We start from the raw sequence: 117,177 nt of genomic DNA, 5'->3' as shown, positions 1-117,177 counted from the left end.
TAGAAAAATACTCAACAGTTTCTTTAATGTTCACCACGTACTGTCTTCAGAGTCTAAACCATGTGATACATTATAAGGTAAATTATAACAACGTCCTACTTTAGGAGATATGGTCCCCTTGGATGGGGTCAAAGTATTGAAATTATACTAAATTTTTAAAATATGTCAAGGCATGCCAATTTTATTTAGTATGTCTAAAATTACCTACAAATTTTAAATATGTTTGACAATAGTAAAAAAAAAAAGACCAAGTTTCTTAAATCCAGTTTAGACTTGGAGATTCTTGGCATCAGATTTCTTGTTTTGATACAGATATGCCTTCCTTCTTGAAAAAATAAAGTCAAGTGCCTTTATTTCCTATTCATTCAAAGATTGAGTGTTTTAGGGTCTTTCACATAATAGCAGCAAATGAACATGTCTAAATTTAAAGTGAAGGAGAATACTCCAAACTCTTCTGGATCTTCTTTTACTATTAAGGCACTATTGTCATACTAGTGACCCTGTTTTGCAACCTGAGTTACCTGCAGATCATCATTTGCTCTCACTTAACTTCTGACCTGACAATCTATAGTTGAATCTTATCATTTTGACCTTCACAAGATCTGTTATATATGTTCCTTCTCTCCACTAACAAAGCCACCATACCAATTTAGGCACTTAATAACCTCTCACCTCAACTATTAGAACAGTCCTCTAACTGGTTTCCCTGCCTCAAGTCTTTTTTCTCTCGGATCCATCTTCTACTCAGCTGCCAAAGTGACTTTCCTAAGTGCCAAACTGACCATGTGAAATAACTCATTTCCATGCATTCTGTGATCCAGCTACTGTGGCCTACTTTCAGTTTCTTGCACATGACCCTCCCATCCACATGCGTTTCCACTGGCTGTCCCCCGTGCCTTCCTGGAAAGCTCTCCCTCCTCACCTCTACCTCTTAGCTTCCCTGGCTTTCTTTTATCTCCCATTCTTTTGCTGTGAGATTACCATCCATCAGGTTTGTATATATGTTGAATATATATATATGATTATTTAACTGTTGTTTCACCCATTAGAATATGAACTCCTCGAAGTCAGGAATAATGCCTTTCTTTGTATTTCTCCAGCAAGAAACAGTTCCTGGCAGTGTAGGAATGGTAAATGCCTATATAACTGATATTTATGTATAACTGATATTTATAAAGAATCAAAGGGAACCATTCAACCACACCTAAAACCCTTGCCCATAGTACCAGAGATTAAACAATTAAGCTCAATGTACAAAGGACATAAATAATGGCAATGATGAAAACAAAAAATGAACTTGAAACTGGGAAACTAATAAAGACAGTGTTTCAGCTTACAGAAATTAGTTTTAGTAGAATATTTAGTTTGGACTTGGGACCCAAATTACTGATATCAGGGAATTGGTTCAGCTGACTTAATTGAAACTACTGGCCTGTACCTCAGGCTATCCTGATGTCAAACCTCTCAACCTAATTTAGAATGGAGAATGGTTGTGATAAATATTTATAGAGGAAATCTCAAAAGAAAAATGAAAGTGCTATAAACAGTAATCTTTATAATTCAGTAGGTGGCACCCTTTCCTTAGGCAGTTCATTAGATGTCTTTGAATCTGGAGTTAGAGGGTTAGTTAATGCCACGATATAGGCGTTACCTGAATAAGATACAAAACTAGGGCCCTAAGTGCAGTGAATCCTTTTATGACATTGTGAGTACATATTATAATGAAGTTTAAAAAGACTAGTTACAGTCTGCAACCCAATAGGTTTCAACTGGAAACATAATTGAATCTTCTAGCTGTCTTTATATCTGTTTATTTTACTCCCATCTTAAGTGACCAAACTACCTTAATTTGTGAATCACAAAACTATTTTTACCGTGACCCTGTGTGCCTCTAGGATTAAATAGAAACTGCCTCCAGCCTTGCTTTCCAGGCTCATTGTACATTACACTTCCCTATGCACTCTCCATCCTAGCCAAAATGATCCATTTGCTAACTCCCTACATAAGATTATATCACCTACCTCTGCCATGACACAGTAGAACCCTTTTGCTTTTAATGCAGTCTCAACACTGACTTGAATCCCTAACTTCCTTCAAGATTCAACAAAGCCTACAAGTTGCTAGTGCTGCCCTTTTCCCAGAAGTTATTTTGTATTATGTTTTGTACACTGCTTAGTTTTTTGTCTCCGCCTCCTCTCAAGTGAATGTGGGTTCAATGAGGGCAGAGACCATTTGTTTTTGTTATCCTAGTGCAAATATGGCACCTGGTACTTAGTAAACACTTAATAAATGTTCATTTAATGAAAGAGTCAATTTAAGAACTTTGCTCCATATAGTATAATTGGTTTACATAAACCCTTTATGAGCTTAATTTTTTAATAACTTTTACTTAACATAATTTCTTTTTTTACTTAATAATGTGTCATTTTAAGGTGCGCAAAGCCCTCCACAAATATCACAACCCCCTGAGATAGGTGGGATAGATATTTTATTCTTATTTGATAGATGATAAAACTGAGACAGGTTAAGCAACTTGCTCTAGTTACTTAGCTGCTAAGTTTGAAGCCAGACTTGAATTTTGGTCTTTATGCTTTCTTTCTATTATATCATGTTGCATATTGCTTATTTTGGCTAGTATAGCAAGAATGAATTTCTCCTACAACCTGTAAAAATTCATCCAGAAACCAGAAGGTTCTTGAAGCTGACATGAGAGGACATAATAATAATAATAAAATAACTCATGTAGTGCTTCAAGGTTTACAAAACTATTTCTTCACCACAACCTTGGAGGTTATACATGTGTTCTTTGCCCATTTTACAAGATTTGTTCATTGGGGAAGGGAAGGAAAAAAGCATTTATAGAGTACTGTTTGCCAGGCACCATGTCAAGTGCTTTTTGTAAATATTTTGTTTGATCCTCACAACAATCCTTCGAGGTAAATGCTAGATGAATTAATTGCCCAGGGTCACATATCTAGCCAGTGTCTGAGGCCAGATTTGAACTTAGGTATTACAAGACCCCCAGTGATGGTGAAAATTTTACAAGTGTTTGTCACCCAGGGTAAGGTCTCTTTAGGTCTAAAATCAAGTTGTTTGGAGAGAGCATGGTTTTGAGTGTATGAGTTTAGTCATGCAGTGTATTTTTTCAGTAGTGCAGGCCTGCACAACCTGTGGCCTGTCGGCGACTTGCGGCCCACCAAAAGATTTCAGGCGGCCCTCGAACAGTGGGCCACCTGAAATCCTTTGGTGGACTGCAGGTTGTACAGATCTGCTGTAGTGAGAGAAGAGAGTGACTCACACTGGTGAAGTAACTTTAATTAAGTTGATGTCATTCACAAAGAGTAAAGGCAATAGGTTTTTTTTAAAACTTTATTTTTTATCTAGAGGTTTTTTGTACCCTTGAAGAAGGTAAGAAAGAAGTCGATAAGTAGCCCAGAATGCTTCTTGGGGATCGGTGGCTGGAGTCATGTTCGTTGGGAAATTAATTCAGGAGTTCCTTTCCCCCTTTCCTTATCTGCCTTCTTCCAATTCACCTTTTTTTTGTTTTTGTTTTGTTTTGTTTTTGCCCCTCCTAGATTTGAGGGGAGAGAGGAATTGTGTGAATTCTTTTCTCCTTTATTTATGCTTACTTTTTTTTTAAAATAAGGACAACTTTTTTCTTAGCACAGCATTTAATTTAAAGACTTCATTAGTCATTTGTCATGTGATTTTGAAGTTAATTCCTTTCTGAGATGAATTTTTGCCTACATATGTTTTAGAAGATGGAACACAAATAGGCTAACGATCTTGGATGTATGACCCTTGTGGTGTGTAATATTAGTGCAAACAATGTAACTAGGTCTTAAAGAAAATTAGAATTAGAAATAGAGCTAGAAAGAATTATTAGTTATATAAATACATTATTACTCCTGTTGCTGTATATTTTGAGCTCAAAAGATTCGTATATACAGTATGTCAGTATTTCTAAGGAACTTGTCTTGGATCCATTTTTAATAACTAATATTTTACAGGTTAGAGAGTTCTATTCTTTAGACCTATGCCATCTAGACTGTATAAATTTCTAAAATAAATTGAAAAATTCATCATTCCTCTGTATTCAAGGACTGAGGTGCACAAATGCTAATGTAGGGCTCAGAGGGGAAATATAGTTCTCCTGAATATTTGAGAAAATGTGAAGCCCTTTCAAGAAAATCTAATAAACATAATAATCACAGCCTGCTGACACTAAGGAAAAAGGACCTCATTCGTTCTTTCTTTTATGCAGCGATTTACTGGTCCCTACTGATTTCCAAATTGGATCACTGTAGTAAATTATCCATGCTGGTACCTGTGAAAGCAAGCACTGGGATCCATATTTGTTTTGTGTTCTGCTTAAATCAGCAAGAATGATAAATTTGATAGTGTAAAATTGGAAATATCAAGGGCTTTCTTTAGTGATTGAGCAAAATAATATCTCCACTTTTAATTTATTGTGACCCTTTCTTATAGTGTGTGCTTTGTATGTCTAATATTTATTTCAACACAAATTAAATTGTTTTCCTTTTGTCTATATTATCACAACTAAGATTTTATTGATGTAAAGAATCAAATTGTGCAATAAAATTTCTCTCTGGATTTAGAGCAGGCTTAAAAATGTTATGTTGCAAAGGAACATTTTACTGTGTAGAACTTGGCTTTCTTTAAGCTTAATTGACTTATTGTTCAAATAAGTGAGATTAATAAAAATGACATAAACATTTGACCAGGCCATTACAAATATTAGAAGTGTTATGACTTTGTGGTCTATTTCATGGTGAAAATGAAAAAAAAAAGTTAAATCACAAGTGTTGACTAAATCATGAATCTTTCAACAGGTTGTTCTCCCTCATATTTCTTTGTGTCTGATGCTTTGCCAGGTTATAGAGCATTCACCTTGAATTACTGCTGGTAGCATTAAAACATGTTGCATAAATATATGCTGTGCTAAAGTCATAAGTCAATATTAAGTATGCCACATTGGAACATATAGTTTTTAGAGTTTGGAGATATTGCTGGCAATGCTTGGTAGGTGGTTTCTAAAGCAGTTTCTATTATCTTTGAACAATTATTTCTTGTTCTGGGTGAGTGGCTATACAAAGTTAAGTTAAATTGGTCCTTGTTCTCTAAAAGAAATTAGTCTAAGAACTCCAATGACCAATCATGACTTAAGAGTGCCAATAGTAAGACATACCTCCTGTCTATCTGCAGGGAGGTTGTGGACATTGGTGCAAAATGAAGCATGTGTTGTCAGACATGACCAATGAGTTGATTTCTGTTTAACTATTTGTTACCAGTGAGGGTTCTGATGAAATTAGGGAAGATACTGAGAATTGACAGTAATGTGAAATAACAATAAAACACTTTTTAAAAAATTTTAAAAAAATTTAAGACAATTAAACAAAAGTTGATCAGATAAGCAAATGGTGTATCTAAATTATATAGTTATCCCTTCTACATCATGGGGGTTAGGGGCGCATCAACCCTGCAAAATCCATATAAAATTTTTTCGTTCTCCCTTTGTAGCAGAGAAGAAGTCTGAATTTATTCTTGATATAATACAACACTATATACATATTGTATGTATTTCTGAGTTTCTAAACTTTTTCTGTGTTGTCTGCTGGTCTTCATGTGTCATCTGTGGCTTCCGCAAAACTCTCTGAAAATTCCCATTTAATTTCTTATGCCAACCTGCAATATAGTGAAACCATGATGGGGAAAGTTGCAAAGTGGAAGGGATAACTGTATATAAACCAAGGAATCTGTGTTTGGTCTAATAAGTGAGTAAGGTATTATAGAAATTAAATGTGTTGGTATATAGGTTTTGTTGAGAATATCATTTCTGCAGTTATTGAGTCATTAATTCATTAGAAGTGTAATTTCTAGAGCCATTAAAATGTTAAAAGGAGATATAAGCAAGAGCAGAAATAATGTGTTGTTTAAACTTTGTCAGTTCCCTCAGTGCTTAGCATAGTGTTCCAAATACTTTAGGTTCTGATAGATGTTTGTTGAATGAATGGTTAGGGAGAGGGCATTCCAGGTATTATGTAAGGAGACTCAGACTTGAAATTAGGTGATCTGATTATTTAGCGAATCACCTAGGAAAAAATGAAGTATCTATAGGCTGCTAAAGTGGTTAACTGTGCAAAGTTAATGGGTCAGTAGAATGAAAGCTCAATACGAACTTGTAATAACTGATCATCTCATAATAAACTTGATCATTTCTTCAACAGGCATTTACTGGTACAGATACAGGAATGTGCAGATGATGAGTTGACGAAGTGAGGTAAGGTTGAAGTCTTGCAGATAAGTAGAACAAACTAGCATAAGCAGGAATCAGGAACTCAGTAGACCACTGTTTGATAAATTCAAGAATACAAACTACTTAGGGAAGGACTACCTATTTGATAAGAACTGCTTGGAATACGAAACCAGTTTGGCAGAAGGTGAGTTTATAACAACATGTTATACCACATACTATAACAAACTTTAAATTGATGCACTATTAAAATCCAATCGTTTAAAAGAATAGGAAAATGGAAGGAGATTTTTTTTTCATAAGAATAGCTTAGAGGGAAAATTTTTCATTAAAGGATTGAGGTGATTATAAAAGAAAATTGACAATTTCAGTAGCATCAAACTAGAAAGCTTTTGCACAATGTATATAAGAAGAAAAACAATTGAAAATCTTTATATCAAATATTTCAGTTAAAAGTCTGATGTCAACGAGGGGTAGGGAACCTGTGGTCTTGAGGCCATATTGTAGCCTTCTAGCTCTTTGGATGCGGGCTTTTGATTGAGTCCAAGTTTTACAGAACAAATCCTTTTATTAAGGGGATTTGTTCTATGAAGTTTGGATTCAAAGGGCTGTGCTTGAGGACCTAGAGGACCACATGTTGCCTTGAGGCTGCAGGTTCTCCACCTCTAGACTATATAGGAAATTAAGAAATATATATATGTAAGACCAAGAGCTGTGTGTGTGTGAGAGAGAGATCAAAGGATAAGAAGTTTTCAATAAAAAAGAATTATGAGCTATCAGTGACTATGATTTTATCCCAAATCACTAATAATAAGATACATACAAAATGAAATAACTGAAGTTTCACCTTACACCCATCCAAATTGGCAAATAAAACAATTGGTAGAAGTAGTGTTAGAGCCTGCAGAAAGACAGGCTCATCAAATAATTTGGTCCAACGATTCTGGAAAACCGCTTGGAATTATGTGAGAAAAGTTTCTTAGCATTCACATTCCCTTCGAAGTCCTACTCCTAGGCATGTTTCTCAAGAAGGTCAGAGATAGAAGATAATAACCTGTATATACGAAACATTCAGATCTGAACTTTTTGTGGTAGGGGAAAAGCTGGCAAAACAAATTTTGATATATAAATAATAGAACCTCCTTGGACAAATAGGGAAAGACAAGGAAAAAAGAAATGAGTATAGGGTTAAAGAATGAATAATAATATCAGCAGTGGAGTCTAGTGTTGGTTGTGAAGCTGGTAGGGTGGGAGCAGAATGAATGGGATTATTGGTAATGGCAATGCAGAATAGACAAAAGGTTTTAGTTTTCTTTGTATCTTTCAAAGTCTTTTCGAGAAATTGATTGAATGCTTCTCAACAGTTTAACAATTAAATTTCTATGTTCTTTAGTCATTGTCTCAAAATTGTCTCCAATTCAAGGAAATATTCTCTTTTTGGTCAATATTTATTCTCTTATGTCTACATTTTCCTAGTAACTAATGTCGGAATAAACAGACTATAAAATAAGCAGTTTGCAGTTATGACTACAAAAATACATTTGAGAAGATATTATGTAATCAATAAATTGATTGGGCTGGGAAATCCCAGTATTCCCTAAATGAAAATAACTTCATTAAAAATATTTTTCTACCAATATAATTGTCTTATCATGTGATGCAACATAAATATTTGATTGGTGTCTCTCCTAAGTATTTAGACCCAGTTAGGTTCATCTAAGATGTTGTCATTTGGATTTATCACATTCTGAGTCAGGTGTGCCTCAGTTAAGGACAATCCTATATATAGGAACTTGGAAAACATATTAAAGGATGATTCATATCACTGTGTACCTTTAGTGAAATTTTCTCATGGCTTAGAATATGACCCAATTTAATTTCTAGAAATTAACTTTTTATACAGCTTTGTGGGAAGACCTGTATTTCTCCTTTCCTTATGTTAAAAGGATAAGTAATAATTTTTACTTTGCTTGAGCCCAGAGAAAGGGTTAATCTTTTTTCTCCATCCTCTGACTTCAAATTTGTATGTTTTCCACCCAGGAGCAGGTTCAGGGCATCTGATTACATATATTCATTGTGGCTCTTGTTTCTGAAAGTTTAGGTTTTAATAGGAAGCAAATTTTACATTGTTATTATCTTTCAAAGGATCTAGTTACTGAAATGTCCCTTACTGGAGTTTTCTAGCATCTTATTTTTGAGTAAGAATATTCTCACTAAAATCAAACTTGTGGGAAAAAACAGCAGTGAAATTTCTTCAGACTACCTTCACCATCCTTTGCTTCTTCATAACTATCTGAATAGTATTGGCCAAAGAATACAGAAGAGCAAGTTATCATTTAGTACATTTAAATAGGCCATTTTTTCAAGGCCAACCCATATCTGAAGCATAAATCCTCTACACAATATTCCCCATAAATGGTCACTTTGTCATACTCTGAAGCCTACTTTGGACAAGTCTTATCACTTATGATTTATGGCTTTTTAAGGATTTGTCCTTCTGTAGGAAACATTCCATGGCAGCCCCAAATTAGCAGTAACCTAGCATGGACATCATACACTCAACTGGCAACCCCAAATTAGCAGTACCCAACCATGGACATAATAAACTCAGCCTGGAAGACCTAGCCCCATCTCCTTTTAGCCCATTTCACTTAAAGCCATTACAGAAATATTTACTTCCTCCTTTAGGGTGAAAAGCCCATATAAGATTATAGAATCTAGAGATGGAAATGACCTTAGATATCATCTAGTTAAACTCCCTAATTTCCAGGTGATAGAATTGAGGTCTGGAGGGAAGTGATTCTTCCAAGGTCACAAGGTAACAAAGATTAGAGCTGGAATTTGAAAACTGGTCCTCTGACCCCAGCACTCTTTCTGCTATGCCACACTACCCCCATTTAAGGAAGAACTTCCTAATAAAGCTATCCAGTTGTGGAATGGAGGTAGCATTGAGTACTCTAGAGATTTTCAACTTGATGCTTGTATGATCTGCTGGGATGTTGAGATGTCATAACAGTATTCTTGTTCAAGTATGGATTAGATTATTGAGTTTCTGTCACTTCCAGCTCTGATAGTCTGTGAATCCATCTTGATCTCCTTTTCAAAACTATAGTATTCAAACAAGTTACTAACCATAGTCGAAGTGGAATGATCAACTCTCACATTTAAAAAAACAAACAAACCAACCAACCCAGGGGTCCTAGAACTTTTAGAAATTTGTCACCCAAAGCAGTAATGGAGATTGAAGATATAAATAGGTGAAGAAAAACCTAGCAGGCTTGGGACAAAATCTGCAGTTATGCCTCAAAGCTTCTACCCAGAAGATTTCTTTATTTTCTCTTCCATCGGTGGGAACTTACATCAAGCCCCTTCAGAAGAAAGATTTTTTGGGCTATATTAATAGTAATATAATATAATAGCTAATATTAATAGTAAAACTAATAAAATTACCTTTAAAAGCCCTTAATATGGCTCTTATGTCTAGATGCCTCATATTCCACCAGCTAGAAAAATATTTAATAAAAGATAAATTTTATTGTATAATGAAATGATACTTGCAGAGGCCTAGGGAGAAGTGGTCGGGTCCTCTAATTATTCCTTGGGAAGGGGAATTTAGGAATGTTTTACCTTTAGTCAGTTGCTTTCCGACTTTCAGAGGCCACAAGGTGGCTCAGTGCATAGAGCACTGGGCCAGGAGTTACAAAGACCTTAGTTAAAATGTGACTTCAGATACTAAGTAGCTGTATGACCCTAGCCAAGTCACTTAACCTCTGTCTACCTCAGTTTCCTCAACTGTGAAATAGAGAAAATAATAGAATCTACCTCCTGGGGTTGTAAGGATCAAAAGAGATAATATTTCTAAAGTGCTTAGCACAGTGCCTGGCACATAATAGGTACATAATAAATGCTTGGTCTCTTCCCCTTCTTTCAGTTTCTTAGGAGATGAAATATAACCCTCCATTTGCCCTACAGATAATCTTATCTATCCATGCCTTATTATTGAATTTAACAACGTCCAAAACATGTAGTTTATCTTTTGCAATATTTAAGATTGAATACTTATTCCTTTTCTTCCCCTGGAAAACTGTTCATTTTGGTTTGTGATTTAAAAAATGTTAATCATATTGTCATGCTAACATTTATATAGCAGTTTTAGATTTGAAAAGCATTTTTTCATATCTCATTTGGTCTTTACAACAACTTTTTGAGTAAAGTGCTATTATTATCACTATTTTACAAATGAGGAAACTGAGGCAGACAGGATCACACAGCTATTATATGAGGCAGTATTTAAACTCAGGTTTTCCTATTCCAACACTCTCCACTGTACCACCCAGCTGCCTAAGTACTTAGTACTACAGACAATTCTGTATCACTTTAAAGTAAACTCTTTCATAGGATGGAACTCTGAAATTCTTTAAAAGGATTGACTTGCTTAGAGTTTCTTTTAATTATATGAGTATGCTACTGAAAGTGGAATTTTAGCTTAATATAACTTCTGCAAAGTATAAAAATAAGTAAATTGGAGCTAAATTCTTGTCTTAATTTTTAAATTACAAAACTATTCCTGAAAGGCAGTATGTCCTAGTGGATAGAGAGCTAGTCTTGGTGACAGGAAGACCTGGATTCAAGTTCTTCATCTGACACATTTTGATTATGGCACCCCGGGCAGGTCGCTTAATTTCAGCTCTTATAGGGAACTGTCTATAGTTCTAAGTTCTAGAGAAAGTACCTGCCTTCATTCGTGGAGGTAGCTCCTGCCTTGGGGCTCCCTATGCCAATAAAGTCACAGATCTTAAAAAAAAAAGTTTTGTCTTTTCAAATGCTACCAGCAGCAAAGATCTGTGATTTATCACTCATATTCCCATATAGAACACTGAGGCATATATATAAAAACAATGTGTGGAGAATTATTTCTTATATATCTCTCTAGATATCTTTAGATTTATATCTATTTTTAGATAGATATCTTTACCTTGTATTCAGTTTAACAACTTGCAAAATATACATTTGTCCCCAGGGTACTGCCCTCTTGTGGCAAATTGTAAAAAAAAATTACTAAACCCTTGGCAAACTGGAATTTGATTTGTTAGTTATAATAAAATGTAGGAAAAAAATATATTTTGATACAAAAAAAGTTTGTCTTCTTTTACTTTAATCCAGTTGGTGCTTGCTTCTCAGTTGAAAAGGCATAAGAAAAGGTCTTACTAGGAGATTAGAGGTTCTTAACCTTAGGCCTTTCAAAGGGGCCCATGAGTAGAGTAGAAGGGTGTCCGTGAAGTTGGATGTGGAAAAAAATACACTTTAGTTTCACTAACTTCTAACTAAAATTTAGTATTTCCTTTAATTATGAATACAGGAAACAAACCATAGTATAGTACCTATGACTACTACCAGTAGAAATCACAGATATTTTCATATCACATTATAGTCATTGCTGTTATCCCAATATATCATTTATGCCCATAACTATTTAGGAGTTACTATAGTTATTAGGCTCACCAATAAATATATAATGAGGTTTTTTTGGAGATAAATATTTTGATAACTTTCAATATAACTGATTAACTTTATAATCCTATGTATTTTATGTATTTAAAAACTTTATTCTGAGGAGTCCATCCATAGGCTTCATAGACTGCCAGAGGTCCATAATATGAAAAAGTTTTAAAACTCTTGGTTTATATATAAAAATAATTAGGACAGGGGCAGCTAGGTGGCGCAGTGGATAGACCACCAGCCCTGAAGTCAGGAGGACCTGAGTTCAAATTCGACCTCAGACCAAATACTTGACACTTACTAGCTATGTGACCTTGGGCAAGTCACTTAACCCCAATTGCCTAAAAATAAATAAATAAATAATGAGATGTTTAAAAAAATTAATTAGGACACAATACTTCCTCTCAGAGAGTTTACATGCTATCATTAGCCAAGCATTTTTGTTTTAAACATTTGTTTCTTAAGGTATCCAAGCAAGCTAATGAATCTTTTCAACTCCCATTATCAGTCAGTCAGTCATTCAGTAAACATTTATAAGCACCTACTATATACTGGGCACTGTCTTAATCTCTCAGGATACAAAAAGAAGCAAAAGACCATCCCTGCCTTTAAGGAATTCACAATCTAATGGACACAACAAATAAAGAAATATGGACAAACAAGCTACATACAGAAAAACAGGAAATAAAAGAGGGAAATGAGCAACCTCGTGGTGCGGTGGACAGAGTGCTGGGCTTGGAGTCAGGAACCTTCATCTTCCTGAGTTCAAATCTAGCCTCAGATATTTACTGGCTGTGTGACTCTGAGCAAGTCATTAAACCCTGTTTGCCTCAGTTTCCTTATCTGTAAAATGAGCTGGAGAAGGAAATCGCAAACCACTCTAATACATTTGTCAAAAACAAACTCTAAATAGGGTCATGAAGAGTCAGATGTGCCAAAAAATGACTGAACAAGAACAAAAAAGTTAAACCAGATTTAGAAAGACAATCTTATATTTGTGTTCATAATCTTGTAGGATAAGGGAAAGTGAGATAATAAAGATACCTATTCATTCAGTCAGGTATTTATTAAGTATCAACCAAGCCCCAGACGCTGTGCTAGGTGTTTGGGATACAAAATACAGTAAATGAAACAATTCCTCCTTGCAAGGAAAGCTTATATTCTAATGGGGTAAACAATAAGGACACATGTATGGATACATATATATTCTGTATATGTATATGAAAGAATAACTGTAAAGAGAATAAATACAAAGTAGTTCAGTATAAGGAAGTTTGAGAGGGAGGGCAGTAGTACTTGAGAGGATGAGGAAAGGCTTCACATAGAAGGTGGTTCTTGAGTGGCACTTGGAAGGGAGGGATTGTGTGAGACAGAAGATATAGGAGACAACCAGTGCTGAAACATAGAGACAGAAGAGAGATAAGGATAACAGGAGGAGAGGGGGAGAGAGAGAGAGAGAGAGAGAGAGAGAGAGAGAGAGAGAGAGAGAGAGACAGAGAGAGAGAGAGAGACAGAGAGAGACAGAGACAGAGAGACAGAGAGAGACAGAGAGAGAGAGAGAGTGCATGTGCTCATGCGCGTGCGCATGTGAGTGTACACACATACACACACACTGGTCTCATTCCCAAATGTTTGGTGAAATATGGCTCTTCTGTAAACCATGCAAAGTAAATATTCCATTTTTGTTTTAAAATAGTGCTTTATTATTTACAGATACAAGTGTACCTTGTAACTGGGTAATTAGCTGTTGGATGGTGTCATCTTTATATAGTCCAGTTTATTTATAGAAAGCCGTCTATTCCATCCCCTATATTTTCACCTTACCTTTCTTTTCATCCCCATAAATATGGTACACAGAGGGCTCTCTTAAAAAGTACAAGATGTGGGGCAGCTAGATGGTGCAGTGGATAGAGCATAGGCCCTGGAGTCAGGAGGACCTGAGTTCAAATGTGGCCTCAGATGCATAACACTTGTGTGACTCTGGCCAAGTCACTTAAACCCAATTGCCTCACCAAAAAAAAAAAGTACAAGATGTATTTTTGGAGTATTCAATCACTTAACCATAATAACTAACATTTATATTGTGCTTACTATGTGCCAGGCACTGTCTAAGTAGTTTACAATTGTTATCTCATTCAATCCTTACAACAACCCTAGGAGGTAGGTGCTATTATTATCCCCATTTTATAGATGAGAAAACTGAGGCAAATAGAGGCAAACAAACTTGCCCATCATTACACAGCTAGTTAAGCCAAATTTAAACTGAGATTTTTTTGACTTCAGGCCAACCACTCTATCAACTGCAACCTCTCTGCATCTCAGAGAATCTACTCATATAATATCATAGCTTCAAGTTAAGGGTCTCTTACAAGGTCATTTTTTTCTCAACTCAACCTAAATTATCTTACTTTCCTTCTCCAACACATATCCATAACATCTGCATTAATTTAAAGATACGAATCAATCAACCAATTGACAAACTAAAAACCTCTTCATTTGCTGGCATATCTATAATCCATTAATTGCTGTGGTGTTTAGGTGTGTGCCACAAATTGCTGAATAAATCTATGTACAACTAATAGGAAAATAATTCAGGTTTCAGAGGTACTAAATGTATAACCAAGAAGAAGTTTAGTTACTGATTGAGTTTGTCAACATGACATATTCCAGGCTTGAAGAGGCTTCCCAAAACTGACCCAGATATCCTGACCATTACATATTTGTGTTTCATGCACAGGGCAATTGAGACATGTCTCCTACCTTCCAGGTATATTTTTATATTTATGTTTGACAGTAATGTTCCTCATCAGATTTGGCTCAAGAAGGGAATAACATAATCAGTTAGGTATAGAAATCTAACATGCCCTATAGGCAGTAGGAAGGAAAAGGGGAAAGAAAAGGGAGGGGGCTAATAGAAGGGAGGTGCGACTGAGGGAGGCGGTGGTCAAAAGCAAAATATTAGTGAAGAGGGAAAAGGGGAAAGAAAAGCATAAACGGGGGAAAGGATGAAGAGAAAGACACAGATAGTTATCATAATTGTGAATGTGATATATGAATGTAATGGAATACTATTGTGCTATAAGAAATGATGAACAGGCAGACTTCAAATAAACCTGGAAAAGACTTGTAGGGTTTGATGCTGAGTGAAGTGAGCAGAACCAGGAGAACGTTGTACACAGTAACAGCCATGTTGTGTGATGACTAATGTTGACAGACTTAGTCCTTCTCAGCAATGCAAGGATCTAAGACATCTCCAAAAGCCTCATAATGGAAAATGCTATCCACATCCAAAGAAAGAACTATGGAGTTTGAATGCAGATCGAAGCATACTATTTGCTATTTTTTTTCTTCTGTTGTGTTTTGTTTCCTCTTTCTGGTGGTTCCTCCTATTAGTTCTAATTCTTACTTACAACATCACTAATGTGAAAATATGTTTAATAAGAATATATATGTATAGCCTATGATAGATTGTGTGCCATCTTGGAGAGGGAGAGAGGGGGGAGAAAAATTTAAAACTCAAAAGCTTATGGAAGTGATTGTTGCTAAACCAAAATAAATTAATAAAAAAAAAATAAATTGGCAAAAAAAAAAGAAGAAAACCAGTGGAGCGCCATTGCTCAGCTTAGGGAAGGCACTCAACCAGAGGCTGCTGGCCTGTGAGATGATGCCTGGTCTTGACACTTGACCAATATGAAACTGACTGTGTCTCCACTGACAGGCAGGCTGGAATCTAGAGAGGCTGCGTGGGAATCCTAGGTGAAGACTGTTCCAGAAACCATTGACTTGGACATGAGAGTACTCACCTTGCAACACAGCCATGCACAAAATGATTGTCACAATTCCATAGTTTCTGCCACATGAAAAGTCAATGGTTTTTCAGTGCCACATGGGTAGAATCTTTGTTTCATTGCTAGAGCTTTTCAAGCCTCTAATAAATATTTTGGGGATTTGAAAAAAAAAAGTAATGCTCCCTAGAAGTTGATCATGGTTGACCAGATGACCCCAGTCTATAACCTGATTGCCTCTTGGTGTGGCTCAGAGATTCCCAGAGGTGGGGACCAAAGCCAGGAGCCACTCTCACCTCCAAAGTAGTGACCTGCACTGATGCCAGCAGTATTCAGCATCACTAACCACAGCCAAAGGGCTCCATGGTGCCCAGCCAGCATAAAGCTTTAGAGAAATAAAAAATAGGTTGTCAGGGAAAAATTAAGGGTGTCTAATTCAAATCAGGCTTTAAAAATATATTTGTATTTAGTAAGAGATAGCATTTTGTAGTAGAGAAAACACTAGAGATTGACCCAAAATTTATGTGGTTTCAATGCTGCTTCTGATATTTACAAACTGTATGACCCTGAATAAATCACTTAACCATACTGATTTTCATTTTCTTCATCTGTAAAAGGGGGATACTATTACCTGGAATGCCTACTTAACCAGGTAGCTTTGAAGGTCAAACAAGATAATGTTATGTTAAGGTCTATGTGAATATCAGCTCTTATTACTAACATTATTATTTGATATCTAAAAATCCAATGCTTAGAGAAATTAAAATAATAAAAGAGAGAGAGAATGTGCAGATCTCTTCTATATTAAAAATGATGGGGGGAAGAGCACCAATAGTCAACCTGTATCTGCCTGCTAGTATTAGTTCTGCCACTAACTATGTAAGTTTTCCAATTCTCTTGTATCAAGTCGGGAATAATGGTATTTACTCTACCTACCTCACAGGATTGTTATGTCTAATGAGATAATATATGTGCAAATCCTTTGAAAAGCATCACCCATTCTAGAAATGTAAAGTATTATTATGTATGGTAACTAACAGGTCTCTCACCCATCAGCTTGCTATTATTTGTTCCTTATAATAGATTCTCCTGATGGCTGCTCCCAAATTGAATTGAAGACTGTATCTTGAATAGAAACTACAAATTGTCATCAAGAGAAGTCAGCACAGATTATTAACTCCAGCAGATTTGGAGGAAGTACACAGTTAGGAAGAGCTTTGAGGTGGCAAAGAGAGCCTCAGTCATGAATACTAACAATCACAACCACTTACATGTATTTGTGAAGGACTTTAACAACCTTGTGAGGTAATTAGGCAATGCAAGTATTATTGTTGTTAAGTCGTTTTTCATTGTGTTCAATTCTCTGTGACTCCACATAGAGTTCTCTTGGCAAAGATCCTGGAGTGGTTTGCCATTTCCTTCTCCCACTCATTTTACAGATTAAGAACAGGGTTAAGTGACTTGTCCAGGGTCACACAGCTAGTAAGTGTGTGAAGCCGGATTTGAACTCATGAAGATGAGTCTTCCTGACTTCAGGCCCAGCACTCTACCCACTTCCCCACCTAGCATCCCTTAGTGCAAGTATTACTTCATTTTACAAATGAAGAAACTGAGACTCAAAGATCTAGGGAATGGGGCAGGCAGGATTCAGATCCAAGTCTTCTGTGTCTAGGTCTGAGGCTCTTGTTCCTAAACCATAATGGAGGTGGTTGGAGCTTTGAGCTGGCTTCAGAAATTGTGCAGAATGAACCAGAAAGAGAGTTATATTAAAACACAAATATTTAAAAAAATAAAATCCAACAATCCATAACACTGTATAATTTCAAAAATAATAGTGTCTAATTACATATTTGTGGTAATAAATTAGTAAATATACAATCTATGAACAAGAACTATTTTGATTCCCTTTAACATTTGGAAAAAATGGGACTCTCCAAAGTTGTAACTTCTCCAAGGTCATATTTTGTGTTAATGTGATCAAAACTTGTATTTCCTACGCATGATCATTCTTTCATTGAAGGAGTGTGTGTGGGGTGGGGGTGGGTATGGGTATGTAATCAATAAAAACAAAAATAAAAGTTGCCTTCTCCTTATGCTATCCACTATGGTTTTTAAAAATTCATTTGTTATGATATTTATTAAGTACCTATTAAGTCTAATACACTGTGCTAGAGGCTAAAAGATGTAAAAAGAGCAGTAAGCCAGTCCTTGCCCCCAAGGAGTTTACAATCTAAAAGGGGGAGCTAAGGCAATATGGAATTAACTACCCGATGTGAAAAGTAACCAAAAAAAGGTACAAAGGGCAGTAATCATTAGGTGTTGGGGACATTAGACCTGTGGCTTTCTAAATCGTAACCTGCTAATACAGGCCTCCCAGCGGTAGGCATTTGGGAAACAAAGAATCACTGGAGTTGTTATTGAACCTTTTTTTTTTCCCCTCTCAGCCAAATCATAAAGCACACAGTGTTGGCTCCTGAGCCAGCATGTCCAAGTAGAAAGAACACCAGGGGCACATTGTTGCCAAACCTGTACCTGGGGGTGGTGAATGAATTACTGAAGAACTAATAAGTCAGCGAATCAGGAAAAATGTCTCAAAGGAAAGAAGCCTTGAAAGGACTTGGGATTTTCAAGAGAAAGAGATGAGGTGGGAGAGCATTCCAGGCATGGGGAGAAGACTTTGGCATCTAAGGTGTGACCTTGGGCAGGGAGATGGAAGAAATATTGTCATGCATGAAAAATAGCAAGAAGCACATTTTGACTGTAGTCTAATGTACATGTGGGGGATTAATAGATAACCAGACTGGAAAGATAGGTTGGAGCCAGATTATAAAGGGGTTTGTTTGTTTGTTTATATTTTTGGTATTGCTATTTGGTACAGTTTTCAGGGAGGGCATAACACTGAACTTTCTTTCCTCTGAAAGTGTCCCAAATCAGAATTCCCTCTAAGCTGGTCTACTTAGTATGGGTGGGGCAGGAGTTCCACTTGGCATGATTCCTGATCCTATGCTGAGATTAGAGTGGTTAGGCTTGAAGTCCCTTCCAGCTAGAGGTTTGTATGATTTCTTTGTACTTCCACTCTTGTAATATGCAGAGGGTATAGAGGATGTCCACCCCAAGGAATTCTCTTGCATCCATCTCTTGGGAATATATAGAAATCACTGGCTGGTAGAGGATTCAGTGCTGCTCTTCTCAGACTCTCAGTGGAGCTATCTACCAGTTTTTTTTCTATGTGCAAAACCAGGGAGAACTTAGATTCTCTGGCACTCAGGAGCAATCGAGAATAATAAAAATAGCAATAACCACTTATTCACAGCATTTTGGACCATCCACCAATTTGAAGTAATTATAAGACATCAGTAATAGGGTTGTAATTGTTTAGTTAAAATTCCCGAATAGCATTAAGCATAGTTATCCATTATAGCTTAGCAGTACATCAGTCATGCGAAAACTGCTCATCCACATGCCACATGCCAGGAGGATCAAAGAACTATGTTCTCCCTTTTGTCTCCTTCAGAGTCTCAAAGCTTAGATGTATTATAGCCCTATTATAACCCTAGTCATTGTTATGAACTTCAGAGTACTGAATTGTAACTTCTTTTCTAAACACCGAAAGGGTTTACAACAGTAATTAATATGTAAGATTTCTTACTTCAGATTTCTTTTTAAAATTATTTTCTGAACTCATTGGCAGTGAAGAATACTTCACTCCTCTCAGCAGAATGGTGGAGAGTTATAGCAGAGGAATGAGGCATACATTGCCAAATATGGCAAAAGTGTTAGTTTTGTTTCTTTCCAATAAAGGAGGGTTCTGATGAGAAGAGACTGTTATTGGGAAATGAAAGTGATTTTTTTAAGCATCAAAATGATTTAAATGTTCTTCAGTAAATTGGTAAAAATATTTACCAAAATTTACCAAAAAAAATTTATTTTTGCCTCAGTGCCCATATAAAACATATAAAACAATGACCCTCTCTAGGGGCAGCTAGGTGGCACAGTGGATAGAGCACCGGCCCTGGAGTCAGGAAGATCTGAGTTCAAATCCATCCTCAGACACTTGACACTTACTAGCTGTGTGACCTTGGGCAACTCACTTAACCCCAACTGCTTTACCAAGAAAAAAAAAAGTTAAAAAAAAACAATGACCCTCTCAAAAACAGTAGCCACTTCTTATGGAATATGCCATCTTGGCACGAACAGTGTTCACATGAAAGAGCTTCGTCTTAAGAGGACCAAGACTTGGTACCTTTTTTACTTAGAAGACAGTAGGGGGTAGATAACATTGGGGTATGACCAAAATGTGTTGCCTTAAGAGGGCTCCTTATCTATCACCCCCACACCCACCCTGAGGCTCTTGATTCAGCATCAAGTTCAGTGGATAACCTGCTGTCCATGACAGACTTTGTCTTGGGTGACTGATTGTGAGGTTGGGCCAAGAAGAAATCTGTTAGCCATCACCATCCATTCATATTTTTTGTGTTAAGAGAGGCTGTGCCAAGTTATCAGATGTTCAAGTTTAGAATTCACTTCCTGTCATTACCGAACAATTCAGTGTCTGGAATAACAATATGTAGCAGAAGCTTCTCTGCAAGTTAATGAATAATTTTTCTTTGTACTCTGGCCTCTGATTTCAATGCATTTGTCACAGCCGTATGCCTTTAGTAATTACTCTTTAGGCATCTTCTAAAATGCTTCTAGGTTTTTTTAAAAAGCATTTTTTTACTGCTTGTTTTTACTTTCTATTGTTTGGTTTTTCCTTTCTTATTCATCAACTATGTTCTCCCTCCCACTGTAACCCTGCAGGAATCTCTAATGTAATAAAAAGGATTATGACGCTTTCTTGTTTACTTTGTTTAGCACCCAGGAGAGGGTCTTGCACATAGTAAGTGCATAATAAATGTTTGTGAAATTGTAGGCTGTTACTATGCCTAATAAAAGGAAAATGAATCAGGTCTCTCTATCACACATGCAAAATATATATATACACATACATATATAGCATGCATGCATGTTGCATGCATGCATGCATACATACACAATTCAATATATGAGGTCCCTTCCAGATCTAACCTCCCCGATTTTTTAGTATTAGATTCTTGACGTAAATAAACTAGAGTCACATTCCTGTTGCCCCATTTTGTTATTTTATAAGAATCGCTTAACTTCGAGCTTTCAAGAGGCTATTTTTAATCAACAGCCCAACATATTTTTGTTATCTTCAGAGGCATGCCGATAAATGTTTAACAACTGGCTTGCTAAAAAAAAGTATTCCTGGCACAGTTTTCAGTTAAGTTTGAATTATTGACATTTTCTCCATCACTTTCTTAAGTTTATACTATTAATAAAACAATAAAAAGCCTTGATTTGTAGGATTTCACTGATTTCCAGTGTAAATGTTCACACTGAAAATTTAATAATCAGTTTAGCTGTATGAACTGGCACCAACACAGCTCTGGCTTGTTCTGAAGTAAGTTTATTTCTGACCAGTAACCAGAGTAGCCTTATGTCTGTCAATTAAGGCATAGGCATAAATCCAGGGGAAATGGGCAGCTATCTCTGCTTTGAGGAGGACTACTTTCCCAATAGTATAGTATCTTTCCTGCCACAATGTCTGAAGTTCTATGTTTAAGGTTCCTGCTTAAGGGCCATGTTAATGGTGCACATTTTAACTGGATTGAAATATGCTGTGTAAGAAGGTTCAGCAACCCAGAGATTTAGTTTCTCTCTAGACTGTGACTTTGGGAAAGTCATTTGATCGGTCTGAGCTTCACAGGTAGAATGAGGGGGATGGACAATATGATCTCTAAAATCTCTGTGCTCATGGGTCTTTGTTGCCAATCTAATTACAGATGGACAAAGGAAGACAAGATATAACCTCTAAATACAGAAAAGTGAAGCCTAACCATATTTTTTGAAATATACATGGTGGCCCAAATGATCTTCATGTTCTTCTAACTCTATGTCAATTAATCAGCAAGTATTTATTAAGCACCTAATACGAATGAGGAGGCAGCATGATATAGTATATAGAAGGCTGGACTGGAGTCAGGAAGACAAACTTAAGTCCTAATCCTGTCACGTATTGGCATGTGACACTTCAACTCTCAATGTTCTAGGCAACTTTCTAAAACTGTTCTTGCAAAAAAAGTGATTACCTGTATTATAGAGTAAGTTACCTATACCAATCACAGGTCCAAACTCTGTCCCTATCCTCTTATCCCTGTTATTGCCAGGCATCGTGCTAGGTGCCATGAATACAAAGATAAAAATCATAGTCTTTGCCTTCAAGAAAATTCTACTCTATTGGCAGTGAGGGAGAATGTACATTGGTAAGTAAATGTGAATTACACACAAAGAATGTGGGATATATTATGAACCTATGAATCTGATGGTGTAGATTATCTATAGATCTCCACTTCTGAGAAATTTGGGCTATCCTGCCTAACAGGGCAGGCTACTTACTTGGCCAACCCTACCTCATAAATAGCTCCAATTGGACAATGTAGAGGGGTTTCTGCAGGAATTCAAGGAAATTTTTTACATCTCTCTTATAGCATCAGGTCTTCTGGCCCCAGTAAGGGAAAAAAGATCGTGGAATACCCCTGCTCAGATTTTTTTAAAATCAGTTTTTGATCAGTTTTTTAAGAGTTTGTCTGCACATATCTGGATGAATTAGCCTTATTATCCTCTTATAATCTCTCTACCAGCAGACTATCCTAGAAACTAGTAGAGGGGAGGAGGTCCCTTCCCTATTGCTTATGCAGTGAGTCCAGGGATCTACTAGCTGCTACTGTCTTCTTGATTTCACTATTTCTTCTGTGTACCATATTTGCTATATTGGGCTCATCTGGTTCCTGAATCTCATCTTCCAAGACACAGAATTGCAAAATCTCAAAGTTGGAAAGTTTCTGGCTGGGTGTGAGACATGAAAATTATAAAAGATGCAAACTTTAGAGAATCAGGTTGAGGCAGAGAAATGGTCACTGAGTGGCCCATCCTGCATTCTGGCTTCTTTATGTCCTATAAGTTTCCTTGAATCTAAATTCTTTGATTAGTTCCTCAGTTTTTGTAGAATCTTAGTTATTCACAGACATCCTGGTAAACAACCAGGCCTGGCTTTTCATTTGCCCTTCCCCTTCTGCCAACTTGGACCCCACTTTCTTTGCTCCAGGGGAAAATTGCCCTTTTTCTGGGGTCTTCACTATCTAACCATTGGCATGGGAAAGATAGGACATTAGGTCTCTTCAAGGCTGTTTAAGGATGAAGCATGCTAATTCATTTCAGTGCAGGTTTCAAGCTGGTAATTAGTACTAATGACCAACCTCGCCCTATTCCCACTTTTCCCTGTCGTCTCTACTTGCACAGATATTCAAAGCAGAAAAGTGAGAGGTATGTCACAAAATACTTCCTCTCCCCTAAAAGTAATGCAAATTGAGGAGCTACCTAAATAGAATATGGGAATAAAGGTGTTAACATTAAAATATCTGATAGAAGCCAATGGGAGTTGTTTTTGGCGTGTAAATTTTTACAATAAATCATAGAACAGGGATATTTTAGAGGGGATATGATGTATGGGTGTCTGGGAGATGGAAGACCTTCAGGTAGGCCAGGTAGGCTGGAATTGTAAAGGATTAAAAGAACACTTATTGAGAAAAGGAAGAAGAAATGGTGAAAGAAGGAAAAGAGTAAATAATCAGAGCTATTTTGAGGTATAACACCTTCAGGTTAGATTCCGTGACCCCTTCTGTGCCCTTTAATAATTTGTGCCCAAATAAAATCCAGTACAGGAATAGAAGATACTTAGATTCTTGAGCTACTCCTGGAAGGGGCCAGAGGGTGAGAGGTCCTTGATATATCTCCAGATCTTCTTGTCAGAAGAGAGCTTCTGACACACGGTTGCATGTATATATTCAGTGGATTAGACTAGTCTTTTCTCTATGGAAGGCATGGTAGACTTGAGTAGAAACCATACTAATTAGTCAACAAACATTTCTTCTGCAAGAAGATTTCTTTGGTTTCCCATTAGTTATATATAAAAAAATTTAGAAAGGGGGGAAAACAGAAGAGGAGCTTACTTTTCCAAAACAGGGATATTAAAAGAGTAGCTTGTCCCTGGAGAGGAGAAAGTAAGTAGGTCCTATTAGCTAGAATAAAAAAAGGCACACAAGTTCAATCACCACTGGGAGGCAAGAAGTAGAATCCTTAGAGGTCCCCAGGTTATTTTAGCTTTCATGGAGATCTAAGTCATTCCTGGTCAGTCAGGACAAAGGAACTGACTTCCTGAAAATCAGATGCTAATAATTAATAAATTTAAAAAAATGGGTAGAGAAGAAAAGTATGTAGGCCTATATGATTTCACTAGTATAGGGCACTCTTATCAGTGCAGATCAGCAAACATTTTATAGTTTATATTCTCCAGGTCTCTGTTGACACTGAGGGGTTAAGAGATTTGCTAGAGACACACAACTAGTCAACTGCAATGATGGCTTTTTTTTTTTAGGCAATTGGGATTAAGTGACTTGCCCAGGGTCACTTGAACCTAGGTCTTCCTGATTTTAAGACTTGTTCCTAATCCACTAAACTGCCACAGTGCCTCTTACTGCCAAACCTATGCTTGTTTAAAATTAATCAGCAAGGCTACATTATGCATTGACAGAGCCACAGATGGATTTTCTGATAAGTCAGTTTCTAGGTAATCCGCCATATTTATCTTTTGAACAGAATCATCATTTTCTTAAAGCTACAGTCAGGAAGAAACTAAAGATAGCTTAGCTAAAGTTTAGCTACAGAAGCAAATGCCTAGGAGAGTACTTAAATGTTGGAAGCCTCTAATGAAGGTATAGTATGTGGTAATATCTAACATCTCCCCTCTCTCTACTTCTATTTCCATAACTTAATCATTCCCTATGTGCATGTATCTATTTGTAATGCTCCAATTATCATGGAACAGGGACATGTTAACGTGTCACTTTGGTATAAAACAATATAAAAAATGACAAATTTTTCTCCTTTCTCTTATGTGTTTCTTCAAGGTTTTTTAGCATAACAGTGCAAAGTAACTGGGGTCATAGTTTCACGCAGAGTTCTTAATGTTCAAATTCACTGATGTAACAAGACAGAGAGTCCAATGGTCTTGAACCTTGACTGAAACAATTTTCTCTCAGCTCTTAACAGATTACCTCTGGGAACAGTCAGCTGCTAAATGTCTCCCAAATGGAATCCACGTGAAGTTTTCAATTGTACCTCTATTCTATTCTGTCCAGTTAAGAGCATACACAGGAAGTAACAGAATCATGAACCTCAAATGAACTGGTAGTGACCAGATCGTTGGGAGGGTGGAGATTTATTGGCTGGCTCCTAACATTATCAGGTGCTAGTCCATTTAATCCCAGCTGTAGCTGCTGGGTGGTCTTCTGTGTCCAAATTTAGTGTAGAAAAGTCCCAAAATAACACAGTAAGAAGGTAGTTGCATAAAATATTTCTTCTCCCTATGTCTGATTTTAACACTTTCTAAAAAATGGAAACCATTGCTTCCTAATGTTTCTGTTGTGTTAAATGTGGGCTTTTAAAAAACAAAACAAACCTTTGTTTTGCTACTTTGAAGCACTAGCCTGAATCTTTTTCTCAAAATGGCAATTCTCAAAAATTTCAAGGTCAAATGGAAAATCCTTGAAGACATCATTCTGTGTAGTAGCCTAGAAGAGGAAGATAAAAGAATGAAAAAGCATTTATTAAGTGCTTACTATGTACCAGGCACTGTTAAGCACCTGGAATGCAAATAAAGAAAATAAAGTAGTACCTGTGTTAAAGGGGCTTACATTCTTCTGGTTGTATGTTTTGAGGTTCTTTGTCACTAAAGTAAGATTCTATGCTCTGACTCTTTTTGTGCTGCTTGCTCATAATCCCAGCCAATTACTTGAATTATAAACACTTTGTTAAGGTAGGGGTCTGCTTCTATTGTGGAGGATGTACTGTCCCAAGCTTCGGGGGTTTTGTGTAACTGTTTTCAGAGATACTTCTAGAGACCTGTAAATTTTCAGTTCTTCCAAGGTGCTATGATCAAGGGTGAGGTGTTTACTTCTTTCCTGGCCTATGCTCTGGTCTATGAGTGACTACAAGCACTCTTTTCTGTCTTGGAACTGTGAGGATTCTCTCTCCACAGCCATTACAAGCTCTACCATGTCAGCACTCCTCCTTGCCCCAGGACTGCCACCCAGAACTGTGACCCAGATCCAAGCACGGGCAAAGCAAGAATCCTGCATCATCAAAGAGATCCCTGCAATCGCCCTCTGATCAGTCACACAATTCCCCCTCAGTCTGTGAGCCACAAGCTCCAGAAGCAGCCGTCCTCCCAGGGCTGTGCTCAGAAACTGGGGCTGGGACCTCGCTTCTCTCTCATTGCAGACACAGACTTTTCCTACTGACCTTCTAAGCTGTCTTTGGCATTCATGGTTTGAGAAGTCTAGAAATCGTCACAGCTGTCCCGTGATTCAGTCCTTTGAGACCTGCTCCGGGTTTGCTGAGGCCTGCGTGCCCATGCCCGACTGTGCTCCTCTCCCAGCCCGGCAAGATATACCTTTCAGATCAACCATCCAGGTTCTCTTGAGCTGGAAATTTGTTTCACTTTGTCTTTTTGTGGGTTCTGCTGCTTTAGAATTTGTTTAGAACTATTTTTTACAGATATTTGGAGAGGCTTAGGGGAGAGTTCAAGCAAGTCACTGCTTTTACTTTGACATCTTGGCTCCACCCCAAGGAGCTTACATTCTAATGAGAGAAGACAACATAGTGGTAATGGGAGAGTTTAAATGTGGTGGCATGATTTGGAAATGGTCAGGAAGTGTTATGATGGCCTAGTTCTCTGGCAAGATAAGACAAAAGCTCCCTCAAAAGAGCATAGGGTCTGGAGGATGATCAGAGAGTAGCAGCTGGCATGGTTTGGACATGGCTGGGAAGTGATGAAATGTTGTGTACAAGGAAGCCAGTTTTGCTACATTGTAGAACATGCAAAAGAAGAGTAATGTGTAAGTAGCCTGGAAAGACAGGTTGGATCCAGATTGTGAAGGGCTTTAAATGCTAGAAAAAGAAGTTTATATTTTAATTCTGTAGGTAACACAGTGAAGTAACACGGTCAGAACTGTGCTGTAGGAATACCAACTTGGCAGCCCTGTAGAGGATAGATGGACAGGTGAGAGATTGAAAGCAGGGAGACCAGTTAGGAGGCTATTGTAAGGGGTTCAAGTCAGGAGGTGTTGAGGGCCTCAACTGAGGTGGTAACTGTATGAGTCAAGAAAAAAGGTGGAGAGGCATGTAAGAGATGTTATAGAGTTTGAACTGGTAGGATCTGGCAACTGATTAAACATTAGAGGCTGATAAAGAGTAAAGAGCTGAAGATGATTACACTCCACCATGCTGTGTCTTTATAAAACGTTTATATATGAGGTATCCCAAAAGTTTAAAACTACATGAAAACATGCCTTATAGTCTGTTGTATCAGATTTTAATTCTATGCAATTACCGCACTAAAACTTTTGGGACACCCTATACATAGTAAAAATCTGATATAAGAGCCTAAATGGCATATGGTCATCCTGTCCCCTCTCAACACATCTTAAAATTCAGTCCCATCATAGCAATTTTTCTAATTTGTCAAGATCCTTGGATGTAAGTGAAACGTTGTTAATAATGGAGTTCAATGGGTCACTGTCAGGTAGGACTCTAGACTGTGGCCCCAAACAGACATTGCATTTTTTGGTAATCATTTTCAGTAGTGTTATTTTTCAGGAATATTCAGCATCTACAGCTGTTAAAATGACAAACTGTGGTTGCTAACAAAAGGATAAGGGTGATCAGTAGTAAGTGAAATTAAATGTATATATGAAGTTAGTAGAGGGGTGGGATGGGGAGGGAGGGGAACAGTTAAAAGAGAGTTGGTTCCTCCAGAGAATGTAAGCAGCCAGCCAGACTTCTGACTCCTCTGGATGTGGTTGGATCATCCTAATTAATGTTTTGGAAGGCTTCCAGCTATACTTTGCCATTGCTTACAGATGGTGTAAAATACACTTCAGAGAAGACACTTGTTTCAATAGGAAGTTAGCAACCATTTCCTCAAGGCTTTTCTTTGGAGTGTCCTACTTTTGCGTGCTTTGTTTGGATGTAAACTTCTCTATTTTCCCCTTGGAGAGGATTTTTGCTTATTTGCAAGCTTTATTCAGGCCTTCCCCCCTCTTTTCTCCCCCCATAATCATTGAATTTTAAACATTTTCTCCTAAGTACAAGATTGGGATTCTCATTCCTAGGATAAGGACTGGACTTTTGATTTCACTGGTAGAGAGCTCTGAGGTGAGAAAATTCCCTCTACCAATGAAGGTTAACACTTTCTCAGAAAGTACAGGAGAGATATTGGAGAGATGCTTAGAGCACTGAGAAGTTAAGTGACTTACATAGAGTAACACTTTTGTTGTTAGATCATTTCAGTCATGTCCAACTCTTTGTGACCTCATTTGGGGTTTCCTTTGGAAAGATACTGGAGTGGTTTACCATTTTCTTCTCTAGTTCATTTTACAGATGAGGAAACTGAGGCAAACAGGGTTAAGTGACTTGTTCAGGGTCATACAGCTAGTATATGTCTGAGGCTGTATTTGAATTCAGGTCTTACTGATTCCAGGCTCAGTGCTCTATCCATTGCCCCGACTAGCTGCCCTTATAGGGTCACACGACCAGTATTAATCAGAGGCTGGACTTGTACTCAGGTCCTCCTGGCTTCAGAGGTCAGCCTTTATTTACTCTCTATTATTACTAGCTACTTGGAGAAATGGATATATGTATTTCTGTATAGTGTATCGAAAACAGGCAAAGGGTGAACAGGCCTTCAATGTGAGTAAACTTTATTACTATAGAAACCACTCTGGGCAAGGTTCCTATCTTAAGAATCCCATTAACTATACTAGCTCAAAAGATATAAAACAGCAGAAAACTCAAGGGGAACAATATTGTTACCATGCTGCAGTGGCACCTAGTAATACATACACATGGTGTAATAGTTAAAATGTTGGACTGACAACCAGGACTACCTAGATTCGAATTCTGTGCCTGACACTTCCTCGGTTACCTTGGGTCATGTACTCGGTGCTGTATTCTACATCCCAGTTTCCCCAGAAGTAAAACGAAAGGGATTGGAAAACAAGATCTCCCTCTTCCATCTTTTGATTGACCTAATATCTAGACTGGGATGGAGAACCTGTGGCATCGAGGCCACATGTGGCCCTCTAGGTCCTCAAGTGCGCTCCTTTGATGGAATCTAAATTTCACAGAACAAATACCCTTAATAAAAGGATTTGTTCTGTAAAACTTGGACTCGGAGGCCACATGGAGGACCTAGAAGGCCTCAAGGCTGCAGGTTCCCCACCCCTGATCTAGACTCTGAAGCAGAGGACTTCGTTTCCTTAATATTTTGATAATTGCATTTCAATATACTTGGTTTCCTTGAATCTTAAGTGTTTTGTGATCTGTGTGGCATTTAAAGCCCTTCATGACCTAGTCCCCTGCTACCTTTCCAATCTCCTTACACCTTACTCCCAACATGTAATGGTCCAGTGACACTGGCTGGTTCAAGAATAAGGTGCTTCATCTCAGCTCTGGGCATTTTCTCCAGTTATCACCTGCAATTATTGGAGTTTCATGGTGTGTTGTGGCAGCACAGTCTCAAAGAGTTCAGAATCAGACCACCTCTAATCCAAGTACAGCCATGTATTGAGGATTGACGCCCCTCAGAAGTGGGCTAGATTCCAAGACGAACCGGCAACCTAGTGAGACAATCCAGGTACATTTATAGTGTAACAATGCTGATTATACAACAGAAATTATGAATATTAAAAAGGCAGGTGGGGTTTGTTAAGGGATTAGGTAATAAAGGAAGGGGGGGGTCCCTTCTATGGTTCAGTGGTCAAACCGTCCTGTTCATGCTGCTTTCTTATTGGCTAGCTACTGGCTGGTCAAGATGGATAGTTAGATATTGTGGTCCTAAATGGATGATGTGATTGTGATTGTGGTTGAGTACAAGGACAGACCTGTTCAAAGATATGAACTGGGATCAGGGGGCATTGGCTTGAGTCTGGGGGCCTAAGGTGTGGTTAAAGCTAGACTGTGCGCTTACATAGGACTTGTCTGTTCAGTGGGGCCCATAAGAATATTAGACTATTGGGGCTTGGGGCAGCTTTATTAAGATTCCATCACTTGGAATGCTTTTTCTCCTCCACTCCAGCTACTGACCTCCTGGCTTCCTTTATCTTTATTTATTTATGTGAAATTTTTTTTTCCCTGGCTTCCTTTAAACCCCTACTAAAATCCCACCTTCTACAGGAAGCCTTCCCAAACCCCTCCTAATTCTAGTACCTTCTCTCTAATTCATTATGGAATTTTAAGCATATTAAAAACATTCTGAGGAAGGGTCTGGAAGCTTCTGACATAAAAAGGGTCCATAACCCCGGTTCTCCAGCTGCCCCATGGGGAAAGCCAAATACAATGGAGAAGGCACCCAAGCCCGGTCCTGTCAATTTAGAAACCAGAGACCGCGGAGTCGGGGAGCACGTGCATGACGCAACAGCACGTCCTCCGTCATTTCCGGCACCGGCTCCCGGCCCTCAAGTATGCTTCCGGGTTGAGAAGGTCGCCTGTGGCGACGACGGCGCCGCTCTCAGCAGGTGTTCACGTTCTATGGAGCCAGTAGGTGCGGGCAGCGGCAGCTGTAGCGGTAGCCGCGGCGGCTGTGGCGGCAGCGGCGCGAAGGCAGGAGGCGGAGCCCGCGTTGGGGCCTTTGCTCCGGCAGGATGCTACCTGGTTTGGCCGCCGTCCTTGCTCACAGACGCGGCTGGTCCTCTCTGTCCCGGCTCCCCCTAAGGTGCCGGGCGGCGCCCAGCAGCCCTTGCGGCCCCGCCCAGGGTGAGTGGCCCGGCCCCGGCTCGGGCCCCGCTTGGAGAGGCCGGAGGGGCGGGCACGGGCACCGCTTCCCCCATAATTATCTCTTCCTATCTCCTAGGCCGCTGGGCCTCGGCTACGTCCTCCTTCCAGTCCCCCAGCCGACACCCGCCTTGCCCGCCTCTCCATTGGAGGCGGCCGTCTCGCAGGAAGGCGCGGGTTCCGCGTGCGGGTCGTGCTGTCCATGCCGTAATAAAGCCCCCCTGTCACAACCCACTTCCTGTGCCCAGCGATGCTTGGCCCGGGACTCCCCAGGCCATTCGCCCTCCGCAGCCGGGTCGTGGCCGGCACATTTTGTCCTGCCTTTAAAAGTGTGCCTTTGCGCTTAATAAAAAAATGATCCCTCCCCCCATCCCGTTCTCATCCCCGAACCATTGGAAAATGAATTTAGATTAGAATTGACTCATTAATCTGTAACTCACAGTTATACAATTCTTCGAAACAAACAAAAAAAATGACAAAAGGCTTTTCTGGAGCTCAACCCAGCAGTGTCATATCCGGTAACTTCAAGAGTTATCTTGAGGTAGTAGACTTTATTTTACTACTCTTTTACATACTGTCTTTAAATTCAGATTTATCTGAAGATTCATACAGCATTGTGCAGTTTGGAAGTAGGATTCAAACTCCCCTCTAACCCTTTTAAAAATGGAAATCAGGTATTAATATTTTATTGCCGTCTTGGTTCCTTTGATGTTTTATTATCCCTTCAGATTGACGTTGGCCCTTTTGTTAGCATACATAAATTTTTGTGTTCTTGGGCAGGCCTGCATTCTACCAAAAATATTTCTCAAGTGCTAATTAGAGAGAATAGAATAAAATTTTCCACAATTTTATAGGATTATTTTGATACTTGTTAACAAAATTCCAAATTATTATGATAGAATTTCATGTACTTCCAACTTTTAATGATTTGTGCCAATACTGGGGATGGGATGGAGGTGGGGGGAAGTGCTGTAGCCAGTCCAAATGTCTCTGGAATTGGTATTTTTAAAATGGTTTAGCTTACATTTGAATATTATCAAGTCTGATTTTGTGGGAAAACACTTCAGTTGAAATGATAAAGTGCTATGAAGACCTGCCTCAGGAAGCAGTGAGACGTAACTGTTTCAGTATAATTATTTTCTTTTGCAATCTTTATTTTATGCATTTAAAGACATTATTCTGAGAAGAGACCTTAGCCTTTACTACCCTGCCAAAGGGGTCCATGACATTAAAAAGGTTAAGACCCTCTGGCTTGAGGATATTGGCTGGGCTTGGCATTATTGACTGAGCTTCAGGCTCTGTAGAGGAGTGTAAAAGTAAAGAAGAGAGTGGTAATATTGGACTTTATCACTTAATCATTTTTGGTTATGTTAAAACATGAAAGTGATAAGCAATTGAGTTAACTGTAGTTCAATTCATGTTAATAATTTATATTAACACTTAAATAATTATATAGTGATTGGGAGTTTTGTACTGTGTAGAACTACTGGGTAATTAATTTCTTGAGAAAGTAAAACCAAGATACCTTCTGAATATCTGTAGACCTGGAAGCACTTGGGAAAACAAGCAAACCAAACCCTAAAATTACACTGGTCCTGTAGGTTAGTCTTGGTGGAAGGAAAAGAATGTCCTGATTACCTGATAATGTCTAAACGGCCAGTATTTTATGTTGGAAGCTGAAAACCGAGGTAGAAAGGGTAAGAGACAGAGAAGACAATAAAGGAGAAAAGGGAAGAGATGCAGCGTAGGTAGCAGCAAATAGGGTTTAGCAGCAGATATCCTTAACGATGGAGGACAGTGATAAAATTGAACAGCCTGGAATCTGAATCTCGAGCTGGAAAGAGCTAAAATAATCATCTCTACTCCCTGAAGCCTGTAGAGAGCATCACTAAAGACCCAGGAGTCATAGGACAACTTTGCCATTGTGTATGAATGAGGCAGGCAAAGAGCAAGGTTTAGTAACCAAAGAGCAGGGTTTTTTTTGCTGGGTGGTTGTAGAGTTCACAAGGAAACAGTGTTACTTGCCTGCCGTTATTACCTTATGATGGAATCTATAGATCATTGTATTATTCAAAATATGAAATGTTATAGAAGAGAGCAAGTGAAACAGTTCATGCATCTTTGTGTAGTATGTAACACTTTTAATCTTGACGTTAAAGATGCCATTTTAAATTTTTCTTGTGCCTGGAATTCTTTTCAAAGCCATATTAGGGACAGCTTGGAAAAAAATTTCTATCATTTTCCAAAGAAGAAGAATTTAGAGGTATTTAGGACCTCTTCAAAATACCCTAGCACAGATACTTGGAATGATGAGAGGGATGTTTTTCATTTCATAGCTCATGAATCAACAATGTGACCATGTGAATGTGAACAAGAGAGTAGGTACAGGCTGAACTGGCTGCTTTCTCTTCCTCTAGAATGCAAGCTCAGGGGCTGTCATCTTTTTCCTCCTATATTTCCAACAGCCAGGTACTTAGTAGGTTCTTAGTAAATGCTTTTTGAATTAAGTTGACAGAGAGGTGCCCATAATCATTAAGTTGATATAGCTACTATAGATAATTTTTTTGAAAGGTACTAAGCTGTCAGAAGAAAGTAATAGTAGTAGTGAAGAAGTTTATCTCCTGAGATCAAGAAAGCCATCTCTAAAGCTGAAGCTTCAGTCAGTAATTTGCAGAATATTATGTTATACTACTAAGGAAATTATTTACTATTTCATCTTTGTGAGCGGGGGCCACTGATATCAAGGGGCTCTTTAAAAATTTTTTTTGGGTTAATTAACTAACAAGCATTTGTTTCTCTCTCTCTTTTCACTCCCCAGTTGAAAAGAAAAAGAAAACCCTTATAACAAATTGACCATGTCCAAAAATGTTTGTCTCATTCAACATGTTTTTATTTAGTCTGTTACCTCTTTGTCAGAAGGTAGGTTCTGTCAGGAGAAGCATTCCTCATTATTGTCTAGGGACTTTCAATAAAGCAAGTTAGAAAGCCACTGCGATGGTTAGTAACCTTTCAGTCCAGTGTCCTATACCTTACACATCTATAGCTGTATTCAAGAGTGTGTCATAAACTGATGTTTACGATGATTGAATCATTAAAGAAAATTAAATTCATTATATTCATTGTATTCTGTTTATGAAGGTAGGTAAGTACATTTTAGAAAGATTTCCACAAAATTGTTTTTAAAGCACTGGCATTTAGTGTCAAAATCTCACTTATTTGGAAAACTCTTAACCTTAATGACTATTCCCAGAGTTACAGAGTAGGTGAAATTTTTAGTATTTCTAGAGCAATGAAGTTGAGTGATTTCTACACAGTAGGCATTGGTAGGGAGGGAGTCCTGAGGAAGGTAGTCCCAAGTGTGCATACTAATTATGGAGAGATGGTACTCATAATAAAGACGGAATTTTAAGTATTTAAGATGGAAGAAGGGTAAATGAGAAGAGCATGACCATTTTTTTTCGAAGCACCAAGGGATGCGCAAGAATATTTGCTCTTTCCTTTTTTAAAAGGAATAGGAACCAGAAAAGGAGACATAGTATTGACCCGGACAGGAATGATGGCTAACATTTTCAAATCTTCCAGACTAGTCTAAATACCTTACTCTTACAGTATAACTTAAAGACTGTCAGAAGTGTAGGCAGAATTGGAAGCAGACAAAGTTTCTCCGTGGTCTCTGACATCTGTCTTCCTTCAGTGCCCTTAGGTGGGCCGTGCTTCCTATTTAAGTCTTGACTTCTGCCTACTGAAACCCCCATCCCAGCTGTATTGATTTAATCTGCTAATTAAAGCAAAATTGAACCAAACACATGAATGACTGACATTAGCTTTCCTAAAATGTCTTTGCTTCTCCAAAGAAGAGATCCTCTCCAATTGTTGGAATTTGAGGGGGTGCTATTTTTGATCTGGGTGTCTTCTGGTATTTTTTGCTTTTTGTAGTGTATCTTTTCCTCTACATTCCCAAATAATCCACCTAAAATAGAGTAAAACCTGGTAGTAATAGATGAGTAAAATGCTCACACTCCCGATCTCTGCTTTTGTAAATGATTCTGTACCCCTTGGGGATCATTACATGCAAAGATCTTTGTGCTCATCTGTGAATGTGATGGGAAATTCTCTTGTCTTTATAAACTAAATTTGTATAAAATTCTTGTATCTTTAAATATAAATACAATTTCTTATTCTGGCCCCCTAAAGTTTTATTTAACATTGATTTCTTTTTAGGATGGCAAAGCTTAGTGACACTTGGAAGCTTCTCAAGCATTTTACCGTGCAGTCATCTACATATTTACTCACTGAGTCAAGTAAGAACTTACTCTACAAATACTCAGAAAGAAGGACTGGAAAGGCAAAATGTTCAGTTACCATCAACTTCAGGAAAACATATATCTACTCCTGATGAAAAAGGTACATATTTTCTTCTTTTTTTTTTTCCTAATCCTGAAGGGTTGATTTGAGAAACTGTCTGAATAATTCTTATCTTTTTTTTTCTGGTAGAATTGCTGACTTGCTTTATAAAATTATAGATAATACAATTTGAAACTTATTTTATAATACATGTAGGTCCTAGTGTTGAGCCACTTCAATGTTACTTTGAAAAATAAAAAAATGTGAATGTTTTCAGTTTTTTTGTGTAATTAAAATGATCATTAGAACTTTTCATAACTATTCTTTGATGTGAGTTAAACTTGAATTAGAAGCATTGTTTCCTTTAATATTATATCTGTTTTGAGAGAATGGCTTTGTTACATGAATGGTTAACTGTTAAGACTGAGCATATCTGGAATTTATATACTAATGGTCTAGGGAGTGCTAAATTATGCTGACAGCTAAGCTCCTCTCCCACCCTAGTTCCCAAGAGACTAATCCCCTAGTTTGGTAGGGAGAGGTAGAGTGTTTTTTCTAGGGTTGGCCCTCAAGGAGGGTCTCTTATGGGGAAGGAGAGACCTAGGATCATAAAACATTTTAGAGCTTCAGGAAAACTTAGTACAACTCCCTCCTTTTGCAGATAAATAGACCCTGGTTCTGAGGGGTTTGGTGGTTTTATGAAGGTTATACAACCCAGATAAGAGACCTTCAAACCAGTGTCTCTTGATTCGTTACCCCAGTGTTTTGCATTCTGACTCATACCTTAGGATAATAAAAGAGCATTCACAAGTTGAGTGGTATGATGGAAAGAATGTTGGACTTAATTGAGATTCTTGCTAAGGGTGAATAGTTACTTGAGGATATTTTAGAGGGGATTTTTTATATGATAAAGTTTGGACTAGATGGCCTTTTTGATACTTTACAATGTCAAGATTCTATGATTCTGGGACTCAGAAAGCTAACATCCCAGCTATGTCATATAATTACAGTGTGACTCTATGGGGTGGGCTACTTTACTTGTCTGGGCTTCAGTTTCCTCTGTAAAATAAGGCAGTTGGATGAGATAATTTCTCTTAAAAATATTTTTATCTATATATCTACACACATATGTGTACACACACACACACATACACACACGCACACGTTTGTCCAGTCAACAAAAATCGGTCTTCTCTCTCTAACCCTCACTCTTTTCCCCCAATTGAGAATGAAAGAAAAAGCAAACCTCTGTTACAGACATGCATATTTAAGCAAAACAAATTTCCGCATTGTCCATGTACAAAAATACATCTTGTTCTGCACTCTGAGCCTTTCACAACTCTGTTAGGAGGTGGGTAGCATATTTTGTTATTAGTCCTCTAGAACCCTGATTGGTCATTCTGCTGATCAGAGTCCCAAATTCTTTGAAAGTTGAGGTGGTACAGTGGCTGAAATACTGGGCACGGAGTAAGGAAGAATAGAGTTTAAATCCTACCTCAGATACTAACTGTGTGACCCTGAGCAAGTCACTTAATCTCTCTATCTCAATTTCTTCAGTTGTAAAATGGGGATAATAATAACATCTGTCTTCCACAGTTGTTGTCAGGATCAAGTGAGATACTGTATGTAAAGTGCTTAATGTAGTGCCTGGCACATAGTAGGTGCTATATAATGGTGTTATATTGTTGTCATTATATAACTTGTTCTCCTGGTTCTTTTGCTTATTTGTGTGTCAGTTCATATAAATTTTCCCAGGATTCACAGAAATTACCCCTTTCATCATTTCTTACACCACAGTAGGATTCTATCACATTTATATAACATAACCTGTTCAGCCATTTCCCAATTTATGGACGCTTCCTCAGATTCTCATTCTTTGCCACCTCAAAAAGAGATATACATATTTTGGTACATCCTTAGTTAGATTTTGTTTTGCTTTAGAATAATTTCTCCTTTCACCACCCTCCCTTTAATTACCCCTTCTCCCCTTTCTTTCCTGTTTCTCTCTTGGATAATATATACATATGTATTTTTAAAAACCAAGTTGTGTGTGTGTGTGTAATTTTCTGTCCCTTGACCAGTTCATATGAGAGTGAGCTTGTGAGCTTCATGTGTCAGCTGCTCCCCTCATTTATATAGATGCCTGCTTGTGTAGCCTGATTACGTTAGATAATTTTCCTTACTCTTCCTTTCCCTTCTTCCCTCCCCCACAGTGTGTTACTTTTCTCCTCCTTTCCATTCTTCTCTTAAGATCAAGACACAATAGATTCATTTCCAGGCCTTGTCTAATTAGACTCCCTCTAATGACTCCTAGTGATGATAAGTTCAGAGGTGACATATGTATCTCTCCCCATAGTTGAATGTAAGCAGTTTATTCTTGTTTAGTCCTTTATGACTGTTTATTCATGTTTACCTTTTTATATTTCTCTTGACTTCTATGTTTCAACATCAGAGTTTCTGTATAGCTTTGGTCTTTTCATCAATAATGTTTGGAAATCCTCTGTTTCATTAAAGATTGATTTATTTTCACCCTATAGGATTATACTTAGTTTTGTTGGGTAAGTAATTTTTGGCTGTAAGCCTATTGCTTTCAGGAATATTATATTCTATATTCCTTTATAATGGTATCCTGACTGTGACTTCTCAGTACTTAAATTCTTTCTTTCTAGCTACTTGCTATATTTTTTCTTTGACCTGGGAGCTCTGGATTTTGAGTATGATGTTTCTAGTAGTTTTCATTTTGGGATTTCTTTTGGGAGGCAGATACTTTCTATTTCTACTATGCTCTCTGGCTCAAAGAGATCTGGGTAGTCTTCTTTTAGGATTTCTTGAAATGCAATGTCTAGGCTGTCTCTCTTTTTTTTTTTTTTGGTCGTGGCATTCAGGTAGTCTGATGGTTCTTACTGATTCTTGCTTTTTTTTTTAATCTGTTTTCCAGCTCAGTTGTTTTTGCTATGAGATGGTTTATATTTGATCCTTTCTAATTTTCAGAGAGTTTGTTGTTGCTAGAGCAAGGATATATACCTCTTGTGCCAAGCTGTTAGTACCTTTTCCAGTTCTTTCTTCCATAGCTCTCATTTCTTTCCCAGTTTTTTCCTCTAGTGCTCTCATTTCATTGATAAATTTTTTTTAAGCTCTTGCTTCATCTTTTCAAGAATTCTGGTTGGATTTGTGCCCAAGCTGTGTTTTTCTTTGGACCTTTGATTGTTGATGTTTAAGAGTTATTCTCTTTTGCATTTGTCTTGAACTTCCCTGCCACCATAGTAGCTCTTTATGGTTGGGTTCTTTTTTGTTTGCTTGTTCTTCCAGGCTACTTCCTGACTTTGGACTTGATGTTAGAGCCCGAATCTGTGCACTTAGGAAGGGAAGTTCTGAGCTGGTTCTGTTGCTGCTTTCTTGTGATATTATGTGATGTGTTATTCCAGGATCTAAAGGACAGATCAGGCTGGGGACTTGTAAACTATCAGTTCTCTCAGGGTTCTGATCCAGGGTAAAATCTGATTGCTGCCCCCTTGTCCGAGCTCTGCAAGCTCTGACTTGAGCCATAGACTTAGCCACCATTAGCCAGCTGGAAAGCTCTGCTGGTTCAGAGCAACAGAACTGCAGGCTTTCCTGTGGTCTGGGATTCCTGCCCTGGTTATTCCTTTACAGGCTTCAATTTGGCTAGAAGCTGGAACTGAGACCCCCTACTCTGACCCACACTGCTGCTGCTTGCTTCTAAATTTTTTTTTTTTACATTTTTAGGCAGTTAGGATTAAGTGACTTGCTCAGGATCACACAGCTAGTAAGTGTCAAGTGTTTGGTCTGTTGCTTCTGAATTTGTACTCTCTTCTTATACTGCTTAGGGCCACAGCACTGAGTCATCCCGTTCCCCTGGAATGCCTCTCTGGATCTATGACCTGCAGCTGAGTAGTGGGCCGCAAAGGTGCCAGTTGGCACTTGCTCCTGTTGTAGTGCTCTAGGATGGATCTGGGACCTCTCCTTGCCTTGGTACACTGTGAGCAGGGTGCTCTTGGCCGCATACCATCTCTAATATCCCCAGACATCTTTCTTTATTTCCTTGTGCTAACCTAGACTGGATGAATGACTCACTATGACTTTTTACTGGATTTCTCCATCAGAATTTGATTTGCTGTGTTTGGTGGAGGTGCTTTGTTTTGTGGTGATGGAAGGGAGCAGGAAAGCTGCCCTGCTTTCATCTCCTCTGCCCTCTTGGTTCTGCCTCTTGAGATAATCTCTGAGGGCACATGGCTCTCCAACATTCTCTATTGTAAGCATGAGAGCATTTTGGGGAAATGGGATAGAAGGAAATTAGCAGGACCAGTGGCAGTTTTTCATCCTCTCTGAATACTTTTAAATCTGTCAGAAAGGGAGACCAGGTTACCAGGACTTGATACTTCAGGGACCTTCAAAGTCATTTAGGCCAGTCTCCTCATTTTACATATTAGGAAGCTAAAGCCCAGAGAAGTGGAGTGACTTGTCCAGGGTTCCACAAGGACTTAAGTGGCAGAGCCAGTATTTGAACACAGCGCTTCTGATTCCAAATCCAGCACTCTTTCTGTTAAACCTTGTGGGAAAGGTTAGGGAAAAATGGGTGAAAAAGTGTGGGTTTGGGGAGAATAGATAATGTAAAGAGGTCTTCAGTACAGATTGCAACTCATCTATGCTTCTTTATTCTGTGGAACTCATTTTGTCCCAACTGAAATGAAAAGGGGAAAGGAGGGGCCAGTGTCTTACCATTTATCTCCTGAAGTCCTGCCGAAGTTATCAGGTGATCTGGGGAGGAGGGGGTGTGTGGGATTTTTTCCAGTGGCATCTGTATAGCTGCTGCTCTGAGTGCCTAGGTAGTGGTTGGGTTATAACTACCCTGGGAGCCTTGCCCCCAGCTCAGAAATTAGGAGCTGTGGTGAAAAGAGTGAGTGTTGTGGTATAAGTTATTTACAGATAAGCCTCATGATTAGTTATCACAGGGAGTAAGACACTATGTGACCCACTTCCCTCCTCTGATTAGTTGATAACATATGCTTTGGGATTATGCCACAACCCTTTGGAGACAGCTGTCTGTGGACGGGTGCCCTTGTCTCTGTATGTAAGGAACTGGAACAGTTCAGGTGATGTGCTTTTGTGGCCAATCACTGGACCAGGAAACCCTATTCTTTCTCTTTTTAGTGGAAATTGTCTCCCCTTTATTGAAGGCATTCTCATTGATGTAGGCCTTAGACTTAAGTCAGAAAGTTAGTAGAATTGATTAGGAGGAAGTAAGAAGAGCATTGGCTTCTTCCTCCCACTTGGAGGGGCAGGGGCTTAGGAAACCATAGAGCCTCACCTATCCTCTTCATCTTAGGGCTAACCCTACACAAGACAAGGAAGACTTAGCATGCCTCCAAATCTCTCCTACTCATTGCTTCACCAATTAGACACCCCTAGCAAAGACATTTGGCAATGTTAAAGGAAAGAGCCACTGGTTATTTATTGTTGCCAGGATGCTTTTTGGTCTCTAAGCTTTTGTCACTGTATATTCCTCCTTCCTAGAATATCTTCCTCTTCACTCTTTTATGTACCTTTCCTTCAAGTCTGAATTCAGGTCCTTTTTTCTGTATGAAACTTCTTGACAGACTGGCTCCAGTTTATTTTTCCAAAGTTATTTCATGTTATTTCCTTTAAAGCTCATTGTTTTATTTGAACAAACCTCTTGTTGTCCCTCTTATTCCTCATCTCCCATTTCTTTACTTTTACACAGGCTGTCTTGTATACCTGGAGTACATTTCTTCCTCACCTTTGTCTCTTAGAATCCTTAGCTTCCTTCAAGGGTGAATTTACTTTCTACCTTCTATAGGAATTCTTTTCTGACTCCTAGTTGTTAGTGTTTTCTCCTTAGACCATTTTGTTCATATCTGTTTAAATGTTGTTATTTTTCCAGTAGATTGTAGGCTGTTCAAGGGAAAAGACTGGCTTTAGTTTTTTATACCTAGCTCCTAGCACACAGAGTCTTCCTTATATGTAGCGGGCACTTGATAATTGTTGAATGAATCTGAATATGTAGTGCTCATGTGGTCACTCCCATCTCTGGATCCCCACAGAGCTTATTTCTTGTACCGGTCATTTGGCATTTTTCTAATGCCACCTGATATTGCTATTAATTTCATTGTAAAGTAATAAAAATGATAGAAGAAATTTCATCATATTTAGTAACATTTATTGAATGTTTGCTCTGTGAATTAGCCAGTTGTAAAAACTAGATTATAAATTCCAGGAGAGTGGGGAATGTGGGTCTTATCATCAGATAGCCAAGTGCTTTTTTTCAACAGTGCTTTGAAGGTTGAAAGATTAGGGCTGAATATGTAGATTTGGGAGTTGTGATACATGAATCCATGGGATCTATTGAACTCTCTGAGGGAGACTAGAGAAAGAAGAGAAGAGGGTCCAGGACAAAAGCCTGGAGTTATATCTTTGCTAACGGATCACCACATGGATTATGATCCTGCCAAAGAGATTGAACATGAGTGTGGCTAAACAAGGAAGCTGAGGGGGTAGTCAAATAACCACAGCTGTGGGTAGGTGGTAAGGCCACTGTAGCTTGTTTTCCCAGAATTTCGCAGTGAAGAGGAGAAAAGAAGATATCTTGAGGGGATGACAGGGTGCAGTGAAGATTTCTTAAGGGAAGAGCTGACCCAAACATGCCTGTAGGCCTCAAGGACAGAGACTGCAGATGAGAAAGAGGGAATGATTAGAGTAGCAAGCTCCTGGAAGAGATGAGATTGTATGTGGGTTAGGGCACATGTTAACTTTGGCGTGAAGAAGAACCTATTTCTCAGAGACAGGAGAGAGGAAATGAAGCTGTAAAGGTTCTTTGAAGCTTGGAGTTGGGGAGTAGTGGGTGGTCTCTATCGAAGTAGGAAACAAAGAGACCTGATGAGAGATGGATGGAAAAGGCTTTGGTTGCTGCTGAGGGGAGTCTTGGGAGTCATTAAAGGAGAATAAAAGTTTTATTATATAGTAGTGAGTGCCTAATTGAGATTAAAAAATAAGAATTTGTATTAACACTCAGCCAGTTTAGTGCTATGATTTCCATGTTGAAGATTGACAGGGAGTGAATGGGGCCAAGACAAAAGAGTTACAGGGTAGTGTATAGTTTAACTGGCTAACTTGAGTGTTGAGACTTTGAGGAGAATATGGTAAGACCAGAACAAGGGTGATGGACTTGAAAAAGTGGGGGTAGGGGTGGAAGGGGATGAGGATGGTTACTTCCAGACCCTCTCTCTGTTACTATTTTTCAGCAGCTTCTCCTTTAAGGTTCTCTCTATCCAAATGTATCATCCAGTTCAAATGGTGATATTACTATTTACTACTGTATACTTTTAGTAGTAGTTTATTCTCCTTTTCTCAAGGAGTTCAGTACCTGACTCACAGTCTTCCTCTCCATCCCAACCCCTGCCATTATAATAGGGGACTTCAGACGTTTTGGCTTCACAGTTCCTCACTCAGTCTCCTCAGCTCTCATGACCTATTTCTTCTTCCTACCTCATCCACACAGAGTATGCCCTTGATCTCACTATCAGCTGAGTATTTTACCTTCTATGATCAAGAATTCTGAAATTGCCTTATTTGACCACATTGCATCTTTATGCCTCACACGTATTCTTCTCTCTCTCTCTCTCTCTCTCTCTCTCTCTCTCTCTCTCTCTCTCTCTCTCTCTTTTTTAAAAGCAATTGGGGTTAAGTGACTTGCCCAGGGTCACACAGCTAGTAAGTGTCAAGTGTTTGCTCTGAGGCTGGATCTGAAGTCAGGTCCTCCTGACTTCAGGGCTGGTACTCTATCCACCGTGCCACCTAGCTGCCCCTTGTAGTCTTCATTCTGTTTCTGACTGTTAGTCCCCTCCATATCTCAATACTGCCTACTCTGACTTCACTTTCTTCCTTACATATTGACCCTATAGTTATTGTCTTCTGCTGTAGAATCTCTTGCTCCTTTATCTTCCCATTGCTTCCACCTTGCCGAACCCAACCCTTGATTAAGCCCATCATCCACTTTCTTTGCTCCCACTTTTGTGTTAGGAGAAATCACACATAACCATCCACTTGACTAGATCTATTACACATTTATGCTGTTTAATCTCAACTGGTTTTTTACTGTAACAAGGCAAGCTCCAGTATTTAGCACAGTGTAGGTGCTTAATAATTGCCAGTTGACTGATTAATTCAGATTCTGTCCTATTCTCTGCAGAGACTATTCAAACCTTCTTTTCTGTCTTCAATCCTTTTATACCTTCTGCTCCCTCACCCTCTCAGCAAAAGACCTCATAATCTATTCTATTGAAAAAATAGTCCAATTAATATGAGTTCCTTCTTCTTCCCTACTCTACAATTTAAGTTTTCTTGACACAATCCCTCATTCTCTCTTCTCGTATCCTAATTGTTGGTGAAGAGATTGTCCTTTTTCTAATCCATCCTGACTCTTCTGCTTGTACCCTCATCCAATCCTGTCTCCTTTGACAGTGAATCAGGGTCATCATTGTGAACATTAATTTTTAAAAAATTATTTTTGTAGTTGAATGCCCTCAATTACATATACTTTACACAGAACATAAGAGACAGTGTCAGGAAATTTTCCTTCTGAAATGACATTTTAAGGATTCATGCTTTTTCTCCATTTTAAGAAAATTTTTTCAGTTATGGAGCAATGTTGGTTATTAGAGATACATTATATAGTGAGGAAGGAAAAAACAGCGTATGTATTCTTTTTTCTGACTTTTCTAATTGGAAAACCATTTTTTTAGAAGTCCTTTGAATAATAGAAACCTTAAGGCCCTCAGGTAAGATTGTAGCTAATCCAGCTTAAGCAGATTGATATATATATTTTTATTTAAGATCTCTGAGGAAGATTTATATGCTCTTTGAACAGCCTATATCAGGCAGTGCCTTCTTTTGGCTTACCTAAGTTTTTCCTGATTTTAGTTTAATTAAATTTCTTACTTTGCCTACTGTAGGGATTGAGAACTCCTTGCTTAGACAAGGTTTGAGAAAAATATTGGATTAGAAGTGGAAAAGATGACAAATCAGAAAAATGTACTATTCTTTTTACACAGGAATGGGACAAGAAAACAATGTTTATTAGAGTAGAAGGAAGAAATTAATTAACAGTCTAGAAAAGTGAAGGAACTAATAGAATTAACATTGAAAGATGTGATATTGTCATGAGAACGTGTGACTGGAGCTGTTACTGTTTTCAGTATTAGGAACGGAACCCCCTAGATTTTCACCTCCCTTACTGAGATCGGAATGCTTGTTTACTTTCAGTTGGTCTCAGTTTTTGATGAAGTCTTGCTCGGATCAAATTAGGCCTTGTTACCCACAAGATAGGGCAGCATATGAATAATTGTTTGATTGAAAGATAATTTGTGTAGTTAAGATTTTGAGAATGTTTTACTTTTGAATAATTCAAACCACATGGTAAAGTCAGGAGCATCTCGTTAAGAGATATAGACTTACTAGAGAATTTTCAAGTTTTTTAGGAGTACTTAGATGATTTAAATTTCAATAAAATTAGTTTTAATTTTCCTAATGACAGCAGATGTGTGGCAAACATCCAGTGCCTGAGAGTAAAACAAAATGTCTGGAGATATTCATGGATTAGAATGTCTAGTTACTTATTGAAATCACAAGGATTTTATTCTGATGATGATGCAGTGTAAGTTTATTAAGGTGGTGTGCAGAATAAGTATTCATACATGCATTTGAGCTGTTTAATAGCATTTCTGGCTTGTGATTTAGAACACTCTATAATTAGTGACTACAACTTGACAGTTGGTAATGAGTAGAATATCTAGAAATAACAGCCTAAGAGAAACTCATTTTACGTGATTTGGTTGAATAACTTTGATTATTTTAGAAAGGAGGGGGCTTCCTGAAACTTATGCCAGCATTTTCGGTTGTACATGATCTAATAGAAAGAGATAAGTTTTGGAAACATTAAGGTTTTTTCCCTTTAAGAAGCCAGATTATTTAAGATAAATATCTTTAAAAACTGCAGATCTTCTGATAACCTCTAAGTAATAAAACCCAACATTTATGCAGCTCATTAAAGTTTTCAAAAGACTTTATGTAGAGTCTACTTTGAGGCTCATAATAGCTCTGAGGAGAGTCATTTTACATGTATGGAAACTGAGATTCAGATCAGTGATTTGTGTATAGTTACATACATACATATAGTCAATCTCAAAGGGAGAATTTGAGCCCAGGACTTCCGGACTGCCAAGTCCAGTGCTCTGTTTATTCCACCATGCTACCCCTAACTAAAAATACTATATAATTACAATATAACTAGGTTACAAAGTAGGGTATATTATTTAACTCGATGTAAAATGCCAACAGTTATCATTTTTTGCTTAAATATAAATAATTGCTTACATTTAAAGATACCATCATGTAACCGTATTAAAATAGAATTCTACTTTATAAAATATCAAATCAGAACACCTTTAGGAGATTGATCTTGCTTTCCGTGTTCCAAAAAGCTCTGTGTAAAATAATACGTATTGAATTATTTTTTCTGTTGATTTTTCTTATTTTTTGAAATTTTCCACAGAATTATGTGTAAGAAAAATCTGGTATGATGGATCACTCAGAACTTGATTGTTCAAACACAGTCTTTCTACCAAAAACATATTTCTACCTCCAAGTAGAAGCAGTTTCCAGGTTGATTAAAAGCAATTTAGGAAGATAAAAACAGATAAAAGCCATAGGTAAGCTGGTTAAATTAGTTGGAAAAAGAGGCTTTCTGGAGTCTCAGAAATTCTTCACCAAAGTCTTAAAAGCTGCTTTAATATTCTTCTTGACCAAAGTGGCCAAAGCTGGGTCCTAGATCAGTCTACTTAGGCTAAAGTTAACCTGAACTTCCCCAGTTCTTCAGTGCTGCTTCCTTAATCACAGCAATCCTGGGTGATGTGGGAGTTTGGAGACATTAACTTCTACTACTACTCTTGTTCCACCAGTAATTCTCATAACTCTTGTGAAAATCCTAACCTTTTTTCCCTCCACATATTCTCAGCAAGATCCAAATTTATACTATTACAAGAGGTTAGCATGATGTAGTGGTTAGAGAGTAGGCCTTGAATGTAGGAAAACCTGGTTTAAGTGCTGCTTTCGATATAAGTCAGGCAAGTCTAAGCAGCTTCCCTATTCCTTCGTATCTAAAAGAGCTGCTCAAAACCTCATTTCTAGATGCTGCTAGGCAGTACAGTGGATAGAGCACCTTGGCCCTGGAATCTCGAAAAGCTAAATTCAGATTTCACCTCTGTAATTACATGTTGTGTGACTCTGGGCAAGTCACTTAAACTATTTGCCTTAGTTTCCTCAACTGTAAAATAAAGATGATAAAAGCACATACCTGCTAGGGTTGTTGTGAGGATCAAATATTTATAAAATGCTTGGCATGATAACTGGGGACAGCTAGGTGGTATGCCAGACCTGGAGTAAGGATGACCTGAGTTCAAATATGGCTTCAGGCACTTACTAGTTGTGTGACCCTGGGCAGGTCACTTAACCCTGTTTGCCTCAGTTTCCTTGTCTGTAAAATGAACTGGAGAAGGAAATGGCAAAATACTCCAGTATCTTTGCCAAGAAAACCCCAAATGAGATAATTAAGAATTAGACAAGATTGAAACAACTGAACAACAGTACTGAGCACATAGTAGGTGCTATATAAATTGTTTATTCCTCTCCTCTTCCCCTTCTCCCCCAACCACTTTGTCAGTGTCCAGTTTGACAGCATAGGATTCTTCTGTATAGGACCTGGAAAAAATTAGTCTAATGGCCTAACCGTATGTTACTCTTAACTGCATACCCATTTAAAAGGATATATAATGTTTTAAACATGGTTACTGGGTGAAAAATTTTTTGGTCACAGCAGATGAGATATGGTATCTACAGATGTTTTGGTGAAGACGGTCTAAATTTGTAGAGGAGTACCCACACCAGTGAAATCTTAGATTTTTTACAAAATACAGTTGGTTTCTATTTTGTTGATGTTCTCATTGACTCTGTGATACTTGACTGTTGTTTAAGACACTATACTGGGCAATGTCAATGTCAGGTATTTGGCTGAATTTATAAGCTAGAAAAGCTATATGGAAATGCTTTTTTCAGTATCTAGAAAATGTAAGCAACAAGGTAGAATTGACTTATATTTAACAGTAGAAATATTACCATGTCTAAAAACAGTTATCGTTTATGATGGGGTCTTTTAAAACCTGATTCTTGAGTTTATAGGTTTGACAGAAAATGGCTATGTATCTCTATATGAACATAAATAACTCTTGAAATTTACAGTACCAGATACCAGCCTTGGACTCCAAACCCCACTTATTAAGCAAGAACCTCTCCAAGTAAGAGGTAAATATGATTTATTTCTGTTTTCTTCTCATATTTTGTGGTCATTGTTAAAAGTTTTTCTTCTTTCCCATTCATTGGAAATAAAGCCAGTCAGTTATTAACTATCCTTCCTAACGTCTCTATTTTTGTTGAGTGCACTGCTATTCTCCTTGTTACCCAGGTTCTCAACTTTAGTGTCATTCTCAACTCTTCATGCTTTTTGAAACCTGCTTATACTCCTTCTCTACCCTCCTCCTCACTTTCACTGTCTGACTACAGTCTGTCTTTCCTCCTTTATGCAGTCTGTAATCCAGCCTAACTGATTCATTTGCTGTTCCTCACATGACAGTCTTATCTCTTGTCTCCATGCCGTTGCATGTGTGTTCTCTGTGTCAGAATGTTCTTTCTCTCTCTTCTCTGCCTGCCCTCAGAATCACTAGATTCCTTTAGCTCAGCTCAAGTGCTCCCTCTTATAAGAGTACTTTTTCTAATCCCAGCATCTAGGGCTTTCCCCCTAGTCCCCAAATTACCTTGTATTTACTTTTGTTTACCTATAACTATACATGTTGTTTTTCCTCATTAGAATGTGTGCTTCTACTAGACTGGGACTATTACCTTTTTATCTTTTAATTTTTATTTATTTATTTTTTTAAACATATTTTTATTTATTTTTTATTTTTTAAATTTTTTTGTTTTTAGGCAATTGGGGTTAAGTGACTTGCCCAGGGTCACACAGCTAGCAAGTGTCAAGTGTTTGGTCTGAGGCCACATTTGAACTCAGGTCCTCCTGACTTCAGGGCCAGTGCTCTATCCACTGCATCACCTAGCTGCCCCGCTTTTTATCTTTTTATTAGGTAATGTCTAGAATATATTAGGTACTTAATAAATACTTGATTGATTAATACATATATTTCAGAGAAATTGGGAGATGACATTATCAACAATTTCCCTCCTAATCTGAATGATTCTTCTAAGCTACAATATACACATCTAGAAACAAGAAAGAGCCTCCAGCATCATGCAAGTCACATGTGTTAAAATCCAAAAGACTTGCACAGTTTACTTGAGAAATAAATCCAATATTCTGTGATATGTGCTAGAGTTAGTGGACTAGAGAAAGAAGATATTAAAAAAATTAAAAGAATTATTTAATTTTGTTGAATACCCTCATCAGACTTAAAACAAAACAAAACATGTCTGTCTAGCTTACAAAGGCAAATAGAAGGGCTGCCTCCTTATCAGAGACTAGAGAAAAGGAGAGATGGGAAGTAATGTCAGTGGGCTTTGAGAGAGAGAAAGAGTAAAGAATCAGCTCTTAGCAAATGACCTGAAATTTTTTTTTCCCCTCACATTGGGTTGGGGGGGAGGGCGTGGTTTGAGAAGAGAAGAGCTTTTGAATAGTTTTTGTAAGGAATGAGGTTAGGGAGTGCTGCCTTGCTGCAAGAAGAGGCCAGTTGAGTTTCAATAACAGTAATTTGTAATGTACCCATTCAACATGGTTGTGAGACTCCTATCCATGATCAGCAGCTGCTCAACAGGAACAGGACTGAAGTTTGGCAAGAGACAAGTGATGATAGAATATGATGTGATTGAGTTACTTCAGTAATACATTCACTTAGTGGTAACTGGACTGGAATCTTACATGGAGAATAGTCTCAAACCTGGGATTCTTAATGCCCTCTACTCCATTTTCTGCCTCTGTGCTTTAGTCCCTTAAGAAGTAGCAGGGGGCTCCTCAGGACTGAGGACCATTTGTATATTTGTTCCATGGGTTGCCATGATCAGAGAACTAATCATAAAGTTGCCAAGCTACTGGTGATTGATTATTTCTTCTGCATTTAGGGAAGCTGCTCCTAGGAAAGCAGATGCACACTGCTTCTGGGACCAGTCTTTGTTCTATTGGCTTTTTTTTGTTTGTTTTTTTATTATAAACTTGTTAACCATCATAAGAACGAACATTTCACTATAAAAGACAGAGAAAGGGGGACGGCTACGTGGCGCAGTGGATAGAGCTCCGGCCTCCGAGTCAGGAGGATCTGAGTTCAAATGCGACCTCAGACACTTGACACTTACTAGCTGTGTGACCCTGGGCAAATCACTTAACCCCGATTGCTTCACCCCCCCCCCAAAAAAAAGCCAGGAAAAGGATTATGTATGAAACTATTGGTTTCTATTACCTGTTGTTTTTTCAAGTATATTCAGTTTAACATGATAGTGACAAAACTGCCTTGCTGGTCTGTCTCCTTTTGAACTTCCTTCTGCTCTCTTCTGTGTACTTTTTTAATGTTTCAGTGACACTCTTTTCTTCTTTTTTTTAGCCTTACCATTATGGCCCACTAACTTCCCTTGACAACTTCCTGCCACAAATTGAACTTCTCCTTTGTAACCAAAAAACACATTTTGGTTGTGTCTGAAAATTGTATACAGAATTTCTTGTTCTGTACTTCCAGTTCCTTACTTCTCTTCTAGGAGGTGGAAATAATATTGCATCATTAGTCTTTTGAAATCATGACTGGTTATTGCCTTGATAGAAGATCTTCAGTCTTTCCCTAGTATGTTATTTTAGTCATTGTATAAATTGTTCTCCCAGTTCTTCTTATTGCACTCTGCATCAGTTCAAATAAGTGTTTCAGGAACCATTCTCAAAACCTTCTTTGCATGGTAGGACCTGCAGAGCTTGTGCTTGGCTGACACAGCCTTCAAGAACCCAGGGTCATCTCTGTGTCATGGTAAGGCAATAGAAAAGACTTCAGTTGAAGAGCTTGCATTGTATATGTTTGATTACCATATGTGTTAGCCAATTATTTCTCCAGTTGAAACTTCTAGTTAATATTCAGGTAGTCTCAAAATAAATTATGCTGTATTAGTTCAATGTAGATTTGACAGAAACATCTATAACAAGATACGCATTGGAGCAAAGTTGTTTTAATGCCATTTATAAGTAAAAGATCACAGATTTCACAAATAAAAGATTGCTTTCCCGTTAGACTTCTAGAGCCTCTCCTCCACCAGTTTAGGAGGATTTTTTCCCTCTTTTCTGACCCAGCATGTAATACATTAGGAAAAAGTTGGCTGTCTTTGAAAGTTATTGGAACATTTAGGTCTGTTACACGTTACTGTCCAGCTGCATTGTAGTAATCCTCAAATGTGTTGTTTTAATTATGTGTATGTAATTGATTCTCTTGAAATCCTGTTCTGCCTTATGATAAGGAGATGACTGAGTTTTCAAAAGCTGTATGAGGGAAGCACAAGCTCTGGCAGGTATTCCCAAAACGGAAAGGCTTCAAATATGGGAATAGAGATGAGTGATGTTTCTGCCACTAAATTAGAAGTGCTCATCACCAGAAGGCTGGCTGACCAGGTAATGGATTTTTTGTGGCCACAGCATTTCATGACACCATCTCATAATAAGGCATGGAGAAATTGTAATTTTAATTCCCACACTAATGGAATTACAGCTCCTTGTCATTAAGAAATGTATATTTGATTTGTTTTACTATTTGTTTTTGGTTTTAGTTAAAGCAGTTCTTAAGAAGAGGGAATATGGACCAAAGTACACCCAGAATAATTTCATCACTGGAGTCAGAGCAATAAATGAATTCTGTCTTAAATCCAGGTACCATAGTTAAATTATTATTGGCTAGCAAAACAGCTATTGATTTATTAATATGTGTGTATATTTTGGCCAATGTGTAAACTGCTCAGTTGGTCCTCCCCAAATGTGAATAAACATTTAATAACATTCATAACTATTAGATTTGTTGACTTTTCTGTTAAGTTGAAACGCTTCCATTTTAGGAATAATTATACTGTCTATTTCTATTTTTTTTTAATTCACAAAAACTAAATTTTAACAGATTGAGTATCTCAGTAGAAGTGCCTAATAGAAATGCAAATAGTTTCACATGTCTATCATTAATAAACCTCTGCTAAAGGCTGCAAGATTTTTCAGTTGTATTTGAATGCTGAATTTGAGCAAGGTTCAGGTAATTTTTTTCATAGTTGCAGTAACAATCATAATTAACATTTCTATAGAACCTTTAAGATTTGCAAAGCAGTTTACAACTATCATTTTATCGTTATAACAACCCTGAGAGGTAGGTGTCATTGCCTTTTTTTCAGATGAGAAAACTGAGATTGAGAGTTTTAAGTGACTCGTCCAAAGTCACATAGTTAACTAGTGTCAGGGCTTCCTGACTCTAGATTCAGTGCTGTATTCATTGTACCACCTGTCTCTAATGAGAGAGACAGCATGCAAATAGCTACATACATACAAGTACCTATTTGATCATACTCTTCATACTTGTTTTCCAGACCACTGGCTGAGATATTGTATAATGTTAGCATCTACAACCTTAGGAGAAGTCCTTCTTTCCTAAATAAGTTAATGCACTTCCTTAAATACTTAACTTATAAGATATAGCTTAGATCCTGGGATAATTGTTGTTAGTTAATAAAATCATGAATGCTCTTCATTTACATAACATTTTATGCTCTTTAGAAAGTGTTATTATGTTTTAATCTCGTTTCATCTTCACCCAAATCCTGAAAGTTGGGTAGAACAGATATTATTATTCCTCTTTTACAGAGATAAACAAGCATAAATCATTGATCCAAATATAGAATACCTCTTGAATATAAGATATATCCCTAAAATGAGATCTCTTTGAAAGGAAATAAAACATTATGGCTTGAAAACTGTCACTGAGTGTTAATCTCACGTGAGGTTTATACAGGACAACTTTAAGAAAAGCATGACCTGCGTTTGGTCTGATAATGTAAATAATTTGCCTTAGGTCACATAGTGGATCAGTGACAAGACCAGAGGAGTCCTTACTTTTGACATCTGGTCCAAACTTCTTTGTGCTAGAGCAAGAATGTGCTAATGTTGTGGAGAATCATTATTTGTTTGCTTAAACATAGTGACTACCCATGGTCATCAAAACAAAGACCTTTGTGGAATAACCACAGTTAATTTGACGTTTCTTTACCATTAAAAGTGTCCTTACAGTCAGTGGGAAGAATAGTATTTTAGTGATTAGTCATTTTTAGTGGTAATTTTGTACAAAGGTTTAAAACCTTTCATTATTTACTATGAATAAGAAATATCGACTGGTGTAGAGGAAGTTTTCTTTTGACAATTTTACATCTGTGAATGCATGAAACATTGGAATATTAGTCTACAGAGCCTATCAAGATGATTGTAAACCTTAATTGAGTTCTTAGTAGAGAGATGATGCTTCAATAGTCATTCTCTTTCTGCTTCTCAAATTTTTTCATTCAGGTTCATTTTCATCTCATTTGTTATGACATGTGACTATAGTCAGAATAAAAGTCTTGGTGTAGAATTTGAGCCTATTATCAGCCCAAATCACTATTAAACTCAGTTTGAACTTCATATTTCATTGTGTTTTCACCAGCCACAAACTATATTTAAATCATTAGTTTTGGTTAGAGTCCTTCTTATGCTTTTCAGATGAAAATATCTTTTTTAAATTTATCCTTGTATCTACTGTCAGTGTAATTGATTTTCTGTACTCTAAGTAAATACCTTTCTTATTTGTTAATTACACAGTCGTTCTTAGAATAAATCCAGTCTGTTTCTTCTCCCCAACAGTGATCTAGAGCAGCTGCGGAAAATCAGACGAAGAAGTCCCCATGAAGATACTGAATCCTTTACCGTTTTCTTGAGATCAGATGTAGAGGCGAAGTAAGAGCATATTTCTCTTCAAAAGCAGAGAAATACCAACAGATGCTAAATTTGGGTTATGCCTTGCAGTTGACTCTCTACTAAAGTCTTCAATGCCTCATTGTGGCATGGAGAAGAGCACAAGCCCTTGTTGATCTTCTTGAGTTGGAAAAGGCCATAAGTACCTACCTGGCTACAGACTGTTATTCAAGATCAGCTTAGCTCCTTTTGGAGAGCTCTTTATCAGAACTGGGGCCATTAGGTGACAAATTTTTTTAAGTTATAGCAGTTTATGAATACTGCCTATTAAGACTTCAAGGCATTGTAATCTACATTAGCGGAGAGAGCTCATACACCAATGAAATCATGGCTCTTTTGAAGTATTTTTTTTTTAAAAAATTTATTAATTTATTTTGATTTATCAACAATCACTTCCATATGGTTTTGGGTTGAAAATTTTTCTCCCCCTTCCTCCCCTCCCAAAGACAGCGCACAATCTGATATAGGCTTTACATTTACACATATTTTCACATTAGTGAAGTTGTAAGTAAAAATTAAAACCAATAGGAGGAACCATCAGAAAATTGAAACAAAACTCAACAGAAAGTAAAAATAAGTGATAGTGATTCAACTTCCATAGTTCTTTCTTTGAATGTGGACAGCATTTTCCATCCGGAGGCCTCTGGAGATGTCTTAGATCCTCATAATGCTGAGAAGGGTTCAGTTTAACAATATTAGTCATTGTATAACGTGGCTGTTATTGTGTACAAAGTCCTCTTGATTTTACTCACTTCACTCAGCATCAGACCATATAAGTCTTTCCAGGTTTTTCTGAAGTCAGCCTCTTCATCATTTCTTATAGCACAGTAGTATTCCATTACATTCATATACCACAACTTGCTCAGCCATTCCCCAGTTGATGGGTATCCTCTCAATTTCCAATTCTTTGCCACCACAAAAAGAGCTGCTATGAATATTTTTGTACATGTGGGTCCTTTTCCCATTTGTTTGATCTCTTTGGGATATAGCCCTAGAAGTGCTATTGCTGGATCAAAGGGTATGCACATTTTTGTAGCCCTTTGGGCATAGTTCCAAATTGTTCTCCAAAATGGTTGGATCATTTCACAACTCCACCAACAATGTATTAGTGTTCCAATTTTCCCACATCTTCTCCAACATTTATCATTTTCCTGTTTTGTCACGTTGGCCAGTCTGATAGGTGTGATGTGGTACCTCAGAGTTGTTTTGATTTGCATTTCTCTAATCAATAACAATTTAGAGCATTTTTTTCATATGACTGTAGATGGCTTTAATTTCTTCTTCTGAGAACTGTCTGTTCATATCCTTTGACCATTTATCAGTTGGGGAATGGCTTGTGTTCTTATAAATTTGTCTTAATTCTCTACATATTTTAGAAATGAGGCCTTTATCAGAGAGACTGGTTGTAAAAATTCTTTCCCAATTTTCTACCTTCCTTCTAATCTTAGTTGCATTGGCTTTGTTTATGCAAAAACTTTTCAATTTAATGTAATCAAAATTATCCATTTTGCTTTTCATAATGTTCTCTATCTTCTGTTTGGTCATGAATTCTTCTGTTCTCCATAGATCTGATAGGTAAACTATTCCTTGTTCTCCCAGTTTACTTATGGTGCTCTTTTGAAGTATTAAAGACATTACTGAGAAAAATCAATGAGACAGATTGTAAATGAAAAAAGATTCATAACAAAAAGACTTTTTTTTTGGTCATAGAAATATCTCTCTAGTCTTTGCAGATGAATTTTGATACCCTAGTGTTCTTATTTAAAATAATAGTATGATATGACTTAGAAAAAGCTTCTTGGATGAAGGATTGAATTTATTTTTGTTCTGTAGATTTAGTTTAGGAAAATTCCTTGTGTGCTTTATTTTTCTGAAAGGACATTAAGATATTATTAGATTTTGAAATAGGTTCTTTAAATTTTATTATGTATATAGTGGAAATGTTGCAACTTGGTGACCCTTGATGTGTGTGTTTATGTGTTCAGGGCTTTGGAGGTTTGGGGAAGCCCTGAGGCTCTTGCTAGAGAGAGAAAGCTGCGTAAGGAAGCGGAAAGAGAATATAGAGAGAGTAAGTATATTCATTTGGAAACTGAATTAATATTGAAGTGTCTTATGGACTGGGACCATGTTTTCTATGTCTTTTGTGGAAAAGCATTACATATTTGTTGTAGAGAACTTACATATTATTTGTTACCTTTGATTAGTTGGTAGTGATTCAGTTTTATGATCACTTATTTTCACATAAATATAATCTTAACTTTTTACAGATGAAGAAACCAAAATGTTTGGTTTCAATAATTTGTACAAAGCAAATCTGTGCTCTGTCTTACAAATCCCAAGAGCAACATTGCGGCAGAAATTTTTCACTAGTCATGGGAGATATTTTCCATAGTCTTTTTATTCACCAAGAGATCTTTCAGTAACCGTTTAGAAAGTATTACTCTCGGGGCAGCTAGGTGGCACAGTGGATAGAGTACCGGCCCTGAAGTCAGGAGGACCTGAGTTCAAATCCGTCCTCAGACCAAACACTTGACACTTACTAGCCGTGTGACCCTGGGCAAGTCACTTAACCCCAATTACCTAAAAAAAAAAATTAGAAAGTATTACTCTGAAGACAAAATTAGCATGCTTTAGTTAATTCTTACCCAATTGCATATGCATTATGTTCTGCATAGTCTTTACAACTAGAGGTGAGTGTCTTCAATTTTAGTTGATTCTCCAAAATTTGCAATACAATTTATGACTTATCTTATACTCATTATAAGAGATTACTCTTGTATTTCATAATTAACCTTTTAAATTGCCTGTTTTTTCTTGTGTTTCTAAAGACAGTGAAAAAAATCAATGTAGTATTTTAAATATTTTTTCTTCTTGTTGGAGACTTGACTAGCAAGAAGCCAAAAGAACAGTGTAATATGCTTTGTAATTATACAACAGAGAAATCACTGAATTCTTAAGGGATGTTAAAATTAGAGTTCTTAAGGTCTTTAAAACATTGAAATAATCCTGTATTGTTAAAAAGTTAAAATTGTAGTTCAGTATGAAAGCATGCTATCAGTGTATGTCTCTTGATACCTTTGTATCTCTTATTGCAGTTTTATTTTGCTTGTAATATTAGTTGCATACTGTTGTCAGAAAATCTAGCCAACATTTATTACGTGCCTCTTGTAAGCAGAGCAGAATAAGGCCCAGTCTTTCCTCTGTAGAAGTTTGTGGTACAGTGGTACCCCTGTGGTACAGGGAAGGTAAGATGTGTACAACTGTTATATAAATAACTGTGTAAGTGGATACATAAGAGGTATGCAAACAGTACTTAGTTACTAACAAAATACCATGAGAAATCTGAGTTGAGAGAGATTACTTCTGTTTGGAGTATCAAGGGAGACTTCATGAAGGAGATGCTATTGTATCTGGGTCTTGAGGGATGGGTAGAATTTCAGGTAGAGATATCCCATCCTCCCTGCTAGATTCTAAGCTCTTCAGAGGCAAAAGACTATGTCCCTTCCAGTGCCTAGCTCAGAGAGAGAGAGAGAGGGAGAGAGAGAGAGAGAGAGAGAGAGTGTGTGTGTGTGTGTGTGTGTGTGTGTGTGTGTGTACATGTTTGTGAATATATATACAAAAATAAGGTATTCAATACTTATTAGATGAAATAATTTTTTTTGGTTTTTTTTTTGTTTGTTTTTTAGGCAGTTGGGGTTAAGTGACTTGCCAAGGGTCACACAGCTAGTAAGTGTCAAGTGTTTGGTCTGAGGCCGGATTTGAACTCAGGTACTCCTGACTTCAGGGCCAGTGCTCTATCCACCGCGCCACCTAGCTGCCCCAAGATGAAATAATTCATCCTTATATAATCAGTTTACTAAGTACTAATTAGCAATTTTAGGAGTGTCTTAAATTGAAAATAACTAATAGTCTAAAATGCATGTGGTGAGGGAATTTGAGAGGAAAAATTATTTTGTAATTTTTTTCATAGGGTTGTTTAGGAATCAAAAGGTATTACAAGAGTATAAAGACTTCCTGGGACATACAAAGGTAAGGAATTCTTCATTGTGATGTAAATTTGTTGCATATAGAAAAGTCTCATCATTAATTTAATTTGCCCTCAAATAATGAAATTTTATTGTGTCTAAAGGAGCTAAAACAGACACATTTTTCTTTAGTGAATTAGTAAATAATCAGAAATGCTATGAATCTAGTTGAGAAAGGGCAGAGGATCCAGTATGCACAATTCTTACTTTTTTTTTTTAAGGAATGTATTGGGGGTTGTTAATCGGACTCCCTTCTTCTTCCCCTCCCATAGAAAATATGAAGAGATAAGGAGAAAAGAATATTTTCCTGAATTTTAAAACAAGAGAGCTCTAAATATGTTTAACTCAGTTCTCTTTTTCTAACTTTTAGTACATCCAATCTACCTACCAAGTCTCTAAGTGACAAAAAAGCATTTGTTATTGTTTTTCTAAAGAAATCATTGTAATTATATTGACTAAGCTCTTTTAATGCAGTAGAAGTCACTTTGTTGTATAGAACCCTTTTTATAATTTTTTTGGTGGGAATTTAGTCTATGATCCTGAGCTCATATACTATTTTATTACTTTTGTCAGTTTGGCATTCCATATATTGGGTGGGGTGGTATATGAAGAATCTCTATGAGATATGGATACCTCTTGCAGCTGAGAGGCAGTATATTTTATATATTGGAAAAATCAGTGGATCGGAGTCTTGACACTGACACCAACTGGTTGTGTGACTGAATTTGTTGCTTTGAGCCTCAGTTTCTTTATGTATAAAATGAACAGGTTAATGCTGTTTACTTCATAAAGTTGTTGTGAAGAAAAGCCTTTGTTATCCTTGAAGCAACATAGAGATGAGTTGATGTTGCCTGTCCATTACTACATAAACCTGTCCCTGGAATCTTTCATGGCCTACCAGAAGGATAGTCAGGAGTGAGATGGGTGGCAGTAATAACCTTGGCAGTGAACTAGAGGGAGGTGCTGTGTGCCTTTTTCTAACTCCTCTCCATTGTCTCCATTCCACTTGTTCTTGAGGAATGGGCAGGCTGCTCAGATTGGAATCTAGCTTTCTTTTTAAGGAATAAAATCCAGAATAGATAATTTGACCTTACAGACAAGTGTAAAACAGCAGATATAGAAAAGTAGCCTAAAGCACGGATATCAGTACGGAGACAGAGAATTTAAGGGCTTTAGTAATCTACAAAGTATAAAATAAATGCTTTTTAAATTACAGGAGAATTGCTTTATTAGGTATGTAATCATTGTTATTGTCATTGCATATGTTTACAGAGCAAAGGTAGCTGGCTTCTTGCCATTGGCTAATTGGTAGAGATTGTGCTTGAGGTCCCTTTCAGAATTCTGTTTTCATTTGCTTAATCCTTGTGTTGTTGTTGAGTTGTTTCAGTTGTGTCTAACTTCCCATGACCCCATTTTGGGTTTTCTTGGTAGAGTTATTGGAATGGTTTGCAATTTCCTTCTCACACTCATTTTTATAGATGAGGAAAGAGAGGCAAACAGGGTTAAGTGACTTGCCCAGGATTGCACAACTGGTAAATATCTGAGGCCATTTATAAACTCAGGTCTTCCTGACTCTAGGCATGGTGTTCTAACCATTATGCCACCTAGCTGCCCTAATCCTTGGGTACCTCTTCCCTTCTCATGACGTGGGAGGAGAGTGGTGCAAGGAGGTCAGACTTCTCAGTGCATTTCTAGCCTTTGAAAAGATGCAGAGGATTAAATGAAGTTGTAACATTGAATTATCCTTCATCTGGTGGGCCAACAGTACATATACTCTAAACTGGAAAGTTAAATAAAAGGAAATCTTAAATACATTTTAGTCACTTGATTGCCTTCATTTGTTGTTTTCATCAGCATGCATGAAAAACTTTTCTTAGAGCAGCATTTTCTTATGGAAGCAACATTTTTCAGGAACTTGAAAAGTTGTTAAATAAAGGAAAGATATTTTACAGTATCTAGATTTCATTAACTTTATCAGTTTTCTGTTGCTTTTATTGGATCATTCTTTTTAAAAAGTAAATCTTCTTTAGTATAAGTTTAATAAAGTTTTTCAAGGTGTCTGTGGACTAGGATTCATGTGCTTAAATAGTTTCACCTCTGTTATTTTAAGATGAAGATATTAGAGAAAGTGAGGTAAAGAAAATTATGCAAGGGTGAGGGCGGAGCCAAATGGCAGAGTAAAAGCAGTGACTTGCTTGAGCTGTCCTGCAAACCCTTCCAAATACCTGTAAAATATGACTCTCAACAAATTCTAGAGCAGCAGAACCCACAAAAAGACAGAGTGAAACAGATTTCCAGCCCAAGACAACCTGGATGGTTGATAGGAAAGGTCTGTTGCACCAGGCTGGGACAGGAGTACAGTTCAATGTGGGTTGCACAGGCAAGAACAGGGCCCCAACAAACCTGTAGCAGGCCTGAGAGGACTAAGTCACAGGCAGCTGTGGTGGTTTCCAGACTGCTCAACCCACAGATGCTCAAGACAATTTAGAAGATCAGTGGGAAAGGTCTGACGTACCTAGGTGGGATAGAAGCATGGTCCAACCTTTGCCCTAGCACAGTCCTGGGGTGGTGGGCACAGCAGCAACAGCTGCTTCTGGGGCTCTAGGCCCACAGAAGGCAGGGGGATTGATTGGTTGATCAGAGGGAGATTGCAAGGACCTCTTTGCTCATGCTGAGACAGGATTCTCTTGCTTTGCCCATGCTTAGATCTGGGTCGCAGTCCTGGGTAGTGGTCTTGGGGTGAGGAGGAGTGCTGGCATGGCAGAGCTTGTGGCAGCGATGGATAGGAATTCTCCTCACAGTTCCAAGGCAGAAAAGAGTGCTTGTGGTCACTCATAAACCAGAACACAGGCCAGGAAAGGAGTAAACACCTCGCCCTTGATCATACCACCTTGGAAGAACTGAAAATTTACAGGTCCCTAGAAGTATCTCTGAAAACAGCTGCACAAAACCCGAAGCTTGGGACAGTACATCCTCCACACTGGAAGCAGAGCCTTACCTTAACAAAGAGGTAGAAAGTCAGGTAGTTGGCTCGGAACATGAGCAAACAGTGGGAAAAAACCTCAGACCATAGAATCTTACTTTGGTGACAAGATCAAAACATACAACCAGAAGAAAACAACAAAGTCAAAGCTTCTACATCTAAAGCTTCCAAGAAAAATATGAATTGGTCTTAGGCCATTGAAGAGCTCAAAAAGGATTTTGAGAAGCAAGTAAGAGAAGTAGAGGAAAAATTGGGAAGAGAAATGAGAGTGATGCAAGAAAATAATGAAAAATGAGTCAACAGCTTGCTAAAGGAGACCCAAAAACAATACTGAAGAAAATAATACCTTAAAAAATAGACTAACCCAAATGGCAAAAGAGGTCCAAAAAGCCAATGAGGAGAAAAATGCCTAACAAAGCAGAGTTGGCCAAATGGAAAAGGAGGTCCAAAAGCTAACTGAAGAAAATAATTCCTTAAAAATTAGAATGGAAGAAATGGAAGCTAATGGCTCTATGAGAAATCAAGAAATTATAAAACAAAACCAGAAGAATGAAAAAGTAGAAGACTTTGAAATATTGTTGTTTTAAATAGATCCAGGAGAGATAATTTAAATATTATTGGACAACCCGAAAACCATGATCAAAAAAAGAGCCTAGACATCATTTTTCAAGAAATTGTCAAGGAAAATTGCCCTGATATTCTAGAACCATAGGGTAAACTAGAAATGGAAAGAATCTACCGATCACCTCCTGAAAGAGATCCCCAGAGAAAAACTCCTAGGAATATCATAGCCAAATTCCAGAGTTCCCAGGTCAAGGAGAAAATATTGCAAGCAGCCAGAAAGAAACAATTCAAGTATTATGGAAACACAATCAGGATAACACAAGATTTTAAAAAATCCAGCTTCTACATTAAAGATTGGAGGGCTTGGAATAGGATATTCCAGAGGTCAGAGGAGCTAGGATTAAAATCAAGAATCACCTACCCGGCAAAACTGAGTATAATCTTTCAGGGGGAAAAGTGGAAATTCAATGAAATAGAAGCCTTTCAAGCATTCTTGATGAAAAGACCAGAGCTAAATAGAAAGTTTGACTTTCAAATACAAGACTCAAGAGAAGCATGAAAAGGTAAATAGGAAAGAGAAATCTAGGGAACTGATTGAAGTTGAACTGTTTACATTTGTACATGGAAAGATGATTTTTGTAACTCATGAGACCTTTGTCATTATTAGGGTACTTGGAGGGAATGTGTGTGTGTGTGTGTGTGTGTGTGTGTGTGTGTGTGTGTGTGTGTGTGTGTGTAGAAAGAGGGCACAGGGTAATTATAATATGAAAGGATGATATCTAAAAAATAAGGGGTGAGAGGGTTGTACTGGAAGAAGGAGAAAGGGGTAAATTATCTCACATAAAAGAGGCAAGAAAAAGCTTTTACAGTAGAGGGGAAGAGTGGATAGGTGAGAGGGAACGAATGAATGTACTTTACTCTCATCGGATTTGGCTTAAGGAGGGAATAGCATGCACACTCAATTGGGAATAGAAATCTATGTTACCTTACAGGAAAATAGGGGAAAGGGGATGAAAGAGGTGGGGATGATAGAAGGGAGGGCACATTGAAGGAGGGAGAAATCAGAAGCAAACACTTTTGAGGAGAGACAGGGTCAAAGGAGAGAGAAGAAAAAACAGGGAGCTGGATAGGATGGAGGGAAATACAGTTAGTCTTTTACAACATGGCTATTATGGAAGTGTTTTACATAACTACACATGTATAACCTATATTGAATTGCTTACCTTCCCAATGAGGGTGGGTAGGGAAAGAGGAAGGGAGACAATTTGGAGCTTAAAGTTTTAAAAATGAATGTTAAAAATTGTTTTTACATGCAACTGGGATACAAGATATACAGGCAAAGGGGTACAGAAATCTATCCTGCTCTACAGCAGAATGGAAAAGAAAGGGAATAAGAGTGGGGGGGTGATAGAAGGGAGGGCAAATTGGGGGAAGGGGTATTTAGAATGCATGCCTTCTTAGGTGGGGAGGGGAGAAATGGGGAGAAAATTTGGAACTCAAAATCTTGTGAAAGTGAATGTTGAAAACTAAAAATACATGAATTTAAAAAAAAATATGAGGACAATCTCTGCTCTGAAGATGCTCACATTCTAGTGGGGTAGGCAGTATGCACATAAACAGGTATATACACAATAAATATATACAGAAAGTTCAAAAAAATTATGCAAGTAAATATAAGGCAGATATAGAGTGTTTTGGCTTCATCCTTATGAATTAAATGAAGACATTTTCTGTAGTCTTAAAGCTGTGACTGTTTATGTTTACAATTTATCTAATTGCTTTTTTTTCCAGCCACGGTCTAGAAAAGCAGCAGTGTTTCTTAAAGGACCAGGAAAAGTGGTGATGGTTGCTATTTGTATGTAAGTTTGAAAAAATAAACCTTTTAAAGCTAAACTATGTATTATTTTGAATCTGTACATCCTAGACCTGAATACATAGTTTACCACTTGGTAATTAGAAAAGTAGTTACTTTTACCCATATTTATTTTAAAAGGAAGTTGATTTGAATCTCTGATTGTAATTACCAATATGAAGTATGTGGCTCCCTATGTATTATTGTGGAATGATACCTGACGATACTTACTTAGCTGTTTATTAAAATGATGCATAGAAATTCATCTTCACACATTGTACTGCTAAAGTAACTAAGAGCTATTATTAATTGACTGTGAGGGATAGAATATCTGTGTATGTATTGTATTTATGGGTAATATTTTTCCTGCTTACCATGGAGGTAGTTTGACAGTAATACATCTTGTATTTTCAGCCCTTTTCTTTTGTCTTCCCTTTCCTGTTATCACCATTTGTACTAATTATTAATACCCTTGACAGAGGATAGGAGAGCAAGGAGAGTTCACATTTCAAGGATGATTCTCAGACAATGGGTAGTTTAATTAAATATTGTCACATTTAATTTTTTGAATGTTTATAGTAATAGAAAATATTTATAGTTCTACTAGATATCTTGATTGGAATTGAAGTAGAGAAAAAAGGAATTGAGATTATTTCATTTCCTTACTCACTGCTACACGACTTCCTTTTTTCCTTTTCTACTAGGCAGAAACTAGCCTGGAACTTTAGTTTTTGGGGGTTAGGCAAGGAGGAAAGGATAGTGGGATCAGTATTCTCGACTAATATTCACTCAGAAGTAGAAAGACTATACATTGTCCATCTAATCTGCATGTCATAATTTGCACAATAGACACTTTTTTATTCACTAAGTTTTTCTTGTATGAATAGTTAAGCCACTCTTTTTATTGGTTATGCATCTTATCTAGGAGACTCTTTGGTACTCCTGGGCCTGGTAGTGCCAGCACAATGTCGTTTGTAAACAGGTGCATCTGGAGGACCTCCTCATTCCTTTTCAACTTAGATTCTCTGTTGAATCACTACCCTAATAGTAGTACACATTTTTGGCAAGCATATATCTCCTTTTTTTATGCTTTGATCAATATTAATAATTAAAGAGTTGTCAAAATGATTATAGCTATTATGTCTTTTGAAGAATCCTGTATGATTTTGTCACATTCCTAGGGACACATTTTTGGAGGACGACCTTTAAAGGATCATTTGCTCCACTAAATCAAGTACTTTGTTTTTGTTTTTTTGTTTTTGCTTTTTTTTTAGTCAGGGTTAAGTGACTTGCCCAGAGTGACACAGCTAGTAAGTGTCAAGTGCTGGTCTGAGACCGGATTTAAACTCAGGTCCTCCTGACTGCAGGGCCAGTGCTCTATCCACTGCATCACCTAGCTGCCCCTAAATCAAGTACTTTTAAAGGGAAAACATACATAATAAGTGCAACATAAATGATCAACAAATGATAAGAACAATGGATCTTGTATTATCTATATCTTTTAGTTAGTTTTATGTTGGGAAAGACATGGTTTAATGTGTAATATCATTTACAAAAGTTTATCAGTCCCTGACTAGTACTCAACTTAAAGATATCCTTAATGTGTGTATAGAATATTCTCATAAAGATGTTATACAGATGGGAAAGTAGGCATATAGGTTTTCTCTCGGCTTTTTTGGTAGATCTGAGATTTTTTTTTCAATGTCCTTGTTATCTTGCCTCTTTTCAGCTGTCTTTTAATTCCATCCTTCAGTGCCCTCACATTTGTCTCTTCTCAGTTTCATCTGTGGATACTTGTCTAATCTGAAGTGGGGAACATATGGCCTACTAGGTCCTCAACTATGGCCCTTTAATTGAATCCAAACTTCACAGAATAAATCCCCTTAGTAAAAGGATTTGTCACTTTGTGGACTTTTTTTTTGTTTGTTTTTTAGGCAATTGGGGTTAAGTGACTTGCCCAGGGTCACACAGCTAGTAAGTGTCAAGTGTTTGGTCTGAGGCTGGATTTGAACTCAGGTCCTCCTGTTGCTGGGGCCGGTGCTCTACTACTGTGCCACCTAGTTGCCCCGATTTGTCACTTTAATAAATAAATAAAAAAGAGTCACTCTAATCCAGCAACTTTCCCTACCTTTGTTCTCTCTAATGTCATTTCTAATTCTTCTTTAAGCACATCAGGAACTGTACATTGAAGCCCAGGTGTGGTGACTTCACTGACTTTGATGGTAAAACAGCTCATTATAAAAAATCTGTATAGATATTCTCATTCTTCTGCTTGTTATCTTTGTTCCACTTTTAGCCCTAGATGTTCTTAGGATAACTGCTTAGTAGGTTCTCTTGCTAAGCGTTTAAATTAGATTTAACCTCCACCACTTCTCTTTGTTTTATGTAACAGTATAGCTCATAATCTTCTGCCATCCTTCTCTGTAAGATTTTAAAAATGAGTTTTTATTAGAAGCCAGTGTTACTTTTGGCTTCCATGTTTATCCACTTGGTCAAGTGTTTGTTGCTGAGGTTGGTTTTAGGGTTGTTGTCTCATAATGGTAGCAGTTGTTTTGTACTGATTAAACTGTGTGAAGCAGCTTGGTGTCAGCAAGTCACGTTGTAGTTCAAATTGTTTGATTTTAAAAATTGTTCTTATTTCTCTTGTTCTCTTTTCTTACCAGTTTAGGTCTTTGCACAAATTGGCGATCTGACAGTATACAAACAGTTGATTTAGGAATGACTCATAAACTTCAATAATATGTTGTTTGTTATTTATTCAAATATCAATTTTAGTTTTTAAAATGTTACTTGGTGCTCATCGTGTCTAGCATCTTCTGATTATTTTTTTTTTCTTTGAAGAGAGAATTCACAATATACAACTTTTTGGTTTAACTTGTTCCTTACTCTTAATATATGTTTTACAAGATATTCATTCCTATCTTCGTCTCTTACCACCTTTGTATTAAAGTCATTGAGTATCAAAGTAAACGTTGATTTACTCTGTAGTTCTTTATAGACTTTCTCTACTGTTTCATCTTCTGCCATAGATATTGGTGTATAGGCTTTAATTATATTCATGGTAGTATTTTTTACAAATATTTATTTTCTCCATGTGTGGGAATACTTTGACTTTATTTTACTTCACTGAGAAAGATTTGTGATTTTATTGGTGTGGATACTTACTCCCCTGAGGTAGATCATACCTCTTCCACAATATCTCAGCCTTTATGTTTCTTTTTTTTTTTCTAGACAAAGTCAAGGTTTATTAAAGATCTGCCATGTTGGCCAGACTCTTAAGGAATCTGAACATTTGTGACCCTCATAATGACAAGTGGGCTAGAGTGAATCTGAGCCATTGGCTAGATTTTAAGAATCTGAACCAGCCTTTATGCTTCTTACTCATATTATCCCATACGTACTCTGCAAAGAAGGAATCCAATGTATTAAAGATCTTTAGTATTTAGTATTTAGTTCCTTTAGTATATTGGGGGTTCTAATGAGGTTGTCTGTTATCTCATTAAGCAATCCATTCTTTTATTTGTCACACATGATCTCAATCTCTTTTATATCACTTATTACTAATAAATTATTATTGGAAGCAAGCTATGGACCCTTTTCCTTATATTTGGATTGTTATATATTTCCATCGATTTAGATTGTTAGTTTTTCTGGAGTCAATGTAATCCATTATTTTTTTCTTTTTTATATTTTAGTATTTTATTTTTCCCCAATTACATGTAAATACAATTTTTAACATTAAAAAATTTTTTTGAGCTCCAAATTCATTCCCTCCCTCTTTCCCGTCTCCCCTCTTTGAGAAGGCAATCATTTTGATACAGGTTATACATGTGTAGTCATGTAAAACATTTCTGTATTAGTCATGTTGTGAAAGAAAACAGACCAAAAAAAATCAACCAAGAAAAATAAAGTTAAAAAAAGTATGCTTTGATTTGTATTCTGACTCTATCAGTTTTCTTTCTCTGGAGATGGATAGCATTTTTCATCATAAGTCCTTCAGAATTGTCTTATACCTGCAAATATTTATAATGGCCACTGGAATATGAAATGATCAAACATGCCATGAATTGATATTTCTTGTTGCCTTTAGACACATGATAAAGTTATTTTCACCAACTTCTTTATTTTGACTTTTCTAGGGAAAACCAGTGAACCAGTTAGCTGTGAATCTTAATTCTGATTTTGTTTGTAGTGACAATAGATCATCAGATCTGTGTCCTCCACTGGCATGCCTACCTGCTTGTCATTGGTCAGAGATCTCACTTATTAAAAAATTTTTTTAAATTTAAATTTTAAAATTTTTACTTTTTTTTTTTAGTTTGCTTTAGTCTGCATTCAGACTCTATAGTTCTTTCTCTGGATGTAGATAGCATTTTTCATCATGAGTCTTTTGGAATTGTCTTAGATCATTGCATGGCTCAGAAGAGCTAAGTCTAACAAAGTGGGTCAATGCACAATGTTGCTGTTACTGTGTACAGTGTTCTCCTGGTTCTGCTCACTTCATTCAGCATCAGTTCATGCAAGTCTTTCCAGGTTTTTCTGAAGTCTGCCTGCTCACCATTTCTTATGGAATAATACTATTCCATTACATTCATATACCGCAACTTATTCAGCCATTTCCCAATTGATGGACGTCCCCTCAATTTCTAATTCTTGGCCACTACAAAAAGAGCTGCTATAAATATTTTTGTACAGTGGGTCCTTTTCCCATTTGTATGATCTTTCTGGGATATAGCCTTAGAAGTGCTATTGATGGGTCAAAGGGTATGCACAGTCTTATAGCCCTTTGGGCATAACTTCCAAATTGTTCTCCATAATGGTTGAATCAGTTCACAACTCCACCAACAGTGCATTAGTGTTTCAGTTTGCCTGTATCTTCTCAGACATTTATCGTTTTGTCATGTTAGCCATTCTGATAGGTATGAGGTGGTACCTCAATGTTGTTTTATTTTACATTTCTCTAATCATTTTTTCGTATAACTCTTATATAGCTTTAATTTCTTCATCCAAAAACTGCCTGTTCATAAAAGATCTCACATTTAGAAATGCACCATCTGCTAACTTACGGTTAATAGACAGCCTAAGAATTTACTTGTGATTCTTAGCACCTTCTGTTCCCTTTTCTGTCACTTTTCCATAGTTACTGCAGAAGCAAAGGAGGCTGCACAGGATTGGGGGTGATTTACATTTTCTTTTGTTTTGTGAGTTGCTGTGGCCAAAGTGATTGCTTACTGATGTTAATCTCTGTGTACTAGGCTTGTCCTCAGAAAGCATGCTTATTCTGTTGCAAGGAGCCTATTCAAAGCATGAGAGACTTTTTTTTTGTGAGGGCAATTGGGGTTAAGTGAGTTGCCCAGAGTCACACAGTTGTATTATGTACCCGAGGTTGGATTTGAACTCAGGTCCTCCTGACTCCAGGGCCAGTGCTCTATCCACTGCGCCACCTAGCTGCCCCAAGAGACGTTCTTGAGATAGTGTTCTGCTTGACTTAGATTTTGGAACCTAGATTAATCTCCCTGCCATGATGTTGAGGCATCAGAATAGAACTTTTTGAAGGACCTTATTATATAATAAAGTTTTGCTGTGCTTTCTTTCACCAGGCCAACTTAAGATCTCTTATATTTGTGTCTTCTACCTTCATTCCCAGCCATTCTTCTCCTTTTTTACCCTGGCAAATTAGCAAAAATTCTCCTAATTCAGTTATCCTACCTCTACGTCAGAGTCACCAGGATCTTATCCTTTCTACAAATATATCTTCGAATGGTTTTGAGGATTTACTTCCTCCATGGAACCTTTGGCCAGATAATGAGAGGTGGTAGCTTCTTACAAGAAATCAAAAAGGCCTGTGCCTGAAGCCCAGTCCATAATAATATTAATGATTATAATAGTGATAATAGTTAGCATTTATATAGTTCTTTCAGGATTTTAAAGCACTTTACCATATATTATTTCATTTGATCCTCACAACCACCTTGTGAAATAGGGCTATTATCCCCATTTTGGAGATGAGGAAACTGAGGTAGGCAAAAGTTAAGTGACTTACCCAGGTTCACACAGATTTAAACTCAGACTGTCTTGATTTCAAGACCCATACTTTCTCCACTGAGCCTCCTAGGAGCCTAGATCATGGAGGCACACTTGGAGAACCTTAGTGGAGGTTGGTTTATAAAGAGGCTACTCTGGGCCAATAGGATTAAGAGCATGAAGGAAATCAGAGATTACCTCCTTCAGCCACTTCTTTGTGTAGATCAGGAAACTCAGACTTAGAGAGAGGTAAGTGACTGGCCCAGGGTCATACAACCAATAAGAGCCAGTTGGGATTCATACCTTGGGTTCTCTGACTCCAAATCCAGTGTGCTTTCCATTGTATCACTATGTCATTTCATGGAGCAAAGAACAACCAGAGACCCCATGTGGGATAAAGTTGGTGGGGGGTCCAATTCTATATTGACCCACCTCCACATCCAAGGATGCCCCAGACCAGAAGATCTGGAGCTACCTACAGACATGAATGTAGGTAGATAAAGACATAGTCTCTGACGTTAGTATGGGAGCTGTAGAGGAATTTGGTTTCAGTTCAGTCATTTTTCAGTCATGTCTGACTCTATGACCTCATTTGGGGTTTTCTTGACAGAGGTACTAGAGTGGCTTGCTGTTTGTTTCTTTAGCTCATTTTACAGGTGAGGAAACTAAAGCAAACTAGGGTTAAGTGACTTGTCCAGGATGTCTGAGGCCAAATTTGAACTTAGGAAGATGAATCTTCCGACTCCAGGCCTGGCAGTCTATCTACTGCATCACCTAGCTGCCCCAACAGGACATTGGTTACTTCCAAATAACAAGACCTCATTCTTAGACTGATCAAAGCATTTGGCTTCTTCCTGACCTGTCTGTGATGCTACTCTGAGGCCATGGTACAAGAACCTTCCTTGATTTGCTTCAGACCTGACTTCTACCTGCTAACCAAAAGCTTCAGCACACCTGGTTCTGTCTTCTTCCGGTTCAAATGATCCCTTTGCTTAAGGTGTATCTTCATTGTGACCTTCTGTAGACTCTGGAATACCTCACTTCTTCCCAGATGAAATCCCCTTCATGCATTCAGAACCACTTCCTTTTACCTCGTAGCACTTTCCATTTAGCCATATCTTGTCTAATAGGCACACAGAATGTACTTAGTCCTGTGCCGTCACATAATAAACATCTTTAATTTGTGTGTGTAAGTGATCTGGAAATCATATTTTTAAAAAGTAGTAAATTCTTGGAGGCTAGGATTCTTTTTTCATTTACTCTGTGTGAAACATTAGTATACAGTTATATTTGGGTTATTTACATATTTTTATGACAATTTTACTAATACCATTACAACGAAAGTTTTCTTTTCTGTCCTAGAAATGGCTTGAACTTTTTCTTTAAATTACTTGCTTGGATTTATACGGGTTCTGCAAGTATGTTCTCAGAAGCTATACATTCATTATCTGATACATGCAACCAGGTGAGAGATTTCAGACTTTGCTAATAAAACAGACTTTTCCTAAATTTTATATTGAATGCTGAAACATTTGTGGATGAGATAATTTCTTGAGTTGGGTAGTAGGATGGATTGAAAAGTACATTAACCTTGACCCAGTGACAGAAGGGAAGAGAGTGAATTAGAATTGCTAAGGTTGATTTTATAGTCTGCCATGGGACATAACATTCTAAAGTACTTTTAAGAGAAGTCCCAGAGGAGCTTTCTGGCAATATGAAAAGGGTCACTCTGTGCTGTAATGATCTCTCTGCCACTTTAAATGTTGACACAGAGCTTTACTGTCTTTTAGAAATTTAGAAAATATAAATGTACATAGTTAATGATTTCACATTTAGGAAAAATGTTGACCTTGTGATTTGGATCGTCTCTTTCTCTACTTTCATAACAATGTGGACAGAGAGAGAAGAATGGTTCTTGGAAAAAAAATACATATGTTAAAATTTATCCTTCTGATTTGGATTCATTTAAACTTATGTTCCTCAGACCCCACTAAAGTACCCATTTATATTTAGGCATTAAACATAACTTTTCTTCACAAATGTACAATTTCAGATGATCAGATAACTGAAACTTTTTTCATTCATATTTTTGTAAAGCATTTGAGATTTGCAAAATTTTGGCTTCGTAACAACCCTGTGAGGAAGTTAGTGTAAATATTAGCAACATTCTACTGATTTGGAAATTTTTAAGATGATGCTTTTCTAAAGAAAAACATACATTCTCAGTTCAGAATTAAATCTCACAACTGGCCTAAATAAGTTCGTTATTAATTATAATTCATTGATAAAGAGGATAAAAATGAGGTTCTTGCCATATGGGTCAATTTTGCTTATTTTCCAGAATTTCATACTTTTTTTTTTATTCAGCATACACAGTTAAGCACCTGTATACATATAGCTCTCTGATGGGCTCTGAAGGAGATTCCCCAAACCCTTATGCTTCTAGTCTCCATGGAGCTTATGATGTAGTTGAAAGGACAAGACAAACACTTGAAAAGTTAAAAAACAATGCAAGATGAGAGTATGAGAACTGATACAATAAGGTAGCATATAATGAAATGGTGGGTGGATGGTATGTGACTTGGAATAGCCAGAGGAAGTTTTTTGAAGAGGAATGAGAAGTCAGGCATATATTAAGGAATATAATATTAGTTAGATTTTTATTCACCTTTCTGTTAGGTTTTGGACCCGTTTAAAATTACATCTTCATGCAATTATAAGCTTTTACATGAAACTTATATTTAAGTGTAAGCTTTTAATTTTATTGATTTTAATTTACTGTTTAAAGTTTCTGTTAATTTGTACAACTTGACATTCAATTTTAATTTAAAAAGGCATAGATTAATATTAATAATAATAATAATATTCCTTAGCTCTTTGTTGAATCCCTGAGTCCTTGCTTTATCAGATAGCGCTGAGAAATCTGAAGAAAACAGAAAGCACAGCCCTTACCTGCCCTGGAGGAGCTTATGGTCTGACTGTGAGAGCAGCTCCATAACTTGTGGGTACCTGAAAGAAGGGTAGAAAAGTTCAGTTACATATGATAAATTGTATGATGTGTCAGCCCATATACACACAGGCTGAGGGAATTTATAAAGAGTAAAGAGGGATCAGCTCAAATTGAGGCAGGTTTATCATTGAAAAAAATTTTAGAAAAACAGAAAACTTTGTAGAAAAGTGAAAATTAGAATCTAATAACTTTTCAGGCTAACTTACAAATTTAGCACTACCACTTAAAAGATCAATCAGATCTTACAGAATTAAACAAAATTTTTGTAGTTTAGATGGAAAAAAACGAGGTAGACAGAATTACCATGAAATTGTATGGAGAGTAGAAGCAAGAAAGGTATAGGGGACTTACCCTTCCAGACAATTTTTATAAAATGACAACTGTCAATAATGTCTGGTACTGTACTGTATTAAAAGAATTAGAAAAATAGACCAGTGAAATAATTGAAGTCTTAGAAGTAGATACATATATAATATAATATACATATGTAAAATCTTACATTTTTATATTTAATAGATGTTATTGGGGGAAATGAATAGCAATATGAAGAGAAATAAATTGAAATACATATTTCATAATACCCAGCATAATAAACTCAAAGATTAATGAGTTAAGTTTTTTTTTTGTTTTTGTTTTTTGTTTTGCTTTTTGGTGAGACAGTTGGGGTTAAGTGACTTGCCCAGGATCACACAACCAGTGTCAAGTATCTGAGGCTAGATTTGAACTCGGGTCCGGGTCCTCCTGACTCCAGGGTCTGTGCTCTATCCAGTGTGCCACCTAGCTGCCCCATGAATTAAGTTTTTTAAAGATGTAGTACTTATGCATATCTCGTATATGGAGGAGATATAAATTTTTGACTATTGAATTAATAGAAGAAAAAATAATCAGACAAAGTTGATGGGCTTGTAATATAAGAATCAGGAAAAAAAGGCTTTTATACACGTAAAAGCAATAAAACTAAAAAATAAAGGCAACACAATGGAATGAGTATTTGAGATAAATGATAGATGAAAACTTGATTTTAAAAGTTTGCAGAGGGGGCAGCTAGGTGGTGCAGTGGATAGAGTACCGGCCCTGAATTCAGGAGGACCTGAGTTCAAATCCGGCCTCAGACACATTACACTTACTAGCTGTGTGACCCTGGGCAAGTCACTTAACCCCATTGCCTAGCCAAAAAAAAAAAAGTTTGCAGGGAACTAGTTACAAAAACCTATCCTTCTAGTACTCAGTCTCTAATAGACAAATGATCAGAAGTTTCAAACACAAATTGGAAAAAGACAACTAGTAGATAAGTACTTGAAAAAATGATGGACCTCACTACTAAGTAAAGAAATATAGACCAGAAAAACGTATAAGATATCCTTTCACACTTATTAACAAAGATAAAAAATGTTAAAACTAATTGTCAGTAGCTTTGTTAATAATGGATATATCGTACTCATTGATGGCAGTGCAAATTGGTCCTACCTTTTTGTAGTATTCAACAGTAGCCGTATGTCAAGAGTAATTCCACTCTTGGAAATATTCCTGAGGAAATAATGAAAGAAAAAAAAATGATACATTTGTTGGAAAATATTTGCAATTTATTTACAAATTTATAGTTTATTTATAATTTACAGTTTATTTATGAAGAACTCAAATGCCTAATATACCAAACAGTGTTTAGCACAGTATTACTTCACCTGTCTTAGAGTTCAGCCGAGAGAACCTGAGAATAGACAGAAAGAAAAGGCCTTTGAGCAGCTAAAACTAAAGATGACAAAAGTCAATAGAATGAATTTCCTACATTCGTAAGATCATTTCTCATAAGCTTATTTTACTGTTACTTTATAGGCAATTGTCACAGTCATAGTTCTTTGGTTTCAGAGCCCAGGGTGGATTAAAAGAGAGAAGTTCAGGAAGGCATGTGGGTACAAAAGGGAGGAGATAGAGAAACTATAAAAGAATAGAAAAAGGATATATGTAGCAATTTATGTCAGATTGTCCAGTCACCCTCAGGGCATTATGTATTATAGAATATGTATTATAGAAACAGCTTCCTAATGATGCCCTAAATCTCAGGTGTCAAACATGGAATTGTTGCCACTGCCCAAACCAGACTAAAATGTAATTTGGAAATGTTTAACAAATGAAAATATAATAGAACATAGATACTGTTAATACGGAGTTTTTGAAGTCACGGTATGCCTCTAGGGATCCTTGTGTACAGTTTGGTGGTTCTCATTTTCTTTCTGAATTTGACACCACTGCCCTAAATCATGAAGAATCGGTCATTCAACAAGCATCTGTTAGGTACCCTATGCTGTACCTAGGCATTGGGGATTCAAAAACAAAAGGTTCAGCTATAATTAGGATGTTTCTAAGAATCCAAGGACTTTTTAAAACCCATCTGAAATAGTTAAAATTTTTGGAAGTTTGGGCATATAAAAGGAGAAACTTAAGTTTTCAGGAAGGTTTACTTAAAGTGTTTCTCTGATACTGAGACGTATTTAAGGATACTAGTTATTGCTGTTTCCTAATGATGTGTAAATGATGCAGAAAATTGTTTTGAAACGGTGCAGACTCATGGTAATGTTTTTCGTCTTGGCTCTATAGGCTTTATTAGCATTAGGCATCTCTCAGTCTGTACGGACACCAAACTCTGCTCATCCGTAAGTACATTGTCTTTATTTTTCTTTTCCTTTTGGGGTAATTATTCATTTGAGATGAGTGACTGTATTTCAGATAATTTCTGTGGTTAATATGCCCACTCACGTTTATACCTTGAATAACTTTTTCAACTCTTATTTTCGAAAATAATGCTGTAACTTTAGGCAGCTAGGTGAGGCAGTGGATAGAGTGCTGTGCCTGGAGTCAGGAAAACTCATCTCCCTGAATTCAAATCCAGCCTCAGACATTTACTAACTCTGTGACCTTGGGCAAGTCACTTAACCCTGCTTGCTGCAGTTTCCTCATCTGTAAAAATGAGCCAGAGAAGGAAATGACAAACCACTCCAGTATATTTACCAAGAAAACCCCAAATGGGGTCTTGGAGAGTTAGATATTACTGAAAAATGACAGTATTCATTAGGTTGTTTATTTTTGTTTTATCAGATTAATAAGGGCAAGGGTTATTTTTGAAATAGGAATTTGAACTTTTTTACTCTCCTTGTCTTTGTCATCTTCATATTTGAAAATCAGCAAAACCTCATGTTTATAATACGGATTTAGATTTTGGGGTGATAGTTTATCAGAGCTAATGAAACTATCAGTATGATAAAATGCTGCTGGTAAATTTCCCCCATACCATTTATTTTGCTTTTGTGATATGGAATGCACATTGTATGGATTTAAAATTTCTCTTTTCAGAACCCATAAGCATGTGTTTTGGTTCTGCCATGGTATCATTAATAATTCAATACACTAGTTATATTTTAATTCCACTTTTATGGTAATATAGAAATTTCAAATGATGTGGATGAATAATTTTTAAACAAAGATGTACATTAGATTTTGGGAACAACATTTCAAAAATACATTATAGTTTAGACATCTCTTCTTTTTGTAGTTAAAGGGAGAGCACTGCTCTTCTTTTCCTAGATTCTGGCTAGCTTATGTCTAAGAATTTCGAATTTCCATCCAAATTAATACTCTAGATGTCCTGATACTACCCTCCATATGTGCCATGTATCATGTTGTGGATGGAGGAGCAAAATGTAATTAAGTCAGTTAAGTGATTGATAGGTTGATGTCACAACTCTTGACTAGAGTCCAAGTGGATTTGTTCTGTGAAATTTGGATTCAATCAAAGGTCCACACTTGAGGACCTAGAGGGCTACATGTGACCTTGAGGCTTCAGGTTCCCCTCCCCTGGTCTAGAGGCCTTCATAGCTCTGCATGAAGCAGTTTAAAGCTGAGATAAAAGTTTTCCTCTCAATAATAATTCAGAGAGCAGTTTTCATTTAAAATTCTTGTTTAAATTTTCATTTATCAGTCAAAATCTTCTTAAGACTTGTGTATTTAGAAGTAAGTTTTCCAGAAAAAATACTTTGTAAGTAATAAATTTCTTTTGCTGCTGTAATCTGTCACAGTTTTCTTCCCCTTTTTTCTAGCTGTTTATGCATATTGTCTGAAGATGCTAAAAAAAATTTGGATGAAAATATTAAATATAAAAGGAACCTGAAGACCTACAGCGAAGCTTATAAGCATAGTAATAGTGCTTGCAATTTGTTGAACTGTTAAGAATTGACAAGTATACAGGATCAAATTAAAGATAATATAAATCCTAAACTGGATGCTCATAAAGACTAAAGAATTTAATTAGAAACTGTATTGCAAGGAAACTTAAATGCTATCTTGCTCATTAAACATCTGAATGCTTTTTAAAAAAAGATTAAATTAATTTCATCAGCAGCTGTGGTACATAATACTAAAGTAGTATGATTAAATCAAAATAAGTTGTATGTAAAAGGAATTAGAAAAATATCCAAATTAAATAGTGTTCACTTTATTTTATGTATTTTCAAGGAACTTGTAGTCACTTCTAGTTCCAGTATTATTTTTCTGATTAGTTATGATTTTAGCACTTTAATTTTAATGAACTATCAAACTATGACAAATGCACCAAGTTTTTTTTTGTTTTTTTGTTTGCTTTTCCATTTCATTGAGATTTTAAAAATATGTATAAAAAGTTTTTTCTTCTATATTAATGATTTTATATTTTTCTGTTATTTTAGGTATGGTTTCTCAAATATGCGCTATATTTCCTCATTAATTAGTGGAGTTGGTATTTTTATGATGGGTGCAGGACTTTCTTGGTACCATGGAATCATGGGATTACTTCATCCTCAGCCTATGGAATCTCTTCTCTGGGTAATAGGATCTTTTTTGGTTTTAGTCATATGAAATAGTGTTTTGTTTAAGAAACTAAAAATACACTAGCGCTTCCTTTTAATACTGCAGTTATTGAATAGGACTAACATATGCCTTATAGAGTGGTTACATTATATCAGCATTTTATAAATGTAATTGTATTTCAAAGGACGTGTTCTGGTGAATGAAAAAAAAAATTTACTGAATACTTACTGTGTTCCGAATAATGTGCCAAGCACTGGGAATACAAATAGAAAAAAGAAAATCGTCTTACTTTCAGAAGGACTAAGGGTCAACAGCATAGTGGATGACAAAGCTCAGGAGGCAACAGAGTCATGTCTACCTCGTTAAAATGTAAGGTCTGTGAGAGTAGGGATTGTTTTGTTCTTTGTATTTGGATCCCCAGTGCTTACTTAGCACAGTACCTGGCACATAATAATAGATGTTTAATGGATGCTTTTTTTGTTTTTTTTTTTGCCTAGGCAGAGTGGGGGTTAAGTGACTTGCCCAGGGTCACACAGCTAATGAGTGCTTTTTGATTAATGTCCAGATATGTGTTTGTAAGAGTGAGCTTGAGATACTAGAGTTTTCCTCATTTCCTTTGTCACTAGTTTCGCTTCAGAAAAGATAATGTAATTTATATATAATGTCTTGATTTTGAGAAATGTAGACAAATTTATAGATACCTTATTCTTTTGGTATTTGTCTCATTTCCAGTATAAGTGTGATCTATGGCATGTGAAATCAAAGAGGTACAATGACTAGTTCAAAATCAGACATTGGGTAATTGGTAAATAGAATGCAGGTTTGGAGCTCTTAAAGATTGTTGTCTTCTGGCAGATAAATTGGCCTTCAACATTTCTGCCACCTAATTAGATTTGACTTTGTTCTAAATAATAATTAAAATCCAGAAATACATACCAAGATACTAATCCTTTTTTATGGAGTGTAACATCTTGCAGTCCTTTGGTGAAATTCCCTATCCTTCCTTTGTTGGGTAGATGGATTTACATTTTTTGATCATACCTACCTATAGGTTAGAAGAAAACACCGTGTAGCAGTATTATTGAGCCTTATGATAATTTCTTTCTCTTTGCCACTTACCTTTAAAAAACAACAGCACACTCTTCCATTCCTTATCTCTTTAATATTCTCTCATTTTTTATTTTCTGATTCTATTAATCATGGTAAAATGAAAAGAAACACAGAAGAGCCTTTCTGTCTTCATCCTTAACTGAGAACTGGACTGCCTGTGGGACAATGAATAGAATGGAGAGGGCAGGAGAGTAATGTCATATTCCTCTTTTTTGAGTGGCTTCTGGAACCAGCTAATGGGATCTGTGAGTTAGATCCCATTAGTTAGAAGTTAGAAGAGTAGAAGAATTAGAAGAGTAGAAATCCTTCTCTGTACCTTCAGTCTTCCTCATCTTTTTCTTAAAAAGCCCTTAACCCTTTAAAATACCTCCTTGGAATACCACTGGATGTCAGGGTTATCTGTCTACTCAGCCTCTTCCATCTGAAACTTACTTAGTTGCTCATAATCCATTTTTTAAGTAGACAGATACTTGAGGCATATAGGATCCCTGGTAGAGCTGGAAGATACTTTAAAGTCCACCTTTTTCAGACCCCTCATTTTACATATGCAAAAAATGAGGCCTGGGGAAATAAGATGACAAGTAATAAATGGCAAAGCTGAGATTTTTGTCTAGGTCCTCAGAATCCATAGATCCCCTAGTCTGTTTTTGAGTAGTTAAGTAGATATTTTCATATCTGCTTTATAAACTTCTATGTCAAGCTTTCTGAATAAATTGAATTTGACAAGGCCAAATTTTTAAAGTCATCCTCTTGAAAAATTTTAAAATAAAAATTGAACATGTAATCAGTTTCTAAAGCTTTTGTTTGAAGGACATTTTCCCTTATGCAAGCATTGTATATTTCATGCTATTTAGTTGATTAGTTTTGTATAAAGACCTAAGTAGTCTGTTGGAATTAAAATCTGTGTTCCATTTTTAGGTTTTACAAAACTGATAAATAGATTTGTGATTATTCACTGAAATATTCATGCTTTGGTTTAAAAATTTTTGTTTTCTAGGCTTACTGTATTTTAGCAGGATCATTGGTGTCTGAAGGAGGTATGCACTCTCATGAAATACACAAATTAATTCCTACAAATTAATTATATTTTAGGAAGCTTTTAGCTCCTTAAAGTCCTGAGAACAGTTTTTCCAAACTTAGTTGGCCTTTAGTTGCTATTTATTGAGTTCCTACTTTGTATGGTGCTCTGTTAATAAGCCCCACTATGAATATAGGGCCTCTACAGGATGTAAGAGATCTGAGTGTCTGCTCTTCATTACATTGCAATAATAATAGTAATAACAACAATAATAGTATTTATAGACTCCTTAAGACCCCATATCAATACTTGTTAAGCAGTGAAAATTGAATATGAAAGTATAGAGGACTGATTAGATTGAGGTGCTTAGGACAATTGTTAATTAGAGAACAGTTTTGTAGCGTGATTTTAAATTCCCTTTGAAAGCTTCAGCTGTGCAACAGCGTCTGTTTCTTTGCCAGGCAAGAGTTCTATGTTTGTTCAATATGTGCTAGTCATGTTATATTTCTTCTCTGGTTCTTGTATGAAATTGATCTGACTGCATTATACATTACTCTGTTCATATTTGTAGAGCACAAATACAGGTGCATTTTACATGAACGCTTTTCTTTTCAGCAACTCTCCTTGTTGCTGTAAATGAACTTCGACGGAGTGCTCAAGCTAAAGGAATGTCATTTTACAAGTATGGTATGTTTCTTACAAATTAAATCAATTACTTCTGTTAACTTCTGTTAAAGTAAGTTTATTAGGAGTCAAATATTCCTTATAGAGGTGTGCATAATAATGTAGCCTAGTGCCATGTGTAAGTAAATAGACTATTGTTTAAATTAAACCTTAAAAATTTTGGCATAAATCCTTTGCATTTTTTTATATTTTTGATTATTTGTGGAAGTATTAGGATTTTTGTTTTGTTTTGTTATTTTGTGTCCCTATGGCCCTGCATAGTGCCTTGTACATAGTAGGCATTTAATAAATTCTGGTAGAGTTATAATTGTATACACCAGTATTTACATTTAAACTAAAAAGGTCTTATTGCCCAATATGGAGATTTCTGTATATCTTTATAAATATGCTATTCTTATTTGTACCTCAGTTTCAGAATGTATATTTAAAGTGTTATGCCCACTTAAGATTTCTGAAGGTTTCACTTTTGTTTTTCTCATTTTCAAATGATTAAGTAATGGAAAGTCGTGATCCCAGTACAAATGTGGTGTTATTGGAGGATGCTGCAGCAGTCTTTGGAGTGGCACTAGCAGCTACTTGTATGGGTCTGACTTCTTTAACAGGTAACTAATTTCCTAATTTAAAGATGATTTGGTTGAAGAGCTTAAAAATATTTTCTAGTATATAAAAACTTTTTAAAAGCATAGGATTATTTTATTACAGGCTACTAAAATATCTCTTTCAATGGCAGGGATTTTAACCTAGGGTCTATGAACTTATTTTTAAAAAATAGTTTTATAACTGTAATTTAGTATAATTGATTTGCTTTGTAATTTTATGTGTATTATTTTATGCATTTAAAAACTTTATTCTGAGAAGTTCCAAAAGTTTCCCCAGAGGGGTCCGTGACACAAAAAAGGTTAAGAATCCCTGCTTAATGGAATAGGATACTGTTACTAGTGGTACTATATCCAGGATAGATTTAGGAAAGTCAGCATTAGACATTCTGTAGAGCTGATTTTGTTTGCCTTTTTATTCTATTGTAAAATTAGATGTATAAACAAAAATATCCAGTGATGGCAGGGTTTAAGGTGGTAATTGCATCTGTACATGGCATTTGTTGAAGTATTGGTTTTGCCTGATTTTTGGAACTTTGACACTCTTTTCCAGAAAAGAGGCATGCCATCATGATTGATATCTAGTCTCTTTGTTACATCATATCTCCATTCAGTGTACCTTGATATTAATTATTTCTTTTATACCTGAGGAGTTCCTATAGGACATGAGTATAAGAGCTGTACATCGATAGTCATAGATCTTACAACTTAATTCCTCTTCTGGGCATTACATTAACAGTTATACTGAAATGTTACTGCTCTTCATCAATAAGTGCTATGATCTAATATTGTAAGCGCTTAAATTCACTGCTTACTAGACATAGGTTAGAACATCACTAACATTTTGTATGTCAGGCTTCAAATTTTTTGTTTTGAAGGCTTCTGTTTTGCAAAGGAAAATATTGCCCTACTTAATTTATTTAAATTTTTTATTACTTTATTTTGATTTATCAACAGTCACTTCCAGGAGCTTTTGAGTTTTAAATTTTTCTCCCCCTCCCTCCCCAATCTGATATAGGCTTTACATACACATGCCTATTAAACATATTTTCACATTAGTCATATTGTAAGGAAAAATTAGAACCAATAGGAGGCACCATAAGAAAGAGGTAACAAAACAAAACAGAAGAAAAAAATAGTAAATAGTATTCTTTGATCTGCATTCAAACTCCGCCTACTTTTTTTATAATTCTGAGATAATTTAAATTTGTTATTAAAATGTTCTTTATGTCATATTAAAGAAAATATTGGTAGCTATGGATACTAGCAAGGATTAAAACTTTTGATCTCATTCTTTGAATATGTAAAAATTAAATATTCCATAATTTATTGCATAATAGGCAGCTAGGTAGTACAGTGGATAAAGTGCTGGGCATGGTGTCAGGAAGATCAGGGTTCAAATCCTACCTCAGACACTTACTGGCTGTGTGAGCCCTGAACACGTCACTTAATCTCTGTTAGCCTCAGTTTCCTCATCTGTAAGATGGAGATAATAATAGCATCTACTTTGTAGGGTTGTTGTGAGAATAAAATGAAATAATAATTGTAAAATGCTTTGCCCAGTGCCTGATATGTAGTAATTGCTATCTAAATATTAGTTATCATTAATGATATGTAAAATATCAGAGGAAAAGCACAATTGGTAAAATGTATAGAAAGCATTAACAGGAAACATTTTTTATAAAAAAAAATGCCCCTTTGCTAATAAAATTATAGGTTTTGGTTTTAGAAATCCAAAAATATATGAAGAATTAATATAAGTACATAAATTCAGTGCTAAAATCCAATTTTGTGTGTCCAAAGATATGAGCAACATAAGTCATCATTAAAACAGAATTCCATACATCATCATGTATAGCTATGCTATACACTTAAAAACATACCAATTAAAAGTAAGTTTAGGGTATCTCATTTCTGTTAAATTTTTAAAAACAAATGTAAATGTTAATTCTCATAATGAGATAAAAGCTGTTGGTAAACATATACACTGCTTGTGATACTGTAAATGAATCCTATCTGGTAATATGTAACATAAACCCTTCTGTAATTGTAATTGTTTACTCAGTACTTCAAAATAAAAACAGTAATCCCATAAAAATATTCATGTCTGATTTTTAGAATCATAGCTTATCAGAATTAGAAGGAGACTAATAGACTGTCTGGTCTAACCTTATTTTATAGATGAGGAAATTGAGACTTAAAGTGACTCCAGGTCCCTCAGTTAGTAAGGCATTTAAATAGTAAGCAATGGAACTGAGGCCTGAATCAAGGCCTTTGACTTGAAGTCTGTTATTTAAAACTGGTTTAAAAACCAGTGAGAATGGCTAGTTAATGAGAATAGAACCACAGTAGGCTACTGAATGTGATAAATATGTACTCTAGAATGCTCTCTTCTCCTTTTTGCCTCCTGGCTTCTCAGGCAAAATCCTTTCCTATCTCTCTTTATGTTAGTGTCTTCCCTCTGTTGATTATCTCCAATTTAGTGTGTGTGTATCTATCTATTTATCTGTCTATCTTGTTTGTATGTAGTTGTTTGCATAGTGTTGCACTCATTAGACTGTGAGCTCCTGGAGAGCAGGAACTGTCATTTGCCTTTTTTTGTATTCCTAGCACTTAGTGCAGTGTCTGGCCTAATAAATCCTTGCTGATGTACTCATTATGTTTTGTGTTGATGTGCAGTAATAATTAGATGGAGTAATGAGAGAGAAAAAAGCAGAACACAAAACACACATAGGTGTAGAGTCCAGGTATGTAAAAACAGATGCTTTTATATTGTAATAGAATCATAGTAATTTAGAGCTGGAATGGACGTCAGAGAGCTTAAAAAAGATTGGAGGAGGGAAATTTGGAGAAGTTTTGGAGTTTAATATCCATTTTTTCCCCCTGGGAATTTATTCAAGTAAAATTTTAAGGTCATTCTAAATGTAGGCAACTAGATTTTTATCAATTTCCTTTTTCTTTTTTAAACTGATTTTGAGCTTTAGGAATTGAGCTGCAAACATTTTATTATGTGGCCATTAAAGAAGTCAGTTCGGGTATATCTCTTGTATATCTCTTTAAGCCTAGTTACCTCTGCCTTCATTCACTAGCATGGTCAAAAATTGGGTGTTTGAAGATAACACATAGAAATTCTTTTTTGTGTCAAATTTTATTTTTATTAGCAAGTCAAATTATTATTGTCTGTGCTATTTTATCTTATTTAACTAACATGCCAGTTATCAAATGAAAATAGTATTTTAAGTGTGAATATTAAGTAACCCACAATTATCAAACACAATCTGACTTTTTTATTGCATTTTTAGAACTTATTGGTAATTTTTAATATCCCATTCATTTTCCAATATGTCCCTTCATATAAAGTATCTATTAAAGAATATTAGCCAGTAGAGAACTACTGAGAGAATGAATATATTAGAATCTTAATGGAAATAGACCCCCCCCCAATCATTTCACTTAACTGCCTAATATTTAAAGTAATTATAATATGGTCAGCTTCCCTATGTCTGCTTTTCTTAAAAATAGCTGTATCTAAATTTTTCTGTGACAGTATATATCTTAAAACACTTGTAGGAGTACTACTGAGCTTGTTCATCTAATTGCTTTTAGCATCTTGAAAATTTAGTTTTTGATGTAAATTATCACTTAGCCACAGTTTTAAAAAAGCTTATAATTTGTCTGTGATGAACAGAACTACTTTTATTAAAGATCTTTTCTACCTGACTTAACATAAATCTTTGCAGTCAAATGTATAAGAATTTCTCTTTGCTCTAGTAGTATGATTATTTCCCATAAATTACATTTTACAGATTAATGTGCTCAGGTAAAAATACAGTGACATTTTCTGAAACTATTGATTAAAGACATCCTTAAAAGCTTTTGCTAGCTTGTTTTGACATGACTTACGTAAAGGTGTAACCAGTACTACAAGATAAGGCATGATCAGGGCCACAAAAGGAGTGGCAAAGGGATTTGGGAGTTGACAGGAGGAACAGATCACTTCTGTCTAGAGGGAATCATGAAGGACCTGAAGTAGGGTGGTGTCTTTTAACTGAGACTTGAAGGATAAACAAGATTTTTGGCTATGGAGGAAGGTAGCCTGGGATAGGGACTAACCGAACCAAAGACACAGAAATGGGAAAAACAGAAAAATAAAATAAAAGTAAGTGGTGATTGTTGCAGGTTTACTGGAGCAAGATAGATACAGATTGCTGTGAGCTGAAACTGGAAAATTAGGTTCGTCCAGGCAGGAGACACTCTGTAGTTTGGATTGGAGTAGCTAAAAATGAGAGGCTGAGAGGAGGCTGTTATTGCGGTCGGTTAGGGAAAAGGCATTGAAGGCCTAAACCAAGGGGATAACTGTTCAGTCATTTTTCAGTCGTGTTTGACTTTTTGTGATCCCATTCAGGACTTTCTTGGTAAAGATACTGGTAGGCAGCTAGGCGGGGCACTGGATAGAGCATCGCCCCGAAGTCAGGAGGAGCTGAGTTCAGATCCAGCCTCAGACCAAACACTTGACACTTACTAGCTGTGTGACCCTGGGCAAGTCACTTAACCCCAGTTGCCTAAATAAAATTAAAAAAATAAATATACTGGTAGAATGGGTTTGCTAGTTCCTTCTCCAGCTTATTTTACAGATAAGGAACTTAGGTAAACAGGGTTAAGTGACTTGTCTAGTAAGTGTCTGAGGCCAGATTTAAACTCAGGAAGATGAGTGTTCCTTCAGGCCAACACTCTATCCACTGTGCCACTTATGTGCCCAGGGATAACATTAGGAATTAAAAAGGAAAGGATCAATTTGAGAGATGCTTTAGAGGTAGAAGTGTGACAAGAGTTAGTGATTTGTGGAACTAAGGGGTCAAATGGGGAAGTCAAAGAAGAGGAATAGGTTTTGGTGGGGGCACTGAATAAGAAGACAAGCTCAGCATTGGGCACACTGTTCTTTGAGGACATCAGACAAAGGTGTCCTATAGGCTGTTGGAAAGGTAAGCCCAGAGATTTAGGATTGAGGGTAGACTGAAAGTTTGGGGAGCCATCTTCATAGATGTGATATTTGAATTTGTGAGAGTGAATGAAATAACAGAGGAAGAAGGTATAAAGAGAAGAGAAGAGGTTAGGGACAGAGCTTTCTTGAATCCCTCCATTGAGGTGGGGAGGAGGAAGCAGTAAAGGATAAAGAGAAGTGGGAAGAAAAAAAGGTAAAAGAGAACCAGTAGAATTTGGAAGGCAAGAGAGAAATAAAGAGAAAGTTCAGCATTGTCAAATGCTAAGGTCAAGAAGGATGAAGACTAAAGGCCATTTATAGATTTGATGTTTAGGGAGGTCCGTGAGACCTTTCAAAAAGTGGTTTCACAGTGGTGGCAGCAGAAGACAGATTATAAGAGTTTAAGGTTGTAAGGAAATGGTAAATACCAGTGTAGTATTAGGTAACTATGCAGCTTTATTTTTTAGTGCACTTTTACTAATTTTAGGACTACTATGAAAAATCAAAGATTATTAGTAAAATAAGCAAAGTAGAGTTTTTTTTTCTGTTCGATCAAAAGGGTTAAATTTGTGACTGAAAATAATCTCATCTGTATGGAATAAAACTATTGTGCTAGTCACAAAAGATTTGTTAAATTTGTTGTAACAAAAAATGTATTTATTGGTGCTTGTTTTGGTTAGCTGAATATTTCCTATAAATTCATAGATTATAAAAGTGGGAAAGTAGTTATTTTCCCAAACTTCTGGGTTTTCTCATGATAATTTTGTGCTGCAAAGGATGAAAAATAATATGTTGCTGATGAGTATTCAAAGAAATTTTCACTCTCTTAGTATTATTAATATGTATGTTATATATTTTACCTGAAAGCATTTTCAGCTCTCTCCCACGAAGCAAGAAATAGTCTGAAACTCTAGAATTCTTATAACTCCTCTTTGCAAAATTCTTGAAGTTATAAGAACCCCATTTATAATAAAATTGTGGCTTTTAGTGAATTTCATTAAAACAGTTTACTTAGGGAATCAGGAATGAACTTTGTATCACCCAGTTTCCTGTAACAGCTATGTGATAGTGGAAAGATTCAGAAGGTATTACTGGTTATTTACTAGGCACCCAGCTTAAGTGCTTTGACTCTCATTTTCCTCATTTGTAAAGTGAGAGCATCAATACTTGCATTGTCCTGGGCAAATGAGGAAAGTGGTTTTATAGAACTTTCAGCATTCTATAAATTTATGTTTTTTGGTCTTTTGTCCCCTGAGCCCCAGTAACCCAAGGGGTGATTTGTCTGACAACATAAAGTGATAAAAATTAAATTTACTAACTTCAAATACATTTTATTTAGGCAATCCACTCTATGACAGCCTGGGTTCTTTAGGTGTGGGAACTTTATTGGGAGCAGTATCAGCGTTTCTCATCTACACAAACACAGAAGCACTTTTAGGGCGATCAATCCAGCCTGAGCAAGTACAGCGGCTAACTGAACTATTGGAAAATGACCCATCAGTAAGGTAAGAATTCTTTTACTAGGACTAGCAAATTTTATATTTTTAACGAAGTTTAAAAAATGGGGGAAAAAATACATATGTGTGTGTGTATGTATGTATGTATATATATATATATATATATATATATATATTTTGAACCACTAATTATCACATTTTCAAGAGAGACTATAGAGCCTCACTGCTTAGAGCGTTTAATAAAATTTTCTGAAATGGTCTAGGCCAAGGGTGGAGAACCTTTTCAAGTTGGAAGGCTACATTAATATTTAGCTGCAATCAAATAAGGCCCCCTTTAAAAAACTTCAATTAGATATACTTTAAAATGTATATTATTTTGTAAAAACCTAACTACTGTGTACTTAATAATTTCAAAAAATCAAAACTATTTGTTAATTTTAAAGTTAACTAACCTTTTAATGACTTTGTTGTGTCTGCTTTTTGTTGGAAAGCATTTGAATATTTGGTTGTAATACTCTACAAGAGTATCAGTTGTTTGTGACCTTAAGGAGGTCTTGATGGGTTAGGCAGGAGAATGTAGATTTGCAGCAATAAATGGTTGAAAAGCCAGAAAGCATATTTCAGCCGTGTTGCCGAAGGTGTGGGTATTCTACTGCATTTTTCCATATTTCAATTGGATCTTTCTTAGCATCAGACAATGGCTTTAAAATGTCATCTACTGAGAGCTCAGTCAGTTCCATCTGTAGTTCTTTAGGTGCCCTGGTGATATCAACTAGGTGAGTCTGAAGTACTAATTTGAATGTGATGTCATGATTCCCAAAGTCAGTGAACCTTTCATTGTATTCTCCAATTAATAGATCTATATAACAGTTGCATATTCTTTAAATGATTCCCATATATCATCCTGCTCATTAATGGCCTTTGCTGACTGGGGAAAATGTTCATCTTAAATTTCCTTTTGAAGAAGTGTTTTGAAAAAAGATAGCTTTTTTTCCAAAATGCTTGGATTTTTTGCCACATATCAGATATAGACTTAGTTTTACCTTGCAAAGAAATGTTCAAGTCACACAGAAATGCAGCATTGCTGTAGAAATCTTTCACTAATTCACATCGCTGATTCTGTTCTTCATAAGATTTAACTATCTGTTCTCACAGAAAATTTTGGCTAACACCTGTCCCTGTGATAGCCCACACACTTTAGAATGATATGGCAAATCCACATTGAATACCTCATAATTCAACTTTAGCATGTTATGAAACTGATGATGCTGTGCAGCATTTGCACAAATATATATATAGTTAAAAATACTTATAACTTGTTTCAAAGTGTCACTTAAAGTAGCTTTAGCAGAGAGATTTTGCTGATGCAAGATACAGTGAAAAGAAATGAGAGCATCCTTTCATGTGTGCTGCAATAAACCCTTTATGTTTTCCTGTCATGGAAGGTACACTGTCTGTACAAACACTCACTAAATTTACCAAATTCATTCCAACTTCATGACGTTTATCTTGAAAGTTGTTGAAGATGTCTCTTCCCTGTGTTCTGTTCACAAGAGTGCCCAAAGCGAGTAACTCTTCGTAGCAAAGAAAATCTTCTGTTATAACCTGAATGAAGTATAAAACCTGCACTGAGTCGGTAGTATCAGTTGATTCATTCGAAGCGATTGAATAACATGTTTTTATTTTAAAGTATTGCATGAAGTTATTCTGATAAGTTGAATCTTGTTTCATGCTGCTCGTCAGTTATGGTTCTCCTTGAAAGAGGTGGTTGTTTGTACTTTGAAACGTTATCAGGGTCCAAGCATCCTACAATTTTGATAATGCATTCTTTCACAATTTCTAGATCACTGAATGGCTTCCCTTTTTTGGGGAGTATATAAGCTACTTTATAAGTTGCTTCAGTGACATTATTTCCAGGTCTTATTGTTGCTTGAAAGAATTGTCTTTGCTTTTGCTTTTCATCTTTTAATTTCTGCATTACAACCTTTCGTGCCTGTTCTTCTAATTTAAAATATTTGTGGTCCTTATGAGTGTTATAATGCTGATGAGCATTGAATTGCTTTAGTGCTGATATTGCAGCATCACAAAGCAAGCAAATCATCTTATCTTTAGCAGAAACAAGATAATATTTCAATTCCCAATCCTCATTAAAAAATCTGTTTTCTTCCTTCAGTGTTCTCTTAGTCTTCTTTGACACAATGGCCTGTTAAGCAGGCAGAATTAAAAAATACTGCTGAGCTGTGCAACTGTTCACAAATTCCACTTTAAATAGAAACAGTGCACCGTTGTCAAAAGCTGATAACAGACTGACATATTCAACCCCCATAAACTCTCACCAACCAGCCTCATGTGGTAGTGGCGCCAGTCAGTCAGGGGAAGTTAGAACTAAATAATGAGCATAGCAGCCGTCAGTTTAGCCCTTATGGCTTATTAATGTTCTAATTGTGTCAGCCAATCTGGGAGGATTATTTTGTTGAAACTTATTTTATTCTTTGGTATTTTAAATAAGTTCATTTTTAAAATAAAATAAAAATATGAAAGACAAACAAAAATGTATTAATGAAAGGGTTCTGTAAAATTTTGATTCGGTCAAAAGGCTGCACTTAAGGACCTAGGAGACCTCAGGTTCCTCACCCCCGGTATAGGCACAACCCTATTTGAAAACCAGTTGAATGTACTAGATGATCTCTTAGGTCCTTTAAGGGTCCTCATTTTTCCCTGATTCTACATTTTTTGAGTTAAGGAGCTTTTAGGTGGCATGATGATAGAAGCTAGCAAAGTAGCAAACAAAGATCCACTTAATATGGAATTTTAACATTTTAAACAATTTTAATTTTAATTATGATTCAAACATTAAAAACACAACAACTTGACAAAGTCCTGTTGCTATGCCTCCTTGTGAAGGGTGTGTCAGTGGAATATGAGTTCTAGGAGATTCTTTTGAGCTGGAAAGGTTTCAAGTATCATCCCAATAGTAGTATGTGTTTAGTAGCTAAGTACTAAGAAGCTTATCACCTGTTAGTTGGTCGCTAAATGATGTGTTCTTTGGGCATGGCAACCCATCAAAAATAAAAAAAAACCTGAAATGGTCCTTAGTTTTGTATGGCCTCCTACCAGTCTATAGTAATATTGGCAGGGTCGTATGAATGGTGCCAGAGGGTGATTAAAATCACATAGTAACATTAATTTTATGTTTGTTGATTGTTAAGTGAGATGACTTGTCCAACGATCAGTTAGTTGATATACCATTGAAAGAACTGATCCGTATCAGTGTTTCTAAATGAAATCTAACGGCATAAGATAATTGCAGATAAATGAAAGATTGGTCCACACATTCTCTTTAGGAAACAAGAGTTGGCAGATTGGTTTCATTGTGTACCCATAGGCAACAAGTAACAACATTTCGTGGAACACTTGGTCCTCTTGTCTTGCGTTACATATGTTGAGCTTAGCAAAACAAAACCAAACACGAAACATCATTAATATAATGACAGCTTATTTAGTAACACATTGTTGGTGGGGCTGTGAATTGGTTCAGCTGTTTAAGAAAACAATTTGAAATTATGCAAAAAGTAGTTGCTAAATTGTGTATACCTTCTATCTGGTGATCCCATTACTGGTCATATACCCTTAGAGGGTCAATGTCAGAAAGCATAGGAGCACTCTTTGCTGTGGGAAAAAAGCAGGAAAAAAATGGGTGCCTATTGATTGGGAAATGGCTAAGCAAAAAACATGAATCTAAAGTGATTCAGACTGGAGAAAGTAGAGAAGGCCAGTGTAGACAATGATGTAAATGATGCTAACACCAAAAAAGCAGGTGTACTCCAAAAAACTGAACAGCCTTGGTCCTAGAGAGCTGATAAGTGAACACATCTTCCTCCTTTGAGTAGAGAAGTGGGTACTTCAGATATGGAATAATGTATACTTTATTGGATGGGTTGCTGTGTTAACTAATAAGTATTCAGTTGGGTAGAAAGTAAAGTTAAGGGAAAGTGACTGTTGTAAAAGCAAAAGGTGAAAATAAAAATTAATTTTTTATAAGTTTTAAAAAGGTAATTAAGCATATGCAACAGTGTTTGTTGTAGAAGATTTATTTAGAGGTAGAGAATTTCTTGGAATTGACAAATTTACAAATTCTCCAAACCAAGTCATCATATAGATTGATACTTGATGACTTCAGTTTGAAGGTGAAGATGGTAAAAAAATATAACTGGAAATCATGGAACAGAAGAAGACTCAGAAATTATTAAACTCAACCTAGTGTTTGATAAACCCAAAAAATATGAACCTAGGAAAGAACTCTCTTTGTGATGAGAACTACTGGAAAAACTGGAAATATCTGGCAGAAATTAGGCTAAGATCAACATTTTATACTATATTCCATATTAAAATGCATACCTCAGTAAAATTCCATATAATAAGATATCAAAATGAGTATATGACATGAGAGATGGAAATCATATACCTTTCACAACTATAGGTAAGGCATGTAGTCTTAACGAAACAAGGGTTAGAGGCAGTTGCAAAAGATAAAATAGATACTTTTGATTACATGAAATTAAAAAATACTTGTGCAAATAAAATGAACATATCTGGTATAAGAAGGAAGCAGTTGATTGGGAAAAACTTTTCATCATACATCTCTGATAAAGGTTTGATATCCAAGATAAGTAGACAACTAATAAATATGTAAAACCGAAAGTTGTTCATCATTAGATGAGTGGTCAAAAGATATAAACAAATAGTTCTCGAATAAAAAACTGATAATCATGAAAAAATGAAACCATATCACCAATAATAAGAGAAATGCAAAGCAAAACAACCCTGTGTTTTCATCTAACATTCAGCAAATGGGTGGCAGTGACAAAAAAGAGAGAATCTCAATTATTGGAAAGGCTATGTGACATTCAGCCCACTAATGCACTCTTGATTTGGTTGTGAATTAGTGTAATCATTTTGAAAAGAAAGAAATCACTAAATTATTTGACTTTAGGGTCCCTTTGACTTAGTGATACTAATACTAGGCTTGTATCCCAAAGGCATCTAAGAAGGAGGGAAAAGACTTATGTACAACATTATTTATAGTAGTACTCTTTGATGTAGAAAAGAACTGGAAATACAGTGAGGTATCCATCATTTGGGGAATGGCTGAACAAAATACATTATGTGAATGTGATGGAATTATTGCATCAAATGAAATGATGAAAGAGGTGAAATCAGAGAAACCTGAAAAGACTTGTTTGAATTTATGCAAAATGAAGTAAGCAAAATTGAACAGAATTTATACTATAACATTGTAAAGCAAAACAACTTTGAAAGAGTTAAGAAATCTAATCAGTTCAATGACCAGTTCAAAACTCCAGAAGACAAATGATGAATCATTCTTCCCACATCTTAACAGAAGTGATAGACTATAGGGGCAGGCTGAGACATTTTCTGACACTGCCAATGTGTGTATCTGCTTTGCTTGACTATACTTTGTTGTTATAAGGGAGGATATTTATTATTGTCATTATTACTATTTTGTTTTGTGGAGAAAATTTTGAGGGGGGGTAATAATGGACCAAAAAGGAAAGAAAGAAAAAAACCATTAATGAAACATTTGTAAAATACACAGAAGAGAGAAGTAGAAAGTTTGGAAACAGACACACACAAGCAAGACAGCATTGGACAGTAATATAAATTTGCCATGTTAAATTTATTATACGAAGGAGATATTCATAATTTTGCATGCAGTTCTCTTTCTGTTTATATATTGAAATGATCATATTTGTTGTTGCCTGTCAAGTTCATAATAAAAAAGATATTTAAACATCTTCCAAAAGAACTGATGATGAGGGGGAGAAAAAAGAGATTAAGAATATAACCTTTTCATTGAAATTCAACAGTATATTTTAATATTTTAAAATTTTTTTCTGCAGTGGCAGCTAGTTATATGGTCTGGGAGACTGACATTTATGGTCATCTCAAAAAAATCTTAGATTTTTATATTACAATTTAAGTCAATTCAGTAAACATTTATTAAGCACTTAGTGGGTCAGGGACTGTGCTAAGTGCTGCAGATACAAATAATAAAAAAGACAGTCCCTGTCCTCAAGGACCTTATGATCTAATGGAAGACAGCACGCCAGAGGAAGCTGAAATAGAGGCATGATGTTTCGTGGAATCAAAACCAGGCCTAGCTGCTAATGGAAAATGGAATTACCTGGAAAGTTCGGAAAGTTCTCAGCCCTCCATAAAGGAACAGTTTGGGAGGAGTTTATTGCTCTACCTGCCAGCCCTCCAGTCATAGGTGAGAAGCAGCTCTGATGGAGTTAAGTATCAAAAACTGAGTCAGTCGTATGATGATGAGATTTTAGGTATCAGCTTATCCTAGGGTGAGGTATGATGGTCCCTGTAGACAAAACCAAGCAGAGCTGCTGATGAAACTGGAGAGTTACCTGGAGATGTAAGAGATAAATATATGTAAAATATGAATACGCCTTTTCTTTTAGTAAACAGTTTCCAAAATAAGTTGTAAAGTTAAAAATTCTAAAAAGTTAAGTTGATTTTAGAAGTAAAGCACCTTGATTGGTGATAACAAATTACTTGGTTTATATTCTGAGCTCTGTCTCTTCAACCTTGAAGTAAATGAGATTACTTAGATGGATTGAGAATGGTTTGTAGATGGGAGTTGTATGGTGTTAAATTCAATATTAGACTTGGTGACTTAATCAATCAAAATGAAAAAATCTACGATGGTACCCTCAGGAAATCCAAATAATTACTGTGTAAAATGTTGAGAGGTTGTCTTTGTAATGGTGTAGTGAAAAAGCTCCTCTAAGTAGACCTTCAGCACACATGTTTTTAAGGCAATGAAATCAATGATTATAATTCAGTAAGAAGGCCTGGCCGTGTCACACAAGTGTTCTTGCTGTTCATGTCATGAGAGAGATGATAATAGGCACTGTTTCAGCTGCTTGTACTTCCTTATTTTTTGGTTCTTTTTTACCTGATAATAAACTAAATTGAAGAAGTCCAATATCTAGTAAACTGTTATTGAATTACAAGACTGGATGAATTTGATAATCTGTCCTTAAGAATCAAGATTCATGAGTTTATTTTAAAGAGGGAAATGAATATGTGCCTCAGAGATGATTTCATGTATATTTTTGTGCAATTTTATATCTGAATTTAGTCTGTGTGTATATATATATGTATATATGTGTGTATATATATGTATGTGTGTGTGTGTGTATATATATATACATATATATACACACACACATATATGAACATGAATTAAAAAAGGTATTCCAGAACATGTTCTAATATTATATGCTACCTAAATGTTTGGATAGATAATAGCAAAAAATGTTTTAGGGTATTGCATGAAAAATGGGTAAAATTTTTAATACAAGTAAGATTTTCTCTTCTGAGAACCTTGTATTTTGCTTGTCCAACGATGAATATTAAATCATTCATTCTTTTTCTCACCCCAGATATCTGGTAAATATAGTATCCAAACACACCCTACCCTTTTTTTTTTTTAGCAGATAAGCTAGTTTGGACTTTGGTGTTCAATAACCTCAGGAGCAAGTGATATCAATGACAAATCCAGTAGTAGTACTTAGGTATATTCTTATCTAGTTTTTCTGATAAATAGATTGCATTGCCTTCAGTGTTAAGCTACATAAGGAATACTTTTTTAAAAAAATTTAAATTAAATGAATTTTTTGTTACATTTTAAGTTCAAAACTGTCTCCCTCCCTCCCTTACCACTCCACACTGGAGAAGACCACCATTTGACACAGATCTATCTATTTTTCTGTCTACCTATCTATCTATAAAACCATACCATGCATTATTAGTTTTTTCTGTTTATCAGTTCTTTCTCTGGAGGTAAATAACATCTTCCTTCATAGGTTCTTTTTAGTTGATTTGAATATTTATAATACTCAGAATAGTTCAATCCACAGTTATTCTTCGAGCAGTATTGCTATTATTATATCCATTGTTCTCTTGTTTCTGGAATACTTTTAAAATTAATTTTTAAAAAAAGATTCATTTTCTTTCCCTCCCACCCTTTCCAATACTAATGAGAAAGGACTTCTTTCACCCCCCTCAAACTCCTTCCCCCAATCCTCCTTTACAAACATATATAGTCAAGCAAAACAAATTCTTGCATTGCCCATGATGTGTAGATATACATACATATATATGTCTCAGCTCTGGGTATTTGGTCTACTTTTAATGAAAGATCAGCTGTGGGTTTTTTTGTATAAAAGCAAGTGACCTAGAAGAAAATGATATTCTAAAGAGAAGAATGCGTGGCAACTTTTAGAACAAAACCCACATGTAATTTAATAAGTTCAGTCTGTGTTATGTGCAAGATCTATACAAGTGGTTATATAGATTGTTAACGAATCTTTTCTTTTAAGTAACTACCTATGCAAAACAAACTAAACAGGTAGAATCCTTAAAAAAAAGTCTGAGCACTTGCAAAATAAGAAGAGGTTAAAGGGCACTTACAGGTGAATGCTATCAACCCCATTAAGTGACTCATCACTGGGGAAAAAGAGAATTCTAGTCTTATAATTAACTAATTACCCTTTAAAAGTTTGTGTTTCTGAATGTGTATATATGTTTGTTTGCTCGCTTTTAGGGCAATTCATGATGTTAAAGCCACAGACCTGGGAATGGGTAAAATTAGATTTAAAGCTGAAGTAGATTTTGATGGGAAAGTTGTTACACGGTCTTATTTGGAGAAACAGGACTTTGACCAGATGCTGCAAGTAAGTTACTTAAAAGTTCTCGCGTAACTATTTTTTTTCCCTTATGATCAAGTATATGTTAAAAATTAGAAATAAAGAAAACTTTCCCTTTTTTAGAAGTGCAGATCCTTCAGTTTCTTAAGTTGATATGATGGAATTTGATAGATGTCAGTTCATTTACAGTATTGGTAAAATGTGGCATCCTTGGGTCTGAAAGTGAAGATAACCTGATGAAATGATAAAAAAACATGGAGGTCAATGGAGAAAAAATGACAACAAAACCTTCTTTCATCATAGATAGCACGAGTATACTCACGGATTCTAGATTCACACAAGAAAGGTTCTTTGCAGGCATAGGATAGAGATATGAGCTAAACCTATAATTTCATTGATATAATGAACTCCTGGATGAGGAAATTCTACCAGTGCAGATTGACAACTTCTCTGTAATGTGTATAACCTTAGAGAGCTGCCTACAACATTGAGGGGTTAAGTGACTTTCCCAGGGTCTCACAGCTGTATTTATACAAGGCAGCACTTGTCTTCCTGACTCTTGAGTCTAGCCCTCTATCCAGTGCTGCCTCTTTGCATGTGTGTATTTGAAAATAAAACTTCGTATATATATCACTTTAAGAGTACTAGATCCTGTTTTCCTTAAACGCAAAATTAATACCTAGGATTTGATTTGTTGCCTACTTATGTTTTAGTTTTATTCTTTCCCTCTAGGACAAACAGTCTTTTATCTTAAAGAGTATTTTGCTTTACGTGCTATGGAATACAGAGTATTTTGTAGTTATAGGAAAAAATAGTAAGGATTGTTGCTGAAGTAGCAAGGAAGGGATAATTCCCTCTTTAAAGCATGTGGCCACAGTCTGTTTGCCCCATGCCAGGATAACAAGTGGGCCAGTTGCCATTGCCATGCCTTTCACCCCACTTTGAGAGTTGTTGGCTAGCTCTTACATTCCCTGGCCCCACTTAGAAAATGGAGCACCTGATTAGCATCTCCTTTTCCCTTCTATATTGAAGGAGATCAGAGCCTTGGTACAACACATATGGACATTGCTTCTCCCTGCTTTGTGGAATAAAAGGGCACATTATGTGCTGAAAGATGAAATAGATTCTTGGGAATTAAGCAAAAATAAAAAATTGTATAAAGTTGAGAGTTTATTTAGTATTTAATAGAAATTATCATTGGTTTTCATATACTCCCTACTTTTCCTTATCTTGACTGACATTTGAACTAAAGATCGTTAATTATAGCAAACTAGATTAACATTTTTCTAGAGTACTACAATTTTGTGAGAGCAAATTTTATTTGAAATAAATATTTTGCTATGGGAAGATCTTTATTATAATTTGATTTTTTATATGACTAATATGTAGATATATTGTTAAAAAGAGAATCATGTATTTTTGATAACTTCCCACTCTGTACTTATAACTGTGACTTTTAAAAATAGTTTATTTCCCTATTCTTCTTTCCTTTAATTTTCTTTTGCAGGAAATTCAGGAAGTAAAGACTCCTGAGGAATTAGAAATCTTTATGCTTAAGCATGGTGAAAATATTGTTGATACTCTAGGAGCTGAAGTAGATCGACTTGAGAAGGAGCTGAAGGTAAGATGTATTTAAGGGTAGATACTTGGAAGCCACTAACAGTCTTGAATTTGGGTTAAAAAGGCCTGGGTTCATTCAAATCCTGACTGCCATTTAACTAGCTGAGTGACCATAGACAGGTCGCTCTACACCTTTGGGCTTCAGTGTCTTAATTTGTAAAATGAGAGAATTGGGTGAGATGATTTCTTAAGGGTCCTTCTATCTCTAAATCCTGTGATGCTTCAACTTCACAGAACAAATCCCCTTTGTAAAAGGATTTATTCTGTAAAACTTGGACTCAGTCAAAAAGCCGCACCCAAGAACCTAGAAAGCCACATGTGGCCTTGAGGCCGCAGGTTCCCTAACTCTTTGGTTTGGTCTAACTCTTCTGAGTTTTCTAGACCTGGTGGAAGAGGTTCTGCGGAGTTCTAGGTCTTGATCAGATCAATCAGAGTCATCTGAAAAAAAGCACATCTAGAGGCCCTGTCTATAAAGAATCTTTCCTTTGGACCTTGCCCTCCCTGGGTTGGACATGATCTGCAGTAATGGTTTTTGACAGTAATAGGATCGCAGATTTAGAGCTTGAGGTTTATTGGGTCCAACCCCTACATTTGACAGAGTAAACTGAGGCCCAGACAGGTCATGTGACCGGCCCAAGTTCACACAGTGAACAAAGTCAGAATCAAACTCAGGCATTTCTGACCCCAGATCCAGCACTTTTCCCACTGTGCCATGTTGACTTAAAGATATGCCTATTTTCTATCTTGTTTGATATCAATAAGTGAGATGACAGAAAAAAGTTAGTTATCTTTGTGGTGACAGCTAACAAAGAATCTTTTATGATCTTAAAATACATAGTAAATATAGTGGTTTCTTACATTCCTTACACTTGTTAGAAAATAGTTTGTGATAACCTACTTTTCTTATTTTTAATTTTATCAAGGATACCTTCAATAAACATATACTATGTAAATATACTGTTTCACTTGGTGATCTCCTTAGCTACCATGGATTGAATTATCTCTCTGCTGATAATTGGTGAATATGCTTATCCAGCCCTAATCTCTCTCTTGACTTTCAGTCTCATGTCTCAGATGCCTGTTACACATCCTGTCTTAAACTCAACACATATCAAAAGTCATACTTAATGTCTTTTCTTCCTAAACTTTCCCCTCTTTCTAACTTCTTTATTGCTGTTTAGGATACCCATGTCCTCCTGGCTCACAACCTAGGTATCTTCCTTAATTCCTTACCCTTAACCCCTATATCCAATCTGTGGCCAAGGCTTATAGATTTTAGCTTTGTATCATCTCTTTTATCTGCCCCCTTCTCTCCTCTGACACTGCCATGACCCTGATGCAGGCCCTCATCACCTCATACCTTTTTCAGTAGACTTGTTGGTAGATCTATCTACCTCAGGTCTCTTCCCACTTTAGTCCATTTTCCATTCAGCTGCTGAAATGATTTTCCTAAAACACAGGTCTGACCATGTCAAACTGCCTGCTCCAATTCACTAAACTCCAGTAGCTTCCAGGTTTAAATATGAAATCCTCTGTCTATTTGGCATTTAATGTCCTTTATAACCTGCCTCTGTCCCAAACTTTTACAGTATTTTTATATCTTACAATCTTCCACCATCTTTCCCCTCCTTCCTTACCCCTCCTGTGCAGTTCAGTGTCGCTAGCCTTCTTGATGCTCCTCCCACAAAGCAGTCCATCTTTAATTCCATGGATTTTAACAAGCTATCTCCATTCCTGGACTTCTTTCTCACATCTCTTTCTCCTGGTTTCCATGGCTTCTTCAAATCCCAACTAATATTCCACTTTCTACAGGCACTTTCCTGATCTCCCTTAATAATAGTGCCTTTCCCCTGTTGATGATCTCCAGTCTCTCTTTTTTAGGTCTTTTTTAAAAGTAGTTGTTTGCCTGTTGGCTCCCCCATTAGACTGTGAGGTCCTTGAGAAGGGACTGCTTTTTTTGCCTTTCTTTGCATACCCATGCTTGGTGCCTTGTTTACTAACTGAGTTAGCTGATTCTCACAAATATTTTATCAATTAGTCAAGCAGTTAGCAGGTATTTAATTTATTGTAAAGTGTTTAGTATGTGCCAAGCAATATGCTTCTTACTGGTGATACAAGTACAAAGAATTGAAAGTTTGTACTCATGAGGAGCTGCCTGTGTTGTTTTTATTTTTAAAAATTATTGATTTTTTGTTTTTACATAGCCTAAATTTCTCCCTGTATCCCACCCCTTCCTCTATTTGAGAGTGTCATCCTATGTTAAAAAAAATGTAAAAGAAAAACGAGGAGGAGGAGAAAAAAAATCAGTAAAACTGATCAAACTACTGGAAAAAAATCTGACCATACAAAACAGTATTCCAAACCCATTGATACCACCCCTTGCCCCCAGCTTCTTCAAAGTAGTGAGAGTGGGGAAAGAGATCTTTTCTTTGGGGATAAGCTTGTTCTTTGTAATTTTGTAACATTTACTTTTAATTTTTTTTCTCATTTACACTGTTGTTGTTATTGTATATATTGTTTCCTTGCCTCTATTTATTTAACTTTGTATCAGCTAATGTAAATCTTTATATTAATCATATTCATCTTTTCCTACAGCACAGTAGTATTTCATTATATTTATGTACCACAGGTGTTAGGAGCTTATGTTCTAATGGGAAAGTAGACATATAAATCAGTACTTGTTGATGTCTTCTCATTTCCTTTTTAAAAAAAGTATTTTCATCTGTGATTTTTCCATTCTAATGGTAGTGTTCACTTTTCTTTGAGATATCTTGAAAGTTCATCCCCAGATGCCTAAAAATGGTCTTATCTCCATCCTGCACACAGTATGATCTTGACCATGTACTTTTCTCAATTTTATATCCTTCCTGATATCTTTTATATCTACTTTCTCATCTAGCATAACGAGGTGACTGAGTGGAAAAGTTCTGCTGTCATCAGTGATCTGATATTTGCTGTGGAAATATTGGCAGATCCCTTTTTTTATGTTAATAAAAGCTCCTAGTTGCATCCATAATAGATGCTCTCAGAATGATCTTAGTTTGGTCTCTTGCCAAGTTTTCTACAGACTTATTTCCTCTCCATTACTTACCACTGTTTTATTAGGCTCTACTATTCTGACTCTTCTGTTATTGATCTTTCATTTAAACAGATAGATCATGTTTGCTGCTTGAGGTGTTTTCCTAGTTCATTTAGCCCTTCTAATGGCTACTATTTTACATTGGATGATTTTTTTTCTAAGAAATAAGTTTAACTAAAATCAGTATCTCTTTTTTTAAAAATCTCGTTTTATAAGAGTCAAAAGCTTGTTTTTAAATATATTTGACAGGAGGTCTTATAATTCAAACACTGGTTTCTCATCTTTATCCTCTTAATATGGCGGTTGATTTTTCTCTTTGTCTAGTCATTGATCTTGACTATACACAGACAACCAGTTCTGTTATTGATAGTTAGCCTTTATCTGTTAAGATTTTAAAAAATAAAATAAAATCAGTTTTGTGTTTTGTACAGTGTTCACCACCTTCCAACTCTCTTCCTAAAGATAATATTCACATTATATAGTTGTGACATTCCTGAGTACACTAGCCTTTGAGTTCTTTGATTACAGTGCCTTGTATATAATAGGTGTGTCATAAATATTTTTGAATTTCTTAACCCAAAATCATGTTTTCCAGTGTTTTTTTTACTTACCCTTTGCCGCAACTTCATGTTTTATTTATTTATTTGGACTTCTTATTTGTTTACTTTTTAGTAAACAATGTTTTTTCTATTTACATGGGGTTTTTTTTGTTTTGTTTTGAGGGGGGTTTGCTTTTAGGTGAGGCGATTGGGGTTAAGTGACTTGCCCAGGGTCACACGGCTAGTAAGCGTTAAGTGTCTGAGGCTGAATTTGAACTCAGGTCCTCCTGACTCCAAGGCCAGAGCTCTATTCACTGTACCACCTAGCTGCCCCTCATATTTTTAAAAAATATTTTTATTTCATTAAATATTCACCAGTTTTGTTAAAATTTAACATTTATTTTAAGAAAGTTTGAGTTCCAAATTCTCTTCCTCTCTCTTGCCTCTCTCCCACACCTTAAGAAGAAGGCAAGCAGTGTGATTTTGGTTATCCATGTGAAAGTCATGTAGCATGACTAGCATGATACTAATAACAAAAACAATAGACTGCTTCATTATGTGCTTTGTATACGTTATCTTCTTTGATCCTCACAACACCAAGACTTGATTTTACAAAGAAACAAAGTCTCCCACTCGTCTGTAGTCACACAGCTAGTAAGTGATAACATGATTCAAACCCATTTTTCTCATGTCTTCATTGTTGTCTTTTTGCTTACATTCATCATGAGCACTGCAGAGTGAGGTAGTTAAGTGTTCCCTATTTCTTGTTACCTTTGAGCACACAATAAACCGACTCCATCAAGTCTTTTATTTGCCTTTCCACAGAGAACTCTTCCATTTTATTGCATCTTCTTCATGTCTTCTGACTCATTTATAGAAAGAATGTCAATATGGACGTGGCTAAATTTTTCTAGCAGTGCATCAACTTTTAAGTCATTGGACAAAATTTTCATTATCAGTATATCAATAGTTTAATGCTTATAGATGTTTTAAAATCTATAATTATTTCCACCTTTTGACCCTTTCCCACTACTCTACTTTTGCTTCTTTAGACCTAGAAGTGGACTGCCTAGGCATGAGGGTTATTTAGTATTTTTCTCTCTTTCATTTTAGTTAATCCTAAAGATTTTCTTTTATAAGTAAATGATATTTACATATTTACTTGAGAAATGTAAAAAACTTTAGATACATTTCAGTAACATATTAGAAAAGACAGAATTTCACTTTGAATATGTGCGTTAATATTTCTTTCATTTCATTTGACAAGGCTTTTAGTTTTACACTTTGTCTCTGTTCAGTTGGAGAGCATTGCTACTTATTCATGATAGTTTCGTTGAAATACCTGATTAACTTTTCTGAAATATGGTCCAATGTTCTCAAGGTGTCATTTCACTTATGAGCGCTTAATTTTGAGGATAGGTGTAATGAGAAGTAACTTTTAAATGGTTTTAAACTTATCGTTAATATTTCATGAGAACACATTCCCCATGAATGGTAGATTACTGTTCCTTTGCTTTTTAAAAGAATTTTATTTCAAGCTAAAAGGGGAAAAGTACTATGTGGCATGGTTCTTGTTTCTTAAATTGCAGTGTCACAGAGAGTTCCCCCCAGCAATGTAGATTGCAACTCATCCTTGTCTGTTTATCATGTACGACTCTCATCCATATCCTCCCAAAAGTTTGCCACAGGCAGTCTACCCGACATGCTATAGCTTTTCTTCACTTCCTCCCAATATCACAAAGGTACCAGTGGAACACACTGGCTGTCCACCAGTCATCCTTCTGTCTTACTTTAACTTTTTTTTGTGTGTGTATGAGGCAATTTACTTGCCCAGGGTCACACAGCTAGTTAAGTGTCAAGTGTCTGAGGTCAGATTTGAATTCAGGTCCTCCTGACTCCAAGGCTGGAGCTCTATCCTCTGTGCCACCTAGCTGCCCCATATCTTACTTTAACTTAACCTTAACTTAAATAATGTATGCCCAGCCCATCTTCTCTTTCTGTCCTACAGTTAATTCTTTGATGACATTCTTTGTTCCTGTTCTTTGGAGCATCTCACTGGTTGTCACAACCTCTTTATACCTACCCTCTGCCTTCTCATTGCCCTCGGGGTGATATTGTTGAGTTCTGTAAAGGCTGTGATGTTCCAAGTCTTGTTACCATAGAGCAGTATCAGTAAAATTTTTTATTGAAATGATGGAGTGCTTGGGTTCGTTAAAGGTCGCATATAATTTCTCTAAATAGTCCAGCCCGCTCTCCTCTTCATCTCTGGACCCAGCTTATTGTTTACTTCTGTTATCTATCACAGATATACATAATGCTGAACAAGTTCTATAGGATGTTCTTTTATGTTGAAATCTGAATAATATTCTTCTGGCCAAACTCCTTTGCATGATTACAAATCTATTACGGGAGGCTCTGTGGTGTTTTGGCCTGGTGCAGTTAGTACAATGTCATGCAAACAGCATATGGAGAATCTCACCATCCATAGGGATTCCCTCTTTGACCTAGACTTTCTATGTTGGATCTCCTCCATTACAGTGATAAATGCTTATGGCAGACTTACATCTCGCCTCTTTATGATGCTTATTATCTGAAGGCAATTGAATTTGGTTACTTCTCTTGTTGCTTCTTCCATGGAATCTTGAATGCCCTTGCTTTATGGATGGAAGACACCTTGTAGAAGAGCTTGAATGCAGAGTGAGATCTTAAAATTCTCTACATCTTTCAGTCAATTGAGGGATGGTAACGATGTGATACACTGTTGAAGACTGTGAAATCCTTCTTGTTCCCTACTCATACACAATTGAAAATGCTCCCAGTTCACACATAGATGACTCTTGGAGAGATTTTGTAAAAGTGTGAGAGTAGGAATATTCATTGATATTAGTTGATGTTTCCTTGGTCACCTTTATTCAGAAATCATTAAGGTCCAAGACTTTTTCCGCTTTTGGTATCTTCATTTTTTATAAATATCTTGCAAGTTCACCCCTCAATGTCCTTACAGTTGTATCGCTTCCAACACAGATCAGTGATTCTATTAACTATACTTGATCCAATCCAACTGTTTTTACTATCTTTGTTTCCTTTAGTACCATTTCTTCTGAAAGCACCTAAGACACTTTGATGATAGGGTCAAGTGTGGTGGTTCAGTTGTCCTTGATGAATAAAGCAGTTTGTTGTTGTTGAGTTGATGGATATGTTGATGTTGATGGATAAAGCTGTTTGTTGAGTTCCAAACAACAATAGATGGCTTCTTTATGTGCTTTGTGTACATTATCTTCTTTGATCCTCACAACACCAAGACTTGGTTTCACAAAGAAACAGTCTCCAACAGTCACACAGCTAGTAAGTGATAACATAATTCAAACCCATTTTTCTCATGACTTCATTGTTGTGTTTTTGCTTACATTCATCATGAGCATTGTAAATAGTTTCAGTTTTTCTTCTGTTTGCTTCTTTCCATTTTTATTCTTTTGTGCCCTTGGTATGATTTTGCTTAGCTAGATTTCTTGCTACACTTTCTTTAGACTGGTTTTTACCCTTTACTGCTTCTTTCTGCTTTATCAAATGATAGTGCTTATCCATCCGTCATCCTTCTTGGTAAGATTTTACAGATGAGTTAGTCAGTCTAAACTGACTCGGCCTTTGGCAGCCATTTGTCTCCACTTGACAAGAAAGTCAGATGTTTGCTGGCTGAGGTTTTTTCTGGGCATTTTTGGCTCTTTGTTGGGGGAATTAATTTACATGATTTAACTTCTGATTGAATTTATTATAGCTAGTGTTGATGTCATTTCTGTTGTTCATTTCCCATTTTTAAATTTTCATAGCTTGTTTAAATTATTCAGGGCTAAATCATTATTTTTCTTTTTGATTATTATAAATTTTTATCTTAAGAGTGTGATCTGACTGTGCACAGGTAGATAGCTCAGGAATTATTCCTATATCCATGAATCTTTTCCTTGTGTCTTGGATTCCAACTTCTGTTCCTACTTGAATTTTGTTTTCCGTTGTAATCAAGGATGTTGATCTGACAAGATGGTCTGGCAATGAATTCAGATTTGGCCTAGTAGATAAAATGTGGTATGATGTGTGATCATCTCTGTGTAAGAAAGGCTGGAAACAAATTGTCTTGGCTACTTAGCCAATAAAAGGAATTTATTCACTGAAAATGAAGATTAGTTGGCTACAAAAATTAACAGGCCTTCAAATTGAGTCTTTCATTATATCCTCTTATTGATGTATACATGTTCATATGTATGTGTATGTTCAAATGGCACTGATAGGGACTGGACCTGTGATTTACGTGGTATAGAGACCACCCAGGTGAAGGGACGACTTCTACCTGTGCAACTGAACATGTTCTTGTACAAGTGATTAGGCCACTGAGAGGTTAGGTAATTTGCCTGAGGTTCCAGAGGCAAGACTTTAATTCAAATTTTCCTTGTCTATCCCACAGAAACAGACTGAGAATAGTTTGTAAATTATCCTCGATTTTCACTTCATCCTTTTTGTTAACATGAGTTGATATTACCCATGTATGTCCTTGGAATACTCAAAGAATACTCAAAGAAGGTGCTCATTCTTTTTAATTTTAGTGTTACTCTGAGAAGGTGAGATGCTAGGAATGTATTTTAGTAGGTTCCTATTTCTCATGAAAACTTTATATATATGTATATGTGTGTGTGTATGTAGGTGTGTGTATATATATATATGTGTGTATGTGTGTGTGTGTGTGTGTGTGTGTATATATATGTATATGCCACATTTTATATAGATCTTCTTCACTGTTTTCATTTTGTTTTTAAAATTTACCTTAAGGCAACTCTTCCTCCCCTTTCCACTTTTTACTTGATGATGATAGTTAGAATGTATGGAATACTTGATGATTTACAAAACACTTTATATACATTATTGCATTTGATCTTCAAGACAATCCTATGAGGAAGATAGTTCACATGTTTATAAAGCAGTCTCCACGAGGTTTTAAGATTGACATCATCACAATAAGTGAAAGAAACTTATCCACATCTTTTGACTCTAAATGTACTGCTCTTTCTACTCTACCATAGCTGTATTGCATGGTAAAAGTCAAGAATAGAGAATGTGGAGGCAGTGCACTGGATAGAGCACCGGCCCTGGAGTCAGGAGGACCTGAGTTCAAATCCGCCCTCAGATGCTTGATACTTACTAGCTGTGTGACCCTGGGCAAGTCACTTAACCCCAGTTGCCTAGCCAAAAAAAGAATAGAGGATGTGGGGGTGAGTGGCAGCCAGTTGGTTTTGCTGTTCCTGAGTGCTGAAAACTTCTCTAGGTCCTGCTTAGCTCACCTCACCTCTTGCTGGCCCTGCAGCATTTTTGACCGAAGTAAGAATTGTAATCAGGAGAATCTGATAGGTTTCTAGATATTGACTGACATAACTTCCACACATGTTTATTTCTCTTCTTATTCCTCTTCATTTGGCTGTAACTGCAGCAGCACTTAACAGGTAGAAACCGATACAGATAGTTCAGAGGATCGGTTTTCTGCTTCGATTTTAGACACCTTCCACTACAACTTTTCTCCTCAGAAATATTAGACTCTGTGAATCATAGAAAAGTTTAAACAACACAGTTTGAGAAACATTGGCAAAAACATACAATTCTTTATGTAGAAACAGTGTGTTACTACAAAGTCTTACTTAGAGTGGTATTTATTTAATGTAAGATACAAAGCATATGTTAGAATAAGTGAGAGTGGAATGGGGTAGAAAATCATGTTAACATACCTCCCAGTTCTGGAAATATTTTTGAGGGTTGTTGTTAAGTCATTTCAGACTCTTTGTGATCCCTTTTGGGGTTTTCTTGGCAAAGATACTGGAGTGGTTTGCTATTTCCTTTTGCAACCTTTTTTTCAGATGAAGAAACTGACGTAAACAGGGTTAAGTGACTTGCCCAGAGTCACATGACTAGTAAGTGTCTGGGGTCAGATTTGAACTCAGGAAGATGAATCTTCCTGACTTCAGGTCCAGCATTCCATCCACTGTGCCACTTTTTGAGAGAGTTACATTAAAGAGCTATTTGGGTGGGTAGCAGAAAGGTTGGCAAACCAATCCTCGTAAAGATTCCAAGGATAAGCCAAAGTTGGGAACCAAAGAATGTCTTTCAGAAGAACCCAGGGAGATGAGACCACTGACTTACTTTTTACAGTTCATGGATGATCTACTCATAAAGGTATATTTTTGCCCTTGAAAGTATTCTTTGACTCATGTATATGTAGTTTAGAGACAATCTCAATGAAACTCAAAACAAAAGTCTTTTCTCTTTAGTTATAAATAATGTGGGTTTTTTTTTCTTTTCAGAAACTAAATCCTGAACTACGACATGTAGATTTGGAAATATTATAAATTTGATGGAATATCTTTGGTGAACACTCTTGGAAACAGTTTTGTCCAGTACTGAGCAAAACCACATTGATATCAGCACCTTACCTCCTCTACCAGCTTTCCTTATGCTGAAGGAGTCAGCACAATGCAGAAGCCATTCTGGGCGAAGAATCTTAGGGAAAATGACTTATATGAACAGGCAGTCTAACTGGCCATTGAACTAAAACTGCTTATTGTTTCTATATGAGAAATACTACAAGTTGAGTTCATTTGAAAAATCATGTTTTTGTGTTTCGGTAGATGCATTTTTATTTCTTAAAATTCTTGGTTTCTTTCCCATGTCAGCCTTTCATTTTGTATAGTATTTTGCAATCATGTTTCTATTCTTTATACTAGTAAACATAGATGGAGTCCATGGGATTATTATTTATAATATAGAGGCCACTGAATGCTTTACTCTGTCACAGTCTGCCAGTCCTAAACATGCTGGCATATTCTAGGTGAGTGGTGTGAAGTTCCTTCTCTTAGTGAAACAGTACTTTGTGTCTACCCTTGCTTATAGAGCGTGGAATCTCATTTCTACTCGCTTAAGTGATTCTTGGCCTGGCTGCTAATAACGAACATTTTTCTTTTTAAATATGGTAAACTGTATATGCAGGGTCCAGGGGTGATGCAGTTACTGGACTGAATGAAGGCACTGTTGATAGAATCTTCGAGAAATAGCAGGGCCTCCATTTTTCTGTGTACTATTCCTTTTACTTCATTTTGAATAATATTTATTAATATAAGGAATTAAAACACGATCTTGAGAATTTCCTAGGGACTATGGACTTGTGGTGGCTGCTTTTTTTCCCTTTTCAGTAATACCACAGTATGTATTTACTGGGAGACAAGGTGTATATCAAGTTTTAATGTTCTGTAAAATATGTTAGAAATATTTATAATTTTACAGACAGGAAGACATTTTTAATTTATTTAAGCAGAGACACAACTTATGTAAATCTGAATTGTGGATTATTTCTTATTTTAAAGCAAGTCCCTCACCTGTGAAGTAAAATTTATTATCCTGAAAACTATGTGAATGACTTTCATCATATTGATTGCATAGACTAAGATACCTGAATTGTGGGTTTCTGGTATTTACCAAACGGGCATTCAGCACTAGATTGGCAATAACAGATAACCTAAGCAAATAGTTTTCTAATGACTCTCTGAGTTGTTGAAGTAAAATGGTATCGTTCTCTAGTTGGAAATTGAATAAAAGAACTGCGGCTGTATAGCTATCTGTCTCCAAAACAACCACCTCCACATGCACTTTAGAATTATCAGGTAAAAGTGAGTGTTGGCCCATGGAAGGGTAAGGACAAGGTGAAATTATAATAGTGATTCCATTGCTAGGTTAGCTGGTGCTGTAGAAGAAAAATGGAACACAAGTTTGAAATAGTCTCCAAAAAATTATTTGGGTTAAATTTTGTGAACTACAGCAAATTACAGTTCTGGAGACCAAAATATCAGCATTTGATCCAGTGGTTTGCAATGGTATTTTTTATCCTTAGATGTCATTTACCAGGAAATTAGAAGAATTTAAACTGGCATACTTTTTTGACCGTTACTGAGCATTGTGTATGCTATGAATTTTAAGTGAAGTGACATTCCAAAAAGTTTTTTTAAAGGAGCATGAAATTGCACATAATGTATATAATTTTATGCCATGTTCTTGTGGTATCAGATTCCTTAACCCCATTTTTGTTTTTCAGTCTATTTTTTTATTCTAATTTCCTCTATCCTCTTTTTTTCCATGCCTCCCACCAGCTAATTGTTGTCCTGTGTAAGTGCCATCTGCAAAGAAGCTGGCTATAGTCCAACTTCTATGATAATTGTTAATTTATAAAATTTAACAGATCTAGACATTAGAATTAACCCTTTAAAAATAAGTAAAAACTCTAGGCTAGCTTATAAAAGTTATTTAGACATTTTACATTCTTTGAAGGTTCTCCTAAAAAAAAAAGATGAGAAGTGTGTTTTTGATTCTTGATAACTTTTTGTTTTAATCTGGTTCTAATTTGTGTTACACCTCAACATTTCCTGTGTTGATGATAACATGCCCATCATTGGAGATCATTAATGATTGAAAGCTGTGTCTCAGCTTTTTCTTTACTTTTCCTTTACTTTCAGATGGTTTTAAATAAAATTTTATACATAGGAAAAAATTTGAGTGTTTATTTAGTAATTTGGAGATTAGAATCTAGAACCAGGAAACCTTAAAAATCATTTTCTTACTACAGCTTATTATCTTCATTTTTAACTTTAAACAGATTAAAATTATATAGTCAGAGAATTGAAATTCTTGTAAACTGATAGGCTTGCTATGTAGGCAGTAGGGTGTCATTTTTCTTTTTTACCTGAAATGCTTCTGAAGTTTTAGGTTCCCATCAGCTTAAATGATAAGAACTTAATACTACACATGAATAATTTGAGGAAGATGTAATCTGAGAGATAAAAGATGCAAAATATCCATTTTGAGGGGGTATGAATAAATTAGTTCTAATGCCTGTGGTGTTAATGTACCAGTTATGATACATAACATCATAATATGCATGTATGTGTCATATACATGCATATTTTTATAAAGTAGGTGGCATGTGACATTAGTACTCTAAAATGAGAAATAGGGATTATTCAGTTCTGCCTGTAGTTTTGCTTAATTATATAAGCCAAGTCATTCAAGAGTATTTGAATTTTGAGGCAAACTCTCAAAACAAACCAGAAATTTGTTTTCTGAATTTTTTTGAGATTTATTTTAAGCATTATAATTCAAATTTCCCATCAAATTGTGCAGACTATATTAAAGAAGAAAAGATGCTCCTTAGATGTCAGTGATTAGAATCAAGTAGAACAGGTCTTGTATTGTGCATTGAAAAGCAGTAAATTAAACATGGATAGGCAGGGCATTCTGGCTGCAAAGGGTTCTTTATTTCTGAGTAGCTCTGGCTGACATTTGGGAACTATCAGAAAGAATGGCATAGCTTTTCTTAACTCTTACAAGCTCATAAGAAGTGAAGCGATCTTTAATCTTCATCTTCAATGTAAGAGTGCCCATTTTTACACCATGGCAGTGATGCAACTTACTTTAAATGGACTGACTATCCAGCCTAATTTTGATTAGAGCTTTGAGACACACTCAGCATCAGAGGCTTATTGCTGTTAAGTACTAGTCTGCAATGCTCTGGAGAAAGATATGGTATTAGAATCATTAAATACTGGCTGACATTCAGATCAGAAACTTTTCCCAACATTAAAAATGATAAATAAAGCCAACCAAACGTGACCAAATTATCCCAAATGTCAAATTATCACATTACTAGGGATTATGATATATGGTCTTTACTGATGTCTTTTCATAATTGAAATAATGATTTCTACTTCTATTTTAAATTTTATATATATTTTTCAAGGAAACTGTTTTGAGATGTTGAAAGTTGGGTATTGCAGAAAACTTGCAAAAACATCCATATCCTTGTCCTCATGCAGAAATTGTGATGATTTAGTATTTTAGCATTTGACAACCTCCAATTTGCTAAACTGTCAGAAATGAGTGACAGAAAGAGTTAAAAATAAACTGGATACACTTAATTTTGAAGGGGTTTCCCATGGATTTTTTGCATCTTTACCCTAAGCAAAGCTTTGTCAAGGCACTTACAGAAAAGGTTTGTCTAGCAATCTTTATTTTGCATACAAGTTTACTGCCATATCTAAAATCTAGTTTTGTGGAAAAGAGACAATTCTAATTTCTCTTGATTTGTATTTCATCTGTTTGATGTTACTGGTAAAGTAAGTTGGCCATGATGCTTCCTTTTTTTCCTCAATAAATATCATATGCAAATAAGAGCAGTTTACATTTTGATTTGGCATTGGAGAAACAGTAAAATTAATGTTGAACTTGCGTACACATCACATGTTAATTACTCATTGATGGTCTGTTAGTTTCACATGCCTATTAACTAACTTAAGAATTCCACATATATTTTTGAGCAGAACTCTGTGGGGTTTTGTAAATAGTAAGAGTTTATGATTTTCCTTCTGAAAAATTAAAAATATTGTAACTAATCCTGAAAAGTCTTTATGGCTACTTTATGTGTCAGAAATACTGTTATTTATACACATAGAGATCGTCAAACCTGTGTGAGCCAGGCAGGTGGTAATAATAACTTCTTAATGTATCATCTTTGCATTTTGAGAGGTCTTTAATAGTTGTTAATCAAGTTTATTTCTTATTTTGAGATATATCTAGGGTTTTAGGGGATAGAAAATATAGATGATATGTTTTGCAGAAACCCTTGATACACAAAGATGCTTTGAGTTTAAATTTTTTTTTGTTCCAAGACAGACCTAATAGAATAATTTAAAATAATTTAAGTGCAATTATCTCCTAAAGTTTCAGCATAGTAGGCTGAAAAGAAAAGCACCACAATGTATTGTTTATATGTTAGAAAATAGAATTAAAAGATGAATATATGTAGCACCTTATAGTTATTTAAATAGAATTAAAATCATTATGCTGTTTATTTTTATATGCTTGGACTGAAGTACAAAGGAGAAGCAGAAGAGATAGTAAAGAAATGGAAACAAGTCATTTGCTCATTTTATTATAGGTAAGGTAACCAAATATGTTGCATTATTTTAAGTTATGATTTTAATGGTAAGAGCGGCTGTGATGATCATTTATTACCTGATCATATGAGGCTGGAGTATTTGAATTTTGAGGCAAGCCAGAAATTTTTCTAAATTTTTTGAGATTTGAAACATTATAATTATACAAACTATCTTAAAGAAAAAAGATGCTCTTTCGATGTCGGTCATTAGGATTAAGTATAACACATTTGAAGCAAATTATAGGAATAAAAAACAGAATAAGCTCTTATAATTGCAAGAATTACACATTTTGTATTTCTGAAGGTCAGTATAGCTAGAGCACACAACGTAAAGTATAAATCTAATAACTAATTGCTAAATGCATATTTAAACTTTGGTGTGTAACTCAAATCCAGGTGCCTAGCTTATTTTTTGACAGTTTTATCTGAAGTTGTTTAAATGTTGTCTTAATATATGTAAATGACAGAGGGGTGCTGCGACTTTGTTTTTTTTTGGCCTCTTTGGGCTTCAGTTTTCTCATTTATAAAATAAGGGATTGAGGTAGATTATCCTTTCAGCCTCTAAAACCTCTTGATTCAGTTCTTCAAAAGTGTGAACCAACAGTTTAAACACCAGGGAATACTTGTAACCCTAAAGCAGAGTGCTCTTTTCTATCAGAAATACATCAGATGGACAGAAAGCCCCTCTCAGACTAATTTTTAGAATGTTGATGGAGAACATAACATTTACTTGATAGTTCAGCGTAAAGCCAAGTGAAGATTAATGACTATCCATTACCCATAGAAGCATGTGGGTCTGGAATGGACTAGGCAGAGGTAACAAGGAGTCAGGAGGGAAGGACAGATTTATCTTTGTGTAATAGAGGTATTTTTGAAAAATTGGATGTATATTGGGTATTTCTAAGTCAACTCATGTACTAAATGCACTGGAGATCCTCACTGTTTAAAAGAATTCTTCTGTAATAATAATAATAATAATAATAATAGGGATGGGGCATTAGACTTGTTTTTTCACTGGTTAGGGAACTCCTTGGTCAGGAAATTCTTTTTATCAATGCAGTTCAGCACCTGCTCTGCAACTTCAAGTCCTAGAGAAATGCCTAGAGCAATAAGCAATTAAATGACTGCCCAATAATAATAGGTAATATTTATATAGTGTTTAACATTTGCAAAATGCTTTGTATTACCTCAGTTGATCTCCATAACCTATAAAGGAGTTGCTATTATTCCCATTTTACAGATGAGGAAACAGGATGAGAAGTTGTGACTTGCCAGGGTTATATAGCTAGGGATTCAAAGTCAAGTCTTCATGACTCCCAAGGCAGTAGTCACTCATTCCACTATGTCAGCTAGCAAATGATCACTCACTAATTTCACTTGCTTAAAGTAAGTAGACATCTGCAGCTTTACCCTCAGATTATTCCTAATTTTGCAGAATGGGGGAGACAGTTGATTTCGGGGCAGTTTGGCTTCAGTTAATATGACCGTAGATCAGAAATTCCAAAGAGTCCCAGCCTGAATCTCCTGTGGGCCAGCCTAGGATAGCTTTCAAACCCATACTGAAAACTGGCTGTCTTAGAACCAGATTGTTTTTGTGGGTCAGTTAATTAATGGTCTTACATTTCCACATTGGAAGCCAAGGATTTACCAGTGACTGGAACCCTAATCTTCCTTGTGTGAGGAAGACCATACTGAATCATAGGGTTATTTTTGTTATTGTCGTTTCAGTTGTGTCTAACTCTTTGTGACCACATTTGGGAGTTTCTTGGCAAAGATACTGAAATGGTTTGCCATTTTCTTCTCCAGCTCGTTTTATAGATTAGAAAACTGAGGCAAACAAGGTTAAGTGACTTGCCCAGGGTCACATAGCACATAAGTGTCTGAGGCCAGATTTGAACTCAGGAAAATGAGTCTTCCTGATTCCAGAGCCAGCACTTTATCCACCCTGCCACTTAACTGCCCCATGAATCACAGAGTTAGTCTCTTGTTATCCCAGGTTGTTTCAGATTCTTAAAAAAGTATCAACTAAGTATAGGTCCAATAAGGGACATACAGAAGTCTTTATTAAGAAGACATTTTCAATTGCAAAAAATTCTGAGGCCTCAATTCTCTCCAATTAGCTAGTGCCTTGAATTCAAGGAAAAGCAAATTAGGAATTATTTGTATTTGTCTTGTTTTTAAGATTCCTCAGATGAGCTTGGTAGCTTTGTGCTACCCCTACTGCCAAAACCCTTGAGAGTTTCAGCTGTTGCTTTCTTTCCTACCTGCTGGCTTGAGTGACACTTGGTATATTATCCTGGAATTGGTGTTGCTTACTTAGATACTTTGGAATAGAATTTGAGCTGTCAAGAGTAGAGAGCATAGCTTGCCCTGTTACTGGATGCCAGTCCCATAGGTTTCTTTCTGTTAAAGATGTGCAGAAATAATTTGATGTACCTTTATACTATTTTTTTTTTGAGGCATTCGAAGTTATGTGGCTTTCTCCAGGGTCACACAGCTAGTTAGTGTGAAGCCGTATTTGAACTCAGGTCCTCCTGACTCCAAGGCTGATGCTCTATCTACTGTACCACCTAGCTGCTTTCCTTTATACTCTTGCTAAGAGTCCCCAGCTTGTAATTTCAAGGAATAAGAGGCAGAATATTTTTGTCCAGAGTATTCTTCAAGGATAGCTCATACCTCCAAAACCAAAGCTCATTATTTTATGAGGCACTTTTTAGAGTACTTTAAGAACTGCTATAGATATCTAGGTTGTGCAGTAGGTAGAATGTAGGATCTGGAGTCAAGAAGACCTGAATTCAAACGTGGTCTCAGGCGCTTAATAGCTGTGTGACCCATAACCTTGTTTGCTCATCTGTAAAATGAGCTGTCGAAGAAAATGGCAAACCACTCTAGTATCTTTGCCAAGAAAACCCAAATGACATCAGGAAAAGTTGGACACGACTGAAAAAGATGATGAAACAACATAAATATTCTAAACATGTTTTAAGGTAGTATCTATACTTGTATTTGAAAAATTACACCCTGGCTTAAAGGGACTGTTAATTTTTTTTAATGGGTAGATCCACAATATACTCCTAGTAAATGCTTGTTGAATTGAATATTTACCTCAGGAATTTTACATTCCACTATTTTTTCTATGTCTTTATAAAAGTGCTGTGTGGCATGACTGATTTTAAAAATTAAAGTGAATTAACACATTTTTGGGCAATTTCTTGATACCTCCTGAGATAATTGGAGACAACAAAAGTAGGATGGAAATCTTTGAATTAGAGACAATTAATTTTATTCTCTTCTCTCTGTGGAAGTTTTAAACAAATTCATTTGGACAAAGTTGAGGACCTACTTTGTGCAGAGCATAGTGTGTCCCAATTATTGGAGGAGATGGTTTACATGGCACATTACATGGCTTTCAAAAATAACTGTATTATAAAAGACTAAATGAGTCATTGGAGAAGCATAACAAAGGGCTGTGTCAAGTCTGAGAGGGAAGAGGTTGTCCTGGGGACTTAGGGAAGGCTACATGAAAGAAAGAAGTGACATTTGAAGTGGGTTGCTAAAGGAGGGGCAAAAGTTGAGAGAAAGTAAAAGTAGGAGAACATTGCAAGTATAGAAAGCAGCCTGCACAAAGACATGGCCACACTTGAGAACCTAGAGGGCCACATGTGGCCTTGAGGCCACAGGTTCTTAACCCCTGAACTGAGTAGAAGGTGGGAAAGTAATGTGAGACTGGGCCAAAAAGGTAGAGTAAGGCCACACCCAGTGGGCTTTGAATTTTAAATTGGGGAGCAATACTTTCAAGGAGGATTGAAGAAATAAAAGTGTGACTTAGGCTTGTCACTAAACTTCAGATATAAGGAGGTCATGTGTTTTTGGCTAGTATTTGAAGTATGGATTTAGGCATTTTTTCTCAAGCTATGATACAGAGATGGTGATTTGGATCATTGAGTTTTAATGATAATTTAGGAGTAACAATTGATTGTCTTTTTACTTTTAACTATTAGGACAGATCTAAAAGACACTTGCTATTTACCAGAAATCCAGCTTTTGAAAGAGGAAACTCATGGTTGTCAGGACAAAATGGAAGTAAGAGTGTATTTGGAAAAGTGCAAAAATATGAAAATTAATTTCAGTTGCAAATAAACCCACTTGTAAGAGATCTGTCCATTGATGCAGGAAAGACCAAGTGGATGAAGACTGTTGCCCAAATTTCAACATGCATTTGAGTGGAAACTCTGTAGGGCTTGTCCAAACAGTATGTATATCTGAAACAGACAGCATAGGAAGAGCAAGCAAGTTGGGCCTAGAGTTGAGCAGGAGGGGGAGGAAGAAGACTGGATTGCTTCTGGGATATTAAAAAGTTACCATAATGACCTAAAGCTACCCATGAAAGCAATTTCATTACTAATGTTTTACCAGTGAGATTGCAGCAAGACATGGAAAACCAAACCACTACCTCTATGGAACTAAAATTGAGTGTCAGAGGACATTGGAGAGATACATGCTGGGTATATGAAAGTTGTAGCATATAAGCAGTGAGGTACTCTGAAAGGCAGAAGTGAAGAATGTTTTCAAGGAATTATATGATAGAAGCAGCTGATGCATAGTGTAGAGTGGTGGGCTAAGACTCAGGAAAACCTGAGTGCAAAGTTGGCCTCAGACTTTGATTAGCCATATGACTTAACCTCACTTTGCCTCAGTTTCCTCAAACACAAAATGGGGATAACAATAGTATTTACCTCCCAGGACTGTTGTGAGGATTAAATGAGATAATTGTAAGGTGCTTAGCACAGTAGGAGGCACAGAGTAGGTGCTAGATAAATATTAGCTATTAGAGGAAGATAAAGATGGCCTTGTTACATATTGAGAGAAGGGGATGTTTAGTGGACAGTAAGAGTGATCTACTAGTATCTTTGCATTGTTGGGAGGAAGGCCTTCAGGATTTTGGGTGAATGGAAGCTGCATAGGATGGGCAGGCATAAATGGGTTGCCATCTGTATCAGTGGAGGGAACTCGTGAGTCAATGAGATCAGGTCCATTTGAACATTTTAAATATAATTGTAAACACACAAATAAGTATTAGGAGTAATTTTTTCATGATCAGGACTATGAGAGGCAGAGAAATGTAGCAGATAGAAAATTGGCCCTGGAGTCAGGAAGACCCAAAGTCAAACCCTCTCTACACATTAGTTATGATCTTGGGCAAAGTTGCAGAATGGCAGTTTCCATTGGTAGTTTCTTCCTCTGAATTACCGATGCTGTTGAAACCCATGAGAAAAGTACCCTCCTGTCCTCATTGGTGACTTCTTCTTTGGGGCTTGTTCAGGAGGGCCCTGGCCATACTTCACCTCACTAATGCCTGAACTCTCTTGAATCTGTCCATGTTGCTATTCTGCTACCCCAAGAGGCCCTTACTCATCCCTCTTTCTTGTTACTGTTTGGGCATTGTCTTCCCTCATTAGAATGTAAGCTTCTTAAAGGTAGGGACTCATATCACCGAGGTTTAGTCTCTGCAAGCATGTATGTGTGCACAAGCCCCTGATAAGATGTGTGTATACACACAGGATATTGAAATGTATAGACAGGAAGATATCTCTAATTTTGCCCATCCCTCTCTAAGGGAGACTAAAATTTCTGCCGTAAGGGAGTAGGAGAAGGGGCCCTGAGGTTAGCTGCCCTGTTCTCCTCTGAGAGTGGGGTATTGAACTAGAATTGTATCTGTCTCACGAGTTTAGGGTCATGATTTTTAAGTTCAAAACAAAAGTAGGTTCTATTATCATTATCTTTTAAAGGGGTGGGGAACCTTCGGCCACGAGTCCTCAAGTGCAGCCCTTTGACTGAATCCAAATTTCACAGAACAAATCCTTTAATAAAAGGATTTGTTCAGTAAACTTGGGACTCAAAAAAACGCACCCCAGGACCTAGAAGGCCACCTGTGGCCTTCACACCACAGGTTCTCCACCCCTGCAGCCAGTTTGACTCCTTCCCACCAAATGCTAGTTACACACAGTGAATAGTGAGTAAACCCATTTATTGAAGCAAAATAATGAAACATGGAAGTTAAACAGATTACAGTATGTCAGGAAATGG

General features: G+C 36.4%; 1 protein-coding gene across 1 annotated transcript; it reads left to right on the top strand.

Annotated features, from left to right (window-relative positions):
- Positions 1 to 30,204: 30,204 nt before the first annotated feature.
- On the top strand, positions 30,205 to 110,324 carry SLC30A9 (solute carrier family 30 member 9). The gene is made up of 18 exons (XM_020990899.2): positions 30,205 to 30,492; positions 34,732 to 34,914; positions 47,182 to 47,244; positions 50,740 to 50,839; positions 52,841 to 52,933; positions 54,937 to 55,019; positions 56,922 to 56,980; positions 62,315 to 62,382; positions 69,762 to 69,864; positions 74,005 to 74,060; positions 76,125 to 76,260; positions 78,353 to 78,392; positions 78,989 to 79,060; positions 79,552 to 79,659; positions 85,974 to 86,139; positions 94,736 to 94,865; positions 96,346 to 96,459; positions 106,415 to 110,324. The coding sequence occupies exons 1-18, from the start codon at positions 30,381 to 30,383 to the stop codon at positions 106,457 to 106,459; spliced, it is 1,731 nt and encodes a 576-aa protein (XP_020846558.1). The 5' UTR covers positions 30,205 to 30,380; the 3' UTR covers positions 106,460 to 110,324.
- The last annotated feature ends 6,853 nt before the right edge of the window (positions 110,325 to 117,177 follow it).

The sequence above is a fragment of the Phascolarctos cinereus genome, unplaced genomic scaffold, assembly GCF_003287225.1.
Source record: "Phascolarctos cinereus isolate Bilbo 61053 unplaced genomic scaffold, phaCin_HiC Scaffold_9;HRSCAF=440, whole genome shotgun sequence".
Classification (NCBI taxonomy): Eukaryota; Metazoa; Chordata; class Mammalia; order Diprotodontia; family Phascolarctidae; genus Phascolarctos; species Phascolarctos cinereus.
This window is presented reverse-complemented; position numbering and strand designations above follow the sequence as displayed.

What these genes read in the sequence shown, in the direction of transcription:
- SLC30A9 (XM_020990899.2), top strand. Translation starts at nt 30,381, where the DNA reads ATGCTACCTGGTTTGGCCGCCGTCCTTGCTCACAGACGCGGCTGGTCC. An exon ending in GGAAAGAGAATATAGAGAGA is followed by an intron (nt 55,020 to 56,921) that starts GTAAGTATATTC and finishes TTTTTTTCATAG; the next exon opens with GGTTGTTTAGGAATCAAAAG. An exon ending in ACTTTGACCAGATGCTGCAA is followed by an intron (nt 94,866 to 96,345) that starts GTAAGTTACTTA and finishes TTTCTTTTGCAG; the next exon opens with GAAATTCAGGAAGTAAAGAC.